General features: G+C 32.3%; 4 protein-coding genes and 2 long non-coding RNA genes across 31 annotated transcripts in view; 3 read left to right on the top strand and 3 right to left on the bottom strand.

Moving 5' to 3' along the window:
• Positions 1-30,811: 30,811 nt before the first annotated feature.
• LOC148234821 (uncharacterized) lies at positions 30,812-54,657 on the bottom strand. The gene is made up of 3 exons (XR_015809575.1): positions 54,336-54,657; positions 36,620-36,744; positions 30,812-31,086 (listed from the first exon to the last, which is right to left on the bottom strand). It is a non-coding gene; the product is annotated as an uncharacterized LOC148234821 (long non-coding RNA).
• Positions 54,658-56,189: 1,532 nt separating this feature from the next.
• LOC148234820 (uncharacterized) lies at positions 56,190-60,384 on the bottom strand. The gene is made up of 3 exons (XR_015809576.1): positions 60,256-60,384; positions 58,413-58,522; positions 56,190-58,333 (listed from the first exon to the last, which is right to left on the bottom strand). It is a non-coding gene; the product is annotated as an uncharacterized LOC148234820 (long non-coding RNA).
• Positions 60,385-61,680: 1,296 nt separating this feature from the next.
• Positions 61,681-87,326, bottom strand: mask (multiple ankyrin repeats single KH domain). Of its 19 annotated transcripts, none has more exons than XM_088185425.1 (41): positions 86,572-87,326; positions 80,955-81,162; positions 80,730-80,880; positions 79,446-79,771; positions 79,225-79,376; positions 78,822-79,154; positions 78,598-78,756; positions 78,266-78,532; positions 77,871-78,198; positions 76,034-76,569; positions 75,828-75,965; positions 75,664-75,757; positions 75,468-75,583; positions 75,189-75,386; positions 74,867-75,100; positions 74,613-74,730; positions 74,368-74,543; positions 74,096-74,297; positions 73,530-74,024; positions 72,933-73,459; positions 72,549-72,852; positions 72,325-72,479; positions 72,086-72,261; positions 71,565-72,015; positions 68,397-68,956; positions 68,148-68,324; positions 67,898-68,020; positions 67,482-67,631; positions 67,266-67,413; positions 66,986-67,193; positions 66,626-66,912; positions 66,360-66,551; positions 66,161-66,289; positions 64,992-65,139; positions 64,722-64,922; positions 64,567-64,652; positions 64,331-64,495; positions 64,097-64,264; positions 63,682-64,026; positions 63,502-63,615; positions 61,681-63,324 (listed from the first exon to the last, which is right to left on the bottom strand). In XM_088185425.1, the coding sequence occupies exons 1-41, from the start codon at positions 86,971-86,973 to the stop codon at positions 63,298-63,300; spliced, it is 9,474 nt and encodes a 3,157-aa protein (XP_088041551.1). In that variant the 5' UTR covers positions 86,974-87,326; the 3' UTR covers positions 61,681-63,297. The 19 variants fall into 19 exon arrangements, with proteins under 19 accessions (XP_088041551.1, XP_088041570.1, XP_088041555.1 ...); XM_088185444.1 differs by having other exon boundaries at positions 64,331-64,498; positions 75,673-75,757; positions 75,834-75,959; positions 80,730-80,874; XM_088185429.1 differs by having other exon boundaries at positions 64,331-64,498; positions 86,572-87,322.
• A 3,595-nt stretch (positions 87,327-90,921) lies between these two features.
• LOC148234818 (solute carrier family 35 member F3) lies at positions 90,922-101,435 on the top strand. 3 transcript variants are annotated; one of them, XM_088186165.1, is made up of 12 exons: positions 90,922-91,135; positions 91,196-91,329; positions 97,856-98,020; positions 98,082-98,247; positions 98,308-98,486; positions 98,553-98,681; positions 98,753-98,942; positions 99,014-99,103; positions 99,167-99,296; positions 100,115-100,144; positions 100,414-100,494; positions 100,597-101,435. In XM_088186165.1, exons 1-11 carry the CDS (start codon positions 90,997-90,999, stop codon positions 100,472-100,474), a joined length of 1,413 nt encoding a protein of 470 aa, XP_088042291.1. In that variant the 5' UTR covers positions 90,922-90,996; the 3' UTR covers positions 100,475-100,494; positions 100,597-101,435. The 3 variants fall into 3 exon arrangements, with proteins under 3 accessions (XP_088042291.1, XP_088042289.1, XP_088042290.1); XM_088186163.1 differs by lacking the exon at positions 100,414-100,494 and having other exon boundaries at positions 100,597-100,818; XM_088186164.1 differs by lacking the exons at positions 100,115-100,144; positions 100,414-100,494 and having other exon boundaries at positions 100,597-100,818.
• A 6,065-nt stretch (positions 101,436-107,500) lies between these two features.
• The window catches only part of twin (CCR4-NOT transcription complex subunit 6-like twin), a 136,008-nt gene continuing 99,329 nt past the window's right edge, over positions 107,501-144,179 (top strand). For 3 of the 6 annotated variants that reach the window (XM_088185994.1, XM_088185993.1, XM_088185991.1), the window contains exons 1-3: positions 107,518-107,770; positions 117,225-117,537; positions 118,224-118,399. In XM_088185994.1, coding sequence (XP_088042120.1) covers positions 117,233-117,537; positions 118,224-118,399 — 481 coding nt within the window. In that variant the 5' untranslated portion in view covers positions 107,518-107,770; positions 117,225-117,232. Of the gene's footprint in view, positions 107,771-114,043; positions 114,184-117,224; positions 117,538-118,223; positions 118,400-144,179 lie in introns of all 6 variants that reach the window. The other 3 variants (XM_088185995.1, XM_088185992.1, XM_088185996.1) reach the window with 2 other exon arrangements.
• Positions 141,521-144,179, top strand: part of LOC148234817 (uncharacterized) — a 4,749-nt gene continuing 2,090 nt past the window's right edge. The window contains exon 1 of the mRNA XM_088185999.1: positions 141,521-144,179. This exon is cut by the window's right edge and continues 2,090 nt beyond it. Coding sequence (XP_088042125.1) covers positions 144,036-144,179 — 144 coding nt within the window. The 5' untranslated portion in view covers positions 141,521-144,035.

The following is a 144,179-nucleotide window of genomic DNA, read 5'->3' as shown; positions in this document are numbered from 1 at the left end:
CATCTATAAATTTCACAACCCGCATTATTAATCACGAACCGAAAAAAAATTAACCGTAACGTTATTTTCTTTCAAACACGCCCCAGAGTTACGCTTTGTGACTATAAAAATGTTCAATGGGTGCCATTATTAAAAATTTGCCTCGGGTACATACATACCCATAATATAACCTCTGAATCGATTCGCAACGTGTTAAAAACGTACATTACAATGTGTAACAATCGTTAAGAGATAAGTAAGGCTTAACACCTGGCATGACCTTTGCATCATGCATTTACTTGTGCGTATGCGATTTTTCGCCCAATTAAATTTTCATACAGCAAACGTGACTTGCGTTCATAATTGGGTTATAATTTATGGCCGTGCTACACATTCTAAAGCCGACTTTGATTATTACGAATTCAAAGTTACATAGAATGTAAATATATAAAATTATCTTAAAGCACAATCGTGCGTATGAGAATTGTGATAAATGTCGGCTTGTTAACGAATTAATGAACGAAGATTGTACGCAACTTACTACCATATTACATCAATAGATTTATTATTTTTGTAACAATATACTTTTCGTATAATTTAATTACTTTATCAGATGACCTGGCGAAAATTTTTGCGATTTTATCTCGCATCATGCACGCGCGTTTAACAATCTTAATGTGATCTAGCACGATAGTGATTTATGCTACATTAATTAAGACATTTGTTTCAAATTAAGTGTTCAATCATCGCCGATGGTCTCTTGTGAATATTATGATAAATTTTTGCTTCAATATCGATAATATTGAGTGATTAATAAGCCATATAAGGTTGTACTATATTATATTATTCACGCATACTAGAGTGTTGCGTAAGAATTTTATATTTTAATTTGAATCGTTCGATTGTAATTTAGATCCCTTATCTTGTTTAATTAAATTGCGTTATATTATAAAACGCGTGAAAAAGTTATATTATTTTACATTATATAATAAAAATGATTGCACTTTGTATGAAGAAAAATGACGTAGGTTTGCCGACTCCCCGCGCGTTTATATCACTTGCGTTTTAATAGTATACAGCTTACTAGGTCTTTATTTTTTATATATTATAATAATTAATCTAAACATTTTTTTTAAGTATATTTGCCATAATGATAAGATAGTTTGCTTTTTTTTTTATTGGACTTGTTTTTTATTATATATTTTTAAAAATATCATGTTTTGCGTTGCTAAAATATGCAAAAATATATTTTAATTATATTTATATAATTTATTATGATACATTGTAACACATTGCATTTATTGAAATAATATAAAACTAACCTATGGTTATTAAGATTAAAATTTTGATCGGTTGAATGTCAGCTATGAGAAGCTGGTTTTGTTCGTATCATTTAATTTTAATATTTATAATTTTTTTGCCTACTATGTATTATTATTTGATTGTGACACATTATGTTAATCTGGTGATAATGGTCTTAATAAAAATATATTCATACTAAAAACTAATAATATATTTGGTATGAATCAGATAATAAAATATTGCAATTAATTTTTTTTATATAGTAAATGATCATCAACTTTTAAATAAAAATATTTTTTACATATATATTTACATATATAGCAAAGCATATAATCCTTATTTGTTAAAATACAAATATTTAAGCAAAATATAATTAATAATTTTATTTAGAAAATTTAATAAAACTATTAAAATTACGAATTAAAAACATTTTGATAAATAATAACCAAATCACAGCTAGCTAATATAGAACCAATCTATAATTATGTCTCTAATACATCATATTATATAAAACAAAACAGCAGGAGGCTGCTTCGACCGGATTTAGTGATTTGTAATATTATTGCCATTATAATAATTCCGATCCAACCTTGAGCTTCTTTTTTTGGACATATCAAACATTAAAATCTATTTGTCAACCATTTTGAAGCCGCTACCACTTATAAAATTTTCCCTGGCGGTTTTCCCACAGTTTCACTGTCGCCTAATCTCATCATCTGTTCTCGTTTAAGCAACGCTCTTTTGCATATCGTAAAAAACACAATGTCGACAGACTTTTCGCACAATGGCGATATGGCAGGACCTCTTGAGGTCGACGCGTCATTTGTATCAAAGAAGTTGTCGTACGTCAGTCGAGCACAAAAGAGTCGAGAAAGACTCAAGGAAACGTCGATCACGAAGAGGTTGTTGACCACAAAACAATTATCTCAGCATTGAGTACGTATATACCTGTTCGGAGCACATGTTATTAATACAATAATCAACTTTAAATATAAATTAAAATATATTATTGTTATTGACCGACAAACCCAATTCTGAAGGAACAATCGAGCTCGGTTTTTGTGTTATAACACCCTAGAGCCGGTCACGACGATTAGGCACGAACTAATTAATACCCGGTGGTGCCTGTATTGTTCATAAGTACATAATTTATGCACGTTGGGTAACGATTGGACACCCCTGGCTGCTTATAGTTGTCACCGCTTGGCAATAACACGTGGTTTTGCTATAAAAGACACGCCCTGATTTATTGTTTACGTGTGGCTTTGAAATGGCTACTGATATACGACTGTACCTTATAAGATATTCTAGTACTTTCTAATGTGAATAGTCATAGGGATATATCTATGAATATATTTTTCTAGCTTTAACAATTTATTTGAGTGATCGATTGGAGCGAAAAACGCGGAAAAAATATGGCAATGGGTAGAGGAGAGATTTACAATACCGTAACAAACTGGTATAGAATAAACAAGTTCTTAAAAACTGATTGCTAAAGTAATGTTTCCAAAATATATACTGTAATGCTAATTTTATGTCTTAATAATTAAATGCAAAAAATATATGACACATAAATATATTGCTTACTTGAGAGTTTAAATATGCAAATATATAATGTTAGGATCAGCTGACAAATTTGCGATAAAATTTAGTTTAGGTGAGTTACGTAAAACTAATTGATTTATTTGTGTCACTTCAATCTTCTAAGAAAAGTTTTTTATCAGAGCTAGCAAAATACAGGTGCAAAATACTTTCATAAAAACCGTAGAAGTAAGTCAGTGTCAAATGCAAAGGAATTTAATGTAAACAGGTACTGAAGCTCGAAAATTACACATTCAATAGAATTACGACGTTATCAATTTCGGTTCAATCAACAGTTTAGGACAGGGGTTCTGAAACTTTTTATGATTTTTCAAATAATATAAGGGCCAGTTCAGGCCAAAGTAAGAAAAATACATATGTTATTATATTTTATTTTCAAAAATCGAATACGTACCTATTCGTATTGTACCTATTCGATAATAAATGTTATTAAAAATAAAATATGGGCATATTAATATTTACACAGATAATAAATAAAAAATAAATAACCACGGTTTTGGGTTGAATCGATATTCTGTTCTAAAATTACTTTGATTTTATTTCACTTTCCACGATATTCTTATAAATATTGTTCTATATCATATTAATATCCACATTATCTGGTAGCTCAATTCTTAATCTGTTAAAAACTATTTTTTTGAATTATCCCAACATTATTTTTTACCGTAATTGCATTATTTTTTCTATATAAATATATACAATATATAATATTAGTCATTAATTCTTGGAGTTATTTTCTATTGAAGTACAAAAATCCTGACATTTGTTTCAATTAAATTTTCAATCTGTAATTTTATCAGAGCTTGATTTAAAATATTATTTATGAATTGCATGAATGAGCTAGAAGCTAAACATAATAATATGGGAGATTTTTCTGCGATAATCTTTTCAATATGTTTTATTTTTGTGGCCCATGGGCCGTAGTTTAAGGATCTCTGATCTGGTTCGATTGCTCAGAAGACTGAGGTCTAGATGGAACGAGAATTTAGTCGAACTCGCACGAAGCGGAGCTACACCGAATTGACCGATTCTAAGGGTCGTCCCTTAGAATCAAAAGACTATTACACAGCACTATTGAGATTAGACACGCGTATACATAATAATTATAGCACACATTTACGGTAGATTTAAAAATATTTTATATATTTTTTTTTATCAGGTTTCTCAATATTAAAATTATATTTACATTTTTAGAAGACGGGTTGAAAATAAGCATAGATTGGGCTGCATTTATTAAAGTTGTTACAATAACATTCCACTGAGACTATTACAAGTGGTTATAAATGATTGGTTGTTAGCCAAGGATACAAACAAACTCATTGGAGCAGTTTTCTTGTATTTCAAGAGAGCTTTCGAAACAATAGACAGAATAATATTATTGAACATTTTAGAGTATATCGGTATAAGTAAAATAGTCTTAAGATGGTTTAATAATTATTTAAAAATAGAAAGCAAAAAATTTAAATAAATTATGCGTATTCTATAGAGAAAATATTATCTCAGGTGTACCACAGGGTTCTTAATTGGGACCATTGCTTTTTTATATTATATATTAATGATATAGTTAATAATAATAAAAAATGTAAAATACATTTATTTGCGGACGACATATTAATATATTGCATGGGTGATAATGTTAAAGAATTTGTAGATAATTTTAATAATGATTTAAGTATCATAGAAATATGGTTAAAAATAATCTACTTAAACTAAATGAGAAAAAAACTAAATGTATGTTTATTAAATATAAAAAATTGTTAGATAATAATCTAAAAATAGTTATAAATAACTCTATATATATAAAGTATTTACGAGTAATTTAATATTAAGGAACATTGTTATTACATATTAAAAAATAGCTGTATTATCTAAAATGAAAAATATGTTAAGTATAAATACAAAAGAAATATTTTACAATAGTAATATATTGACCAATTTTAATTATTGTGCAGCAATCAGTGACGTAGCTATGGGGGGGCGAAGGGGGCGGGCCGCCCCGGGCGGCACTAGCTTGGGGGCGGCATATTCGCGATGGGGCATATCATCTAGTGTGGTTCTTAACCCTGAATGTATTAAAATATATATCCAAAAATAACAAGAGCTTAATAATAACCAATTTATTATTTCAAGAAATGCTGATTTTATGAACCTCCAACAAAATGTATGGGGAGAGAGGCGGCAATTTTAAGGGTCGCCCAGGGTGGCACATACCTTAGCTACGCCACTGGCAACAATGTTAGATATTTTTAATAAATCAAAAAAGTTTATGTTACACAAATTACAAAATAGGCCTATGAGAGTAGTCTTAAATAAAAATAGATTTACTAGTTGTAGAAATATAATTGAAGATGAATGTTTTAGTATTTATATATAAGTTAGAAAATAATATGTTTGTATTTTAATAAGTATGTTTATTAAGTAGATGTACACATATAGATTTAATACTAGAAATAGAGACAATTTAAGGATAGTTAGGTATAAGAAAACAAGTACGGCCAGGGGAATTATCTACGGAGGTGTGAATTTATATAATAATATTTCTAAGACAATCCGCAAAAATAAAACTGTAATGTGTTTTTTAAATTGAATAAAGAAACACCTTCGCGAATTAAAAATAAATTATAATATTAAGTCTTTAATATGATGATATTTATTTAATTTTAATAAAGCCTAATGATTTTATTTTATTTTTTCACATTATTTTTCTCTATTCTAATTACCAGCCATAGTCAGATCCATAATCTTTTTTGTCATCAATTTCCAACAATTTTTTCAGCAATATAAAATAATTTATTTAGTAATATCAGTACAATTCTCATATATTTTTGTTCATTATTATATAGCAAAAATACACTTAACGTTATCTGACATTGCTTATTTTAAGTCATCGGTTATTTATATGCAATTTTTCTATTTAGTGCATGTGAAAATGCGGTTAGCATTAATCTTGCTATTACGTTACATTGCCAACATATAATAGAACCCATAAAATTTATTTTACGTATAAATATAAATACATTTCACAATGACGTCGCTTTTTACACGCTTTACGCCTATCAATTGACAATTCAAAACAGCATATAATTTCACTAGTCAGATAAATTATATGTTCACTAGTAAAATATTTATCTATCGGTATGATTTCACTCAAATGTCATTGAAAATATATTTTTACTTGCATACACATGCGCTGTAACATATAAAAAATCATGCTTCAGTCCACGGTTATAGTAGTGTAATAAAATATAACCTGCCTTAATTTCAATGCTTTGTAATCAATTAAAAATGTCCGTACATTACCGTGAACAAGGTACGATTATGTTCGAACCTCGATTAAAAATCGTTATATAGATAAAATCTGAATATAAATATCTGTGCCTATCGATACATTTTACGGTCGAACAGCCAACGGCTAGTATTATATCCGACAAGTTAATTGATGCAAAAGCCGAATTTTCGGTTCGTGCACATTGTTTCAGTCGGTTGTTTCCGCGTTCTAAACCAGATCGTTTCACTTTCGACTACAGAGTATCCGCTTTTTAATACTGGATTATAAATATTTATAGGAAGTATGTCAATATAATTCAGATATGATATGAATTAGAACGAATGTCAACACGAATGTGTATTGCCAATATAAACGCATATACTTGTGGAATATCTGGAAGCCCTGGGGCTATATATCATATATATATATGAACGCTACAAGTGAGAAAATTTTATTTTATGTAGTTATCCTAGCAAAATGCTAGCCGGAGGTGTAGCTGATTTGGGTCGTATGATAATGCAGTCGATATACCTCGGTATGGTTTGGTAAGAGAAACAAAGCCGACACTCAATTATCAGGATTTGGCGTACCTACGTGGGAATGATTGGGTAACACTGACACTGCGTGTCTATCATTTTTCGTTACTGGAAACATAATTAATCGGTTGGATGACACAATCTTGTTAAGGCGGACATGTCGCTCCAAACGAAAGTGAAATGCTGTAAAAAATGTGTTTTATAGTGCAGATTTATTGTTGATAGATTTTTTTTCATTCACGACATGGTCATGTTCTATTGGGCGATTTTCACAAAGAACATCGTGTCCGAAAGAAAGTTGGAATCGTCTAAAAAATTACGGAAATGCGATATTGCAGTTATTGTGTAATGGCAGAACTAATTTAACGCAATTATAATATTTTATATAAAACGAAATTGGATTTATAATTCACTTTTTTATAAAAAATGTTTTATAGAATAGCAGACTGTATTTTATATATAAATGTATTATCATCATCCTTATACATCAGTGTAACTTTGGCAACTTTTAAGTAACCGATAAATATTCCCTATTTTACCAGGAGCTAATTTGTGCTTAAATTTATTCATATTTTATTATATTTAATCAATTTTAATCTGGCGAAAATAAATATTTTAACTTGAGTTTTTTTATCATTGTGATGAATTTGTATTCCATCTACCAATGATGTTCCAATTGAGATAAAAAAATAATTATCACGATAGACGAGTGGTATAAGTCGCTGACTATTGACCTGAAAGACTGGGTTTGAATCCAATATGGACCTTAGTGTTTTTCAATATATATCATGTCTGAGACTGATTAGATTTACCAAGATTCATTAAATAACATGATAAATAATTAAAATTGAGCTAGGTCGTACATATTAAGTATTAAATATTCTCTAATAATGAACTAACTACTTCAGATAATCTAATATGTATTTATAAAAAAACATTGGCTATTATTTTAAAGTATAGTTAATTTGCATACATTTTAAGAAATTTTTGATTGTGTTTTTTTTATTTTACTTTTATAATTGATTTTTTCTTCCATAAACAGTTACATATTTTAATTATAATCAGGCCTTCCGAGGAAGAGGGGATAGGGGACAAATTCCCAAGTCCATTTTCCTAGAGGAGCACAACTCTGGGAAAAATCATTGCAAGAATATATTTATAAAAAAATTAAAAACCGACTTCAAATAATGAATTTGAACTAAACTACCGTTGTTTACTGAGTATGTATTTCAGGTATAAGTTTCTTTAGCCCTTTTTATACATATTATACAAGAAATAAAAGGAGCGGAACATTGCCTTCAAAAGCACCCACTTTCTAGATAGTACTTTCACAACAAATATTTTTATTCAAAAGGACAGATTGAAGTTTTTTGACGCGACTCCGTTTGTGTTAAAATTTGTTAGCAAATTATTGTTCACTTTATTGCTTCTTGAACGTTTAAAAAATATTAAACAGAAAAGAAATTAGTAGCAGTAAATTTAGGTATTCGAACTGAATTTTCAGAAGCAAAGAAATAACGAAAAATCAACAATAGCACTAGCTGAATTATGTGAATTAAATATTTTTATAAATTGTATTATCGGAAATTTGACAACTGGATTTAATGCAGCAAAATACATAAATAATATATTCAGTTTCATGTGCTTATTCCTAAAAGAAAATCTAGAAAAACCGTCCCAAATCTATTCCGAAAATATTGTTTAAGATATGTCATTTCAGTAAAATCATATAGGAATACATTTTCACCAGTAGATATATATTTTTACCAGTGAAATTATAAATTATCTGGCAGGTGCTAGTAAAATTATATGATTTCAACTTATCTTTACATACTTATCATTATTTATTTACATCCGATGTGTAAATGTTACGGCAAGTGTGTATTTTTTTGTAAAGTTAAATTTTCACTAATTAAATCTAAATACATTTTTACCAATAGATATATATTTCTACTAGCGAAAATATAATTTAACTGATAGGCGCTACTACGCTGCTTTAAAATGTCTATGAAACTCAATTTGACAGTTGCGAAACATCCATTTGCTGTTTAAACCCAAACCCAACCTAATTAAAATTCTGAAATTAATTCTAGTTATATCACTTTCATTAGGCCAAGTCCAAAATACAAATTAAGCCGACTCATTTATCAGGGGGAAATAAGCGGAAGAATAATTACAGACAGACATCGCATCTCACATATTGCTCCACAGTTTGTATGCATTTCGATATTAAATGTTTTAAAAATATAATAGCTATCCTTACCAATATTATTATGGACTTTTAATATAAAATGGTTGATAAAAGTAATTTTAAATAGAGCGCAAAAACAATAATCACTTCTCAGAAGGCAAAAATTCGCGTCAAAAGCAAAAAATCGTCGCAGTGGGAACTGCGTTAAATAAAAAAATACTGGTTAAATAAAAAAATTAACACAAAAATCACATACAATAATTTGAAAAGTATTGTATTGCCCATTTTTAATAGGGTTACTAGATATTTTTAATTATTAGTGACCATCTAATAATAATATTCTTAAATATATGAAACAAGATTTTATTTTATTTTCTTTTCATGATTTATATATAAAAAAATATGTATGATTTCCTAAAATACTTAACAAACAATACATAAAAAATATTTAATTGAATAATGAGTTTTGAGTTACACTAACAAAATGAAGATTTTAGTCGCGAAGCGCGAATTTGTGAGTGCAAAGCGAGAATATATGAGTGCTTAGGACAATACAGATGTCGGCAGCCTTAGATAAAATTACTGTCTGTAATATTTAAAAGATACTGGCTACTTATTTTTTGGTACCGTATTTTATAAATAATACGAATACTATATGATAAAATTTAAAGTATAAATTAGAAAAAAAATGTAAAACAAATCTTTTGATATTTTTTTCTAAAGAAATTTAATAAAGTGTATTGATTTATATATATATACAATTTTTCGCTATCGACAATTTTATTGAATGACAAAATTTATAGATGTGAAAACCAGACAAATAAATTATTAACATAACACTGATCTTCATCTCATAGCTCTATTTAATACATTAATGATTACATAAATAATCTTTGTTTATGGTAAAACGCTTTAAGTTGCTAAGTTTTAAAAATTTAATTTATTACATTTTCTAATCTGTATAATAAAATACACTAATAAATAGCATAACGTCTTGTAATATATTATTATCGTATAATTTACACGCGTGTTATGATATAACGTACAGGTTAGTGCGAATCTTAAGAAATTGTTTAATCGATAAAATTTGATTTGGTAAAAAATAACCATGACTCATTTCAGGTTTTATGATTGAAAACAGTAAGCAACAAATTGCCGTTATTAAATCGCTCATAAAAAATATCTCCAAAATAAATTTAGGGAAAATTACATACATTATTTGCGAGATAGTTAGGCGAGAAATTTACATATAATTACAGCGTTGGCTCGTGACCGGGCGTTAATTTTAATATTTTTCACGTGATCAATTATTTCGTCATCGATGCTTAACCTTAAACTTTCTGTCACTGGGTCAAGACGAAACTGTTTCAATTGCGCCGATTTCTAGTGACGTCACGAAAAAATTATGCACTCGTGTCATACGCGTTAACTATAATTAAAACATCAAGTTCAAAATGTAAATTAGGCATACTTCGAAAACATTCAATTTGGTTTTGTGATATTGTTTAGCCAGAAGCAATACCTTATGGAGTATTACCTCATTTGTAATCTCATAGCTCAATAAGGATGTCATTAAAAAATCAAGAAAAAAATAATTATTAATATCTTATTATACTGTTTTTGCAATGCATTTGTAATCTCAAATATAATAATTTATTTAATGGAACAGTGTTATTGAAAAAGTAGATTATTTCTGGTTAACATTTGTATGTATATAACATTTATTTAAATTAAATCGTGACCCTTAAGAGTTGAAATATTTTTGCCACAATACTCGAGAATAACCGAGTTAAATCATCCGAGCAACTGAGGTTTGACAATTGTTTTTATTAATAAGTTTGTTGAAAGCCTTGTTTAAATTTGTATATATAATACGACTTCTACTTACATTCCCGCATCGAGAGATTTTGTCACCATTTTTAATAAAACAGTAACAAAACCTATGCTATTGGGCAATAAAACTCGTCGAAAGTCATTGAAGATAAGTATTTAAAATAATTTAGCAGAAGCTGATATATAGTTTTTAATGCACAATTTGTCACCCTTTTTATCTAAATATGTAATAAACAAGTAGGACTATAATTATATATATTCCAGACTCTTGAATGTACAAAACTCACTTGTGAAAAAAAATCATTGATCAGTCACTCTGATATAATTATTTATAAGTTTATCCATAATAATTATTGGCAGATTTGCGAAAGTCCTTTGATGCTAAATTAAGCTCATTGAGGAGCTGAAACAATTAATGTGGGACGCCTCTTTAAATATTTTTTATAAGACCCTACAGATTTGTACTAAATAAATAAATATTATATTGATTGATTCACTACAGTTGAATTGATCTATGCCTTTTATTATTATGTGTACATATTGTATTTCATTATGATTGTTTATTTAATATATATTAAATAATTATGGTTAAGCAACTCATCCGTATCGAATAAATAATACATTACGCGTAAAAATGTAAGGTCATCCTAAATTACTTCGGGTCAGTGTTTCGTAACATTGGCGAATCTTTTTCTTTAACAATTACCAAAAATTATTCGTTCATTTAAAACGATCGTTGTTTAGAAAGCGAAATGTTACGTAGAAGCAGAATCGTCTAAAAAATGTATTGCATCACGTTTAGGGATAATTTAAATATGTAGCTCCAAGTAAATAATTTTAATGATTATCAAATAATTACGCACGCACCTGGTATTCCCACGCGTAAACCTAATAGTTAATATCGGTATTTGACCGCCTATAGCCATTTTTGATTTAACCTCGATTTATACAACGTTGATTGCTTCGATTTCGTTCATTAGACCGTTTTGAGATTAATTTATATTTTTTACGCTACCATTTCGACATAATACGATAAATGTATATCATAATAGAGTGTGTGATTGATATGAGTTTAATTTAAAATCCTTTTATCACCTAATCTGCAATTAAGTCGCACAATTATCGCCGACAATAGTTGGACCGAGAGTATAAAGACCCGAGGCTAACGTCGACGTTATTGGTTCAATAACTGATCGAAAAAAATCGTATATGTGCATAACAAACCATTTATAATCGAAAATGCTGCTTATAATTGAATTTTGATCTTTATTGAAAATTATACGGGGGGGAAGTTTCGCCCATGACATATTTTAAACGGTTTTTTTATTAATATTGTTTTGGCACGTTTTGTATGCCAAAATGTGTCTAATAATAATATATCAATATTTGATTACATGTATGAAAAGATAATTTTGATGCTGTCCGTGTATTGTTGTTCAATGCTAAAAATATAATTATGTACAATAAATTTCAATATGTCCTAATTTTAAATTATAAATTTGTTTAGTGCTTTGCATAACTTAATTGGAAAATGAAATACTGTATGTAAAATGCGATATATTTATATATTTTATATAATTATAATAAGCTTATAAATTGATTGTTTTTTCTGACGTAAAAAGTAATTAAGGATTAATTAAACAAGTTCAAAGTGGCAAAATTATTTTCCAATTTCATTATCAAGAGCATGAAATCAAAATTATTCTGCAAATTTTCTTTCAATTGATTTAATTCCCACGTCATCTTAATGTTTCTGAAATCATTAAATCGTGTAGAATGTTCTGAAGTTTGGACATGTATTTTTCGGAATTAAATGTATTGCATGTGAGATTTTTTTGTTTGAATATTTATCACAACGATTATCCTTGAGATCTTGGATCATTACTAATTTAGTTATGATTCAAGAAGAAGGGTTAATTAAACTAATCCTTGTTTTTTAAATGCAGAAAACTACTAATCTAATTACTGATTGTGTTATTTTTTCCCTTGCAGTTCTAGATTTAGCACACTTACTTTTCCTGTAAAATCGGTTAAGAAAGTCAAGTCTAATCCATCAAGCACAAGTGATCTCATTTTTAGAAGGGAATGAACGATCTCGTCTAACAATTTCGGCTTATATATTCATTACACTTTTTGTACTAAATCTCTTGCTAGATAAAAATAATTGATGAATAATGCAGTAAGTCTGTGGGAAGCTGATTTATTTGGCCATAAGCTAGGCGGCACTCTAGTAACACTGACGTAACAACATTCATTCTCTGGTGGACAACAACAGGAGCGCGACGGCCGGTGGTGCCTCGTCCCTCGATTTCATTCATAACATTCAATAACCATCTAAAAATTATATCGATTTAATAAATACTATTGCAGTGGACCGATTTATGTCTAATTTTCACCCGTCACAATCCGCCATAAGGCGTTTAAAAATAATAAAAAAACACTAAATATATATTTAAATAAAAATTATACTACCGCGACCAAATATCTATAACAACGTGTTTTAATGATATTAGCAAGATTAAAAACTACAAATATTTTGATCGGGAAATAACCCGCGATCGATTTGTTGACCGGGCCTGGTCTATACCATATATGCACTAGCTATTTCGATTTTTATCAATATGTATCAAGTCGATTATGTTTATAATTATATAATAATCACTACATAGTTCTTATTTCACAGACAATAAAAGGTCTGTGAAATAAGAACTATGCTGTCTTTTTATTTTGGATAGTGCATCTGGACATACACCATCTCATGATTAAAGTTACATTTTTACCAACAAACATTGCTACCATAATTCAATCATTAGATTAAAGTATCATCTTACATTTTAAAAGATATTATATCTAACATAGTTGTCAAGGTATTTTGACGAATTCTAATGAATATAGTTTACCACAATTTTAGATATTTAGAAAAATATACAACTAAAAACTATGTACAGCAAAATAGTACAATATTAAATGCCTGTTAATTTATTTTTGTCCGAAATAGATATTAGAGTTAAACGTGTCTCTCTAAGAGATGAATAACTCGCTTTAAGAGATGGTTTTAAAGATTTTAATAACCATGAAAATAAAATATAATTAACATATAATTAGACGAATAATAATGAACTGAATACGATCTAATTAACATGGTTTGTAATCCCAAACATTTCTTTACAGAAAGTGATCATATTAATTTAATTAACTATAAAATTAGAAAATATGCTAGTAAATATTGATTCCAATATTGATAATAAAGAAACGACTGTGAACCATCAAAATCCAAAAACGAAAATTCTAAATTAAATAAACCAGTCTTTAGAAAATTCTTGAAAAATTAATATTTTTTTATTCTTACAGCATCTTTAAAATATGCAGATATTGAGAGCCTTTCTTTGATGACTAGCTGTCGAAGAATGGAATTGTGATTTGACTCACGGCCTACGTGATTCGTAATATTGCAATCATGCTTGACCGTCATTGTGCTATGTCGTGTTTTATATCACGTTTACAATAAGTATTTTTTTAATCTATTTATAAGCCTTTCTTTAAAGGCGCATTTGAACTTTATTATTATTTCTTTATTTTGCTCTGATAGTTATTTATTTATGGCACACAGTACACTATAAAATATTATTCATTTTTAATATAAAAACATTTTTTTTAAGTTAAGCAAGTCTAATACTACTTTAGATTTTTTTTAATCAAAACTTTCATGAAACGGCTTTAAAATCCATTTTAATTGTATTAATCATCCAATGCCTAATATTTCAATATACATTCTATTAGTTATATTATATATACATATATTCTATACTTGTAAAATATATCTAGAGATAATTTATGTACAACATTGTCTGACACACCCTTGAACTTGATATGCTTACCAAGCCGTCTTATTTACATATATTTTATAAACTCGCTTTTATGACATAGAATTTTATTTATTTATATGAAATATATGTATATTGTGCTTTCTGGTCATATTATTATAAATTATTTATTTAGAATAATAGTATTAGACTATAATAAACCTTATCTTAATCCTATAGTTACACGTTTTTATATTGACTGAAAAATAATTTTATAAGTTAAATTGTTACATATCTCAAAATTAATCAAAAAGGGCAAAAGAACACACTGGTTTTAAGTTAAAGAATTTATACATAGAAATTAAAAATTATGTTTTATATTAAATATGTATTTAACCGTTATTTTTAAACTTGTGCGAATCACTCAACGATGCGAAAAATCTCTTAGAATAACGATTCGATGCGGATTATGACATTTGAAAGGTGTCAATGGATTGTTGAACACGTTTTGTAATAATAATTCAACATTACGACAGCAACGACAATATAACACAATAGAAATATAAAAAGTTACCTTACTAAACGCAATTTATGATACAGATTTTTTTCAACGCGATAAAATCTAATGCCTTTATGGTAATTCTTACGTCTGGCGGACTATAACACATATCGGGTTACGTGTGTGTACGTTTTGAAATTTCAATTGATTATTATTATATCATTTAACTGGGGAGTTCTGATTCGAGTAATTTGCGGTCTCAAAGCAAACACTGATAGGAAAATTAATGGTTCTTAAATTTCTTTTGCCATCAAACTGACAATTATTGCGGTTGGCTAAAACAAACACAAACTGGTTTGGAAATTTGCGATTTTGCAAATGTAGAAAAAAATGCATTTGAATCTGGAGCAATGAGATGCAAGGTGTACGTGTGCGAATGATCAAATGGTTAAACAAAATTTATTCATTTGTGCAATTTTTATAACAAAGAAGATCAAAACAGCGTGAGAAGAATCTACTTTGCCTCAAATAATTAAGATAACAGTATATTATTACAAATATAATCAAATATTATACGTAAATCTGTTTTTTTATTATTAATATCCAATATCATATTTGTAGTATATTTTTTCTTAAAAAATATAGTTAAATATTAATAACTGTTAACACATGCACTTATTTTAATTACAATAAAAATGTTAAAACTTTATATTAAAAATTAAAAAAAATATTTAAAAATCAGTTTAATTATATTTTCGCTAGTCATCAGTTAAATTAAATTTTCGGACTTTACTGTTGAAAATATAGCAAAATAAGCTACAGCTGGTCCTATGATATATTAAGTATATCAGTGCTGTTTCAATTATGTCATGATTATAATAAGTCGTATCAAAGATCGAGCTAAGCTCTTAGCCTAGCAAAAAACAAAATGCGATTGCTTAACTATATCACATCTGAAGGTGAAGCAACTGTTTTTCTCTAGACTTTAAAGCTGTCTTTTGTGTCAATTCAGCGTAAGCTCCACTGGATGCGAGCTGGAATTGAACTTAAGTGTAATCCAAATATGAAACGAGAGTAAAGATCTGATCAAGTCCAAAATAAAATGACTTTCTCACTGCAGCGTTCTGACTTACACAATCAGAAAAAGATCAACAACTGTGGGATCTAAGATGGTTACAGTAAAAAAATAGAATTAAAATCCGTGTGTAAGTATTAAAATAAATAAGAGAAGTCACTGACCGATTATTGGTGATTTAAGGGAAAATTATTAGAATATTTTAGCTGTTTAACATACGCACTCATTTTGAAATGTATAAATTTGCTCGAAAAACAGTTCTTAGCTAACTTTTTTTTTGTTTAGATAAAAGTCAATTACCTTAAAATCGCGCTTTATTTTTTTGTTATGTGTACCATTCACACTATACGTGTTTTAAGATCAATTGCACCGGAAAGAAAATGCGTCGCTGGTTCATTGTCAAATATACTTTTAACCAGTCGCTAAAACACTGTTTTATCTGCACTTGTATCGAGACAAACAAACCATATTTTTTAATGAATTAATGACTAGCGTCTAAAAAACCTAAGTCTCACATATTTTACATTTTATAGAATCTATGTTTAAATCAAAATCAGTAATTATTATAATTATAATTTTGATCCTGGCATGATGTTTTAAATAATCTTCATAAAAAATCACATGTACTTCTGTCCGTAAAAAATACAGGCAGAAGTTTTAATATACTGTCTGTATTTTATAAAAACCAGCTAGTTTCCGACTTTTCTCGAAGAATATTTGTTAATAAATTGAAAGATTCAGAAACCAACTATTAAAATATATACTAATATACAATAGTATTTTTTAGGAAATTTGTATTGCGCAACCAAATATTTTATCACATAATTATAACTAGATTGTGAAAAAATCTGCGCTACGATGGCAAATTATTTTGAAGGTTTTTTTATTTTAAATAGCAGTTTTAGTAAAAAATTGCACAAATATTGTGCTGACCAATCTAACATACGCACATAAAAATACCTTGAAATTTTTTTCTGTTTTAAAAGTAGTTAATGCAGCTAATATAGTAGTAAATGCAGCTAATGTAACCATTTTTTGTCACTTTCATGAGATATGAAAAGTATTTAAAATTATAAAGTGACACAAGCGTGGTTTTAAACAATAAATAACCTTTAGAAAATTCCAAACGACAATTGACTTACAATAATAAACATTGAAAATCGGAGGATCACCCAAAACTGCACAACAGCCACCAATTACCACAAAAAATTATTAAATCATTTTAATTATAATCTTCGAAACTTGTCTATCTAGAGAAAAATAGAATAAGTATTATTTGGACTACCTTATATAATTTTAGGGTGGTCTTAAAATCATTTTACCCAAAGTGGATGATTTTGAAGATAGGATTAGACCCAAATGTGATTGACTCGCAATTACTCTCATCTCATATTCATCCAAGGATCATTATACAAAATCTTAACTCATTCAACGGATACGAATCACCCGACAAGCATTCAATGGACGCCAATTACTCATCACCAATCGAATCATCGACGACCACAGCGAAGACTCTCGAACCGAACGACCACTCGACGGACTTAAATTATATATTTTGAACGATATAAGTTATTTTGTCCAGCAATCCCATATTATCTAAGCATCTTCTATAACATCAAAATATATATTATTGTCTATGTGTTATTAACTGTGAACTTATGAAACTTAACTAAGCTAAAAAAAATACCTTGGAACAAATGCGGATGCGTCAATATTGATTACTATGCCATAATAGATATTGATTTATTATTTATCTTCATTTTTTTGTGAAGAAAATATACGGAACCGTCTTTCAACAATTTAATTGTCTTTTTTCAATGGAACTAATATACCAATCGACCTTTCAGTGGGCCTCCGTTTGGTTCACTATTGACCTTTAACACTATGCAACACTTAACGATTAGATGTCTATTCTAGACCGGTTGCGACTTTTGAACGCATTTGTCAATCTATTCTTTGACTTAAAAAAAATACTTAGCCTTTGTGCAAGGCCGTTATTTGTGGCAAAGGTGTCACTTTCGCATCGCGATGGTAACCTATAATTATAACGAAATTGATTGTAAGTATAACCATCATAAATATCGATACGATTACTTTTGTGTGACCGGTGTGTAATTATCAATTTGTGGCGTAATAAATTAATAAAAATATATTTTATTGATTGTTCGGTGGTAAAGCTTAGTCACTAGAAAAGCGGTTGTTTCATGTGATATTCTAAACCGCCGGAACCGATTGACACAAAATCGGTTAGAAGTTTCGTCATGGAACACGCACTTGCTGCGAGCTAATCGTGAGGTAGCTCCATCTAGAGACAGACATATGTGGGTCAGAAAATGTATCTAATGTCTCCTCTACATGATAGTACTATACGGACGCACACTAGAGCAAAAACGCTCTATTTCGTAATCTGATATCGATTAATTGACGTGCGCGAGTAATTCACGACGACATAAATCGGTGTACCACGACACAACTTTGTCAAAACTTCAGAGAGCAAAAAAGACGGCTATTAATAATATTCGTCATAAATACAGTGTGAATAAAAATAGATAAGTATTAACATTTTAAGAATATTTAATAAATGGAGCAATGTCAATTATCTTAAACCGAATTCGATAATCAAAGTCATGAATTATCGATTATGAATGTACATATATTTGAAATGGTATGCTAAAGAAAAAATAACCATCGATTCTATAATAAATAAGCTGTAAATTTATATCATAATTAATCACTAATTACTTTCCTAATCGTTTTAATTTTTAATAAAAACATACTATGCAGTAATTCGCAAAAAAATTAATGAAACATTTTAAATGCATAATTTTATCGATTTTTTTGTATATATATAATAGCTAATTTTACACATATTTAAATCGGATCATAACTAGAAATAAATTAGCTACGATCGAATTATTGAATTGACTGAAATAAATATTTGCGTCTTGAAGCAACAAACACAACAACGCAACACAAACTTCACAAAAATTAGACGCACGCCTGTTTTTGAGATAAGCGTTAAACGATAATAAACGGTGGGCCTTTCTAACATTTTGTTTCAATCAAACGAATTCTAAGTATTTTGGGAATGGTAGACACTACCGATAAAATTCTATTCACAAATATTCAAGTGTATTTAAAAATATATAATTACGTTTGTTTACGGAATTACAGGATTCACTATAACTTCAAAGAGGTTGTTATTATTTTTATAGTTAAAGATACTGCGTCAATAATTTGTTGTAATACTAAATTAGTTAATCGCTTGTTTATGTCTGTTTTGAGTTAACTATTTAAAAAAAATCAAGTATCCGTCACTAAATACCTATTATGTTAAGATCATCGAACAGGAAACGGTTAGTATTCCACTTCAAAGCTTCAAATTTGTATGTGCCACCCCTTGAGTGTGAGATTAAATTTATCGCAATTACTTTTTATGATCATAATTGTATTACGGAACAAATCTTAGTCACGCTGGCGTGATTAAATAACGGACGTGCCGACCGGATATTTTCGGCAGATTAAAGTTACCTCTTAAATGAACCTTAAAAATATAAACACAAAATAATGCACTCAAGCAAAAGTCGTTGGAATGTGCTTAACAAGTACCCATTGTCAAATCTTCAGCTATTTAAACGCAAAATAATAGTAACAGACAACAACATAGTCTGCCTCTACCTCAAATCATTCCATTGTCCTAAAGTTCAAAAGTAGGAAAGCGCGAAGTAGCTCCCCTATCACTAGAATAATTTATAAGCCCGAACCCATCAAGATCCACTGCTATTTGATATAACAATTTTGATACATATTATATAAAATATCATATGTCCAAAACGGCAAGTAATCATAAAAAAACACTCCAGTAGATAAAAAATAACCATACAAAAATAAATTTGTGGCGGGTCCAACCAGCTACACCGTTAACTTTAAGGTCATCTAAACGACCATTTTTAATGTTATGTACAGCTTCGAAAATTATATATGCTCACTGGAACAAATTCTAGCATATTATTAGATTACAAAATTTTAATATAAAAATCGTTAATAAAACTAATATGGTATTATGGTGCTCAGATTTGGTGTGCGACCTCCATATCCAATAGTAACACTCTCGAGAGATTCAAAAACAAAGTTCTCAAACTGGTGTTTTTTGGTTTGTGCCTAATAAATACATACTAAGTGACACTAAGTGTGCTAGTGTTAAACAAGCAATTAAAAAAATAGTGAAAGATACTTTAACCGACTAAATGATTATCTAATGTATTGGCGAATGGAATTATAAAAGACAATAACGTGTAAATATATTAAAACTAACTAACATAACGCCTAGCTTATTATAAAAAAATATTTTTAAGATAAATGTATATTTAATAAAAACCTTCAGTGGGAGGTTCTCGAAGTGTTATTTTTTTTCCCGACGCCTAGCTACTAAAATATTTCATTATTTTCTCTAGACAGCTTGTAAAATAAAGCACAAAAAATATTATAAAAAAGAAATAAGCAACTCATTTCAACAAAAGGTCTAACAATAAACGAGAATGCTCAACACTAAACAATTGCGTAATAATTATAAAATTTTATGGACCACTTGAGCTAGCACATCCGTCCCATTAACCTTTTTCGTGCCATAGTATTATTTTATACCAAATATTTTGCATATCCAATTTTTTTATATAAATAATGAATTTACGGATTTAATTACATTTTACTCACATAATATTACATCATTCTCTATTTCAAAATAAAAGATAGTTTGCATATTTACATATGAATGTTAATGATTTTATTTTTTTGTTAATCTGAGAACTATTATGTCTAGGGCCACCAAACCCAGATCCTGGAAAAATAATGATTCTGGGCCCTATGATAAAAAAAGCATTTTATATATTTTTTACCGTCGTAATATATTTTTTTTATTAAATGACATCCATTTTTCTAGCCAAATTCAATAGGGTCCCTGTTTAGAATCCACGTCAAAAGAAATAAAATCGTGCAGTGGAAACGCTCGGTTATCTACCGTTCCTATTAAGATTTTTATGACAAAATTACGACTTGCAATAAATAAGAATCTAATGAAACTTATCGAAACCGAATTTTAATTAATTCCACGTCAAAAGCAATTAAATACTGCCGTCGTAGTGAAAACGCTCGGTTATCTAGAGTTTATATTAAGATATTTTATAACAATATTACGAGTGAGAATCGAATAAAGAACATCTATTTTAATCTAATCGAATAAAGAACATCTAATTTTGTCCAATAGGAGACGTAAGATAAGTGGGAATGCTCGTTACCGAGCGTTCCCATTGTGACAGCGCCAACACGTTTTTATTGTTTTTGATGTGAATTTTTGTCTTCCGAGAAGTGATAATTGTTTTTGCGCCCTCTCATTGACCAAAATTCGGTTTAAATACACTATAACAAATACATATCAAAAGTCCGTAGTAATATCGATAAGAATAGCTTCCATATTTTTAAAACATAATCTAATATCGATTAACTAACTATAGAGGAATATGAAAGATGCGACGTCTTGATTGATGTCAGTTTTTAGTTTTTTTGTAAATATTTTCTTAGCATGATTTTTTCAGAGTCGGGCACCAGGAATTTGTCCTCCTCTCTCCCCCCTCCCCTTCTCGGCAGGCCTGGTTATGCCATCCCTAATGGCATATGTGAACACGCTCGAATAAATCACACATTTAGTGTAAATTTTAACAAAATAATATTTTATTAAGCGACAAAACTAAGAGCGGACACCCACGTCCTAGCGGTATTCATGTCGTCGCTTGTATGCGGCATTTCGTAAGCACCGGAAAAACTACTGCGATAGACAATGCGTCTATTCTGCGTAAAAACCGCTATTTTCATCTACCCCTTGTATTGAGATTATTGGATTTACATGGGCTCTCGAGATACTTTTATAGTATTTTCAGTTAAATTATAACAATGTTCTTTCATGGTAAGAATTGAATATATGGTATTGAGATTTTAAAGTTATTAGAAAACGGTGTATTATGCATCATTTTTATGACTTTATTTTAGATGAAAATTAGTACAACTCGCGTTACTCTATACTGTTTCACCCTGCAATTTCACTTCAAAGCGAAAACATAATTCGTTTGGCAAATTATCAAGCAAATTATCACATCTGTGATACGACAGAGACGTCTAGAATCATGAATATAAAAGACGTGACACGTTATCATATAGGCAGTCAATCAAACGATCAGAGACGAGCTTATACAGACAGATGACATTCAAGGCAAACGGAGTGACAATATCGTCCAGAGAACGCCACAAGACAATTCCAATTTTTCCATCAGCACTATTTTAAAAAAATAATAGAAACTAAAGATGCATCACCCCTTTACCACTTGTCACTTTTTCTTTGTTGTAAATTGTACTTAAATTAATAAACTATTACCAGCTTTTTAGCATATATTTTAGCTGTAAAGTCACAACTGTTCGACCCCCAAAATCAGTAAAAATATTTTAGTATTACTTTATTCTAAATAAAGATAAAATAAAACCCACAAAAATGCTGTTAAAATATTGAAATAAAAAATAATCTCTTAAAACATTTTTGAACAATATATTACCTTGCTCGAATTCTACGAACTGACATTTTGATTTCCACGTTACATTTATACCCATTAGTGAGGAACAAAAGCATCGGTAAATAATTTAAATAAACGTAGTTTTTTGGCTCACCTGGTACATAAATGCAACAATAGTGATTGATATAGGGTGATTTTTTAAGCTGGCGAACGCTGATTGATTGGTCGATTGTATGAAAGAACGATTTCGCACGCTAAGGTCAAACGTGTGCATTCGTAAAGGAAACGAGCATTGTCATATAATTAATTGTGGTAATGGTCTTTAAAACTAATGTGTGTATTTGTGATGATTGGTGATAATGTCAGAAGAAATTACGAAATGCCATGTATATTAGAAATAACATATTTATGTATAGTCTGTGTGCTTTTCCTGATGATTTTGCATATTATGCTTGAGAGTTGAATTTATGTATATTGTACTAAGATAAATATAATATACAATAATAAATACAGCTAAGCTTATGTATGTACTCATAACAACATAATTAATCATGTAATTGACTTTTTTAATGATATTCATATATAGGTGAGGGATGTTTTTTACTCTCGAACACATGTTACATTAAAGCATATGACATGACCTTGTCTAGGTCACACTCGCTTTGCAAAACAAATAAAAATTGATTAGGGTCAATCTCGGACCCCAATGCCATTATGTATGCAACATTTACAAGATCGCGTTGCTCAAGAGGGCGTAGTCGAGCGGTGCGTTCTATTCGTCATCATTTCAATGAATACAACTCTGATGGTCATTAATCAGTTACGAAATTTAAACACCGAATCTGATCTAATTTATGTCATAAATATCAAATGTAAATTTCATCGAACGACCGATCATATATTACTGTTATGACCGCCAACGTATTTGCATACATACTGTAACAGCCAATTTCGTATTATGAAATTTTTATATGTTATTCTAATGAAAAATGACAGTCAGGTGTAGGACACATTTGCAAATATAAAAGTTTTTTATGTTATTTTATGTGATATTTGCGAAAGTAATCGGATTTGTAACAAACCTACGGAAGAGATTGTATAATCCGTTGTTTTATTACTACCATATATTAAACTGTATTAATTGTATCCGATAATAATAAATGTTAGTAAAAGTATAGTTTTTTTGATTTAATACCGTCTCAATATGCTCAAAATGAATTTCTTTAATACTAAAACTAATAAACAATTTTTTATAAGAATATAAATAAATAATTGCCTTAAACTTTTAAATTCAATACTTCGTTCACATTATACCATATTACATTTTTTACAAAAAAGTATAATATATATTTATAAAAGAAAACTCTTGCTAAAATCTAAACATGTAATCTCGAAAATATTGTTGGAAAGCAAAAGGTTCAAAACGGCATCTGCATGAACACTTTCAGAAAAGTGCATGAAGATATTGTTAACTATATAATCGATGAAAAATATAATCATTCCTAACACAACTAATACAGTTTCACACAAATATTAGAAATAAACCTATATTAATACTATATAATAATTTGTAAACCAATACATCCGGAAAAATGTATCGACAATTTTATGAAGATTCAATATAAGTTCGGAAAAAATGTGTTTTAAAAATCATTGACAAATATGATTATGTTCTTCATAAAAATGCGCTTATTTCATTATTTTTAACTACATTTTAATTGAATTAATATAAAACCAATAACTGTAAAATGTCGTAGACTATATAAATAATAAATGTAAAAAATAAATATAAGGATCTTTTGCACAGATTTTAGTTCGGTAAAACTGCTTTAACTACAAGAAAAACATTTCCATTTACAGATCGTTTCATAAATAGTTGAGAAAATTTGTTAATATTCACAAACACTGAAGCTTATTTTCTTGCTGTTTATTGCTAGAAAATTCGTCTATTTTAAAAATCAATAACAGTAGTATGAAATAAAGTTGACAGTAAGAAAGACAAAATAGGTAAGTGACCGTGGAAAAACGAGGATGAAACCCGTGTTGTTGGTCTACTAGAGCTTCTTGTCAGAGATTGTGGATATATAATATCTGTAAAGAATTATATCAAACAACTTAGCAGGTGCCGAAATAACGGCGACCGGTCTGAAGTTTTTAATACACAATTTATTTTTTTGTGTATTGAAGTAACTTTCGTAGATCTCAACGCAATGGCGTAGCTATGGAGGGGGGGGGGGTATAATCGCGATGGGATTGTCTAGTATGGTTCTTAACCCAGAATGTACTAAAATATATATCCACGAATAGCAAGAGCTTAACAATAACCATTTAATTATTTTAAGAAATGCTGATTTTATGAACCTCCAAAAAAATGTATGGGGGGAGGCAATTTTAAGTATCGCCCCGGCACATACCCTACCTACGTCACTGTCTCAATGAATCAGGAAACGATGAATTTTTAAGCGACAGATGAAAAATGTTATTATCTCGAAGCTAAAAATTCTTAGATAATTTGATTAAGAAAAACTAATGGATCAGTAAAAAATATAACTGTGCTTTGCTTATATAATAATATTAATTACACAATCGATTTATGAACAAAAATCGCAGTGAAGCTATTTATCTACCAATTATTTTCATGATTTTTTTCATAGATTTACAAATATCATATGTATGTAAGAATAAGAAATATTTTAGTTTTTTATTGTCTGAATTTATATATTATTTAATATATATTTTGTGTATAAAATAGCTATATTAGAACTTTTATTTTCTATTGTTATTTTAAATCTTTATTTATTTTATTTTAAAATACAACAATATTTTAGCAGAATAATAGAGAACAATACTAATTAAATATAATACAGCAATTTTTGAGACATGATGGAGGATTAGGCTGAATACTAACTTAGCCGAAATACTTGAAAGATATATTTTTAGCACAATCTTTATATTGATATCATTTAATCAACAGCAGTAATCGTGTCCTCAAAATTATTTATATCCTACAGAAATACTATAATTTTAGTTTCTATTTTGAAACATTTTATTATTGTTAACTGAGTTTCAACAAGATCTATTTTTAGCGTAAGTTTTATGGCAATATACATAAAACATATTTTTTATTTTTTTTACAGAGCTAAGCTTTTGTATTTCTCTAATAAGGTTTCATTTTAAAACAAGGCGGCAAAAAAATCTGACTAATAAACCTTGCTGAGATTTTAACAAAACCTATTTTTAGAAAAAAAATCATGTCGATTGAATAAAACCTACGACAAACCTAACTCATCATATGTTAAAAAATCAACTAAAACGAAATTAGATCTACAATTTCTAAAAGACAAAAATATACAAATTAAATATGCAAATGAATTGAATTAAAATTTTATACAAAATTTCAATGACTAAAAATATGTGTCAATTTTTTGCAAAATGGCGGCAATTTTAAAAACTCTCATAACTCACTAAGTTTAAATTTTACATAAAAGATTGCTATACATAAAATGTTTAAAAGCTAAACCTTCATAAAATATGGAAAAAAAATAGTTTTTTGCTTCAAAACAAGCGATGTATCATATCGATCGAACCCCCATACGAGCCTTTTTGACACTTGCAGAAGAGTTAAGGCTCTTAATTGCTTTGTTTTTCCGATTAGGAATTGAATTTTTGGTATCGCATAGAATTATTAAGCACCCCCTTAATATTCAGTATGAAAAAATAATATATTTTTTATACAAAGGGTCATAACTTGACGAAATAAAATCCTACTGAAAAATGTTTCTCACAAAAAGTGTTTAAAAGTTTAATCTGCATTTAAAAAAAATATAAAAAAAAAATGTCTTAAGAACAAGTTTTATGGTAAATTGATCGGATCGCCATACGAGCATTTATGCGACTTGGCATATAGTTAATGCTGTTATTTCGTTGGTTCCAAAGATTAAGACTTGAATTTTTGCTACAGAATAGAGCTTTCGAATACCCTTAGATACTGTTTAAAAAATATTATTAAAAAAAATTTTGCTCTGAAACAAGGTTAGTGTTATGAGTCGATCGGCCTACCATACAAACGCATTTATTAGATTGTAAACATGAAATTGAGTATAAATCAGTAAAATATATAGTATATATATAATAATTGCATTATTAAAAAAAACGTTTTATAATTACATTATCAACGTCTAAAATCAGACATAACACTAGAATAAGAAGAATCATATGTTACACAAGTCAGTCCATAATTTTCCGATCATTAAAAGAAGCTGATATTGTTTGCCAATATAGTGACTTAATCAATCCAAATCTATGCCAAAATTCTTATATATCAAAATATTTCGACGAACAATCGTAAACAGTTTTTTCACAACTTCCCGTGTTTTTTTGACAATTTTTGTTACCCAACGCGTTCTAGCGTTTAGTGTCAAAAGAAATTGCAATTGACACTTGGCCATGAAACGAAAAGTGTGAATAATTATCATTCTTGACCGCATTTCACTGCCTCTGCTCTATATGTACTCACGCTATCGTTTTTTTTATAATCGCATTAGATATTATCTAAGCTAATATTTGATATTGATATATAATAACGTCTAAAAAAAATCTTAATGATTGCGCGGTGAAATAAATCAGCGGTCAGCAACATTGATGCAAAATGTCAAGTTAGTAAACAGACAATTAAAAACGCATTATGCTGTTTAAGGTTCGAGTACAGATTGTTAATTTTTTCACTCTGAAGTTTGTTTTGTGCCGAATAAACGTCAATTGATTCAGTTCGAATTATTTTATCATCAATCATTTCTTAAGCAAGATTAAACATTTATTTTGTACACAGCTGTTTATATTACAAAATATAAACCTTCATACTATTGTGCAAATGTCAATAATGGTTGTTAATTTTTTTGGTGTTCAAAATTAAAATCAGATGAAACTGCCATTATATGAATCATTATGTATAATTTGCTGTCATTGACCGCATTGTCATTTGTCACATGATCAACGTATGAGAAAAAAAAACAATCAAGCTTGCAAGCGTTTACATAATGTGGTTATATAACTTTTACCCGCCTTAAAACTACTTAGTAGGTCGATTCGCACACCGATAAGGTACACCCAACAAGTGTTTCCAATCAATATAATCCCGTCGCGGGACAAAACGATGGTGTAATCATTCAAATGATTTTTTTTATTTAGATTCGAAAGGCGTTCGTATAATTTTAATATTAAAATATGCAACTTAATCAATGATAAGATTTTTTTTAACTTTAGTAAACAATAATTAACCACATTAAAAATTGATCATGTATAAATAACTTATTGTTCATTGTCCAATCGTATCATGACACCTTTACTTCACTTTTCCTATCCCTTATATTTTTATATACTTCTTATAGAACAGTATTTATTTTATTGAAAAATTGTTTACAACCTTTCTTTATTATGTTGAATAATAAAAAAGTACCACATTTTAAAGAAGTCCTTTAGTTTTACCAACACGATATACGAGTGGTATAAGTCGCTGACTATTGACCTGAAAAACTTAAGTGTTTTTTGATTACTATCGTGTGTGGAAGATCAGAATTAGTGATTATTATATAATTATAATTCCGATCGATCATCACAGATTAGTGATGATAAATTCAAATCGAGCTAGATCGTACATACTAGATATTGAATAGGTTCTTATAATGAGCTATTTTAGCTCATAAAGAATAATTTATATGTATGAAAAAAAATGCTTTAATACTACAAGATAATGTTACATCTGAAATAATGTTATATCCGAAATACATGATACTTGGAATACCGTTAATAAATCGTTGTCAAACCATGTCTATTGAAAAAATACGAGGTCTATTGTGGTGGTGCGTTCAGTTACATCCTTTGTTTATACTATACTATTGCCACGTTCATATTGTAATTAAGATCGGGGTGGATATATTATTATAATACTAGTACATAAAACTGAGTAACAGCAATCGTAGATTATTCCTGAATGAAGTATATTCATGATAAAAATCAGAATTCCAATTAGATTTAAAATCAGATAATATGTTATTGTCTAATGATGTCTAATAAAGATTGTGTTGAACTAAATATAATTTTAAAAAACGTTATATCTGGCAACGTATTTATTCTATGGAATGCTAATCTATGGATTGCACCGCATTTCTTCGGCTTTGCTTACGGTTTTTTGGGCTTTAAGCTCTATTATCAAAAATCACCACTCACTGTCTTACTTTTGCCCCCATCTTAGCTGTCCCTAATTCGAAAACGAAAATTCTCGGGTTATCCCTAAAATAAAATCTTATAAAAATAGTTTTATATCTATCTCAAAAATATTTTTTTAAAAAAATATTAAATTTGACGGTTGCGAAACGTCGATTTGCTGTTCAAACCCAAACCTAACTCGATGAAAGTTTTAAAAATATTTATAGTTTTAAAACTTTTATTAAAGTCCAAAATTCAAATTAAGCGAACTCATTTCTCAGAGGAAAATAAGTGAAATAAATACAGACAGACGTAACATCTCGCATCTCGCATATCGCACCATAATTTGTCTGCACTTTGATATTACAATATGTTTTAAAAATATAATATCTATCCTTACAGATATTATTATGGACATCTAATATAAGAGGGCTAATCAAAGTATATTCAAACTGAATTTTGATCAATAAGAGGGCGCAAAAAACAATTATCACTTCTCAGAAGTCAAAAATCCACGTCAAAAGCAATGAAATCGTGTTGGCGTCGTCGTTGTGGGAACGCTCGGTAACGAGCGTTCCCACTGCGACGGCGACGGCACGGTTTTATTGCTTTTGACGTGGATTTTTGACTTCTGAGAAGGGATAATTGTTTTTTGCGCTCTCTTATTGGTCAAAATTCGGTTTAGATGTGCTTTATTCAATTCTCACTCGTAATATTGTAAGTTAAAAAATCTTAATACAAACGCTTGATTTGAGCGTTTTCACCGCGATGGCTCGATTTTATTGCTTTTGACCTGCACTTGAAATTTACTATATGGCAACACTGAGCAAAATAGAAAACATAACTAATTATCAAGTACATATTATGAATACATATTTTTAATAATTTTTAATGCCTAATTGAAATATTTCGCATAAAATATGATTTCAGAAAATATGTCGTAACGGTGGCTAATTTTTCTATTTATTAGGCAGTTATTTTTAAAGGCAGGGATAGGTAGTATTTTTATATTTATTTGTAGTTAACTCGTACCTATTACTATTTTTTTTTCGTTTCCACTGTACGATTTTATTACTTTTGACGTACATTCTAAATAAGGACCCCTTGAATTTGGCCAGAAAAATGCATGTCATTTAATAAAATACTATGCAACTTTATGAAATGGAAATAATAAAAAATGACTACACATTCTTTTAAATAAGTCCCTGTTAACTCGTACCTATAATTATTTATTAAAAAAAATTACGATGGTAAAATAACATAAAATGCTTTTTTTGTCATGGGGACCAGAATCATTATTTTTCCAGGGCCTGGGTTCGCTTTCAGCGGCCATGCCCACAACACTATATTTTCATTACATCCCTTTCATCAAAAGCTCATCTTATATTGCAACGTTTTATTTGGTTTAATGTGGTCTTTATGATATATACACTTATAAAACCCATAGGATAGGAACCTAAAGTTATACATATATTTTATTAAAATATGTTCTCGAAATCCTCTACTAATCAAAACGTCAGCTTATACAATTAGTATTTAATAGTGAATATAATAAAATAAAATCATATATGGATTATCAAAATGTGACATAAAATCAGACACAAAAATGCATATTTTTATCTACATGCATAAAAGCAACAGAATTTGAGAGCAGAGTCAGAAAAAAATTCTAGCATATTAAAGTAAAAATATGACTAAATAATTACTTGTGCAATTAATGCTTTTAAAGTAGATATTTATTGCTGGTATGACACCTATTCGGCAAATTCTTTAAGATTAGCTGACCGTTCCGTAAAAAGAAATTCTAACGTAAACAGATCTCTGTTGCTACGCGTTTACACAAATATTCGTGATGCAATATGAATAATTATAAATCCAGTTACTACTTAAATCATCTATGATTGCTTGTGGAAAACATGAAAAAAAAACAGGTGAAAAATTTCTGATAAACTCACATTTTTACAGCAATATAGAAGCAGGAACACCATGGAAGAAAATCACTTATCACGTATCACTTATCACTTATCACGTATCACTTTTCACTTATCACTAACTAGAAACTACACAGGAGTTCAGATCCTGAGTGGAGCTTGCACCAAATTGACACAAACACTACACAAACAGATCCAATAGTGGAGTTTTCACCAAATTGACACAGACGACTGAGTCTAGACAACACCACCGAAATCCGTTAAAAGGCAGTCGAGCAGTTAACTTGGCTCCGAAATTGTCACAAACTAGTCATCGTAAAATAATATTATTCGTAAAAATATTATAAAAACAATTGAAATGCATTTTTTTCAAAAAAATATGTTCAAAAGAAAATATATGAATATTTTAATAATAAATTTCAAATTATCGTCATAAAAAATAAATAATTTTTTAAGCAAAAGAAATAATCTTAAATCAAGAATTTTCATGGCAATTAAAAAGTTTAAAGTTTATGATAAATAACACCTAGGCGCGTGTGGTGAAATACATTTTCTTTCGCTCGCTCGCTCGCGTGCTAAGTAACGAGAGTGAGTGAGAGATGAGGGTGTGCGTTACTTGTGTTCCGCACGCCTACTTCTTCTTAGGTAATGTATTTCACCGTACGCGCCTAAATAAAACTTGAACAGCGTAATCTCAATGCGATATATTACTTTAAATAGTAAATAAATTAGGTGAACGTTGATGAACTAATTAACATGTTTGCTTCTGAAAAGAACAAGATGTTACTAAAATTGACAATTATGAAATGAGTTTATTGAATATATTTCACTTACACATTACAAAATTATTTCATCTCAATTGCAATATAAATTTCAGAAACGATAAAAGCTCATTACTTCAATCAATTAAGAATTTATACTAAATGATTTTACCATATCCAATTTATATTATGAGGATTTTTTATTGCTTGAATTAAATTACGTTGAGAAATCAATTCAACGTTGGCGAAATAATAAAGTAATTATTATAATTAATACCATGAAAGCTCATATTTTATATATCGCTCAACAAAACAATGATCGAGCGCTTTTAAACCCAATTAATCGTCAACACACATTTCCCTTTCACAATCACACACGTCGGCCATTGTTAATTCCATATCAGGCTCACAATTAGCAACGCGATGTTTGCACAGCGATTAATATTTTTTTAATCGGCACCGCCAAACGAGATGTTATTTTCGTGACTTTTCTGGACCAAGGTCAACTATTACCATATTTGATTGTTGTGATTTAATGACGCGACGATTGCAAGAGAAAATTTAATAAATTATGAAATAAATAGGCGTGCCTAAAGCATCCCGATCTATACGGTTCGCAAAATATTTTTTTTGTCGGTAATTTATGCTAAAATTACGTAAACGTATTATATTTAAATGTGGCCCGTGTCATGTGGATGCCTCACGGCTAGGTCGCATCCGGAGAATGTGGACGAGATTAATATGTCTAGATATATATATATAATTATTTATTAATAAATATTTAACGACCTTTTATCGCGTGGTGATGTCATTTAACAGTCATCAAAAAGTAACAGTTTTCAATAAAATGATCAAAAGATCATGTAACAGATTGCTACACAAGATTCTCAAGTAAAAATAAACCTTTCATCATTTTGCATTAAAATCTTATTGCTTTTATGTTATAGAATGGCAGATCTCGATGAAGAATGTATAATAATTGTAAAGTTTTCAAGAAGTCCGTACATACTGAAATATCATATAAACTGAAAAAGGTATGTATATCTTTCATAGATGCTTTTTACAGTGTTTTTTTTTTATTGGACCGTTGCGATACAATTTCTTGTGTAAGGGTATCAACTGTGGTATTAAAAATCATCAAATGAAAATGGTTAAGTTAGAATTTTAAAATTGGAAGAACACCCAGAATCGCACAATAGCCACTCAGACTTTCAAAAGTCACTACTATCAATAGCCAGCAATTAGCAAAAATACTCATTAAACCATTTTCTTTATAAGATTTTAAACTCGTATATAACAATATTAATTTTACACCGAACAAAAATTGTATAAATAATCATTGTAATTATCGGACGATCGCCCAGCTTGGTTTTGGAGGTGGAGTTAGACCCTTATGTTATTGGCTACTAAATGGTCACGGTACACATTGTTGGACAAGAATCGGTGACAATCATTCGCCAAGCACACGACAAACGTCAATCACACATAGCTCGGGCGTAACCTTTTTAGCTAACTGGACGCAAAAATATATTATTTATATCAATATATTTATAATAAAAATACAGTTCCTAGTATCAATGAACGATGGCAAATGAGAAAGAGTCTCTCTGGTCTCTCTGGTTTCTTTGATCCGAGTCGAATTGGTGAGTCTGTGTTAGCTGTGAGTAAATCTGTGTTGTAAATAGGATAGTGATTATCAATATTAACAAGTGACACATCATTTATTCTGCTTACTTAATAAAGTTTTGGTGAATGAGAGGGAAGAGCAATTTAAGACCAACAGGTTATTGTTAAGCTTCACCTCCGGTACCTTTCTTTGTAAAAACGTTTTTGCCAAAATTATCATTTGTAGCAAATTATACAATAATTTTCAAGGATATGTACAAATTGGTAATTGATGATTTTTTTTGAATTGTGCTTAGCCAAACCTTTTGTGGAAGGTCTACTGAGTTGTACAGTTAACACTAATGTCATTTTGTGCGTAAATTATGCAATAAACAATGCATCTACTGGCGTAAAAACCACTATTATAGTCTACCTTTGCATTAACGATTTTCGAAATTGTTTCACCTTGCAGTTTCATTTATTCAAGGCGTAAACATATTTCGTTAATTGAATAATCAAGCGATGCAATTGACTCACTAACATCCGCATATTTGATACGCCAGAGAGGTCTCAAATCAGGATTAAAAATATCTGACACTGTCTTATCGATAGAGGAGAGAGTCAAAAACACACAATCACACGATTCGAGACCGCAGACAACCAGACCGAGACCGATAACAAACAGCGGATCATCCGAAGGACATTATTTCGTCATCAACGTCTACAAAATACAATCGACATTATTTATCTGTGGTAAATTGTATTTATTAACAATAAACTATTAACAGCTTTTCAAAGTCACACCCCTTCGGCCTCAAAACTCGAAACTTTGTTGTAGCTTTATAATATTAAATTTTCAAACACTATTTTCAGTTGGTGAGGGATGCTGTCGACAATCATAAAAAAATAGACAGTGAAGAATATAAATATAATTAATTATAAGACGAGTTATTGTAAATTATATCTTATTTCATTTCAAGTTGATCAATAGTTTCAGCGACCTCGATGTACATTGCTCGCAAAAAATTAATTAAAAAATGCGAATTAATCCATTGTGTATTTTTGGAGGTCCTGTATAGCTCATCTCGAATCGTTTATTAATGAAGCGTGACGAAACGCCACATTTTTCTACGGTGGCATTGAGTCAGACACTGAAAAGTAAGTTAATTGCATTCATAGAGCATATTATATCACTCACCTAAATTGGATCAATAAAATTAATGTGTTTTTTTTTCTAATATCAAAATAGATCGATAAGAGCATTGTGAAAAAAATAGAGACAGGTGTAAAAGCGTAAAAAAACATTAGCACGAACAATTAAGAACACCTTGTCGAAAGTGTGAGCATCGTGCGTTAATAGCAGGAAGGTGTACTTAAACCTAAAATTGTTTCCCAATTGATGTTTCTTGAAATGGTGGCAATGAGCTTTTACTTGGCTTGACGTTTATCTGACACTAAGTATCGCTTGATCTGATATTAAGATCAAATAATTTTGTCCGATTTGTAGCATATTAACAGTACACGATCTATTAAAAAATCTAAAGAAAAGCTTTCGAATATTATATATAAATATGTACCAATTTTTATTTCATAGTTAAAAAAATATTATTTTATGGATTTTTATGTACCACATATTTAGGATTAATTTATTATCGTCTCAATAAATATTTAAGCAAAAATGGATATATGCCCTAGCGAAAGTGCTATTATTCGTTTATTGCAGTGTCAATAAAAATACACATTAACCCAAATCACCGTTCGATATTATTTTATTACCAATACGCTACCAGTATGGCTATAAAATTTTACACCATGAGTTGTGAAAGCGTGAACTATTGAAAATAAAAAATCGAAAAGATTTAACGCAATGTGATCTGATTTTAAAATGTTGGTTTTATTATATAAAAAAAACATTGTCTTGGCATTAAGCGCAAAAATAATTCGCGGAAATGGTATGTAGGCAATATATCACTTGAATCATGGTCTTAAAATAAATTTTAGTTTGTACGTGATTTGTATCACAATTTTATTCATATTAATATTATTATTTTAGCTAAGCAAAACTAAAGTTCATAAGGTAAAACCTTGAAAAATAGCAGGTGGTGAAATGCAAGATTTATTGTTTACTTTATTGCCTTTAGAATAATTGAGGAAAAATAATTTTAAATGTATTAATTTTTATGTAAATAAAAATTATAAAAAAGTATTGTATTATTGTAATGTAAAATACAAAAAAAAATATGTTTTGATCACGTATAGATAATATATATTTTTATAATATATTCAAGTATAAAATTTATGGCATTGTGGTATTTCATAAAAACAAACTATTAATAATCCGCTTAATTTATTTAATAAAAAAAGCTGCGCTTTTACTATCAATATAATATAATTATTTTATTATTATTGCATGTATGTATATTGAATTATTAAACAATAATAAGTAAATGTTGGCAAAAAAATATCTTATATTTCAGAAATTATTTATAATATTATAATACTATCACAAAATAAATTAAGTTGTAAAATTTTGCAGTGCCAGTAAATCACAACTTTTCTGTAATTTTTATAAAAATTAAATAATTGTATTAAGTAACGCTTATTAAGCTATACTACTAACTAATAAATAATTCAGCTTTATTTATTATTATTAAAAAGGAAGATTTTGAAAGGACGTCTAGAATACATATTATATTATGTGGTTTCAAAAATTACTCTTTAGAAAGCACGATAGACGAGTGTTATAAGTCACTGACTATCAACCTGAAGGACTTGAGTTCGAATCCCATACGGACCTTGGTGCTTTTAAATTCCTATCGTGTCTGGGAGATCGAAATTAGTGATTTTTATATAATTATAATTCCGATCGACCATCAGAGATTAAGTTTACCTAGAGTTTTCTAATCTAATAATTAATTAAAATTGAGCTAAGTCGTTACATATCTAGTATTGAAAATTTTATAATAATAAGCTAATATTGCTCATAGAAAATATCTTATATGTATTAAAAAATATTTAACTAAATAAAACAACAGTAAAATTGTAATGTAGGAACACCTAAAAGCAATAAATAAAAATTAACCCAGCACAATAACTAATGCGTAATTATTTTTAAAGTATCCTTCGTAAATATCGAATGATCGCCCAAAAATGACCACCTGGAAGTTACGTTTTTTTTATTTATATATTGTAAATCTTTCATTGTAAAATGATAAGTGTTAAAACAATTCTTAATAATAAATTAAACACAAGCAGCAACTACTACGTAAGAATATCGTTTAGCAAGTTCCACAAATCGGTGCATATATTTTAATAATTATAGCACACTAACTTATCTCAGCAGGGATGTCATTTGGTGGGGGTCAGGTAGGAGCATTTTCACCCTCTTGAATTTGGCAAAGCAAATGCATGTCATTGAATGAAATACTAAGAATCTTAATGATATATAAATATTTAAAAAAATTATCACTGACTGGCCAATTTCTGCTTTTGCTGAAGGATCAGCTGATGTGTCCCATGTCTATGCAGTGTCCAGTGCTCGTCTCGGTTGCTGTGACTCCATCTGCATCTTTCACCACGTCTTCCTACGTCTGCCTCCCTGTAATCAAGTGTGACATATATTGTAATGCTGATTCGAGATATCTCTGGTGTATCGCAGATGAGGTTATTTGCGGTCGAATTGCATCGCTTTTTGGACACACCCACAGAATTTTTATATGCCTTAAAATAAATACGAGCAAATGGCCACTCCGGCGATCGTTAAAAATGGTGTATAAAAACACTACTCTTTTGCGCATGATAGAGAGCATTATCTATCGAGCATCCTTTCCACAGAAAGAGTAGTTTTCCGGTACTTGTGGTGATTTATGTCTCTGGATAGAAATGCCTTTTATTAATAAATTAAGTAGGTGGTTGAAACCGCAACAAAAATAGATTATGATATATTCAACATAAGCTCTAATGTTTAATTTTCATAAATAAATTTATAAATGCATAATTGAATATATATTACACAAATAAAGTACACACTTGAAGGAAACGATGCTTCAAAGCAATCATCAGATGCAATGATCTTAGACGTCGTGACACGAAGACATGTCGACCTCAGCGTAGAAAATTTTTCACCACATTACCCGAATATTTGCGTAAGACTAACCTTGATAATAATATACACGCGGACGAGTCATAGAGAGCACAATAATAAGATTGGCGGCAAGGACTTTTGCTGTTAGTAAATAAAAATATTAAACGCACGGAATGCATTAAGAGTTTTTAATGCTTTTCCGCTGTCGTCATCCAAAGCAAGCCGAATCCAAAAAGACATCATTGTCATCTCGGTCGCCAGATGCCCTTACAAGATTGTCCTCAAACAACTAGTGTCGTTTTAACCCAATAGTGACGCTGCAAATTCAACATACTTTATAAAATAAATAAATTTAAAAAAGCGTAATATTTTAATAGTAGCTAAAGTAAATATTTGCTATACTTCATACACAATATTAATATATGAAGTCAGAGTCAAAAAATTCTCACAGGAAACGTGATACGCGTACAAAGGAGGTCGAATATGAAAGGGTTAAGCTGGTGCGAACGTGCCGTGTGTCAAGTGGTTGTTTTCTCAAGGTCACTATTTGTTCGTCCTGGTCTTCGTGTCCTGTCCATTGCATTCACTTTCGTTGCAAGGCCGCCAGGTAAGGCTGTCCACCTTGCCCTGGTAGCCCTTCAAAAATTAATTTGTGTTCCAAAGTTTATTGATAAATAAATCGGATGCAATTTGAATATCAAGTATTGATAACAATTTATCTTTCAATATTACATTATATAATACATTTTCAGGTTTTGAGGCTGAAGGAGAGTGACTTTGTAGCCAAAATAAACGCAGGAGAAGCTGGTAACTGTTTATTTTTAAGCATATATCTAGTGTTTGTGTCAAAATGTCAGGTAATAGAAGTAAGAGAGTCTTTGCTGGAGTGTCGAGTTAAATTATCGTCGGCTATGATTTGTCGTGTTGTGTTATTGTGATGATGATGGACCTGGATCATGATCAGATCTCTGATCGCGTTTCCTTCTTATGCCCCTGTCCGTCTGCCCCTCTGTGATTAAGTATCACATATTTATATAGCTCTAGTGAATTGCAGATGAGAATTTTGGCGAGCCAATTACATTGCTTCTTGAACACACCCATTAAATGTGTCTACGCCTTAAAAGTAAAGCTGAAAGATGACTGTTTCGGGGATTGTTAACAAAGGGCTAGGAGAACAATATTAATTTGCGCAAGGTAAAATGCATTATTTATCGCGCATCATTTCTAAACAAAGAGTAGCTTTTTCAGCTGTACTGCAGTGATTAATGTAAGGTATTCCAATATTCAAATATTTACAAATAAATACTAAAAATCAATTGCATGTAAAATATTTATTAATTAAAAAATAAATGTTGGTTAATAATAATTATTTTATATTAATCATTAATTACTTTCATAATCGTTAAACTTTTTTTAATTCTATAAAACATGCATAATTACTGATCAGTTAGGGCGTCCAAAAGAAAATGCCTAATTTATTATTAACATACTTTTTGAGCAGGAACGTTATTTCATAATTTTAAAATCACCAGAATTAAGATCAGCTGTTATTAAATTAATTTAGTAAATGTAATGGAACATTTAAAATACATAATTTTATCGAATTTATTATTTTTTAGATCTAATAATGTTTGAAACAAATTTTATATATGTTTTTTTTGTGCGGATTTGTATATAAATAAAATAACTATAAATAAATTAACTACGAGCAAATTATTGCACTGAGTGAAATAAGCCTGTTTTTGAGATAAGCGTTAAACAGTAATAAAAGCCTTTCAAAAATACTATTTTTTTCAATAAACGATTTCTGCAAATTTCGGTCATAGTAGGTACCGCTGACAAACTATTTACAAATTTTTCGAAGGCGCAAAATATTTTTTTTACAAAATAAATTAAGGCACATAAGGAACATTGATTTTGTAGTGACACTAATCACTCAGGTATATTGAAAGCAAAAACGACTACGTGTGTTGCTAAGGTATACAAATTGTTTCATTCTAAATTTTTTTTCAAATTTCATTCGAGATAGTACCATATAAACAAATATTCGTTTATACTAACTTAAAGTAAATTAAAGTAAAAGTAGAAAAAATTTACTGTTTGAAGAATATATCTTCCTAAAAATATCTATGGCAAATATAACAAATATTGAAAGATAATTACGTGTGATAAAATACTGGTTTGATTTTTTTTTAAATCTGTCGACAATTTCTTTATTATATATATTTTTACATAGCGAGCATGAAGTTTAGAAATTAAAAATGATATTTTAAAATGGTTTATTGTGAAAAATAAATATTTTTTAAATTTTTCTTTGCGAGACCTTATTTAAAATTTAGCAACCCTGCTCCGTGTCGCCTCTAAATCGTCTTTCACCATATCATCGTGTTGCATCTTTAAGTATGCTGATTCAGATAACTCTGTTTAATCACAGATGTGGATGTTTGCTAGCTAATTGCATCGCTTCTTGGACACATGCTGATTCAGATAACTCTGTTTAATCACAGATGTGGATGTTTGCTAGCTAATTGCATCGCTTCTTGGACACCCTGTACCTCCAAATGTGTATACGCCTAATTAAAAACAATACAGATTGCCACTCAATCAATTAGTAACTAAAGAGTTTGAGAATAATAGTAATATGCGTATTGCCTAGCGCCCATCCTTTCCAAACAAAGTGTAGTTTTTTCGGAGGTACTTATGAATGATAAGCGTTTCGGGACGGATGTTATTAAGTGGTACGTGCAATATGTTTAGGGTGTTTAAACTACCATAAAATTATAGCTAGTTCGAAATAATTTTTAAAAAAATCCGAATATTCATAATGCTTTTTAAATACTATGCAGGATTAACTTCTAACTCCATTTGTATATTGATAAACAGTATGACCTGTACTGCCTACAAAGTTTTATTTTTTAATAAATTATCATTAAAAAATCTCAATAGAAACATGCATTTTCTAATATATTCCTAATATTGTGTTATGGCTTGAAAAATACTGATATCACTATATAATTATTTCTTCACTCAATCATTTCGTATATACATTTTCTACTCAGTATAAAATATTAATGACAATACCAAAAATATTTTATTACTGTGATTATATTATATTATATCTGAAATGGTAAGCTAGTCGCTTAAGTCACGTTTTATTAAATTCCACAAGCGTCGGACCCTAATCACGTACGTATAGACCTCATATAACAAATCGCAGCAGGGTTATATCGAACACGGTTAAAACTTATTTAAAATACATTGTTTATGGAACACGAATGTGTAAAACGCCCGTGGCTGTGCAGATAGGTTAATGAGATACGTGTGAGGCTCATTATGAATGTTTTGCAGTTGAGAAACATTGACTGATATTCTCTGCGTGAGGTCTGATGTGTTTAGTAGACACCCATTGAGATTTTTTCACAATAATGGATACGAACTATATTTGAAAGTATAAGTATTTTTTTGAATCTCTTCTCTATGAAATAATTTAATAGACACTAGAATGTCAGCAACAATCAATCAAGTGTAAGCAAATGTCAAATGTAATCAATTACTTCCTGTATAAGTAGTGTAACAACTATTTTAAATATTAAAAATCTATCTATTTAATATAGTCATAGATTAAGTCATAAACCAATGAAAAATATGCTTTGTGCATACAACAGAATTATTTTATTATATTTATATACCATAATACATTACTATGTGTCTAGCTCTAAGGATATATTTTAATCTTTCTAAACTAAGACATCTTAATTGAACAGAAAATAAAAAAAAGTTAAGATTTGAACGACCTCCACGCTTGAATGCCATTTTGTATAAACAGGATGCTAAAGCAAGGCAATTTTCTTTCGTATCCGTCTGCAAGATGCAATATGTAAACGTTGCTTCATCGGAATTTTGATCCATATAACGAATACTCGGAGTTTTGCAAACGTGAGCACACACATTAGAATTTCATCAGTTTTCTATAGATCGATTCACGAAATAACGATCTAGTGTATGTATTACATATATTTTTTACATTATATTAAATTATACACGTCACCAAAATAGTATCTGGATTATTAAATAAATTTTATGTAAATAAAACAACAACTATTTTAGCTTAACGCATGCTTTTTAAATACTACACTTGACGTGCTTATATGCTATGCTTTTAAAAAGCAAACCACAATAAGAAAAAACAATGATATTGACATTTAGAGCGCAATGTGAAGTAGGTTTTTCTATAATATAATATATGCTTTATTAAAAAACATTTTCATAAAACCAATAACTTCCAGCGGACGTTTTAAAACTTAAAACATATCTACACTAATTTCCTCGTGGACGTGTATATCCACAAAAATGTAACATTTAAGTTAAAAGTCAGTAAATAAATATTTAATAGTCGATTTTATAATGCATAAAATTATCAGAAAATAATATCAACATTCGGTCAAAATACTATTACTGTTTATTAAAGTTACTAATATATAGACTTTTAAACGATTAATCCTTTCAACGCCAAGCGCATGATATGATGCGCAACTAAATCTACTCTCTAACGCCAAGCGCATGATATGATGCGCTCGTTAAAACCTTCGTTTTTTAAAGAAACGGAAAGGTAAAAGTTGGCAATATATGTTTTAAAAATCAGTTTGAGTTCCTAGTAAACGATTTCAGTGATTTTATTTATAGAATTTGCGATGAAACAGTGGTATATATAATTATAAAGTCACGCCTTAATTTTAGTCGTTTGTATTTCGCGCGCGGTTTCGATCGTGCTTCTTTAGACCACTTTTAGGGTTAGCACAAACGCATCGCGGAAATTCGTTTTTTTATACTTTAATTTATGAATCGAAATTAAATTATCTCATCAATATTTCAATGATAATTGTGATTTGTAAATACTTGTGAATATATTTATACGTTATTTCGACTGTTTTAATATTGTCAACTGTTTTTGTGATTGGTTTTTATTGTTTGTAATAATTAAATAATAATAATAATAATAATTACTATTAAATACTTATTAATAAATATAAATAAGATATAATTAATAAAATATCAATATTAACTCTTAGTAAATATTAAATATTAATAATAATAACAAAAACGATTCCTTGTCGTAGAATCATTTTATTTTACTTGTTCTATTATTTTATAATTTATTTGTAATGTGTTTATTTATTTACATTAAATTAATACCATCGTGACCTAACAGGTTACCCCAATGCGTCACGATGGTCGAAAAGTTTATTATTTATTGTATATATATGTGTGTGTGTGTGTGTAATATATATTACATATTCCGCCTGGAGTGTAGATATGTTGCACTCTTGCCCTTGCTGGTCCCAAGCCCGGATAAAGGAGGAGGGTTTTTATCATGGAGCAAACCAACCAACGTGGATAAATCAAAATAGTTATGAAAAAATCACAAAGAAATAATAAATCCGCCCCAATTCATAATGACCTAGACGATCGAAATCTAGATAAACGATTGGACTTCAATTTTGGAAGCTGGAATGTGCAATATTACAACCAGGAAAAATGCAAACAATAGCGGAAGAAATACTAAAACTCAAGATATATCTAGAAGCCCTACAAGAAATTAGGTGGAAATGCCAAAACCGATCACCGGTTGTAGTGCCGTGGAAGAAGAAGAAGAATATGTATATATTATAAATTATACATCTAATTATATATAGTTAAATGTAACATCGTATCTTGCTATCAAGTTTTATTATTTATTATTTTTATATATAAAGAAATATGACAACCTTCAACAACAACCAATTGCAAACACCATTGATCAAAAACAAACGGTTTGGTTATTAGGGTTATTTTTGTGTACGATATATGTGATTTTGTATGCATCAAAGAAATCTTGTCGATTTGTAAATTTTTATAACAGGATGTAGGTCAGACGAAGAAAAAATGCGTTGCAGATTTATATATTAAAATTGTCTCAGTGTGAGCATGACCCTGCTTGTCGTTCGCTTGTATAGTGCCGCGCGCGTGCATGTGTGTGTAGGTGTGTGTACGCGAGCCAGCACGCGGACTGACCAATAGATTTAGTTTTGTTCACTTAATATTTCCAACAATACGACTAAAAATGTTTGTTTATTGATATAATTAGAATGTTTAAATCGTGTTAATCATACAAATATAATTTTAAAATATAAAAATTGAGTATTTTGGCTGTAATGATGTGTTAAGCAGAGTAAGTAGCCAAAAAATTGTATCGCTAAAAACCAGAGCTGTGGAGTCGTTAAAAAAAAACACGACTCCGACTCCGATTCCGATATTTACCAACAATACGACTCCACTCCGACTCCGACTCCGACTTCGACTCCGACTCAAAAAAGTTTAATTTTATCAGGTATTTTTGGTGTTTTTCTACACGTTTAATTCATACGCTATACACATTAATTATTACGCAATTAAAAATTCATAAATTTCATAATTTAAAAAATGCTCGGAGTCGCTCATTTTTCACGACTCCGACTCCGACTCCAACTACGGCCAAAAAACCACGACTCCACGACTCCAACTCCGACTCCGACTCCGACTCCACAGCCCTGCTAAAAACGCATGGCGTACAGCGAGTAATTAAGAATTTACCGGTCGGCGGTCTAAGGGTTAATTAAATTACTGACCCAGTAATTACAGAATGTTTTTTTGACATTTTTAAACCATTTTCACGTTTGCCATTTTGATGAACTGAACTATGACTAAGAGAAGTTGTAAAACCAATGTTATTCAGTTGCGTAATATTTGTATGAAGATATAGCTTAAATTATATTATACTATTTTTTATACAAGGAAAATCTGTATACAATATTCAGACGTACAAAGTACGCGCACGCAATACTTTCATTCAATATTACCAAATTAATATTGAATATAACCGTCCATTCTGTTATGATCTAAATTCAATCGTGATTTTTACATTCACCATCAACAGATAAACGATCTAGAAAACAATCCGTCTAGATCTCCGATAGTAACTTGAAAAATCATAATACTAGCGGTAGCGTTCCTCTCTATTTGTCAAAGCCCACGTAACAATCGCATATAGCTTTTTTTTGACCAACATTTGCGATGGACATTGTAAGATAAACGATAAATCTACGCTTTTGACTCTGAACTATGATGACTCAATAAGATCGATGTAACGAAAGGTGCAGAGTCATTAGAGCGTTTTTTCTCATCTTACGAATATACATTTCAATCAAGATTATGACATTTGCTCGGCGGGTGTCTCGATAGGTCAGGCATAGTAATAAAAAAAATCATTCAAGATTGGCTTAATTATGGTAGGATTATGTTAAACTTGCGAAATGTAATTTTGAATCGAAAGTGACATGGAAGTGTATTTTATTTATTGGTGATTGTTTAATAATGTTCTTCGACTGTGTAAGCTCAGAAATGAACAATGGAAGACATGACAGAAGTTCACTCTTATGTTTGCGGTCACATGTCATAACAGTGTCGAATGTCACTATAGTTATACACTGTATTATAAATAATGTAATAGTTGACATACTCTTCGTTGTCTAAGTTGATTTATCTCAAACGAATTAGTATTATTATGCAATAATAAATACGAAAATCACTTCATATATAAATTACATTGAAACTTGCAAAGGACGAATTCCAATTGCATTCCACAGATCGAGTTTACACTGACGTAAATAAACAACCAAAGAAAGAAGTTATTAATTAATAAAACCTTGAAAATAAACCTATTTTTGAATACAGATGTTTTAAACATGATCAAAGAATTTACAAATAGCAAAGCATCCCCTTTGAAATAAAAACCGTCTGCCACTAATTCGATCATAACATATTTGTAGGGTCTTGGCATTTATATCATCACTTGACATTAATTAAATACAGACATGTTAATGTATACAAAATGGCTATTTAACAAAGTGTATCTAAACCAGATATCAGCAACGTATTTTTTTTTTAACGCTGGATCGAAAATATTTTAGGCAACGCAAAATTTAAGTAAGCTACAAAAAATAAGAACGCATCTATTTTATTCGATTTCTATTCAAATGTATTATGAATTTTAGCATCTATCGTAAATTGCTCAAAATGCATCTATATTAAAAAGCTTTATTTGTGAAAATAATGAAATTGCTTTTTTTGAGATAACATTTCATCAAACTTGTGTTCGATGTTGGTTTCTCAATCGAATATTATAATATTCGATTCGATATTCAACTACATGAATATTCTTTGAAAAATCTTAGAATGAAACAATTTGTATACTTGAGCAACATATTAGTCGTCTTTCCTCTCAATATACCGGAGTGACTAGTGCTACTCCAAAATTCATGGTCATTCAAAATTCATGCGAGACAATAAGACGCCTCTTAACAAAAAATGCTTTTACATCTTCGAAAAACATGTGATAATGTTTTTCGGTGGTATATACTATGACCGAAATTCGCAGAATTTGTTTGTTAAGCAAAACAAAATGTTGGAAAGGCCCACTTTTTATTATCATTTTACCTCAAAAATTTTTTTGTTGATATTGATGACGATGAAGTTGTTTCAAGACACAAATATTTCAGTCAATTTATTAATTTGTTGAAAATTACGAATAATTGAGAACCCTAGTTCAATGTTCGTCACTTCCTATTGGCAAAATTTATTGCAAATGCTGACCTAAAATTGCGATTTTATGTACTTCATTTTTGAAAATGTCTTTTCACATTGGTGCTGCCAAATACAAATATAAATACCTAAGCATATGATCTTAATTTACCATATTCGTCATCTGAAAGACGCATTTAGAGAATTCTGTTCCTTTTTTTTTGGAATTCACCTTTTAGCATGTTAATCACTTACTGTAAAATGAAATTTCTTAACTGTACAATCGAATTGATTTTTAAAAATAGAAATGTATTCTGTACTTGCATCAAGATTAAAAAAAATGCTGCTAAAACTCATAAAATATGTCTGCCACAATTTTCTGCAGAAATAAAGATTTTATTTATTTTTAAATTGTTGCTACCATAAAAAATACACGGATGCTGACTCAATCAATGCCAGTTGTCTTTGAAATAACTTTACGGTAGTGTAAATTTCATACATGATCACTATTTTTCATTGTAGTTTTAAATTACATATTTTAAGAAATCCCATAATTTTTGCAGTAACTGCTAATTTCCAACGTTTTTTCGTTAAAAAAATTCAATCGCTATTTGTGTTCAAAAATCTGAATAAAACATAACTTAACCATTGAATTATTGCATGGAATAGCAAGTCAGAATATTCGCCTCCGTTTCTGAAATGTTTTGGAAATGACGACGGTTAAGTTCGCCGCTGACATAACTGGTTCAATAACTCATGACAGATTGAGATATTACCCACAATATACCTGCTAGTAAATAATACACCTTGCATTTTCATAAGCCTCATATGTTTTTATTACTCGTTCCGCACATATTTTTTCACCACCAAATGTGACACATTTTAGTTGAATTATCTCAACTTCATAAAAATATTCTCGTCACTTAAAACTGCTGTTAAGCAGTATCTGCTAAGCTTTGAGACACTGGCAAGAGGTAAAAAATTAGAACGAAACGGTTAATAATAATAAAAATTTATTCGCAGATCGCGAGCCAGATCTGGCCCGCGGGCCGTAGTTTTCCGAAATCTGAAATGAACTTTATAAAGCAACACATAAATTTATTTACTTAGTAGTAGTTTTGAGCTTTCACGCGATTTCAATGATTGAGTTACAAGTTAGTAAAAAGAGCTTGAAAATAAATTATTAATGCATTAATGCCTCACTAAAAAATTATAATTGCTATTTTTTAACCATTCTGTTTATACACTTTGACGCAATTCGAATGCTTCAACGGTTGATACTATTCGCCAACGCCATAAACCTGAATTCTGTGTGATATATCGCCTCGAATTGCATCGGCTATTGCGCGCCGCCGGTGTTGCCAGCGCAAAAAGCACAAATTCCAATTCGCCCCTGTGGCGACTACGGCATTCCGTCGAATTGCCGCCGGCTTACACTCTCTGCGTTAGATTCGAATCGATTGTGGCTTTAAAAAAATGTCGCACTGATTTCTCAACGCATTTGCGACACATAAACGTCATTAACTTTGCGCAAAAATCGCGGATTTTCGACTATTCGCCAATTATGGAAACCGAGCGAATTAATGACCGTGGTGCAATTAAAATACCTAGTATTGCATCCAATATGGAATTGTGTGAATTATTATTAATGGTACATATATATATTACCAATAAATCTGGCCCATTGTACGTATATTATAAGATAAATGCCAGACCCGCTGATTACTTTACTTTACAAACATCTTTAACGCCTGCCTATCTTTTGGGTATTTTCTCACCATTTGGAAAGCCACTAAAATTCATCCGATGAAAAACCCGATAAGGATCCTACAATTTCGATTCGTTATCGCCCCATTAGTTTTTTACTGAAATTTTGTAAAATATTTGAAAAAATAATCCATATGCACTTATAATAATTTTTCAGAAATATAATTATTAACGAACTTATTTTTTTACAAAGCATTCATGCGATAATTTTAATATGAAAAAAAGTACGGGTCTTTTAATGTTAGATATAGAAAAAGCTTTCGACACAGTATGGCATGCTTAATATTATTTTTGTAAATAAATATTTGTTTAGTTTTAACCAATTATTCCCCTGATTTTCTCATTTTGGAGGAAGAAATGAAAATACAGTGTTAAAAAAATATCTAAATAGTTTATAAACTATTTAGATATTTTTTTAACACTGCGATTAACTTATTTTATATTTTAGAATTTGAATGGGATTTTTTTTATGAAATAGGCAAATTATAATTTGCCTATTCCACAAAAAAATCCCATTCTAATCCTAAAATATAAAATAAGTTAATCGCAGTGTCATAAAAAAATATAGTCGATCGCAATCCTGAACAAGTTGGCGATCCTTGATATATAGGCTCTCATGATTCGCCTTGACTCAATGAATAATCTACAGTCTCAAACATTCAATTCACGAGCTACCGTGCTACTACTAAAAATCGAAAGAATTTTAATTGATCTGTCTGAAAATGACTGCAGAACTGATTAGTCATGTTAGTATGCATGTTCTACTAGAATAAATCCAAATCAACGCACGATCTGAATGTATAATGTCAAAAAATAATGCGAGTAATTTATCAATGTTAACCAAATTGAAAGCGAACGTGATATTAATTTGTTAGAAGCGTGCAAAATTAAATATATTGTAGATCATCGATTGCGGAAGTCTAAAATATATTGATTACAAGTTATGTATTAATTAAGATTGGCAATCTCTGTTTAAATGTTCTTATAAATTATTACAACAAATATATGGTACATATTAAATTGCATAACGCTCACTTTATATAGGAATGTAAAAAAGCAGCGATACTCTAATTAAAATACTAAAGTTTCGTGATGAAAGAAAATAAAACGTCAAGCTAACTGATTTTAGTTAATCAAGCGTACATGATATATGTACATAGGTACAATATAAAATATCTTTCTGTGATAAAAAAACTCAATTTCACGATTTCACCCGATATTTGTTATCTGTTGAACTATTTTGACGCGTAGTTTGGTATGTTTGACATCCAGGATAGAGTTCTCAATTATTCCTAGTTTTCAATTACTCGAATATTGAATAAAAAATAATCGAATATATTCATATTTTTTTTCTCGTTTTTTACCGATATTTTTTAGCAATTTATTATTTGTTAAATATTATTCAATTAAAAAATAAATATTGGTTAAAAATATTTATTTTAATTAATCATTAATTACTTTCCTAATCGCTTACTGATCAATGTGGACGTTAAAAAGAAAATGCGAGGAACGTTTCAGCTTTTTTAGATCAGCTGCGATTGAGTTAATTCAGCAAAATTTATGGAACATTTAAAACATATAATTTTATGGTTTAAATTTATTTAAATAATAGACAACAAAAGTTGTAATAAATGGTACAAAAAGCGAATGTGACGTGGTGAAGTGTGGAAATCCATAGGGCTCTATTTTGGGACCTTTATTATTTAATCTTTACATAAATAATTTAACCCTGTGTAAACTTACGGGAAAGATTCAACTCTATGCTGATGATACAGTTCTAATATATAAATCTAAAACATACAAAGACATTCAAAGAAACATGCAGAGTGATTTGATCCATATTAATAAATAGATGAGATTAAACAAATTACCAATTAATGAAAAAAAAACTATTTGATATGTAATGATAATTTTGATATTATAATCACTGTAAATAAATCTATAATTATAAAAATTGGTAATAAAAAATCCTTATATCTACTTTAAGATACAAATTAAAAAAATTATAACCATATTGATTATATAATAAAAAAAATATTACCAATATCAAAAATTTTATACAGGTTTCAAAATATATTATCGTATAAAACTAGATTAAACATTTATTGTGCACGTATTCATAGTAAAGAATTTACAAGTAAATATAAATTAGAATCACTTCCAGTTTTTCAGAATAGTGCTATATAAAAATTGGCAAATTTGCCTTTCGATGATCACACGAAAGACATATAGTAAACTAATAATGGTTACCACTATAAAATATTATATATAATATCGATTATAAATACTTAATTTAAATTTAAAAAAAAGATACATAATTATAGAATTAGATCTGCCGATGATTCACACATCCCTCAAGCATTTTAGTTTGAGAAAAATTCTTTAAAATGTATTGCTTTTAAAAAATAATGATTTACTAAAATCAACTAGAAATAATTGCAAATAAATAAAAAAAAAATTTTAATACATTTATGCAATTTAAATCAAATAAAATTAAGTTGATAAATAATACGTATAATTTTTTAATTTGGGGAAGGCAGGTGAGGGCATTTTCCCTCCTTGAATTTGGCCAGAAAAGTGCATGTCATTTAAGGAAATACTCTAAATCTTAATGAAAGCAAAACAATAAAAAACGACCATTGTCTCACCACCATCTTCCCCTCCCCTCCTCATGCAATGATCTAAAATAGCGTTGCTGAATCTAATCCAGATATTCACTAATTATCCTTCATAGAAAATCTAAAAACAATAGTCCTAAATCTATTCCGAAAATATTTTTTAAAATATGTCATTTCAGTGAAATCATATCGGAATACATTTTCACCGGTAGATATATATTTTTACCAGTGAAAATAGAATTATCTGACAGGTGCTGGTGAAATTATATGATTTCAACTTTTCTATAAGTAATAATATATATATTTACATACTTATCATTATTTATTTACATCCGATGTATAAATGTTACAGTGAATGTCTATTTTTGGTTAAGTTATATTTTCACCAGTAAATATATATTTCTATTAGTGAAAAGATAATTTAATTGATAAGCGCTAATATGCTGCTCTAAAACGCCTATGAAACCCAATTTGACAGTTGCGAAACATGCTGTTCTAAAGCAAATCTTCAAAAACTAATTATAGTTTAGAACTTTTATTAGATCAAGTCCAAAATACAACTTAAGTCAACTCTCGGGAGAAAATAAGCAGAAGAAGAAATACAGAATGACGTCGCATATTGCTTCATAATTTGTCTGCACTTTATTAAACAATGTTTAAAAAATATAACAGCTAACCTTACTGATATTATTACAGACTTTTGATATGAGAGTATTGGTCAAAGTATATTAAAACTGAATTTTGGTCAATAGGAGGGCGCAAAAACAATTATCACTTCTCAGAAGTCAAAAATTCACGGCAAAAGCAATAAAATCGTGTCGGAGTAGTCGCAGTGGGAACGCTCGGTAACGAGCGTTCCCACTGCGACTACGCCGACACGATTTTATTGCTTTTGGCGTGGATTTTTGACTTCTGAGAAGGGATAATTGTTTTTTGCGCTCTCCTATTGGTCAAAATTCGGTTTAGATGTGCTTTATTTAATTCTCATTTATTTAAAGTCGTAATACTGTTATAAATGACAGTGGGGTTGACGACAGGATTTTATTGCTTTTGACATGGATTTTAAACAGAAATACTATGAATTTTAATGAAATATAAATATTAAAAAAAACTTTAGCCCCTTTTTATAAAATGTTGAAATGACTCGATCCCTCAAACTTTTCAGGCTAATTCAGGCCATTAAAAAATATTGAAATGGAAAAAAGATTTATATAAGTATTAAAAAGATCAAAGTTGGATTAAACAAGCTTGCAGAAATCTGGGATATAAATATAACCATTGATACTAAAAATATGATTATTTTATATCTTAAAAAACACATCAAATCAAGTAGATCTTGAGTGTAAATTTGCTGTAAAATATTGTTTTTTTTATATATATATCTGAATCTCTCTTTCACTATTTACAATAACAAAATATCAGTCCATATAGATATATAAACTTATTTTTATGCTATTTTAGAGATATTTTGAACATTCGTTCAAGAATGTAGTTAGCCAATTTACTTTTAATGTGGTTGTTTTGGTTTTGACATTTTGCGATAGTCTTCAAATATATGTCTGAAATCCAAGTTGGGAAACGTCGCTCTAATTGAACATTGAACACATGTGCGTCATCGTAAAGTGCACTTTCGAAACTGGACGACGACAGTCAACAGCCTCCCATATGTGTTCTGGACTGGAAGACACGCCGCTTTCTTGCGAGGAAATTGACGATCGCCCTTGGTTCGGTCCAGATCTGGTTCGATCAGACTTGTGAGGCAACTGCAACGAATCACGAGTTCTGATGCAAAGTCGCCCAGAGTTTACTTTCACGAGCTGATGATGAACGCTCGTTCGAATGTGGATGATAATGAATCATTCGCACAAACAGACTACACGCAAAGGTCTCTTGTCACCAAATGCTGTAACTTACTAAAATTTTAAGTGGTGTTATTATCATGTTTTGGTAACTCTTGTTTATATAGTTATAATATTATAATCAAAGAAACAAATCATTTATATTTAAGATTTTACAAGCTGTTGTCCCAAACTTCGATAGTGACTATTTTTAAGTTTTTATTTAATGATACATGAAATATGTTTATGACTGTATTTTAAATAACATAATTTCCGATAAGCTAATTTTGCAAATGTATTTTTTATCTACTACCGATATTTCCATTTCGCATATTGCTCGGGCTAATTTATAATGGGTTTTTTATGTCAGTAATTTTGTGTAAGCTCATACGATATAAAAAAAAATAGTATCTAGGATCTCAGCTTTCTCCTGGTTCGTATTGGATATATTGTAAAATTGATATGTATTTATATTAAAGCTATTTTTTTTATAAAGAATTATCTCCATTTCAAATTATATTTTAATTTTTAATAGTGACCATTTTTTAGTTTTTATTTATTCTCTATATGTATTGTAATATATTTTTATTGCCTTATTTTGAATTACATAAAGCTTAGAACAAAATAGTGGGGTTTCCAATGAGCTAATTTTGCAAATGTAATATTTTATCTATTTTAGGTTTAAGATTTTTATCTTAACCCTGTGGCGACCACACATACAGGCACATTTAGAAGGGCGATTGTCTCATTGTTAATGACCGTGACCAAAAACATTCATTCATTAGCAATGAGACAAACATCATGGCACAAGAGGGATTTCTTTTGACCACACAACACGGGTCGCTAAGAGAATCCATTTTTCAGAAGAGACAAAACGATACGGACGCAATCAATCACCACAATGCAAACCCTTTCCGAAGAATTCGAATTCTAAGAAGCCACTGCAGCGATTGGCTAGGAGATCGATGCACAATCGCGATTGGCCAGCTAGCGTGCATCCCCCTAAAGGATATAAGCCCGGACTCCGACGAGGAGAGGGCAGACGGTCCGAGATACGAGACCAAGAGTCACCAAACAGCAGAGCAAGCGACGCAGACAACCAGAGAGCCAAGATCTACTAGTAGCTATCCAGAGGAACCAGCTACGCGTCCTCACCGACAGACCTGAAGATCACACCTGACACTCGCCGCACGCAGCCACAGAACCCTGAGCATCATCTACGGCCATCACCACCTGCGCCACTAACACCTTCATCACGAAAAACGTCACGCCGTAATCGTCCATAGTCAAAATTGTAATTATAACTTAATAAACAATCTAATACGATTCACCGAAGAGTCTCATTGGTCGCGAGGTCAACCACCCCTAGGGCTAAGATTCCTAAAACCCTTTGAGGAGTATCGCCGTACATGTACAGCAGTGATTTTTCACTGTTTTAAGGTACCCCAGGTAGTTTTTTATCATATATTTACATATATAACCGAATAAATAAAAAAACATTATAATTATAAAAAAAATGAATTAATCAAAATGATTTATATAGAAAAGAATACCAATAAATTAAAGAGTACATAACAAAATATATTTTATAAAAAATATTGGAAGCCTTTGTGGGGATCTCTTTCTTGAAACTCGCGTTAATGACTGTGACCAAAAATTATCATTCATCAATAATGATAAATATAGTGTGAAAGGTGGGACCACACAAAGCTCTTGTTACAACTAGAAAAAAAGTTTCCCATAAATAACACGCAAAGATTCTGTGGTGCATTGAATGAATATGTCTTTATTGCGAAACAGTTACGGAAAACAATATATCAACGTAAGGCAACAACATTCCCGTTACACAATTCGACTTCGGAGATATCCATCAAGCAAATGTCACTTTCTAAAGGTATATATATATTTCGTTACGATTAGCTTGTTGATCGCTGCATGATTGTGATTGGTGAGCAAGCTTTGCAACCCTGAATAGATAAGGCTGGTCTCCAATGAGGACCAGGCAGACACCGGATTACATTTATTTTACACTACCAAAAATAGCTTAATAGTAAAAAAACATGAAGTACCTTCAGATAATTTACCATAAAATAATATAAATAAATATTTTGCATCCTCAGCAATGGACTAACATACTGTTACAGAACATCGAGAAATAAGTTTACAAGATACCCCAATAAAAAGACGTTTAGGCGCAAAAATGAAATATTCAGTGTCCTTTAGAAAATCAGCTTAAAAAGCTCAGATGCCTTCAACAAACAAAAAGACGGAATAAAAATATACTAACCTTATAATGATGTTTTATTTTGTAGAAACAATAGTTTTCTTAGTTGTTCATAAATCACTTGCAAAATAAGGGAGGTTTAATATACCCATCAGAAGATGTCATCCGTATTTGTTTAAAAACTGAAATTTATATAAAACGTATTATAAGTTTAACCAATCTTCAATGGAAAACCGTTTAATACAATTAATTAAAGTAATTTCTAAAAATATTTAGATGTTAAAATACAGTTTATAACAAAAACTATTATAAATATCGAAAGTAAACGTAAATATTAAAATAAACTAATCCATTTTAAAGGTCAGTAATTTTGGAAAGATAATTATTGTACGTTAGATATTTACATGTAATGTATAAATCGTATCTATACTGATAAAAGTTACTAATAACAGTTTCTATAAAATTGACGACTACAAAAAAATATAATTTTTGTCAGACAATAGTCTTTATTTACTACATACTACAGCAGCTTGCTTTTAAAAAATCACTTACATAGATATTTAACAAAAATTGTATCAAAGGCTTTTTAAAACTGATATATCTCAGTAATGAGTTTTTGAAAATTAGTGACTTTTGTCAGTACATAGATTGTATATTGTACATTTATTAAGATATTTTATTTAAGGAAGTTTGGCAGTTTTCTTTGCAGTTCTTTCTGTCAATACTAATAGAACTTGCGAATCTTAATGTATAATAATATAGCGGAAATAAATATATTTTAAATTAAACAAACCTAATTGATGTTCTCAAACGAAATACGATGGTATATCAGAAACGAGCGCGTGTGAAAAATCAACATAAATATTATTTTGTTTTCGAAAATCAATATTACATATTATGAAAGTTGCATTTGTTTATTTTTATTTTCAAATAATTATAATAATGACAAAACTCTATTTAAAATATATTCTCTTAAAAACAAATGATGATACGAGTACGTTCCTGCTTTCGACGTCTAAATAAAATTGGCGTATATTTGTACGGAACGGCTGCTCTAGATAATTCTCTGTTCTGTGCTATAATATTAAATCTCGTCATTTTTTTTAAATATCTCATTTTTAGATTTTAGATTTTTTGTTCATTAGTGCTTACTTTTCAGTATTAACTCGAGATGTATATTTATTTTAGATTAATTGAGGCTCAGAAAAAATAATGGCGTTTCCGATGAGCTAATTTTACAAATGTAATTTTTATCTACTGCGAATGTTTCCATTTCGCATATCGCTCAGACTAATTTTTAGTTAGTCTCCATGTCGTCTCTATGATTGGGTTGAACTCTAGGGATTCAGGTCACTGCTTAATTGGATTGATGTTAAAGCTGGTGCTTCTCGGGTTTCACTTCCACGGTTTAACTCCCTTCAGAATTGCGATAAATCCTTTTCAGTTCTCGATCGTCTGGAAAATATTTCATTAAATTTAAAGCGGTTCGAAAATCGTTAAAATCAGTAAATATAATCTGGAGCTCGGTACCTCTTTAGCGGAGATATATACACTGACCGTATCATTTGTATTTGGCACCGATCTTTTTGTGGGCGGAGGTTATTATAAACCATTTAATGTATGAAAGCTCAGATACGAAATCATTTATATAACAACGAGGGTCAACGACAAAACTTTATTCCTAAAGAGTCCAATGTCACTAGCGAAACAAGCTTATAAGATTTTAGTGAGCCGTAGTGACTAAATCCACAGCAAAAATCATGTGTGGTTCAGATAGCTATATATCTACAAAGATAAGTCAGTAATGCCGTGAAGAAAATGGCGCGATACAATTATCCAAACTGCTATTTCTTTCAAAGAAAATGAAGCGTGGGGCAAAAGTAACTTCCCTATTTATAAATGTGTAAGATAATATATTATGATTATTTGAGAAATAACTTATTGATCATTAAGAATAATACAATATTTCATTATTTTTAAAATACCCAAGAAGTGATAAAAAAACTTTCATATGCAAATTTTTGCTCTATAATATAATAATTTCCATGAATTCTGATACTCATTGACCGGTGCAAATATTTTGTAGGGATAATTTTAAGTTGTAGAAATATGTTTTTAAAAAACACTTATTTCTATATATTATATTTTTTAATTATATATGGCTATTTATAAAGTGCCAACAACAATTTAATTTTATACGAATATTTTTGGTTTATAATTAACTCTTTATGTACCTTGGCGTAATATACACCACATTGCAAAGGCACAAGTTGCTGATGACAGCCCTGGCGACGTTGGAAAGTTAACATTTAATTACATTAAGTTCCGCCACTGCTTATGCATCAGTGATACCGTCATTATTTTTCTGAATACATATCAATAATCAATCTTTGCTATGTAATAATATATCTTAAAATGCCTTTAATGGTATTGAGAAAAAATCTTCCAGTTCGTCAGATAAAAGACAATGAATGTCCGAAACGGGCTACGTTTAAGCGCGCATATCAATAAATTATCCGCCTCTTTATGGACTGCGCTGTTAAATTCAGCTTTGTCATCGATTTTTGGAGCAAGGTCTCAGTCGAATAAAGCTTGAAAAGTGACGATCCTACGCTGGTTGCAATTGTACTACCTTTGAAACTATATACAACAATCACCGACATAAAATGTCAGTCAATTAATGACTTGGAGCGGATCTTGCGTCAATCTGCTGATTTATATTTGTCAACAATGTCGTCTAAAATATCGCTTGACGTCACAATGACTCGAGAAGAAGCAATTCTTGGCAATGCTGACTATTAGTCATCGTGAAATTAAGTCGTAAACAACGGCAAACTTTATATATTACTAAACAAAATCCCATGATCATAGAATTCTGAATCAAATCTGTAAACTGTAATCAAAATGTATGTACATAATTAGGTAAATTGTATTAATATATTTCTAGAGCGCATGGAATTAAAAAAAGGATAAACTGCTGCTAAAATGCATCTTCATGTTGGACGTTATAAACAGTTATCCGTTGTCACTGATTAATTTGATCTTAAAATAAAATGCTTTACAGATATTATGGAAAACTAATATACATATCACTCATTTTTGCTATCGATTTTATCATTTGATAACATCAAATAAACATTAGCGTGATAAAAAATTCTATGCCTTCTATATTACGAGAAAGGATTGAAGCGGATGTTATACATCAATAATACAATGTATAACCCATTTTCACTTCCGACCTGAATATAAATCTAACGAAAAAAAGGTCTTACAAAATCTTATCACTTAACATTCAACAATTGATTACTGCAAAAAGCAGCGGAAACAGTATAACCTTAAAAAGTTTTTCACTGTTTTTACTAAAATAAAATAAAAAATAAAACTTATTTCTATGGCTACTAATCTGCCAACGACGATAAATATAAAATCTGATCGCCTATTCCTATTACATTGACCGAGCACGAAGTATTAATCACACATTGGTAAAGACTTTACCAAATAAACGTACGTATAACAAATAGAAGCATACAACAATCGTCAAATCACGATTTAACGATTCTAATATCGTGATAGCGCGTTTACTTGCTATTTGGCAACGTTTCCGATCGTGACGCGGTCCAGATACTTTTCGACCCTATGGAATCAGCTGTTGCTCAACGTTTCACTTGAACTGTGACCTAGGATAACTTATAATAATAATAATGATATGGAAAAAATCATACGGGCATTACAGTATTCAAGCGGCTATCACGATCAAAAACTCAATTTCCCAAATATATCATATTTTTTATAATACATGATGCGAAATCGTACTCAATAGTACCTACTTAGTTTGCGTTTAATCCAGTGGTGGGCAAAAGCAGCGACGATATTTAGATTTTGACCAATTTAATCGGATAATTAAATTTTAATTAAAATAATAATTAACAAAACAGTTACTCTAAATAAATTTTAAAAATAATCGCGCATTTAATTTTACATTCTAAAACGTTACGAGCAGAGACGTCATTTGAGGGGAGGGCAGATGGGGACATATGCCACCCCCCCCCCCTGAATTTGCCCTGAAAAATGCATGTCATTTAATGAAATACTTTAAGACAAAATAAATATTTTAAATTTAAGGAAATAACTGTTAGTCACCTGAAGGTATTCGTCTTGAATGTTTTCTTCTTCGTAATATTGAATACTGTTCTTAGTTATTATTGCTGTTTCTCCGTGTGCAGTTCCGTCTGTGTATCTCGTGGTAATTTCTGTAAACCGGCAAGACGTTTATTATTCGAGAAAAAAATATTTCTTGTGTGTGTTGTGATAAACCGTTGGCGTTCCAAATGGCAATATGTAGTGAGACGGTCATTTTGTAATTTTAGAATTAACTACTGTTAGTACGTTGAGCATAGTACTCATTTGTTGCATTAGTTCTTTTATCATTTTTTTTTATTTCGGATAAATCATTGTTTTCTTCTAATATTTAGATCGGAACCGTAGCTTTATTTTTTGTGGTTTTATTGGTTTGTACTCGGTTGACTTTGTTGTATTTGCGTTGGTTGAAGTTGTGGACTTTATCACAACATATTCAAAACTTTTTCCACAGTTTGCCAATAAAGACTAATCCACTTAAAGCAATTAATGTGTTATGGCCAGAAACGTCTAGAAAAGGGTAAGAGACATTTGTACTTTTTGAATTTAGCTAGCAAAATGCATTTCATGATATACTATGAATTTTAATGAATCGAAATATTGAAAAAAACGACCACTGACCGCTAGATATACTTTTACCAGTAAAAATATAATATACCTGACAGATGCTAGTAAAATTATATGATTTCTACTTTTCCATTCGTAATAATATTATATATATGTACATTTACATACTTATTATTATTTATTTATATGCGATGTATAAATGTTGTAAACAGCGAATGTGTAATTTTCCCTAGTGAAAGCCGAAATACATTTTCGCCAGTAAATATAATTTTTACTAGCGAAAATATAATTTAACTGAGAGGCGCTAATATGCTGCTCTAAAATGTATATGAAACTCAATTTGACCGTTGCGAAACATCATATTTGTTGTTCAAACCCAAACCTAACCTAATAAACGTTCTAAAACTAATCACACTTTTAGAACTTTTATTAGGTCAAGTCAAAAGAAGTACAGACAGATGTCGCATTTCGCATTGCTCCATAGTAGATTTGCACTTTGATATTACTTCGTTATGATAGCTATTCTTACCGATATTAATACAGACTTTTTATGAGAGTATTGGTCAAAGTATATACAAACCGAATTTTGATCAATAGGAGGGCGCAAAAACAATTATCACTTCTCAGAAGTCAAAAATTCGCGTCAAAAGCAATAAAATTGTGTCGGCGACGTCGCAGTGGGAACGCTCGGTAACGAGCGTTCCCACTGCGACGGCGCCGGCACGATTTTATTGCTTTTGATGCGAATTTTTGCCTTCTGAGAAGAGATAATTGTTTTTCGCGCTCTCCTATTGGTCAAAATTTGGTTTAGATGTGCTTCATTTAATTCTCACTTATTTTAAGTAGTATTGTTATAAAAAGTCTTATAATGAATGCGACGGCAACGACACGATTTTATTCCTTTTGACGTGGATTCTAAACAGGGACACCCTTGACTTTAACCAGAAAAATGCATGTCATTTAATGAAAAACTATGAATCTTAATGAAATATAAATATTTACTGGCCAACTTTTGCACCCCCGTCCTTACAAAGAGTTGAAATGCCATCCCTACTGGTGGTAAGAATTTGCAGTGGACTATATCACTATAATCGAAGAAAACAGTGAGGAAAACATTTAGATTCGACCGAACTTGGCGTGCTTTTTTGATCGTGGCTATTTAGGGCGCTCACGACTCGTCACCTATTATGACACGGTGTAGAACCAATGTATGTGCTACTCATTTCATACTAAAAATTTAAGTCAAAAATACTTTGCATGAACTATACGAGATACCAACCTCTATAATAGAAATTCGGTGATTACTAATCATTCAAATAAATCATTTTTCATATTTTCATCGGTGGTTAGTATGCTAGTTCGTCTATCTCTCTTGTTATCTTCAACATCTTCGTGGCCTTCTTGGAATCATTTGTAGCATGTATTCCATGTTTGATGCAAATTTTTCATCCTGTAATTTTTAAAATAAATAAATAGCCGAGCATCAAACACAAACTTAGTTTCCAACGATAGTGATATTAACGTGAAAACAAGATTAGCTCAACCAAAAACAAATAGCACGTAATTTTTATCACACCTCGTACATACATATGTAGATGTGCTAGACATCAGCACACATAAAAATACACACAATTTAATACAGCTATTAGTTTTTCAAATGTGCATGAAAATTTTATTAAAAATATAATAGTGCACCTAAAATAAATTTATCCCAGCTCTTTGTAACTATCGCTGAAAACATCCTCGTTGGGAATTTGATTATAAATTAATATAATATAATTTTATAATATTTTTTTATAAAAACTCACGATGTACAGATTTATTAACACAAATAAACTGGTGATTAGGAGAGAGACATTCTTGTTATATTTACTTACATACATAGGTGTACATAGATCAGAAGGCAGTTTTAAAGAAATAGTACGCGTGTTTCAGGTACATATACTATTTCTTGTATGTGATGGAATTCGGAAATATTATACAATTATTATTCCATTCGATAATTAAAACGAAATCCGAGTTAAGTTTGTGCATTCAAATAATGACATCTTGTTTTAAGCTGTAATAATAGTTTATAATTAATAAAACAGATTACATTGTTTTGTTATATAGTGTGAATTTAACCTGTTTCCAATAGCCTAGTATATATAAATTAGTTTCAAATTTTATTAAACCATATAGTTTCATGAAAAAATATGTATTTCTGCTCCTGTGACACACTGAGTTTCCCTTTTCCTTTTGACCCAGAATTTTACCTCTCCGTGCTGTCAGTTAATTTTAAACAGTAATACATTTATTTTTGTTGTTATTTTAAAGATTTTTCGACATAATTTTTCTTCAATCAGTGGTAATAAATCAATGTTTCCTAGCTCCGGAAGAGAAATTACCTATATCAACGTATAGGTAATTTCTCAATTATTGACTTATTTCTATTATTGCATGATTACTGCTATACCGTCTCAATAATATGAATAACAGATACTAATTTTGCACCTGTCAACATTTCAGCGAGTCATAACATACTGAATCACACTTCTCAAAATAGACCCTAAAAAAAATAAGATATTTCTCTAGTCGAGTAAACATCCTCAGAATTAAGTTAAGCAAAACACCAACGTTGTGATTTGTGGATTGGGAAGGAATACAATGGTAGGAGATTTAAAATTATAGCATTTAGAGGCTTCTAATAAATAAAAGACTCGTATAAAGTGCATATGTTTTATATTATATATAATAATTATCTTCATTTACAAGCAAAGAGCAATATTACATCCGAATCCTGCATGTTCTAATAGTCGGTATTATTCGAATATATATTTATTCTAATACAATGAATAAAAATTAAGAATGGTTAATCATCTCGGCCGTGGGTATCGAGACGTGCCCAATACGTCGCGAGCCCACAAAGCCAGACAATTAAATAACCACACATTTTTCCTAATGATAAATAATTCACTTCAATTACATACGCAAAGACGATTCCGTCCGCGCGAAAGGAAAGCCATACCAATCGAGCAGACGGACTTTGCGTACGCTCAAGCTGACATAACCAGTATGAACGAACCAACAATACGGCTGGGTCCGTTTGCATTCAGTTTCGGAACCGTCCGAAATAGATCATCTTCATATTATAACATTACAAAACGCCAGCAGAGCAGCAACGTTCTCATAAAAAAAAATATTGCGCAGCAGCACAAGTTTTATCTTTAAAGAATTTAACAAGCCGAGGCACAACTCACAGTGAAAGAATCACCTCATTCCTATGGTTTTGTTTTATGCTGATGATTTCCTACATTAGATAATTTTAGACTTGATAATAAACTTGAGCATCAAATACGCAAGTCCCTGACCCTACATGCATGTAATAGAAAGTTATTAACGGCAATTAAAAGTGAAAATTACACAGTGGCAAAACATTACGTAAATCGATAACATAAATACATTTGATATAGAATTAATTCCATATATTGTATAAAAAAAAATAAACGGGAAAAATTAATATAATAGCAATTCTATTAGATACTAACAAGCCAAACGAGTTGAGCTGTCTATAAAATTCTGCTATATAAAACACCAATTCTATATAAAAAAAAACATATAATGGAAATCGACAAAAGGGAGAGGATACAATTTGATTTTTAAAAAAATGTAAATATGCCACTATATGATTAAAATTAATGGTATATACTAATTAATACCTATTCAGAAATAATTATATAACAATATTTTTTTATTACATGTTTTGTGTGTTAAACAATATTTATATAATGATAAAAAAAATCCCTCTCCAAATTTATAATTGCTTTTTCATTCTAAATTACGATAATATATGTATACATATATACGAATATGTATATTTTTGAATATATATGCGTATATATATATATCCGTCCCCCCAAAAATATTCATTGACAAAATCGAATTATAGACACCGTTGAGTGAATAAGGTAGGCATTATCACTAGTACTCCGAATGAGCAATATTGGCAGTGAAGATTATAAATTTTTAATCAGCGCTCTCCCTTGAGTCGTGTGCAATACAAGCGCACGACAGTCTCGAGGCGATAGGTTCACACAAGCACAAGCATACGTAAAGAGTATGCGAACGTAACATTTAAGTCCTGGTAACATAACTATTCATATTATTGGACATTGTATAATTCATCAATAAATTTATATATAGGAATAATACATCGTATATAATGTGATATAATTCATGTCTGTGAAATGGATGACCATTGGAAGGTACTCTCTCCCTGATTATACGCAATGTTTGCTCATATATACATATATGTTAGTGATCTCCTCCTTTGGTTTTCACTTTATTGATTCCATTTATTTATCCATCCCTAAAAGAAAAAGTATTTCATTACTATTAACATCATACCATAAACAACAGTAACGATTGATTCAGTAGTGAAGACCAGTTCGAATCAATTTTGTCGCATTTAATCAATTTGAATATAAAACTCGCTTGAATTCTAATGGTAAGTTACTTGAATCTGATTTTTTACTAATATAATAACCTGTTGTTTGTCGGGCGTGTGGTGGTGTGGCGGAGCATCCCAATGTTGCACTGGAGGCGGATAGCACTGCATTGGTAACATATTCAAAACACCTCCGCCAAAATTATCCATCTGCTGTAAAGATTAATTCAAGTTAAATAAAATATATTAGTTGAATATTTTTTTGTGTTAATTAATTACTGGATATCTATCCTGGCCTAAATCATCGTAAGGCTGTTGCTGATGGATAAGTTGATGCGGGTGTTGAGGAGGTGGATGTGGAGGCATGGCGGAATACGATAACCACTCATCGTGGACCGCTTGTCCGGCTGCTTGCTTCCACGCCCTCTCTACGCCGATCGGACGAGGTGGCATTTTTCTAGCCTCTTGATTATCATCACATCCGTTCAGTTGAGACGGTACTACCAAATCGGCAACGCCTGCGGACTCGTTCTGGAATCCACCACCGAACGATGTCCAACGACTCACCGAAGATAGTGAATTCATGTTGCCAGTACCGATTACCCCGACTTGATTTCGAGACGGCTGAAATATTCGTAATATGCATTTAACATTCCATCAATACAATACATATACAAATTGGATAGATAAGAACCTGATGATATATCGGAGGGGGTAGGTGATGCTTAGCAGGTGGGGTTAACGACGGTGGAGGTCTTTGCGTGTACGCCGAAGACATTAACAAAGCGTTTAGACCAGCTCCGTTGTTGGAATTATTGACATTACCCTGACCCGAAAAGGCATTATTAGGGTACATAGAAGGCTAAAACAAAAAATAATATTAATATACATCGATTCATAAGTTTATCTAAAATAATGCAATATGTACTTGAGATGAATGTTGAACCATTGATGACTGTTGTGGTTGAACACTTTGATTGAAATCGGGCGCTCGAGGATTAAGTCGAGATGGAGGCGCTCCAGATCCAGGCAAAGCTGGAAATCCTACCAATGGACCGCTAGCATCGTACGTTGAAGACATCGACATCGGAGCCTGCTTTAATAACAAATTGTAATTTAACAATGCTCGAAATTTTATAAGTGAATACAAAATACAATACATACCATCATATGATTATTTCGAGAAGAGTCAGTATAAGTGGGTCCATTCCTAGATATCGAGGTGAGATCCATGGAATTTAAATTGTTACCTAAGAAACAATCAACAATTAAGACAAGTCGAGGACAAACAAAAGGTGAAGCAAGTGCGAAATAAATACCTGAAGACGACGGGAGACCCATGGAATTCATTCCGACGCCTGAGGTGTTGGGTCCGACCAAAGGTCCATTTAGCGGCACTATATTCGATCCACTCGTGTTCAACATTGAATTACCCATTGTCGAGCTGAGCGAACCGATGGGTCCGACTGGTGGGTGATTTATGGGTCGACTGATAGCCAAATTAGCCTGTGATTTTAATCCTGAAAAGACGAAACATATAAATATTGTTTTCTCTTCAACTGGCGTTTTTCTAATAAAAAATATCTCACCAGATTGCATGTCGGAGAACGGCTGGTGATAGGTGTGTGTGGGTAAGGCACCTGGTGGACTGGTACTGTGTGAACTGGTACGCGAGGAATGCGATACAGGTGAGCAACCTGCAGTTCCGCGATAACCTGGGGCTTTAGATGCGTCCACCTGCAAAGCGACAATTATATACTATAAATATATATATATATAGCACACCCTAATCTGTATTCATAGATGTCTACATATAGTGACGGCCAACTAAATAAAGACAATTTTAAATGCATACAATTTAATGCACGTTGTGATCCGATAAAAAAAAATTATTGTAAATTGAAGAAATAACAAACAATGGTCAATTAAAAACATATCAGAACACCTAACATCTCAGGTAATGCATTAAAATATTTTAAGCAATATAGAACATATGAAAATAATGAATTTATAACATGACCTGATGTACACTAAAGTATGGCAAAAATACATTTTCAGGATATTATCTTTCCTGTGATGTACACTGAGAGTACATATTATTCGGATTCCACTTCAGATTCAAAAGTGGAGTCTAATGAGGAAACAGTAGAGAACGAAGTCTGGGTTTGAATGGAATTCACTACAACCAAAATCTTCAGGTCGTGAAAGTAATATTATAAATCAAAATCCAGACTATTCAACAGTAGTAAAAAATAAACTACCATTCTTTTTATTTGCAAACGAAGAAATTATGAAAAAAATGTGCAATCAAGCATGGATCGATATAATTTTTGTTGAATAATTATATGCATTCATCAAAGAAATACTCAAATGTCAGAAATACGCAAATTAAGTCTAAGCAAATAATGGATAGACCTTTTTATCAGCCATTTTTTATTACAGCCACATTTTCGAGATAGATTCATCGTCATATTCAATAAGGCAACGAATTAAATGGTCAGAATAAAAATTATTAGTTATTTTTGTTAATAGCCTGATTATAATTATATTATTCAAGGTCAAAATAAATATCAAATGGTTAGAATAAAAATTGCATACACCCAGTATAAAAATAGGACGATCAAAATTAAAATAATGAATACGGCAATATAAGGCAGATTGCCGTAAACAACTCAGTATCAAGCCACAGAAGAACTATAACTAATTTTTAACAAGGTGACAAAACTAGTTGTAATTGAAATTAAAGTAAAAAAAATACCTGTATCGGAGGGTTTGAGTTCATATTTTGACTACTCTCCATCGACACTTCGGGTACTGGGCCCCACATCCCTTTGTTACAATCTTTGAACAAAGAATATTGTTGAGCTCCTCCCACTCCACTGTTCGCCTGCAATTAAATTATATGTATAAAATATATATGTAATAATTCAATATAAATTAATGATAAAAATGCCAACATTATTATGAGAAGAGTTGCTGTTATTCGAGGTATTTATATGCAACGCATTCGTTAGATGTTGTTGCATTAGCTGGTGAGCGGCCGTCGTCATCGATATGGACGACGTGGATGCGGGAGCTTGAACGAATGATGGACTGTACGACATGCCCATATCACTAGAAGACGAGCTGAGTGGTTGAGAGCTTGATACCTACAGATTTGAATTTCAATTAAAACTAAGTGATAAAATTAAGAAATTACTATTATTATAAAAACGCTAATTACCGATAATACATGACTACGAGGCGGTCTGGTAATAGCTACCGATAAATTCACCGCAGTGCTAGACGAGATAGGAGTACCATCTTGAGACGAGTTCGTCAGTTTAGCGGCAAACGATCCACTCGGTGAAAGGATGCTGGTTCCGATGGCGTTGCTTGTCCTTCCGGACGTCATGATAGCTGAAGTGTACGACATTGTCGCTTTGGTGCTACCGCATACCGGTACTTGAGCAGTCGTCGACGGTAGGCTGGTGGCAGCCGGGGATGCAACCGGAGTATTACGCTTCTCTCCTGCAAACACCAAACATTAAGATCATACATAAAATAGAAAAAGCATAATAAATGTTTAACCACTAATACAAACCTTGGAATATCAACTTTTGCCTGATCAGTGGTTGATAGTACATTTGTCCTTGAGATTTTCCCGGAGTGGAAGCATTACCTATGGTACTCGTCGTAACCACTGTGGTATTGTTAGGTTTAATTCCGATGCTCGTCGTCATTAATAACCCTGGAATTTTATTGGTAACACTACTCGCCATGTGTGCAACCGGTTTCGTTTTAACATTTAACTAAAATTTATTAAATATTTTTTTACGATACAATATACATTTTGTAATCGAACAATTAGAATAAATACGAACTGTTGGATGGGTTTTCTCCCACGTACTGGTGGTGGTGGAGGAAATAGGTAGCTTCGGCCGAGGGAGCATCTGCATAATATCGACATCGGGATCTCGGATCATAGTGGCGATTAAAAAGTGCGCTTGCTTTGTCGCCTCTTGTGAGCCTCTGCGTCAAGTAAAAATATATTAAAACGAGCTCCTGTTTAAAATTGAAGCATTGCGAATTGTACAAACTTGATGGTTATAAATCGTTCTCCTTGTCCTTTACTTTGCTTTTCTACTTCAATGTGCGCGCCAGTAGCGGCTCGAATAGCGTTAATGTTACTTCCCGCACGTCCTATTACCCTCGATATAGCGTTCAACGGCACTGATACCTTTTTACACCTAAAATTTATAAGCGAAAATTGAAATATCTACCATCGAAGCAAGTAAGAACATTGAACATATATAAACAAGTTTTTAATTCAGATTTTTTCTTTTGTAAAGAAGCAATGGCAATCTTATGAAATGATAGGATAACAATGTGACTTGCGTACATTTTAATAGCGAGCTAAAAGAATATAACGCAACTTGCCATTGCTTCTTGAAAAACAAAGACTTGATAATACGGTCTTAAAAGTTAATTTAAAATAAATTTTATAACTTATTACCCAGGGTCAACAGAAGAAACCTGAACATTGGATTTACGAACTACTTCCTTCCATTCTTCCTCTCTTTTTGCACTTTGCTTAGGACTTTGAACTTTGCTCGAATTAATTATATCACCCGAATAACTAAAAAGAAATAAACTTACTTACTTCTTTGACGATGTTGAAAAATAACTTAATTCGAAAAACTAGTGGCTTGGGGTAACACTAAGCACAGACACAAAATTAGCACGAGTTACTATCGGCTACTTACTGATATTGCTTCTTTCCTTTGGTACTCGACGTAAAATGAAGTTCGCCACCGGTAGCTTCAAAATCTTCTCGATCCGCTGGATTGAGCCGACTCGATTCAAATACAATACCTTTCCTTATAGGATTCCCAGACTTTATGTGAGTGCTTGTGCCGCACTTAAAGTCATCTTCCAATTTCCTAAAAAATAATATTCAGTATAATTAAAATATCCATTTAAATCGATACAAGTATAATTTTAAATTTACATACTTTTCGCGTTTTTCAACTTTATTTTCAGTTAGCATACTGGATACGCAGTCCACTGTGTTTTTGATAATCTTGTCTTTCACAGATTTAGCATCACTGACGGCAATAAAAGCAGGAGCTACGTTTTCCTTCTCTTGCTTCAGATTCAGTTTCACGTCACTCGAGCTGGGCGCCAAATTACCGGATGACTTGTTCTCCGATTTAACGGGTAATTTAGGATCCACTTTTATAATTGTCTTTAACGTTTCAATTTTATCTGCTGGTTTTTTATCCACAGGACTCGGCTGCGCGCTCGGCGCATTGCTTATGGGGGATGTAGACTTCTTTTTCTTTTTATTTTTGGATATATCTTGACCTTTCACGTCACTGGAAGAACAGGATCCTTGGGAGTTGGCATCGATACCAGAATCGCCCTCTTCTTTATCGTTCGGCAGAGCTGGAGAAGGTCCTTTTTCTCTACCCCTCGACACAGGCTCCTCCCTGTCGCTGTCTTCTTCTTCTGCATCATTTTTCTCATTAAATTCGCTAGTTTCGGTTTCTTCATGAAATTTGCGTTTCTCCTCCTATAAAATTCATAAATAATTACATTAAATCAAATCAACGGTGATATAAACATTAACTTTTCCCACTACAAAAGTTTTTCAGCAACTCTAAGACATTTTCAGTGAATTTGTCAATTATTATATTAACACTTGACCGACGGGTCGGTTTCGCAAGAACTTTACGAAACAGAGATGTAACAAAAAATATGAAAACTTTTTAATTAAAAAACAAAAATTTATCAAAGATTTTGAATTGTATTGGTACATAAATTAAAATTATTTTATCAGTGGTTTTCAATCTGTGGGACGCATAGGATTAAAATTAAAATCATGAAATTTGTTTATTTCTTGAACGATATTTAAAAAAACTATTAATTATTAAGCAAGCAGTAAAAAAAATGGTTCCGAATAAAGTTTAGTTAGAGCACTTAGACTGAGGCCTGAGTGAAACTGCGTTCTGCGGTGCTTGCGGCGTTTGGAGCGAGTAACATTGAGCGTTCATTACCTGTTCTCAGTAAACACGCAGCGTTCGTGAGACAGTCATATTTGAAGTGTGATCATTACTGACAATATAATTGATATGTATTTAGAAGAAACTTGGCTGCGAGGAATATATGAAACCAATTTTCTGAATACTTTTGGGAACATAGACAATAACTTTTTATAAATTATCAACATTGAATTTAATCAAGAAAATGAGATTTTGAATACGTATTTTTAATTTAATTTTTATTACGTATTATTAACATAATTATCATAAATTAGTTAAAATATTGTTTTAATTTTATTTTACTTTAAATTAGTAAGATCATAGTAAAAAATATTTTATTGTAAAACGGCAATGTAATAAATAAATAAATACATATTTACCTTCTATTTTGAGTTTTATTGCCAATTCTCTCCACACTTTAGCTTCGACAACTCTATTCTTGAAAAGTGGATGACCAGACATCCATATTACAGGCTTTAACTGAATTTTACACATTTGTTCAAGGGATATGTCAAACGTCAACGCACAACGCTGTTCAAACACAAACAGGTTTGAAGTTGTACGCGCACGCTCCGCCAGACGCAAGCAAGCATGCACTCCTCACTGCTCTGAATAGCTGTCACTCAGGCCGCTTGCATACAAAAACATGAGTGTTAGCACGTACCACACCGAAGCGCAGCGAGCGTGCACTCAGGCCTCAGGCTAAGCGGCACCACCGAACAACGTAAATTATCATACATAAAATTATATTTCAGTCTTCCATGGATTAACATTTTTATGTCATGGTCCAGCTTTAAAAATAATTTACAATCAAATTATACTATCATCTCCTGTTTAAACAGAGCTCTTTGATGGTAAAAACATTGATTCATAGATAGTAGCGCAAAACGCTTTAGTTTTTGCGGGTAGATACTATGGAACCTGTCGTTAAACATCAGAAGTCGTAAAAGGTAGTTACTACCCGTTCCTTGGATTACCAGCAGCGGACAAAACGGGTAGATATTACTAGACCCGGCAGTCGAGTGTTACAATGGGGAAAAAATCAGGTATAAAGGAGAGTTTTAAATTATGATGACTCTTCAATGTGTATATTGAATATTTATTTGACAAATTAATTTTTAAAATAGTGTTATATATTTTTTTAACACTAGATTTACGGAACCCGTCAAATCGTCCAGTTTATGATCTGATTAGTCAGACAGTACTTTTTCTGGGTTTATTTGAACAATGCAATTATATCAGCACTATTTTTACTTTCGGAAACATCTTATTTTTGAAAACCTGGTCACTATATACCTATTTTTAATGACAACCATCAAATTGAAGGATTTATCTAGTGTTAAATAATCCCTTGAAAGAAAGCTAGATATTTTATCACAAATTCCGCAATGTTTCGTATCTTCCGTTGCGACTTTTGTAGTTCTGGTTCTTAAATTCGTATTGACTGTTTGAATATATATTCTAAATTTTATACCCAGAACATATAAAAAAATCCTATACGGGGATAAAATATTTTACCAAAAAATGCGTTCTGGAAGGAAAAGCCCGTAACCAAAAGGGTTACATAATCGAAACAAATAATTCCCATATTAGAATAAATAGTAAATAGGAATAACCTAAGACATGACATGTCTTAGGGTATTTCTAATTAATTTAAAGCTTCATTTAAAATATTTATATAATAGTTATCATATTCATAACATTCTAATTCATTTTTGATAGTTACCTTTTGAACTACAAATTAAAATAAAAACTCTTATTTTAATATATAATTAAGTAATAAATGATAAAACCATTAAAACGTAAGTATGGTCCAAATAAGAATGAATTACTGCATAAATAAACCTGATGCTCACGACGCTATCTCGCAACACAGATTATCATATCAAGCACCCGTTGCATCTGCCGAGCAATCCTAGGCAGACCATTTTTTGTTAATTCCAGATGTTGAATGAATGGATATTTAGTTGTAAAATTAGAAATTTATTTTTTAAACCGTTACTTAATATTTCCAATATCGAAACAGATCCAAATTATTTAAAATACAACTTGAAAAAAATGTCGAGCCCTAAGAGTTGCTGGTAAAAACCGATATCGAGTCCACCTCGACATAGGAGTTCAAGGGGTTAACACAATTACCTTCTTCTCGAGTTTCTTCTTCTTTTTGCGCTCTCGGCGTCTAGCGGCAGCCAATCTTTTGGTCTCCTCCCTCGATCTCTCTTGATCGAGCTCTTCCAATAATATAGTAGCGTTTTTGTTAGCTTTAGCTGCTTGAGTTTCCTTGGCCGCTCTTATAGCGCGTACACACTCCTGGCACTTCTCTAACAATTCCTTATCAGATAAAGTACATATGTATCGCGTCATTTCTTGATCTGACGGAAACTGCGTGACGACGCCGACCATCCATTTTACTGTTTTAACATGACCTCGCCTAAATGCAGCCATTAAACAAGACACTTTTCTATTATCTTGCGAGTCAATGTCCGCACCGGCATTATAGAGCATCTCCACAACGCTGAGGTGTCCTCCGTTTGCGGCTAACCAAAGAGGAGAGTTTCCTTTCTTATTTTTTACTTCAACGGCTGCACGACTGTAATATTATTAGCATATAAGTAAAAACAAAATTTCTCCAAATACAATACACAATAAACGAATCATACTTTTGTAATAATAATTCGACAAAACGAGCGTGTCCTTTATCAGCTGCAATTGTCAGTGCCGTGTCACGAGAGGACGGAACAGGAGTAGCGTTGACATCGGCACCTTTTTCGAGGAGCACCCGTCCTACTTCCACATAGCCTCCCGAAGCTGCTTCCATCAGAGGCGTTAAACCGGTCTAGTGAAAATAACAGAATTGTAACAAACGTAAAAGAGGGCAAATTATATTCTCATATTTTACCTTAGCTCTATGCTCCACATTGGCTTTTCTGTCGAGCAATAAACTAACGACCTCATGTCTTCCTTGGAAACAAGCCAACGTTAAGGCTGTGTTCCTATTAGTCTCAATTTGCGCGTTGATATCAGATCCCATGTCGAGAAGCAGCTTCACAGCGGCTATTGGTTAAAAAAAATGTAAGTCAAATCGCCAACCATTTAAACGATTCAATAAAAACGTATACGTACTGGTGTGTCCATTCATGGCGGCTAACATGAGAGGCGATATTCCTAATTTACTCCCCGTTCGAGAATTAATCTCGGCTTGGTGGTTGAGTAACAGTCGTATTATGTTAACATAACCTCCGCTAGCGGCCAGCGAGAGAGGTGTATAGTCGGACACGTTACGGTGTTCCTTGTTAGCGCCTCGGTTGAGCACCAGCTCCACAACTTCGTATCGACCACCCGAACATGCCAAAGAAAGAGGCGTATCCTTGGTGCGTTCTGATTGAGCTTCAATATCCGCTCCATGATTCAAAAGAATTTCTACCACCTAATTTAAAGTGAAATTATTAAAAATTAAGTCATGCTTATGGTTAATTTTTATAAAAACGTATGTTTACGGTTAATTACCTTCTCATGACCTGCAGTAGCGGCTAGTATGAGCGGCGTAAAACCTTTCTTATCACGGTGTTCTTTGTCAGCGCCCCTGGATAGAAGCAATTCGACTAAATCTTCGTGCCCTCCGGCACAGGCTAGGGTTAGCGCAGTGTCATGATTGGAATCAGTTTCACTATCCACGTCTATGCAGGTGAAGACTGCAGGTTGAGCTTGTGGCCCTCCTTGCTGCTGCTGCTGCTGTTGTTGCTGGACTTGTTGTTGTTGTTGCTGTTGTTGTTGCTGTTGTTGTTGCTGCTGCTGTTGCTGCTGCTGCTGCTGCTGCTGCTGTTGTTGCTGCTGCTGCTGCTGCTGCTGCTGTTGCACTTGTTGCTGTTGCTGAACATGTTGCAACTGTTGTTGCTGCTGCTGCTGTTGCAATTGCTGCTGTTGCTGCTGCTGTTGCAATTGCTGCTGTTGCTGCATAGGTGATTGAGTTTGTAGCTGCTGCTGATGTCCAATTGTATTGGTCACAAACTGCTGATTGGTCATATATTGTTGGCCTATTAAAAAAAATCATTATAAACCAACACATTCTCAGTATGAATAAATCAATTAATTAATAATGCATACCTTGTATTATATGATGGTGATGGTGGTGAGGTTGTGTTTGGGTCGCTTGGGCTAATTGGAGGGGTGTGTGAGTAGACGGTGTTAATTGATTAAATAACATAGAGTCTAACAAATCTTTTTGTTGAGAATCAGTTTCTAAGACAATATCAATTAATTCAGGTTGGTCTTGCAGCCTTTGCAAGACGGCTATTGGGTTTAAAGTCTGCATTGCGTTCCTGTCGCATTGGAGGGTGGTCGGAGTGCTTTGGTTATTTTCGGCGAGTGAATAATATTCCACCAACGACAGCTTCTGCGAGAGGTTCATCCCGTGAAATGATGCATCCAACTGCGGAATAGCTTGCAAAGCCTCCAAAGGCCCCAGGGACTGAAGTGCACTTTCTAGATGCCCCATACCCTGCAACGCCCCTTCCAATGGACCCATAGCGTCGAGAGCCTCATCCAGTCCGCCGGTCGTGTCAGAAATTTCAACACCGCTCTGTTCTGCAGCAGCGACGGCTGTAAAATCACCATCGTCGTTAGTCAAACACGTCGATTAAATTGAATATTAATATAAAAACTATAAATACCATTAGCGACATCGTCCAGATTGAAAGCATCATCGGACGAGGGGGATACGACTGGAATATGACCAGAATTAGCGGACGAAGACTGAGGGCTGGACGAACCAAACACATACGGATTCGGTTCCGCAACGGCGGCAAACGCGTCTATTGTCGCCGCTATGAGTTGTCGCCTGACCTGTTGATCTTGCGTACTTAACTTTTCGCCCTTCAAACAAATAATAAATTATTATATTGAAAAAAATGTATCGATTTTATTATGAAAATAATGATCTCACTGTATCTTGCATTATCTCCTGGGTGGTTTGTCTCATCATTATAGAAACTAAACATTGTAATTGGATCGACGGTATAGATAATAACGATGGCAAGGTCTTTTGTAGATGGGCGACTACTTTATCGATGTAAGTGAAAGCATACATAGGGTCATCATTACTAATCACGGTACTTGGCACTAAAAATTAAAATATATAAAGTACGAAATTTAATGATAAAAAAGACAAAAAAAAAAATTTAAACTCACCAGGATTAGCCGGTTGCTGCTTGTTCTGTGGTAATGATACCGGGACGTTGGTGATGATACTAACTTGTTGCGAATTAAAGGTTGGTAATAGTTGCATCTGGTGTTGCGGATTGGTCACCTAAATACACATAACAGTATGAATAAATCACTGTACATCAAAATTTTCACCATAAAACAGCATTTATTTTAAATTTAGTTATCTTAATTTTTGTGACAAAATAATTGTAGTGTTACTTTGATTTGCTTAAGCATACCACTGGAGGATTCGTAGAGGTGGAATTGTTGGGCAACGAAGGCTCCGAGATGGTCAAGTGTGTCGCTCGATCCAAAATCTGCGTCAGATGCTTATCCACTAGCTGTTGTATGTGTCGCTGCGTGATTTGAGTGTTCTCTTGGTGTTGGGTGGCCTGTTGTTGGAGTTGATGCTGTTGAATTTGTAGCTCTTGCAGGTGCCTATGATGATGCATGTACTGCTGCTGTATCTGGTGCTGTATATGCAGTAGATTTAACAGATTTATAAATGTCCATAAAACATACCAAACAATAACACAGTAGTGTACCGGACACTAAGCTAACCTTTGTCTGCTGCTGCAGTTGCTCTTGTTGCAGCGGTGGTTGTTGGGGTAGTTGCTGCTGTTGAACTGCTACTGCGGGTGCATCTTTCGACTCGACAGTTTGTTGGAACAGCACTTGTTGACATATTATTTTCCGTGCATTTTTACCTTCCTTTTTAGAAACTGGCTTAGCTTTCGGTCTATCTTGTATTGCAGTATTCTATAAACAATTACCGATCGATAATGAGTTTTCGTTACTGAACTATACATATTCTTATTGTATATAGAAGGGATAAATTACCGATCCAATTTGGCTACCATACATGCTAGCGACATAATTAGTGAATCCCAGCAACGTAGGTGTTAACGTAGGTGTTGGCTTGGGCGTGGTTTCTATTTTCATAACCTTTTTCATTACTACAGAAAAAATGAAGATAGAAATATAATGTCATAAAAATGAAACAAAAATTTTTTTTAAAAATAAAAATTAAAACCACCTGCGCTACCTGCGATATAATCTTTCGCATTTTCTACTGGCATCTGTGAAAGAAGTGACATGGTATCGTTTCCGTTTAATTCTCGTTCTACTTTCTGTTTTAATGAGAGAAAACAAATTTCAGCATAAACATATCGGGCGCAAAAGTTACAATGAACAAATTACCTTTACCTGTAATTCTTCTAAAATACGTTGTTTGTGGAATATTTGCTCCTCCTTGGAAGATTTCTTATCATGATTGCTTGCACTTGCACTCGCACTTTCATTTTCAACGGTGGTGGTGTGTTTATTGTATTTCTGAAACTATTAGTAAATGAAAAATCTCACTCATTATTGATTTCGGAACTTTTTAAAAATAAATCAACACTTACATCGTCAATGAGAGGCGGAGACAGGTGATGATATTCTTGGGGTAGAGGTGACGCCAGAGAAATTCGAGGTTTACGCACTCCAATTTTGTGCTTTCCACCTCCAATTCCCTGTTGGGGTTGTTGTTGCTGTTGCTGCTGCTGCTGCTGCTGTTGTTGCTGCTGCTGCTGTTGTTGTTGTTGCTGCTGCTGCTGCTGTTGTTGCTGCTGCTGCTGTTGTTGTTGCTGTTGCTGCTGTTGTTGCTGCTGTTGCTGCTGCTGCTGCTGTTGTTGCTGCTGTTGTTGCTGCTGTTGTTGTTGCTGTTGTTGTTGCTGCTGCGTCTGTTGTTGCTGTTGAAGCTGTTGCAACTGCTGACGCTGCTGCTGCAGCTGATGTAACTGTTGCTGCTGTTGTTGTTGCTGCAATTGTTGCTGTTGAATTTGTTGTAACTGCTGGTGCTGGTGTTGATGCTGAGCATTTTGCAGAATCTCCAAAGCTGAAGGGGGCGAATCAATGCTGTCGGTCTGCGGTGCAAGATAAGCTAAACTCTCGTTCCAACCTATTGACAATAGATTAAATTTAAAAAACGATCAACACAAGGATATCGGGCGCTCTAGTCACATGTTAACGCGAGGACGTGGCGAATTCGCAACTTATTAAAAAAAAACAACTTCTTATCCAGTACACATTTAAATACAAAATTTGGAGAAGCAGTGTCAATCAGTATCTTATCTAAATTTAGAATGTCTTATTTTACAAAAATAATATCTTTTTAACTAGCAATCGTCAGTGGGAAAAATTACAAGGGAATAACATCCGCACAGAACAGATCTACTATTTATTCTACATAAAAAATATTTAGGAACAACAATTTTGCGACTTAATTATTCATTAATGGCTGCGAATTGTACATTGCTGGCGTCAAGTCTGGGAATATGGCCTCAACAAAATAGCCGACTAAGATATACGAAGTAATTTATATTTTAATTAAAAAAAAAATAATCATGTAGAACTAGCTGCGGCTCATTAAAACAGTGAGTGACCAACTAGTAGGGTACATAGTATGTTAAAATAATTGATTAAAATACAATGTCAAAAATAATTAAGTTGCATAATATGAAAGACCCTTTTTTCAATTCCTTTCGTCGTTTTCACAAAAGCTAGGAATAAATAGTAATGAAAAGTTGTAAAAGTAAATGACGAAAAAATATATATTAGTTTTTATTTATTTTTATCAGAAAGTTTTTAAGTTTAAGATTATATGTTGATAAAACATTATTTTTGTAAAATTATTGATTTAAAAATTCAATATTGAATTAATGAAACGTTTGGGGGGGTGGCAGAAAATACAGTTGTGAGCCACAAGTTGTGCATTACTGACGTCAAGTCTATGAGAATATGACCTCAACCAAATATTGTAGTTGACTAAGATATACGAAGGAATTGATATTTGAATTAAACAATCAATAATAATACATAACCAGCTGCAGGACCTTACGATAGTGAGTGACCAACAGCTAGTTAAGAACATAAGTTTGTTTAAATAATAGATTGAAAAACTATTCTCGAAAAAAATTGAGCTGAATAATAAGAAATCCCCTTTCTAAAATTTGACAAAGGCCAGAAATGATATTACACTTTTTACTGCTCAATAAATGATAATGAAATGTTGTAAAAGTAAATCACGGAAAAATAGTACAAAATTAAATATTTTTTAATAATATTCTTAAAATCCTAATAGACATCTCTCAGCATTAAAAAAATATTTAAGTACGTATATGTGCACATTCCCCAAAAGAGTCAAAATGTGCACATATGCGCGCCCCGGCGTCCATGTGTTAATAAAATAACAAATCTTACCTAAGCCTGGGTGTTGTATGATCTGATGCGGAGGATGACCTGGCGGCGGCGGAGGTGGCGCCATCATCAACGAATGAGGATAATCCAACAAACACTCCACCACACCCGTGTGTCCTCCTTTAGCTGCTTCTATTAACATCGTGCTGTTGTCTTTTAGTTTGTGGAAAGGATCTGCAGCATGGCTGAGGAGGAACTTCACGGTTTCGATGTGGCCACCGGCGCAAGCTAGACTGAGCGGAGTGTGATCGTTGTTCGTCGTCGGTTTGTTGATGGTTGCATTTTTGTCGACGAGGAATTTCACGGTACACAAATGTCCGGCGCGGCAGGCCTATTATAATAATCGGTTAATAAATGCGAAGACATTGATATAAACTTAAATATATTCTAAATATAACCTTCATCAGCGGTGTTCGTCCACCTTCAGACTTGTGTTCGATGTCAGCTCCGTACTGAATCAGCAAATCTGCGACATCGGTATGACCATTTTCAGCAGCGTACGTCAAAGCCGTGTCACCCGTTTGAGTTTGAACGTGTACATTTGCACGACCGGTCTCCAACAAGTATCGAACGAGTTCTAAATGCCCTTCTTGAGCAGCCTCCATTAACGGAGTGGAAGCTCCCAGTTCCATATCAGCTCCGTGCTTGATCAAAAAGTCAGCGACCTGATTGTACGTAAAACGTTTAATAACACAAAATAACAATAGTCAATATAAAAAGCGAGACTGACCTCTAGGAATCCACCGCAACAAGCTAAAGTTAAAGCAGTCTCTTGAGTTTCTTCAGTCTGGGCGTTGATATTTGCTCCATGGTTCAATAGTAACGCTACCATTTCTTCGTGTCCTTCGCGAGCTGCTTCCATCAATGGAGTGTATCCTTCGTCGTTAACCTGTTTTAAAGGTTCAGTTAGAATAATTCATATTTTCTTCAATTAAATAATTACATCCGACGTACTTCTTCAATGTTGGCACCACGCTCGAGTAAAAGCATCGCTAATTCTACATGCCCTCCGCACGCAGCGAGCGTGAGTGGACTTTCGAAACTATCAGTAGGCATGTTAACTTGTGCACCGCTGTCTAGTAACAGTCGAGCTACTTCGACATGACCGTCCATGGAAGCCTCCATCAGAGCCGTGTGCATTTCGTCAGTTTTGTGCTCCTGATCGGCGCCAGCGTCTAGAAGGAACCTCACCATTTCGATATGACCTTTGTAACACGCTAAAGTAAGGGCTGATTCTTTGAATTCGTTTGAATGAGTATTGATTCCCGCTCCGTGTTCCAAAAGAATCTATGGAGAATTAGTAACGTTTAGAATTTATAATTGTACTTCGTGTATTTAGTGAATTTATATTATTCACCTTTGCAACGCCGACGTGTCCGTTCGAAGCCGCTTCCATGAGCGGCGTGTGGCCGTTCTCGTTGTGATCTTCGACATTAGCGCCCGCTTCTAATAAAGCTTGAACGACTGCCTCGTGACCTCCGGAACAACCGTACATAAGTGGAGTGTTGCCTATGATGCAAATTTATAAAACAACCGAAATGTCTTTCATAAAAGTATTTTAATAAAAATGAAAAGTACCCGAAGAGGATTGCGCGTTCACTTCGGCACCGTGAGCGATAAGTAACCTAACAATATCGTGATGACCGGCACTCGCCGCTTCCATCAGAGGCGTACAGTCGCCTTTGATACCGCGGTCTTCCACGTTCGCGTGCATGGCTAAAAGCACCTGGGCCAGTTCGTAATATCCGGCAGAGCAGGCGAGGGATAGCAGAGATTCTCCTTCTTCCGTAGTTTCATGTACAGATCTACCTTCGGTCAGCAGTTTTCTTACAGTACCGACGTCTCCGTCAGAGCAAGCTTCCGCTAAGGTGGGGGCGCACTCGGAACTTCCGCTTCCGACGGTGCTAAATGTAAAAAGTTATATTTAGTATACACTTATAAAAATGATTTTTTGAAAAAATCAACAAAACAAGCTTTAGACACTATACATCAAAATATTTTAATTAAAAAGATAGCATTATTAATTTTCACAGTATTTTCTTTTCTCATTCAAAATACGTTTTAATAAAAGAAAATGTGTTTTTATAAAAGGAAACTTTATGTTATGTGTATACTTATTTAATGTAATAAATCTCTAAGCTCTATTGGCAAATTTAAAATTAGGGCTTCGAACCATTATTTTTCTCATTTCAGTTTTTGTTCCGGTTCAATTAATTACGGTTTTTTCGTTTTTCGGTTCAAGGATGAATAATTTTTTATATGTTTTTATTCGTATTAAAAATGTATTTTTTACCGTTACATTTAATTTCTTTTTTTAATAAGGATACTACAGGATGATCCAATTCGAGTTTCCTACGTTGACAGCGCTGTAAATCAGACATCTGTCAATAATCATGCATGTTCAGTGTCAAATGTTAGTTAGCAACAACAAATTAACGATCAATGTGTTAAATTTGTTCAATTGTTCTACAGAAATAACAATCTGTACAAATTGTGTATCGAAATTCACCAGCAGATTAAGGTTAATTTTATCAATTCGCAATGTAGTGAAAAGATTTGAAGAAACCGGAGGTATTGGATATAGGGTAAGGCATGTGCATCATCGCGTCTCCTGTCCAGTCGATAATATCGGTGCTGTGAGTGAAAATGAGACCGAAAACCAGGAATTATCAAACGCTTTCATCCAGTTTTCAGTTCAGTTCTGGTTTGAAGCCCTTTTATTTTAAAAATTGTATTTGAAACAGAATGTGATATTGTATTTATTATGATTAAAGACTTTTCAAACTCCTTTCTTGTGTATTATTAATTATTTTAATAAAAAATAAAAATGACTCAAATAAAATTTACCATTTAAACAATTACCTTTTTTCGGAAGTGTTGGTTTTTGGCTGATCGCTGCGCATTCGCGTCAACGCCGCGGCGGCCTCGTCCAACGCGCAGGAGACCGAAGAAGTCAGCCTCTGCAGTATTTCCGAATTTAAATATTTATCTTCGCTTTGTAATTTTCCTATACCTGCGGAGAAAGAAACTTCTAAATAAAACGTGCTCGGTTGGAGACGAACGCGGAGAGCGCCGAAAACAAATTACCCGCAGCCTCTAGGACGGCTTCTAGTCGAGCTTGCGTTTCAGGGTCTATCGGCCCTTCGTTGCGGGGACACAGGACACCGGCCGCTTCCAACGCGGCTTCTATAGGAGGTCGAATGTTTCTACTCGCGTCCTCCGGACACAAAAGGTACTTGGCAGTCTCTTCGGCCGCTCCTGACTCTGAACCGTCACCGTCGTCGTCGAACTCACCCTGAAAAATTTTATAATTACATTTCGTACAATTAGATATGTAACAAAAGGAATTTTAGGTGGCATATGGATATATTGTAAGTGTTAACCGAATTCTGTTGGTGTAAAAATTTGCAACACTATACTTTGAACTTGAAAAAAAATATTTATAGAACTGTCATAATAACGAATTTACAGTAGTGCTATTTATTGGTGGCGTAATTCAAAAGTTCTTAAAAATGATTGGCATATTTTTCATACCTGTCAATCTAATGTAGTTGCACTGATTTGTGACATTGACTATTAGAATGTAAACTTCAATTTATGCAATAGAAACGGTCATATCTTAAAAATGTACAAGATCTAAAATACAATGAGGAGAATGGAATTCCATTATAACGGTACTTCCAGTAATAAGGAAAAATTTCAAAATAATCAATAATTGACATATAGCTTGTTACTTAATCACAATTTAAAATACTAAGTATAAGGATGTAAATTTTAATTATAAGTAATATATCTCGCCCTCTATAAAATACTGTAGCGAATATAAAAATTACACTACAGCTTTATGTGAAATACTATGATAACTTAGTTAAGACAGTATTCAAATTTAAATTTATGGAACGTAAACATAATTAAACACTATTTGTATAATATTTAAATGGCAAACAAAATTTAATTTTAAACATAGAAACCCAAATACGATTATTTTGATATTGTTATATCTAAAAAAAAAATACGAAGAGAACAAATGTAAAATAATTACGATCCGTTTCAAAAACATACAATTTAAATAGGTCAGTGAAGATATGAACACTGTTGACATTAAACTGCTTTTCCGTGCTGGTAAAATAATCAGCAATTGTTGGTAATATGGATTTTAAAAACGGGCATGTATCCCTTTCAATATTGTCTTTAACACATTGTTGTCGGGACACGGATTTTTCCGTTTTTGCGGAACTGCTGCTGGATTGCGGGACCCGTAAAAATCCGTTTTTTGTAGTCTGTTGCTAGAAGTCGGCTCACGTGTTTATCCGTGTAATTTGAACTGCATTTTTTTTGTGTTGTCAGCAGCTAGATATCACTGCTTTGATATTCAATAAAAACATTATTTTATTCGTCATCGCATTTATTACAATTCCACCAAATGTATTGTACTAATTTTGATATTGATTTTTTATACCGTACAAAAAGTTAAATAACGAACTATAAAAAATTCCTGTTATCCCAAATATCTTTCATTATGTCACAAATCTATTCAAGATGCTTCGAGGAATTACTTTCTACCTGATGTAAAAGAAGGGATGGTCGGGAGTGAGAAAACAAAACAAATTCCAATGAAATTTGACCTGGGGTAGATAACAAGCAACGGTCATTGCGACATCTGTGACTTGTTATAAAAAAAAATACATCATTACAGTTACGCGTAAATGTTCGGTCGTTCGGTTGTCTAAAAAATAGTTTTACACCCCGAAATGTTTTCACCCGATGAAAAGAAATCTGACGATGAATTTGTGTGGATAATTTATCTGATTATTGATGTTTGGACCAAAAGTGTGGCTATGTACCTTTTGACATACCTCTACACAGAGGTTCGTGTTTTTAGAGATATCATACGTTGAAAAACTATTCATAAAAACAAATTGTGACATATTTTAGTTTTATTTAGTGTTTAATTCGATTTTTTATTACATACATTTTTATAGTACTTTTATGTGCAAAATAAACGCAAGTTTCCAGTGAATATAAAAGTGTCAACCTCCATGTTTCTTCTTTATTTGATAGTACTGTTTATGGTAAGTCTGGGTTTAAAATTTCATAATTTTATATTGTATAGTATAAGAGTTATGGCGAGTTTCCGAAAAAAACGCGGAAATTCTTCGTTTCCGATTAATTCCGCGGCTGCTAAAAAAATGGCCCGCGCCAGGCTTAAGACAATGCGCGAAATCACCCGACAACAATGTGTTAATTAGGTCATTGAAGAATGAAATAACTAACGAAGTAATGGGAGCTATACACACAAAGTCAGTTTATTCACTGACATAAAAAGATCATATTAACACCATTGGTAATTCTAACCGACCGGCTGTATACTTTTCAGAACACAACTTCAACGCTCAGCACCAGCAACTGGTGCTGCAAAGCACATTATAAAGTATCAATATGGACAGATACAACGAAAATCAAGAATAATAAAGGCAAACGCAATAAAAAAAAAAGCACTTTTCGAAATAATTTTTGTTAAGCACTTAAATATCAATTAAATTAACTAGCCCAATATAAAAATGTTTTTTTTTACATAAAATCAATATTCACAGTGCCACGTGTTGTATTTATTCAGAAAATGGCAAAGCGACTAAAATTGTGAGAACTGCCGTGGCTAAATAACTATTTTGGCAGTCGATCTTTATATATTTTTAAAAGAGAGGGTTTCTTCTAATGACTAATTATACGAGTTTACAAAGCAGTTTTATATGGGGCTGAATTATCTCGAAGCCGACAGAATGACTGACAAACTCGTTTATGAGCGACTGATTGTATTCCGGATGTATGATTTAAGTTTCAAGATTGTAAAATTATTTTTAGTGTCATGTTTGTATCTGAATTGGATGAAAATCAATATTTCGACTGATCGATTCTCGAAAGTGTGATTCGTCTTTCAGAAAGTTTTGGTTTGTAAAATATTTTTGGTACTGTTTTAAATACTTTAAAGAGTACTTACATACTCTGTATATCGAGCCGCAGATAGTGCAGTCATATCAAATGACTAGTTGCGCAATTTATAATCTGCTCAAAATAAGGATATGATGATATGAAGCATTGCAACAAAAGTGCTTTTCCAGATCTGATGTTACTAAGGGCAAACTAACATTAATACTTAAACAGATATACATTTTAAGTCTTACTGAAGCCCTTCTCAAGACCAACCGAGTCGAGTTTACCTTTAAAGTTCATAAACTCACTTTTGCTCTCAACTTTTAGTGATATATTCCGGAATCGACTTTTAGTCTCGTTACTCTCTTCAAGATTTGAAGAATATTATTATGAAATAAAAAATGACACCTTGTTGAGTTTGCCCTTGATATTCTGATATGCTAAGGACAAATATGTCGTAACCTAGTAGGATTATATTGTCATGCATTTCGCACATTAATGGCGTTAACGTTATCGTGAAAATTTCAGAAATTCTTTGTAAATTTTAATGAATAATTACTCCTAAGAATAGGTGTTTGGAACATTTTGTTTTTTATCCCCATTCCAATATGCATGATCCAATATAAATTGAGATTGAATCAATGGACGGATAAGCGTAGGGAGCGTCTGGTGCAGTATTTTTTGAGGTTTTAACCTGTCGGAGTGAGCAGTTGTTTTTTATAAGCATAATTTACGTTCAACAATAAATGTCACCTGACAAGTAGGTTTAGTCATCTTTATAACACATTTTTTTATAGATTGACAATATTTACTATAATTTATTACTGTTCTAGATTCATTACGTGTAGTACTTATTTTTCTATCTGTATTTTTTTATTCGCAAAATCATCCATGTTCCTAAATTGGAACACTGGGATAATACTAACGTTGATTTTTAATTTTTCACCCAGTCTTAACATCAGAAGTGGAGAAAATTGTAGAAGATGAGAATTTTAGGAAACAGGGGTGAAGAAAATTATAATGTTGATAAAGCTCAAGCTGTTGCTACAGTTTGCTCATTGACAGTTCATGATTTGGGTGAAATAAGTAAAAACCAAGATGTAAAGTTCCACTTTCAGAGTTGCACAGAAAGTGCAGTCGTTAGGCAAAATCAAAAGATCTAATGTGCAGTTTTTTACTTTCTGCTCCGCTGGCTTGTTTCGAGTCATTTTTTGACACCGAAGTGTACAAACAAACCTGTAGAAAAATTGAAAATAGGAGTTGATGGTTCAGTAGTTATGAATTTGGTGAAGAATCTTTCGAAAAATGTCCATTACAAAATCAATACTGATAGATTTTTTCTTCGTTGAAATTAGATAATCATTTGCAAACACTATGGTACGGCCATGCAGGAACAATAATGGTTAATAGTATATATTCAATATCAAATATTAAATTTATAAAAAACAAGAAAGGGAGACATTTGAATTTTCTACTGACACGAAAACTGGCATTACTATAACAGCTTGGAATGACAACCTAGTTATTCTCACTGTTAGCTCTTGTGATCCAATAGAACCAATAGTTTAAAAAAATTAACAGTCAACCGACCAAATGACGTATCAAAATAAAAGTATATGGACGGTGTAGATCGAATGAATGAAAATATAGATAACCATAAGCAAAGAAATAAAGTACAATTGTATTTGAAAATTAATTGAAATCCCATAATGGGAGGAGAATGGCGAAAATCTTCAAAATAAATATCTAACACGATGCTTGACATAATATAATATGATCGACTAGATCATTGGATGATTCCAGCTTATGTGTAATATGTTTCAAGCTCTTCTATATTCATTTATTCATATTTAAATATATATATATATATATATATATATATATATTATATTTACATTACTATATAATGTTGATTGTGTTGGAATAAACTTTTTTCCTATTTCAGTTTTCTAACTTTTACCTTATTGTATTCCCAATGTTACAATTTTGTAACATCTCGAAAAACTTGTATAAAACCAATATAAATGTAAAGAAAAAAAATATTTCAATGTGTCAAGTATTATGATTTATTGAAATTATTAAGAAAAAAATCAGGAAATATGGGTTAAGGGTTAAAATAAACATTTACATTTTATACTGTTTCTCTTTAAGATTTAGAAAATAGTATTATGAAATAAAATATTTGCCTTCAATTTACTGAGGTCGTAGAACCTCAGTTTCTAGAAAAAAATTTTTTTATCAAATTTAAAATATATTTTGAATCTACAATAAGTTAACAAGCTTTTTTAGATTTACAGACTTTCGTAAACACATCACAATTGGCAAAATTACAATTTAATTGTTCTTTTATTATCTACTTTTTATTTAAACATATAATATTTTTATAAGTATAATTTTGTTTATTTGTATTTAGGAGTGTTGATTAGTTCATATATCATATAAAATAAAATGTAAGTTGTTTGCAAATTGTTAAAAAGTGAAAATATTTGTTCAGAGTCTTAGTACTTAGTACATTTCTCGTGTACTAAGTACTAAGAGCTGAAGACAATCTGAATTGAGTTCGCCCTTAATATTGATTGAGGGTAATTAAGATTAAACAAACTTCAACAATATTGATGTCTAACTAATATAATAAATATTGACAGTTCCTAAAGTATTGCAAGCATAGAGTTGAACAAAGGGCAAGTATTAAAAAAATTGAGAAGTTCGCCCTTAAGATTTAAGGATTAGAAAGGGTGAGGTGTGAGGGGAGGGGGGACGGCTCGCGACTTACCTCGCTGGGCGACGCTCGATCATCGTCGCTGTCGTCGCTGGAAGCGGGGGACGGGGGCTCGCGGTCCGCGCGGGGCCTAGGCGGAGGCTCTGGGGCCCCGTCGGCTCGGAGCCTCGGCGGATCGTCGACGTCGGGCATGTCGGGGGACGGCGGCCGAAGCACCCGATCGGGGGGCGCGGCGAGGGGGACGCGCGGGGGGCGGCACGCCGGGTCGACGTCACGCGCGCGGCGCCGTCTCGCTCGGGCGCCGGGCCAGGCCGGATGCTTGCGCCGCACGCGACGGTGGCGCGCTCTGGCGGGCGGCCTTAGCGATGCGCTCGCGTCTCGCGCGCGCCGCCGACTCTGCCCCGGCAGCGCGGCGGCAGCGGCGGCGGCGGCGCCGAGCCTCTCGGCTGAGCTCATGCGCGAGCGCCGGCATGCGATCGGCGACGAGGCCGATCCCTTCCGCTCCGACGACCCCAGCGCCGACTCCGCCGAGGCGGACCTGGGCCGCGACGTCGACTCCGTCCGGAAGGCGGGGGCGGGGGTGACCCGCGGGACGTCGCTCGCCGGACCGTCGACGGCGACTGCGCGCCGAGGAGGGGCGCGAGGGCGAAGGGCGGAGGGCGGCGGGGCGCGACCGACTGTCGGCCGACAGTCGCTGGCGCTGCGGCGCGCGATGGGGCCCCCGGGTAGCGCGGGGGGCGGAGGCTTCGGCGTTATTCTAGGTAAGGGCGTCCCGCAGCGCGATCGCTCGACGCCCTGTCTCGACTCCCCTTACGGGGCAATACGGAACGCAGCGAGGTCGACGAGCGAGCGGGGTTACTCCGAACGCTTTCGACGATAAATGCACATTTAAAAAACACTACTCTTTTATCGTCACATAAATATATAGCCCTTTACAGATTTTTACGTGTATAACGTGTTAACCAGGCCTACTGATTCCGACTTTAAATTAGCACATCTAATATACATATATTCATCGCGTTGCAATCAGTGAAAAGAAAATTCATACATTTATGTCTTTTACATTTATATAAAAACATTAATTTAGCGGTATGGCTAAAAGGATTATACAAGAAAATAAGGGTGCCCAGACTTACTTCTTTCAAGAGAATTGTTCTCCTCAAACAAAAATGTCCAAGGTGACCTTTTTTCTTCTTTAGCTCCCTCGGCATCTCTAATTTCAAATAACGATAAATGTGTCTATCTTAAGCTGACCACAATTTTAACCTTTAGCTAACGAACAATGTAAATATAAATAACGTGAGAAACAATAACATAATTTAGTGAGTTGCAGGTAGGAGCATTTGCCCTCCTTGAATTTAGACATTTAATTAAATACTATGAATCTTAATTAAATAGAAATATTAAAAATCTAAAATGATGTCCCTGATTCTAAAACAAAAAAATCTCGGTATAACCCTTGTGGGGCCCCATTTATATATGTATAGATTTTATTCTTTTGGTTTACTTGCACATTCTTTTGGTTTACTTGGACAAATAAGCAACGGCCGGTACTGCCTCGTTCACCGTTTACAATTATATTCTAAAAGTAAACTAAACTATATTTTAATAAAATACTTTTATAGACGGGTGGTAATTATATACAAATTGAGCAGTTGCAGTAGTATTTTTATTGAAATACATTAAGTTACATGTTAGAATATATAATGTTCGATGAACGGTGCGCGAGGCACGCACCAACTGTTGCTCATCTGGCAAAGTTCGCCAACAGAACCTACCTACGTCACATCAGTGTTAGCAGAGTGTCGCCAAGTTTTAACCATAATAAAACGTATATATAAATGGGCGAAAACAATACTACTGCAGCTGCTCAATCTGTGTCTAATTGCCATCCGTCACTATCTGTCTACCAAAACCGCAAAGATAATCTAAAAAACTACCTTATATCTATCCCGAAAATATTTTTTTAAATATGTCATTTTAGTGAAATCATTTTTAACTTTTACGCATTTAGTGATACAGTGATATCTCATTATAGCGAAGAAAAATTTCGTTATACTGAAAATTCGTTATGTTGAATGTAAAGAAGATGAAGTATTTTTATTTCATTTTTAATTACCATTTAGCGACACGACGGTGACAGGTGGCAATTAGACACAGATTGAGCCACTGCAGTAGTGTTTTTATTGATGATTAAAGTTGTTTATATTTGAATGGGGCACGAGCCCGCGATGCGCGCCCGAACAGGCTGAGGGTTGCCGTGCGAGAGAATAACCGTTCGTCAGTGTTACCCAAGTGCCGCCAAGTTTTGGCCATAAGAAAATCTAAATTTAAATGTAAATAGGCCCTAACAACCATATTACTACAGCATCAAAATAACCTCTTACAGGATGGAAAGATCGTTTTTTGTCTATTTTCAAGAATACTGTATTGAACACAATAAAATTTGCTAAAAAAATATTTTATAAAAAAAGTATGATAGTCAGCGAAACACATTGAATGCCTCTTGTGAACACATCAGGCACACGCTAAGTCAAGGACGTACTGAATTTGGAGAAATATTGTGACAAGTTGCAACGTTATTCTTAAATTCGGATCAAAATATTTCGTTATACTGAGATCAGTCTTCGTTAACATTTTGTATGCAAGTTTTTCGGGGACAAATTGAAGATTCAATTTCGTCATTTCGATATTTGTTACAAAGAGATTTTTACTGTATATTCATTTATATACGTATCATTATTTATTTACATTAGATTTATAAATGTTACTGTGAATGTTATATTTTCACTAGTGAATTTAAAATATATTTTACTATAGTAGATATATGTGTATTTCTACTATCGAAAATATAATTAGCCAGCTAGCTGTCGAGATACTGAAATATTTTTAATCGAGCGTAGAACGAGACCATGCTATGCCTTTTTATCATTGCTTATGCACGCACAAAAACACATTTCCTACCCAGACCCGATGACTTCAAGCACGCGCAGCTTCTCAAACGTTCGCAATAAAATACAATATAATTTTATATTTTTTCTTTATAAATAATAATATTTAAAAATAAATGATGAAAAACATATCTATAAAAATTAAACCTAAATTATTTAAAATAAAACATACATCTATAATAATATATAAAAATAATAAATTTAAAAAAATCTAAATTCCTAGCAATCTGGGCAAACAAAATACGATACACGCGTAATTTCTTTACCAGATTAAAAGTTACACGTACGTCTTAGTCCAATATTACGAGTACTACTAAACGAAGACGACGTAGAAAGATTTTCAGGGGCAAAAGTCTTCACGATAATTGTAATATATCACTGACATACCCCGACTTGGATATATAAAAAGTTTCCTGCAAAATAATATATATTTGTCATATTTTTTATCATAATATAAATAAATATTGATATCATACTTACATTATACAGATGTTTCGTGTTTTCATTACACTCCGATAAATTGACATATTTAATATGAACTGTAAATAATAATTTCAAACGTAAATGTGAAAAGTACTTACTTCGTAATTGCAATAATCTTCGTCTGATTCCAATTCGAACATTTTAATCGCGTCTTCGTTATCTGAGATAAATTCTACACGTTCAAATTGGAGATCCGATTCTTCTGAGTCATTATCATTATTATTCATCGCTACAAATATTATTTAAACTAAAGGTAGTTAGTTAACGAATTAAAAATATGAAATAAATGAGAACTCTCCCGATGACAGTCAAACGAATACTGACGCCGTCTGATGCGTGCGTCATAGCAAGTTAGAGCGTGAGGTACTTTGCCCACACACCGGGCATCTCGCTCACACGTGTACAAGCGAATCCGTGCAAGAAGAATGGGATATACTCACCCATCTCTAAAAAAAATGAAAAACAGATTGGCTTTAAACTGTTTCGCATAGTGGCAATACTGTTAACATCGTTGTGTTGAGCTTTAGGTTAATTTGGGTAGTCACAGAGTTTGGACGGAATACAAAATTAACAAAATTATTTTGTTTTTATATAACTTGTTTATAATTGCACCGTCGTTACATTAAATTTACAATATTTCCATTGTGATTTGTATTTGTATTTGTGTATTGATAAGGCTACCAGAGGTCCTTCTCAAAAAAATGTTTGTCCTCTCTGAACAAAAAAATCTGAAATGACCTTCATCTTGATCGAACATTTTTTTAATTTTTAGTGTTCTCGTTTGATATTTTTTTAAATCTACTCACATATTTTTTTATTTTATTTTTTATACCTAGATTTTAGATAAATGCTGGTTTTCTGACTTGTTGAACTAATTGACTACCTATCTCTAGTATTGTTTTATTATTTCTTAGCCTTTTTATAAGAAAAAGATTATGCCGTTTTTTTCCATCCTATTTAAAATTGTCAATTTTTTTTATCTAGCACTTATGGCAACACCTCGCGCCAGACGTCGTCGGGATGTTCATCGTCGCCTATTTGTAGAATGTCTCGCGAGGGCGAGATCCCAGCGATCTTCGACCCGCGACGTTCGCGGACGCCTTCCGCGGCAACGCCGAGCGACGCTGACGGCCGCCACAACGGACCGTTCGCGAACCTCGCGCGCATCCATCGCGCGGACTCAGGTGAGACCATTCTCCCTTCTCCGCCTCTGACTCTTCAACGAATGCCTTGTGTATATTCAGCCGCTTCGGGCGGACGACGAGATGGCGAAGCCGCGGAGGATCCGGCCGAACACCACTCGCCCGAGGGAGGAGGAGCCGTCTCCAGGCAGCTCGACTTGTGCAAGAAGTCGTGCTGTTCGGACCTCGCGAGAAAGGTGATAACATTTAATCTAAATATATTTGTTTATACATTTTATTTCATGTTTATTTTCATAGCAAATATTCACAATACAAAGTTACGCGACAATAATTTGTCCACCAAGGAAGCCATAAAAGTTATTGCAGTTTACATACAAACATGCATCATTGCAACTCACCCAGGGCTAAAGAATAATAAATTTGAGAGGCAGACCTCAGAAAAAATATCATTGATTGTCAAATACCCTTAAGCATGTGTATGTTCTATTGTTTGACAAACAACACTCTGCCTGAAGATCGAGTAGTTAAATTCACATATACATGACCAATATGCAAACATTTGTTTATATTAAAAGAATCAATTATTGGAAAACAACAGTTATAAAATCAGCTCTAATTGGTAAAATAATATGGGGAAGATTTCTATTTTTAGTTTTAATCTGGAACATACAGCAACAAAAATAAATAATAATAAGGTACAAATCTTGGGATATTTTGACTATTCAGGTGTATTGGCTTGAGAGTTAATGTGCTAAAAAATTCCCCAAGCCACATCCAGTTGAAAATGTGTGTTTTAATTTAAAATAATGCAAAATCTACTAGCTTCATTTTTGTAATTAACTATAAAAATCGTTTTTTTTGTGCATAAACTATTTGAGTGCCATACATATTTTTCATATTATGTAAGAACAATTTCTTAACTAAACAGGGATATAACAAAAAAAAATTATACACTATAATAAAAACCTTACAGTTGTTTAATGTATGTACATGGTAAAACCTTAAATTAATTATTTAGTAAATTAAAAAAATATATGGTTTTCAATAATAAAAAAACCAAGTTGAACAATACATGTACCTCTTTTATTTATTTTATATATTACAATTTTTCTTATTATTTCTTAGACATTAGTATAATATTTACGTCATAAAAAAAATAAGTTTATTTTACCTATTCTTCACATTTATGCTGGCCCACACTATTCCGTGTACACATTTTTTACATGTGACACAAATTATGTTAGATCTTTTTTATAGGTTCTTCATTTTAAGAACTGCATACAATACATCTTCTCAAATTACGACAAGGTAATTTTTTCAACCATCTTAATTCTGTTGGGGTAGCATTTATAGTTGGAATAGGTGGTTGATTTTTTATTTACAGCCATTTCGGCCCAATTTTTTCAATTGTTCTTTATGTAAATTACGTTATATACGTAGCATACATTTATTACCCACGTTTATTTTATAAATGATGTAAGCATTTATCATAAGGGAAAAAATATTGAATGTTGCTTTTTTCAATGTTTTAGAGTTTTTCTATCATCCATCAGGTATACAGCATTTTGTCAGATACGTAATAAAAATTGCTTTGCATTTCGATTAGTGTTTTATACCGGGCGTAAAAAAAACGTACATTTTAAATCCGTTAATTTGACGAGTGTCATTAAAAATAGGTAAAAACTAACACGGAATACAAATCAATAAAATATGTAATTTGGAAAATATCAACACTTTCCAGAAAATTGAAAAATTGGACAAACATAATAAAAGTTTGATCTTGTGGAAAAATATATAAAGTTTAATATAATAATATAAAAACAAACAAGAAATTCAAATACATAAAATACGCAATTTGGTAAATATAAACTTTCCCAAAAATTAAAAAATACTACATACATGAAGTAAAAGTTTAACCCTGTGGAGAAAGTCTAACGCAATTAGGGCACGAAACACAGGTTTTTGATAGATATTGCAGAATAACCTAATTATTTTTCTCAAATTTTTTGAACAAAATACAACTTCCTCTTTGGAGGAACTTCCAGGGTGCCAGCAAAGTCTTATTTACTGGTGTTGTTTTAGGGTATCGACTCACCATAATAGGTTAAAACAGTGTTTCAAGCATGTTGCTTGTGATATTTTATGTTGGTAGTTTTTCTTTTTATGATATTGGGCTTTGCCAACTCTAATCTCAACTCTTTTATGAAATGTTTTACACAACATTTATTATTTTGTTTCCACTCTGAATATGCAGCCATATTTAAAATTTCCATAAAAAGACGGAAAGGCCATCTTGTTGATCTTGAGCAAAAGTACTCTCCAGTCCAGGGATACTCAATCCGTCAAGCTTTTATGTGCAGCACAACACTCATAATCGTTACCAAAGATTTTGAAACATCTGGAATTGTTTTCAAAACATTGAGTTGCACCGGAACAATTAATTAGCGCCACAACGCCGAGTAGGGTGATGGCTTTATTTTTTATAATTTCAAGTGTCAGCAAGTGAACTAGAGTCTCCAATTACTCGAACCATCAACTATTCGAGTATCGAATATTCAAATTTTAAAATACTCGAGTACTCGAGTACTTTCGAGTATTTACCAAATGTACCAAAATAGATATTATTCAAATTCGTGCATATATATATAAATAAATAAAATAATTAATATAATAATTTTTACAATTATTTTAACTTCATGAACATACTTTTTAAAAACAATAACGCAAAAAGTGTCTCGAATTTAATATTACTGCTAACCTTTGGTTTTATTATTCCCGTTATGGAAAAACCCTTTCCGTTGCTGTTGATGTTGGTCTTATTGTCATTAACGCGTTGGATAAGGCTTCTAATTTATATCTGTTCGCTTTTTATAAATATAAAATTTTTTGAACTCTTATGTTCTCTTATGTTCTCTTCTTTCATTCCCTTCTCTGCTTTTCTCTTATTTCCTTCGACTATTGACAAAATAGCATTTTGTAATTCTTCTTGAATAGATTTTTTTTCTTAACAATATACAATATTCTACTCCTGATTAATGCGAAGAATTTAAATCTATACCCTTCGAAGATGTATTTGGGTGAATCCCTTTCACTCTAGAGCTAAACGGTTCGCAAAGAACTGACTTTACTTTAAATGCCTTTAAAATACACAATTGTTTTGATTTATATTTTAAGCTGAGGGATCAGTATAAACAATTTACAACACTTTACGCTACAACTGCATAGTCATAAAACCTAAAAAATTTTTTTTGTTGATATTTCATATTGTTCATTGCCATAAATTAGATAAGTCGGGACTGTCGAACAGAAAACACAAAAGAAATTTCTCCGTCGTACCCACTAACATAGCCGACGACCGGAACTATGCAACTATGGAACTATGAAAAAATTATACCTGATAGTAACCGCTCTAACTCGGGACTTCGGGCATAAACGCCAAATAAAAGCAAGACGTTAACCTTTACCGGACCGAGTTAAAGTTATTTTTGTTTTTGAAATATTTCAAATTTTTTTAATTTCGAGTATTAATCGAGTATTTTCAAAATACTCGATTATCAAGTATTTGAAAAATAGACAAAAATACTCGAGTATCGAGTACTCGATTACTCGAATTGGAGACTCTAAAGTGAACACATCGAATCTGTGATTGTATTGTGTGTGTTGTTTCAAAGGATTTTTTTAAATTATAAATTAAATACTCACAATGCCATGATTATCTTTCAAACACAAACGAAAATATGTTTCAGGAGAATTGGGAATTTGATTATGCAACGTTATTTGACGAATTCACCGAACTGAAAAAACAATATGAATATGAAAACAATTTTTAAATAAAATGAAAGATTTGTCTAAAATTGTTAAAAGTTTGTCTCAATTATTCCCGGGATTCTTAATAATTTTGGAAGAGTGTAAATAAAATAATTTCGTCCAAATGTTTTGTCTTACGAACGCAGAAAAAAAAATGTCCAGGTCAAAACAAAAAAGCATACTTTTTGTATAGGTTCCAGAAAACAATATCAATGGGTTCAGTAAACAATAAATCATTTAGTCGCAAAATACAGAGTTACAAATTATTAGAAATTTGCTAGCATTGACGACTGTCAATGATAACAAATTGCTAGAAAGATAATATCGGTGAATTGAATTATGAAAATAATAACTAGAAATTTGTTTATGAGACCAAAATATGAAAAAGTTCTTAAAGAGACACGAAAAATTATTTAGAAAAGGTTCTGCTAAAAATATAATACTTCAAAATTATGTCAAATTAGAATTTAATATAGAACTAATGTTATTATCAGACATTAAAGCAAGGTTGAATTCACATGTAAAAATGATTGAGCGATTTTTAACCCTACAGAGGTCCACAAAAAAGGCTAATCGATATTAAATTAGAGATATTATGGAACGATGAAAATATTTCTATTTAAAGGAAATATTAGACGTATTAAAACCGATAAAAACTACTGTTGAAGCTTTAAGTAGAAGCGATACCAATATTTTACAAGCTAAATTAATCATCTCTTCATTTATAAACAGAAAAAACGTATCTTTTATCGAACATACATATATTTCAATTTCTGAGTCCAAAATCTTCAGTGAGAATATTTTCTACCCGACGCCTTGATGAACTCCATTAAAATTATTGTCTTGATATAAATAATATTTCTTCACCTTTTTCACTGGCCTCCGAATCAGAATCTACTTCATCCTGTACCTCAACAAAATCTTCTGATTCTCAAATTCAAAATCACTCATCGCTATCAATATTTCCCGTCAACTCAACTATTTTTTTCTTGAATCTGAAATAATGACAAAAAAATGTAACAAATATACATTTATTATAAAAATAGTAACGGTGCAACAGAATGTACCAGATAAAAAGGAAAAATATTCACGATTATAAAACTACAGTCTATTTTTTATCAACAGTCAGCGACAATAACAAATGCACGCGGTGCTCACGTGATCGCTGAGTACAGGGCGGAATCAGAACAAATAAACGATTTTTTTTAAATAAATAAAACACTGCATTAATTTTAAAAACATATACAATTAGAAAACACGTAAAAACTAATACTAAAGGCAAGGATTATAAATAAAACATATTTTAAATACTAAATATAAAACAACTTATTGAAAAAACAGTAAATAAAAATGATATAAGGAATCAATTCTAGTTTACATTAATAAAAATGACTCAATATTTAATTTTACCACATAATATAATTCCCACCTATAAATTTCAACCTTATCCTCAACATGCTCAACCATTTTTTCCATATTTCTGGCGTTATTGTCCCAAAAGCCCCATAAATAATTTATACATTTCTGAAAACTTAAAGTTATTAATTTTAGTTGCTTCACAATTTTTAATTAGCGCCCAGATTAATTCTATAGGATTAAGTTCGTAGTGATATGGAGGAAGTCTTAAAACTACTATTTTGCCATTTCATCAATTATAAATTTCTCATATTTTTGTTTATGTTTCCTTACTATGTTTAAAATTAATATTTTTCAAAGATAGCCATTTTTTGCAGCAAGCTTTATACTAGCGATAGTGAAAATTTTTTTCACTTTTTCCAGATTCATTTTTCACTTTTTTTTATTCAAAAGCCCATAGCGAATCTGGGACAAACCCGTCTTAATTTCCGATGTGGGAAATGATAAGTCTCTTTTAACTAAAAATATATATAATAGAATATAACTTTTTTTGCAATATAGATAAATAGCCAAAATATCCCTTTAATATCTATTAAAAATAGTGTTTTTTTTTAAAAATATTTATGTTAAATCTTCTAGTCCGTTATTTTGGAGCACTACAGGGGTTAATTTTAGTACTGATGTTCGTAGCAGACATTTTTACACTTTAAAAAATTTGACAACCGTACGCACACGCAAATCAAATCTCGCGAACAGCAAACCAATACTACCCTGTTGAAATAGTATTCGGGGGTGGATCCGTTCAAGTGAATAACCAATTAGAAGCTTTCTTTGAAGAACACGTGATTATCACGCGTTGAGCACTGCTTACAAGCGCTGTCTCTTGGAAAAAAATAGAGTGTAGTGTTGAAATTCTGTTGATATTGATCAATGTTTTAATTTCGTAATGACACTATTCAAATCATAGAGGTTTTAATGAAGAATACATAAAATACGAAGACCCTGCAATCAGTATGTTTGGAGAAATTAAATAAAATGTAAGCCTTGGTCACTCGCTACTCATCACAGGGAGGCAAGTGTTAAAAAATACATTTGACACAAATATAGAAAAAACATTGGATGCAATTTTAAAACTGTAATAATTTACTAATACATGGTCTTTATGTTTTAAAATAATGCCTATTTTTACGCTAGGCTCAAGAAACTACCAAAAAACTCTATAAATAGAAACTCGTGGAAGGACTTATTATTATTAATTATGGCCATCGAGTCATTATGACTGACCACCCCTAAATTAAATTTATTAAAAATCAAATAATTGAACACAAAAAATATTTTTGGTGGGGGGGGGGGGTACATTTCCTCATCGGCCTAACTGGTCGAAGTAATTATTTATATTTTAACTTTTATGAGCACCATTCGTACTGTGGAGTAAAGTCACTAATCACTAATTTATATAATAAATTACTTTACTAATAGGATATAACTTTATAATGCTAAATCATTCAAAAACTCTTCTAATAACGAACGCCTTAAAGCTTGTTATGTTGAGATATGAAAGTCAGAAACTTGAGTGTTTTTTTATCTTCCTATTTTTAGATGTACTTTGGTGTGTGCGTGACAGTGCTGTCGACGGCTTCGTGGGTCGGATCCACACATTGTATAAAATATCTCTATCTCCGTCTCATAACTTCGAGAAGTCTGGGCATAACAGAGACCAAGAACCGTTCGATGTACGATGCCAACGTACACAGCCTACACTATGTGAGTCGACAAATTTAAATTTCTTTATAAACATTTTCGATGCTGACTTAACATTTTTCAGAGTCCTTACAATGCGCCGTTCTTTACCACATGGTTCTGCACCAACTTCAGCGTCTTCTTCTTTCCCATATACGTCGCGGGTCGGATGATTCGAAACAGGTGTGATTCACCTGACAGCATCATCGCTGAGAGCATGAGAAATTTTAGAGAGAAAGGATTCACCGCAGGTGCACTACTAAATCATATATATATCGTTACGTATTAATATTTATTTGTCGAAATTTCAGCCAGATTTTTGACTCGATGCAGTCTGTTTTGTCTGCTATGGGTGGCTACGACTTATATGTATCTTCACTCTTTGAGAATTCTTCTGGCGACGGACGCGATGGCTTTGTTCGCAACGAACGTTTCGTGTGTGTACTTACTGTCTTGGGTGATTCTACACGAGCAGTTCGTTGGAGTCAGAGTGAGTGCTTTTGTTAATTTAGTTCTATTTTCTGTGCTATTATTTATCTTTTGATTACTGTTTCAGATTGTAGCAGTAATATTATGCGATACAGGGATAGCTCTTTTGGCTTACATGGACGGCATAACTAGCAGCCCTACGCTAGGAGGAGTCGTCTTGGCTGCATCAGCTGCTGCTGGTTATGCAGTTTATAAAGTAAGTAATAGAATTAAAGATGTAAATAGTAATACATATTTATATAGCAATACAATAAATATTCTCACTAGGTTTTATTTAGAAAAGTAATAGGAGATGCCACTTACGGGCAGATTTCATTATTTTTTTCAATGATGGGAATCTTGAACGCTTCTCTGATGTGGCCGTTGTGTCTGACGCTCTATTTGACTGGCGTTGAGACCCTGTCGTGGGAGAGACTGTCTTGGCCGATTCTGCTGGCAGCCAGCGGAATGTTTTTAGGTGATCTTTCAATCTTTCGAGTATTTCCATTATTATTTTTATTGAAATTCATATTTTTAAATTATCTACAGTTTTTAACTTACTGACCCACTTCGGTAAGGCTGTTACGTATGATCTCTTCATAACTTTGGGGCTGATCACTGCCGTTCCAGTGTCTGCGGGTAATATTAAAAGCAATATTGTTTTGAGTTTATCTTTTTAATTATTTTCTCTTTATTTTTTAGCCCTAGACGTCGTTTTATATGGTGCACATTTTGCCGGTATGAAGTTAGCGGGAATGATTTTGATCGCCGTCGGATTCTTCCTCGTTATGTTTCCCGACAATTGGCCAGATTATATAACGAGGCTCTTAAGGTTTGTTGTTATAGATTATTTTAAATTACGAGTTTTTCTACATATTTAAATTTGCTAAAATATATAATAAATATTTTTTTTTTTTGAGTGCGTATGTGAGCTAGATATAGTGATCCTTTTTATTGCTATTGAATGCCTAATAGTATTTTATCCTTCATCTTTCACTATCAATCGAATTAAAAATTAAATTATACACAACTTTTTAAATTATATAGCAATATTTATATTGAAATTTATAAATCATTATTTTTCATAAATTCTTTTATGATCTAAATTTATAAAATATATTATTATTTCAACTGATTACAAACTAATTCAGTATTATTAACAAAATGCATGTGTTTTATATTTTTATTTGTTACAAACTTTTTAATAGTGTAAATAATTTACTATGTTAATTTTTTAGAACTCGAGCATCACAATGATTGATATAATATCTGAAATAGATTTTATTTACAATGAAAGCTCACATTTTATAATACTCATCTTCAACACATTTATTTTAAATAGAAGGATAATTTTAAAATAGTTTTTCATAAATAAAAGCCTCAGTGTCTTTGTGACAGGGCGTTACAAAATTCTTATTGTTATTTTTATTTTCAACTTTCGAACTTTTCGAATGACTTTCTCAACTATCAAAGTATAATCCCACTTCTTCAGTTGAAAGCATGTGCACAATTTTACAACACATGTAACTATATAACTATTTTATTATTTAAACGAAGAAGTGTATAAATAAATTTATTTACTATTCAAAATAATTTATTGATAAATACTCATACATTTATTTCTACTCCAACTTTTAATAATTGTTCCAGAAATATCATCATGTTGAGCCACAGTGCAAGGTAAGTTATATTACATAATAAAGAAAAAACATCATACTACTGCATATCCATCAATCGAAAAACATGAAAGTTATCATCCAGTTAAATTTAATACAAATTAAGTACGACCCTTTCGAACGTTATTGCTAAAATCCATCTTCATTTCATAATTTTGCATATGCCATTTAGTAGTTGAATAGATTTTTACATCACCTCTGGTGTGTTAGTAGATTACACTGATTTCTATCTATTTTTCCCTTCCTAAATTTTTGACACGGACCTACACCTAGGCCAGCGTTCTTTCACCATCGAGATATCCATCTGCCGACTCAGGACCCGTTCCCAAGCTAGTTTAGATCGGCTGTATACTAGTAAGTAGACACGAGACCTAATTATGACACTTACCGGTAAATTGTCGACATGAAACTCAAACGATGTGAACTTTTACCCACTCGTTAATTTTGTTTCTTTAGATGGTCGCTGCGTCGTCGCGTCGGTGGATGTGGAGCTCGTCGCGAGCTCGTGGATTTTAGAACAGGCTACATCAGATCTCATCTGCGTTCGCCGAGCGGTCGCGTACGGTGACCATCTTCACCAACTTCGCTCTAAAATTACGCTTGTCTCGTTTGCTAGTCGAATGCATTATGTAAAATATATAACAATTATCAATTACAGGGATATTATAATTGTTTAAATGAATATGAGCTGCCGTTATAAACAATGGTACCTAGTGTTTAATTGTATTAAATATAAAATATATGTAAGAATTCATGTTCAAAAAAATATTAGCTACCATTGTTTTACTTGCAGCGATTTCATTTTTACTATACGTGTACAAATGAGCCGTTTTCTCGAATCAAAATTGAACAGTATTTATTGCAATATGACATAATAATTAAGTAAACATTAACGAGCTATTATTTACGAAGAAAATTAACGATATTGCTCAACGACTAAGTTTATTTATATGTATGTATAGAAAATTGTTCAATTATCATCGGTTGGTTATTTGAAAAATAAGGGTTGTGCGTTTTTATTTCAAATATATATTATCGTAATCTGAGATTTTTTACAACTGCCATGAATTCTTAAGATATATTGAATGAAATCTCTTGCTATAAAAAATTTAGTAAAAGCTAATAAACTAATCTGATTGTTAAGAATCTTGTAATATGGTAACATTAATTTATTATAATTGTGGTGATGTCTAATATGAGTTGGAATTTGTCAGATGACTAAGGACATTAACACTTATTTTCTGTTAAGTGTTGACATTTATTTTTTGGACGATCTCCAATTTAAAAACTAAAAATATGAGTGAAAAAGTTAATTTTTCGTTAAAGTTTTTTAAACATTATTTAATTGAATTAATGATCAAATAATTATCTAAAAATGTATACCATAAGTAAATTCATTAGATGCTCAATGAGCGTAAAAGGGTTTCAAATCTCAAACTACTATTAATGTTTTTCAAATATGTTATAAAAATTGTGAAATGTCCCACTGTCACTGTTTGTTTGATTTACACTAATGGAGTGATTAATAGTTTTCTAGTCACCGGTTTGATATTAAATCGTTTTTGTTATTAACCCTTCTTTGGTCACAGCGGATCTGTGAAATACGATATTGTTTCTTTACACCAATAAAACTTGCATCGTGCTGTGTATAAAATGGATCACATTGCGACTAACAAAGGGTTAAATATAATTGCAAATTAGGATTTTACGTGAATTTTAAAATATACCATAACATAGTTATGCAAGATTCCGTCTTTTATATTTTATATTTATATAGAATATATAATAAAAACATCCTGCGAGGATTATTGTAATTATCTATTAGTATTGATGTGAGTTTGAAACACACTTAGATAATTTGTGTGATTTATATGTAGTTACACTTGTAACATATTTTATTTAAATCGTCTTGTATATAAGATTATGTGTGTAACATAAAATCGTTTTGTTTTCATATAATATATGAAAGATTGTTAATTATATAAAATGTCTATATATATATATATATATATCAGGCGTAGGCGGTAAGATAATTTCCCTCTCGATCTCAAGAGTTAGTGAGAGATAAGAGCATGTCAGCATGCCCTTATCTCTCATTCACTCTCGTTAACACGCAAGTGATCGAGAGGGAAAGTATTTCACCGCCCGCCCCTGATAAATATATATTATTTTTTAAATTAACGTGTGGTTTTATTTTGTCATTTAAGTTTTTACCGGATTTAATCAACACATTACTTAGCTTTTTGAGGTGTGAGCAGTAGCGTAGCTAGGGTATGTGGTGCCCGGGGCGATCCTTAAAATTGCCCCCCCCCCCCTATACATTTTTTGCATGGTCATAAAACTAGAATTTCTTAAAATAATTAATTGGTTATTGTTAAACTCTTGCTATTCGTTGATATATATATATATATATTTTAGTGCATTTAGGGTTAAGTACCACACTAAACGATCCCATCGCAAATATGCCGCCCCCAAGCAAGTGCCGCCCGGGGTGGCCCTCCCACCATAGCTACGCCACTGGGTGTGAGGGCTTTTATATAGCGCCTTTTCTTTCTCGCATCTCATTTGCCGACGTTTCGACCACCGATATTGGGGTCATCATCTTGGGCGTAAGTTTGCCCTTAACTCAGCCGCCGTAGACTTGTGAGAAAATTTATATTGGTCAAATAAACCATAGGGTTTCACAAAGAAAGATAAAACATAAAAATGCGATAAAATGTTTTGATGAAAAATCAACTTTGGCAAACTACACTTTCAATGAAAATCATCTTATAAACTTTGATACGACTAAAACTTTAGACAAAATTAAAAACCCTATTGTAAAAAATTATAGAAAAGCAATTGAAATTGAAATTAAAATATCACTATATAAAAGAGATGACACAAACGCAATTTCTGATACTTGGTTACCGGTTTTAAACAAAGCTAAATTAAAAATATAAATTCATTTAAACAAACCAATTCGAAAATTAATTCACTTGTTGTTTCCTTAGTAACAAAGAAACGGAAAAATAATAAAACAAGATCGAATCAAGGACGAGTAAGCCCTTACATCTCAAAGCTAAGTAACGTGTTGAATAAATTCAGTAAAAACTAAAACAACAAAATATATATACAAAATATGTATATATATAAATGATACGTATATTTTAGGGAACAACTTTATTTGTAACACATCGATAAAACCTCCTTATGTCCCTATGTGCTAAATATTTTAATCCCCATAGTTGAAACTGTTATTTCGTGTTTGCACGTAACCACGAGTAATTATTTAGTGACCTGAAACTCGTTAGTTGTTAATCTCTGGTTGTCCATTTAGCGATATAAGATATTAAATATATTTTAATTTAATTCAAACAATATATTTCTTGTTATCAGGTGAAAAGTAACGTTTCATATCTTATGAGTTCCTATCGATTTGTGAAATGATTATTTGCAAATTATTATTAGTTTTTAAATCAGACGATTTTGAGATATAAATGTATTATTTTTAACTTTTACATTCCTATTTTTAAACAAACATTTATGAGTTGTGATAAATCTATATTTTATTATTATTTGGAAGATTGGAGTGAATCTTATGATTGTACAAATAAAATGTGTGATTAGTTGCTACTGGGAAAAATAATAAACGTTACAGAGTTAGGCGTAGACACCTTTATGTGTTTTTTGTGTACCTGCATATTTATTTGTTAATTAATTAGTGAATGCTACTTACAATGTATTTTTGGTTTAGAATTTTATTGTAGTGTTGTCTTATATTATTTTGATAAATATTACGTATTTATGAGACTTATGAATTTGTGAAAAGAAAATGTTTGACGATTTTAAAGCTATTCTGAAAGGATCTCTTATTATGTAGTTTTTATAAAAATGTGATATTGGTCCTAGTCATTTTTTCATGTTTAGTAATAGGTATTTGTTTATACACTCTGTACATGTGATATTCCTTAAATATAATTAAAAAAATATTGTTTCGTTTTAATTCAGACCTTATTATTAAATTTAATGGTACATTTTAAATAATATTTAAATGTCATTTATGCAAAACTTTTCATTATAATCATAAATTCAGGGTTTCCAGTGTATCTCATATAGATAACCTTATAGTTCTGACGGAGACCGGCCAACAATATACATTTAAATGATTTTATAAATGAAACCCCCCAAGACATGATCACTTATTTTTGTCAAAAATGTGTCTTAAACTCATTACAATAAGTTTTGCTTATAATATTCGATACACTTATTATCTCTCGAAAATAACTAGATTTACAACCAACTAGTGAAAAATGTGTAATATTTACTGCACTTTTCTATGGGAGAAAAATATTACATTTTACATCAAAAAGTATAAGATTATTCGATGTTATATCAAGCATGGCAAAAACTGTCTAAATTAAGACAATATTCCCGCCGTAATTGGTAGGATATTAATTTCACCCAACATGTCTTTCTGTTCTCTTCATAAATACTCCAAAAGCACCCATATATCGAGAATAACTAAAACCCCTTTTTGTTTTATGGTAAGACCAGTTCTAGTGTAAAGGCGTGTAATTTTTGAGTCTCTTTCCTTGAAATTTCGCTTGGAAGCTCCTTTCATAGATATTTTAAGGTTGTAAAACAAAAAACGCCAAGTGTAAATTAGTATGTAGGAAAAATATTCCAAGAGCTTGGAGATATTGGAAGATATTGCTCTAAAGCTAAACAATCGACTAATTTAGTTATATATAAATAATAATGTATAATAAGATCACATGCGATGTGAAAATAAATTATTCAATAAAAAAGTTATAACGACAAATAAAGGCCAAAATCACGCAATAAAACATAACGGTCACTTAAACGAGACTGAACAATTAGACCTGCAATATTTTTTTTAAAATCAAGTGAGCAACTATAAACGACAAATTCCTTTATATAGTTCTCAGAATTACGGTTAAAACTACCTGCTAAAATATTTCGGTTAGACTATGCACTTGTAAAGAGTTACACACTATTTTAAGGGGTGTCCCATTATTACGACTGAGGCTGTATATTTCCTTGACGATATTATTGGTTATTCTAGAGAATACTTGCATAGCATGGTCTCGTTCTACAATCGAATAAAAATATTTCTGTCTATCGACAGCTTGGTCAGCCTTGATATATGATATTGTTTTATGATTTCTTAGCCTCTGTAAAAAATCCCACATTTTTACCTATAAAGCAAGGCGCGCACTTGCGATTTGTAATCGCTCAATTGTTTAGTTGTTAAAATGAAACCTATTATTTTAAATGTACGTGTAGGGTTAGTTCTGAGGTCTGAATTCAAAACACGTGTGATTGTGTGTAAGTTTTATTGAGCTCTTCCTGTTTTTACTGTCCACATTAAGGAGCGAAATGTTCGAATCGATAATGAACGAAACGATAAAAAAATATAATTAGATCGATAATGGTCGATAACGATAAATGAAATTTATCGTTTGATCGATATTACCGTTCGTGTAATCGATAATGAACGATATTAATCGATAACAACGTTTGTTATCGATTAATATCGTTTAATATAAATAATATCGTTTAACATTAATATAAATATTGTTTAATTTTGTACAACCTCAAAATTTAACGATAAATATTGTATCTTTCTTTTGTAATAAAAAAAAATTTGTTAGCAAAATTTTTTTAAATTATTAATATAACAAAATTATCTGAAATTACCAGTTAAATAATTAAAATGACCAGAATATTAAATATTAAAAATATTACTTTATCTTTAAAGCCAAAAAATCCCAAATATTAAAATTTCAAAAAATTCACCCTATTTTAATCACTTTTTAAAATGCCTTCATGCATTCACAGCAATATAAGTCTTTAATCAGTTTCTGTATCTGCCTCTGATTCTGTGTAACTTGCACTGATAGTCTCTGAAGGACCAATGCTGACAACATCATCTTTTGAGTCTGAATCTGGAGCATACACAATTCTTTGTAACTTTTTTTTTAAGTTTTCTGTAACTGTCTTGAGCTTTTCTTGGAGTCACATTCACAGTGTTGTGGGAGTCCTTACATGCTGCACTGGATGCAGAACCAGCACGAATTCTTGGAGTTAAAAATTATGGTCCATTCTCCTCATCATCCCTCTCTCCGACAGGTAATTCTTCAACAATAGGAATTCCAATGTTATATTTAGTAATACGGGCTCTACTGTGATTCAGTTGTATGTAGAGGCTCTTTTCAACATTAGACGGGTCAAACCTTATATTCTGAGATGTTACGAGGTTTCCTCGAGCAGAAAAAACCCGTTCACTTTTCTGGTCATTTTCTGGCTTTAGCCGCCAACAACGGGAAGATCCCGTTGTAGTCTTTCCACCAGGTCAATACGTCAATTTTATAAGATGAAGGTCCGGGATAAATCTTGAAGGAGTCCCACTACTTTTCCACTGCCGATTTTGTCCGATTTAGAGTAGCATGCTGAGCTTTTTCAGCCATCAACTGATCCATGATATCCATGTCGTCGAGGGCAAGAGTTGATGCCAGTCCGATATGCTCCCTTGTTGGAGTTTCCTGTTCAACCTCTTGAGACGATGGATGTGAGTTAAGAAATCTTCTTAGAGTGGACTCTTCCTTGTTGAACTGAGTAAGAGGTAATCCCTTATAATACGGGTAAAGTTGATTGGCCATACGTACATGGTGCTCTTCAGTACTAGGTTTCGGCAAAACTCGTTCCATTTGTCTGAAATTCAGTGATCAATTCTTTCGTGAGTTGTTGTGTTAGATCAGCAGCGAGCACTTTTCCAAGATAAGAGAAATGGGAATATTTTTTGAGCGGTCAGTGAATTATCAGCAGAAAGTCCCTCACTTACATCTTTAACTTTTTCTAATATCAGGACTAGTTCGGCCATAAACGTGAAGTCAAAGGGCGCATAATTTCGCGCGCCATTGGTTAACATTATTTTATTTTGTACTTTCCCGCCAAATATCGCTTAAACAAACGATAATATCGTTCATTATCGATAATTATCGTTAGAGATCGATAATCGAAAAATTCACTATCGTTCATTAACGATAATCGATAATGAAAAATGATCGTTTTCGTTATCGAAAATGATCGTTCGTTATCGATCATTATCGTGACTCAATCGATACGAAACGGAGACTTCGATCCTTAGTCCACATCACTGAATGAAACACATGTATTATCAGCATTAATGAACACTCCGATTCTGATATTCAGTAGTTTAATATATAAAATAAATAAAGTAAAATTTACTGTTTGTAAAATGTGTAATATAATATTTAATCTGATATATTTATCGATTAAGAAATCGGCATCGAGAATTAAAAAGTGACATTTGAGCGTTCGCGAACGCGTTGCCGGATCGTCGACGGCAGCACCGCGCAGCTGGCAACACCTTGGCGACGGCGTACGGCGGCGCTGTCGGTGTCTCTGCGAGTGAGTGTGTACGTTCGTGCGTGTGCGTGTGTGTGTGTGTGCATCGGCGAGCGGCGCCGCCGTGGAGCCCAGCGCTCGCCGCTCGCCCCTTTCGATCCGCCCCCGGAGCCCGGCGAGACCCCCTTCTAGACGCCGCCCTGCGCTCGGCCGCCTCAGCCCCCGCCGAGACGCCAGCCTGCGCGTGCACATGAAGGTGATGCGCCGCCGCCCCCCAGGCCTCGGCCCCCGCCTGACGACCCTCATCCGACCGCCGATCGTCCCGTCCGAGCGATTTCCTTAAAGACTCCCGTAAAAGCGTCCCGAGATCCCGAACTCCCGAGCGACGGCTTCGGCTTCGGCCGACGGGCGACCCCAGCCGACCCCGGACCGTCAGCGCCGGTCCGGGCGCTCCTCGAAGCGTCCCGAAGCTCCCGCGCTCAATTGCGTCGTTGTGTTTATCTCCGAGTTGTTCAATGAAAAACTCCTTAAAATCACATCGTTGTGTGCATTTTGTGTTTACAGCGCTCGCTTTGTTATGAAACTCAGTGAATAATAACGTTAGAAAGTGATGCAAACGTTCACTACGTGCCAACGGTCAATTTGTGCAATGTTTCGCCCAAATAGATTGTACAAAATCATCAACAGAACGCCTATTCAACAAAATTCGGTTTGATTATACTTGAACCAATGTAATAATATCATATTTTTTTTATTTTAATGACACTTCTTAAACTTTACTTTTAGAACTTTCATTAGGTTAGGTTTGGGTTTGAACAGCAAATGTACATTTCGCACCTGTCAAATTGAGTTTCATATACATTTTAGTAAAAATATTTTTAACGACATGATAAAATAGTGCTAATATATTTATTTGCATTATTCAAATACAAAAAGGCATAAAAGAACCCAGAACAAAATACTGTCTGATACAAATCAAATTAGAAATCCGTCAATTTGACGGGTTCCGTAAATCTAGTGTTAGTGGTTAAATACATTTAAAAATAAAGATCAGAGAATTTATATTATATTGATATTCAATGCACCCATTCAATGCACAATAAAATTATAAATGCTGAATTAATTCAAACAACATAAATGAAGCCGATACACATTTTTAGTGTGATATTTGTTCCTTCCTGTCTGAAATTAGTTAATGGATTTTAGGCTCTAATGACGTTTCTGCAAGATAGAAAGCCATTTCTAGATGTGTTTTTGCACACAAATATATTGTTGAAAATTGGATCATTGCTTATTCATTTTTTATGGAGAGCCAAAAATAAATTCTTGATATGGTTAACTGGAATTTAACTTTAAAAATGTCGTGAGTGATAGATCTTCTATGCTTGCTGCAAATAGATCTATTATACAAATATACCTGTAATCTTTCTTTAGGTAATAAAGACCAAAAGATTCTGCGAGTGATTGTAAGTGCTGTTGAACAATATGCTGTTATCACATGCCGGTTGACATATTTTTCTTTGAAATAGTCATCAGAATTTGAAAACATTTCCACAACTTTTTTTCTCTTGAAAAGTATCCATTTTACCGCGTAGTATGAACAAGTTCTTAAATTGTCCTTGCAAAGATATATTTAGGTCATTTAACAGCGAAAATATATCTGCCTCTCATCGCGTGAAGAAGAAGGTCTCAAACAATCGACAATTGAGCGCTTTATGTTTGTACCGAATTTCATTTATGATCTTAATAACATCTGATACTACTTAGTGTAGTTCTGTGGACATTTTTTTCGCCGCAAGATACTGACATTTTTAACTTTTGCAACAACTCTTGAAAGACGACATTTTTTTCCATTCAATTTCATCTTCTAGGAAATAACTATTAAGTAGTTGTTCTCTCTGGCAAGCTAAGTAAACAAAGTAGTTCTTCCTGTATTTCTCCTTCACATTCAACCCTCACAAAATAAAGTAAAGGTGCCTTTTTACTAACGTCTGTTGTTTAGTCAAGTTGCATTGAATAAAATGGCTAGTTTTTCACTATTTTTATAATTTGATTTTTAATATCTTAGCCATGTCTTCAATTCTGCGCTTGACAGTGTTAGCAGACATTAATTGCTTTCAGTTGTCAAACAGCCTGTTTTTCCAAAACCTCTTCACAACATTGTAACATGTTAGGATTAATTAAATCATCTTTAATTGTATACACAAGGACTATTAAATCATAAAGACTAATGTTCAACATTCATTTTTGTTAAACTAAATACTTGTTTTAGCATATTTTTACGCATTTGAATCCAGCTTTTTGATTGTAAATGCCTTCCAAGTTTCGAAGGTTTAACGGCTTCATTGAATTAGCTCTCAGAACACACGATACAATGCGGCCGTGGATCCAGATAACTATAAGGTTTCTGAATAAATCCAAATTTCAAGTATCTTGAATTATATTTTCTTGTTTTTTTTTATGCCTGACAAGGACTGCGGAGACTGTTTCATTGTTCACATTGGGCATTATACATGGAGATGACTATTGCTTCTCGTGAATTTAATGCAATATGAAGGCGAAAAATGTCATTCAGAATCGAGAATTTCTTAGAATATAATTTTGTTTGTAAAAAATATTAATCATGTCCATATTTTCCTGCGTACCACCAGTTGGCGACAGCTGTACTAGAAGACATATTCACCTAACAGGTCTGAAGCTCACTCCAAATGGTATTCATTAAAACTCAAAATTTATTGCTTTTCTCCAGTCATATCCTATAAATATCACATGACATGAGTTCACCATTCAAAGGGAGTCTTTGTCTATCTAAAGTATTTTGGTTTAGTTCTGCTTTTAACTTCTGTTATTATTGTGATTAATTTAGTATGTATTTACTGAGAATAAAATCATAAAATAAAATTAAATTTAATATGGGAAGAAGTACCCATTGTGATCTGATAAAACGGAAATTAATCGTAAATTTAAAACATAACAAGCAGTAGTCAGTTAAAGCTAAATCAAAAAAAGTTAATATTTCTAGAAATCAAGTTTATAATGCCTTAAAATATTTTGAAAAATATGAAACATGTCAAAGCGTATATCATAACAACAATGCGAAAAAAAATTCTGTGAATTTGGATAAAAAATAATAAGAATTTCTAAAGCACATCCACGCTATGAGGACGCTGGTGTCAGTTCCAAGTTTTGTATTCTTTTTTTACACTTTTTGGTTTTAGGGGGCGTAGCTCTAGGGGGGGTTGACCTCGCGGCCACTGAGACTTGTGTGAATCTAGATGGATTGCTTTATTAAGTGATATTTACATGTGACAAATGAACGATTACGGCGTGACGTTTCTCGCGATGAAGGTGTTCGTGGCGCAGGTGGTGATGGTCGTAGATGATGCTCAGGGTTCTTATGGCTGCGTGCGGCGAGTGTCAGCTGTGATCTTCAGGTCTGTCAGGTTCCTCCGGATGGCTGCTGGTAGATCGACTGCGTCGCTGGCTCTCTGCTGTCTCCGGCCATCTCTTGTCTGGTGCCTCAGCCGTCTCGTATCTCGGACCGTCTGCCCTCTCCTCATCGGAGTCGCTTATATCCTTTAGGGGTTGCACGCTTGTTGGCCAATCGCGATTGTGCATCGATCTCCTAGCCAATCGCTACAGTCGCTTCGTAGAACTCGAGAAATCGGATATTGCATTTTCGAAAGCGAGTTTTTTGCTTGTCCAAACTTTCGAATTCTACGGAAAGGGTTTGCGATGTGGTGATAATTGCGTCCATACCGTTTTGTCACAAAAGGGATTCTCTTAACGACTCGTGTTGTGTGGTCAAAAAAAATCCCTCTTGTGCCATGATATTTGTCTCATTGTTAATGAATGAACGATTTTGGTCACGGTCAAAAACAATGAGACTATTACCCTTTTAAATCTGGACCTATTTGTGTGGTCGCCACATGGTATTTACTTGTATAAACTAGATTTTACTTTATTCTTATAATAAAGGAAAGTACACACAAAAAAATTAATTTGCAGAAATATTTTATTTAATATATTTATAAAAACAATATATGCCAAAAAATGCTTGGCATTCTTAGCATATAACGCCTAATTTCGCCTGGCACTAAAAGGGTTAAAACTGCTGTAGATATACGAAAAGAAATATTTATTTTTCACGGAAGTGATGTTAGAGTCAGTACTGTTCGTTTGCTTGACGTAAACCGTTTGTCAAAAACAACAATAGCGTAAAAAGAGTTAATTTTGCATTTCCCCCCCTTGAATTTACGAAACAAATGCATGTCATTAAATAAAATACTACGAATTTAATGAAATCGAAATATAAAAAAAACTACTATTGATTGGCCAATTTTTGCCCCCCTCCCCTCTGGAAAAAGCTGAAATGGCGTCCCTGATTCTAAACCAGAAATTCTCAGGTTATCCCTAAAAAAAAAAAAACTATTTTTCAAATTATGTCATTTCAGTGAAATCATATCGGAATACATTTTTACTGGTAAATACATATATATTTTTACCCGTGAAAATATAATTTATCTGACAGGTGCTAGTAAAATTATATGATAACGTAGTAATATATACATTTACATACTTATCTTTATTTTTTACATGCGATGTATAAATGTTACTGTGAATGAGTATTTTTCTGTGAAATTATATTTTCACTAGTGATATCCAAATAAATTTTATATGGCCGTATGATATATAATTCTACTAGCGAAAATATAATTTAACTGATAGGCGCAAGTGAAATTATATTCTTTTCAAAAATATCTATGTAACTCAATTTAACAGTTGCAAAACGTACATTTGCTGTTCAAACCCAAATCTAATTCCTCATCGCTTCTTGATAAAAGCTTGTCCTAGTGGTCCACTAAGCAGATTGGAATAGTTAATGCCTCTTGTAAAATAATCCACAAAAATTATTCCTTCACAAAACTACATATACGGAAGGTGTTGCATAAGCTTCCGCCTTCTTCTGGTGGTCGTTATTCTTTCATTTGATATAAGTCAATAGTTTCTAAAAATTGTCTCCATTTAGAGCTGATGTTACGAAAATATTCACCCTTTGTATTTTTTGATCTGAACTCTACGAGTAGAAACTTTACTCCCAAGAGGTCATGCATAACTTAATAAACATGAACCACTGCTTGAATTTTTTTAAAGTATCAATAACATATGGTACTCTTTGATTCAGCTGATTTAATAAAAACAACATGCAAGTGATTGCTGATTTGTGAGATTTAGATTCTCTCCTTTCATTGTTTCAAAATGATCATAGCTTTGCAAACGACTAAAGCTAACTGTATGACCAATATTGCTAATTATTAGTAAACATGTCAATTATCTTACACTCTTGGTTTTTGTATTTTTTATTTGATACATTAATTTTAGTGTATGAAAATATTTTCAATCAACATTTACAGTGACCACAGGCTACTTTTCTCTTGTAAGTTTGTGCTCTGAATCTTGTGATCTTTATATACTTTTTAAAAGCAAAATACAATACATAGCTTCAAAGTTAATCTTTTGTATAAATAGATAAGGATTACAAATCTTCGGAGGCTTTTTGCATAGTTGGTTTTTATATTATAGACATACAAGTAAATGATATTTTGTTGTTAACAGATCATTAAAATAGAAATTGCAAACAGAATAATTGGTATCCTCCATTATTAGAATATTATATAAAGGCATTCTGGATTAACGCAAAAGGATCTGAAATATAACAATGGTATGTTTTGTCTTACTAAACAGTTTGGCAACATAAAAATAGGTTTAGTACTTACATTACAACAATAACAGTAGAGCCTATCGTGCTTAACTGTTTCATTATAGAGTTAATAATAATTTCAGAAAACATTGTCTTAAAATATCAAAATTAATTAGCTTCCATTTATATGATCCCTCGATAGAATTTTCTTCTATAAGTAATAAATCGCCGTCTAATAAAACGTATTTATTTAATAGAAAAAATCGTAGAATAACTTTTTCGCACAATAAAATAATTATCTTTTGAAGCATCTAGAAAAAAATGTCATTGTCAGTATTTAATTAAAATGTATAATCCTTATAAACTTATATTAGTAATAGAGAATCTATAGTATTTCATTTTTTATTTATAAAGTTAATAATAAATTCAGTAAACATTACTTTTGAATATCTGATATTTTGCACTTCAATAGATAATAAATAAATATGTCTTAAAATATCAAAATCAGCTTTCATTTATATGATCCCCATTTTTTTTTGTATCATTCTCGACTGTATATTCTTCTGTAAATCTTAATCTTTCTTGATCACATAGTACCAGGTTGCGTTTTTTAAGGTTTGGGTTAAATGAGTTAAAAATTAAAACATGTAATACTTTTACTAAAATATATATTCTCCATCTTTTTCTACATTATTCTCTACATGTTAATCAATTTTTTTATAACTGATTCGAAAAATAATGTAGTTTTGTAAGCAATGAATTCTTTAATATCCTTTTTTTAAATCCGTTTCTAGTAAAATATTTTTTTTCACCTAAAAACTGTTTCAGGGTTTGGAGCAATATCTGAAGAATACTGTGGGTGAGAAAAGAGTTTCCAAGAAAATCCATCGGTTTTTTCTATCGTCTTTTTGGATACATGAAGATGAGCGCTGTTTTGCTGTAAAATTACTCTTTTTTAATTCATAAGGGTAGGTGGTTTATATGGTCTGAGTCACTTAAACGAATTAGCTGAGTACACCATTGTTTATCGTAATTGTCTGCCTATAATCCAATAACATGAATTATACCCTACATATTCCAACAAATACATTTCTTATTGGGGTGTAATCCTGCTCTCGGGATTGAAATTGGTGGTTTAATTAAGGTAATGAATCAACATCTCATCTACAGTAAAAATTCAACTCAAAAATAAATATTTTTGTTCTAGAATCATTAATTGAGATTTATTGCGCGAGGTTTTCCTCAAGATTATTTGTGAGGTACTCATTCTGCAAATTAACATCTTTCCTAATTTTTTTAAATGTCTGTGAACTAATGTTGGGAACACGTTGAGCTTTTGTATCGTTAATCTCGGACCTGCCTTTATGCCAGCCCTAATATCCTTACTAACAACCCGCCCGTACGTAGATATTCAATGACAAAATTCCCAAAACGAAATTTTTTAAACCACATTGGACACTCTAAATTTAATAGCATCCCTGCCTATTGCATTACAGGTGCTTTTAACTGATATTGTCGCATTATGACCGAGTTGACACTCGTAAAGCATAATATAGCTTAACTGATATTATTTTATCTACACTGCCATTGTTGATTTAGGGTTAAAAATATCCTGTTACTAAATAGCATCATTGATACGACTACTGTCACAAAAACGTTGCTTAATAAAAAGCTATACATTTTTACAAATGTAAGAAAAAAACGCAAAAACTTACAACTTACTTACGCAACTTGATAGATTGTGATTAATATGTTTTTAATATTTATGGTGTTTTTATTACTCGAGATCATTGCAACATCGCCATTCTTTCTCTCGTCATACTGATTCTAACGAGAACTGTGTATGTATAATTTGATGATATGGCTTTTTAATTAAAATAGGTTCATTATTGCTAGAGCCTTTGATTTGTTTTAATAGCTTTTTTATGGTTATGAGTTGTTTTAAACAGATTTTTCTGTTGAAACTACTAAAATGGTTATTTTACACCATTACAATTAGTGTGATCTTTTTGCTAAATAATTAATGCATTTCTTCCTCTTTACTGTATTTGACACTACTCGGCATAAAAATGTAATGTTACATAAAATAACTCAAGAGTATCTAGGCTTATCGGGTAATAAAATATTTGAGAGATTGTCTATCCCAAAGCAGAGTAACAGACACTTTTCTACACTAAATCAGATTTTGTTGGGAAGGTTTGCGACAGCCGAGATTTTTCATTCCATAACTTAAATAGGAACATAATGTGTCGAAGGGACAAAGAAGATCACTAACTCTTTATGATTATATAGGCTAACTTGTGTCTAACCTAGATGGCCACTGAAGTTATAATCATATATCTTAAGAGCTTTAACACTATTATATTACTAAGTTTAATATAAAATTTATATTAAAAATTAGAAGTTAGCTAGAACATGAACTAGACTAAAAGATTTGTTGATACTAATATGTGTATATGATGGAAAGACGTTTTTGATTTCAACCACCTCATTTTTACATCTGAGAGTTGATAAAATATAATATTTTCACATAGTTTTGTGCAACATGATTCATTGTTAATTTATAACGTAATGTTTCTTTATAAAATGACTAGTCTAGTTCTGATAATTTATGAAGTAATCAATAATTTCTTACATATATCTGAAATAAATTTAGCAAACAATATTTCGAAATTTGCTTTATATTATTATTTTTCACATATTCATTGATTTTTTTAAAGTATATTACTACATATTATGAATTCTCAGTATTTAAAAAAAAATACTGTAATACAATAAGGCTTAAGAACTCTGATAAGTTTGAATCTATATTCATTGATTTTTAATTATATTACTTCATATTATAATTTCTCCGTATTTAAAAAAAATACTCTAATACAATAGATAAGGTTTAAGAACTCTGATTAATTTGAATCTACATTGAAATTGTATGATGAAAGTATAAACTGCATAATAAGATATTAGATATTAATTTGCAAGCTAAGAGTTCAACTGATATCGACTTATCAGTGAAATGATTAGACTTGAACAAAAGTTGAATGCTCTTTATGCCCTGATAGATAACAGCGATCTGTTTAAAGAGTAACTATTTATCAAAGTCCTTTCTTGTTAGTATGGTAATTTTAAAGATGAAATAGTTGACATGTTTTTTTTATATTAACATATCTATTATTAATCAATTGTTTATAAGAGATTATTGTCATATTGTGTATATATATATTTATAAATTGCATTAATCGACTTTGTATTATGTTTGCATGATGTGTTTGACATTGTTATGTTAGTTCCAGAATGCTCAGAACAATAGTAGAATGAACAATGTCTATTTAGCTTTGATGTATTTCATTACAGACTGTCAATTACAGAACATGAAACGTGGTTATTATTAAATATGTCTTAAAAGGCTTACTATTGATTTTATTATTTTAACACAAATAATATGATTTAAGGAAACGTTTTATGTATTTATTTATAATATATATATTTTTTATCGCACTTGGATAATGATTTGTTTTTCTTAATATATTTATCTCGAGTGTTATTTAAATTTAGTTAGTAAATATAGATAATATTTACTCTAATATTATTATTTATTAATTTTTATGCTTGTTATTCAATGATATAATTTTAATATTTAAAATTTGCTTAGAGCCGTATTTACTAATTCGATAGAGAACTTTCTAGTTAGTTGAAATAAATAATAGACTTACGGAATTGATACGAATTTACTTTCTTTAAATGTTTAACAGAGTAAAAACTTTTCTAGAAAGTTAAATAGAATTTGAATGAAGCGATACGAAATTCAATCATGTAAGATTTATAAAAACACTTGCAATGCATTCTAGTTAAACTATTGCCCGTTTACTTAAATTGATAACATAACACAACGAAGCAACGCGCATCCAAAATCAATTAGTAATCAATCCATACATATCCTCGTTTTATTTTATTAACACGGCCGACCTCTTTTCGAGAATAATAATAAAGCATTGTGTTTATCTTCTTACAGAAAATAAAATGTCTCGAAATAAAGATAAATATGAGCAGACATGTCGGCGCTCCCATACCATCATGTCGGAGGCGGAGCGCGCAGCGGGACGGCGCCCCGGGCAATGGACGGTACTGGAGGTGACGGGCGGGGTGCGCAACTTAGCCCCCGCCCTCTGGGACATGTCGCACCTAACTGTACTCTACCTCAACGACAACTCACTGCAGAGACTGCCACCGGACATTGCGCGGCTGACGGGGCTGCGCGTGCTCGATCTTTCCAACAACAAACTGCGCAGTTTACCATCAGAAATCGGAGACCTCGTCCACCTCAGGTGAATAAATTGGATCATTAAACAATAATTTAATCGTCGACAAACTTTTATAAATATAAATTTCTTACTAGCAGTAGTGCTCCAAAATTATGTATTTTAGATATATTTCAGTCAGTTTTTTACGCCCGTTATGTACAGAATATAATAGCAGAGCTTAAAATGATACTAAGCTTCATATAGGTCCATATTTAGTATATCGCATTACTTTAGTCAAAACAAATATACTATCTTTGGTATAAAGATAGTTACAGATACCGTTGGATCTAATCTGTTAGTCTAATTCTGTTCTTATCCGATAACGTTACAATAGTATTGCATAAAATATGTGTCAAAGTATATATAATGTTGTGAAACTGTTCTGACGTTAAAATTTACAAATATAATTCAATGGATGTTTACGTCGTATCGATAAGCATTTGGTTTTACATGTTGAAAATGATGAAATGCTAATGCATCATTCTGGCATCGAATTTTCATATGTAAAATGCTTTTTTTTCCATGCATACTGTTATCTTGCGTTTTGTAATGTTATCTAGTCTATTATTCAATAAAATAAATAGATTTCAATATCTAATGAGACTTTTTGAATGTATAAATTGAACAGTTTTATTTTGATTCGTCTCTTATACTTGATTATAATATTTTTTTATGAACAAGTCATTAATCACATGATTTTTTAATTTCAGAGAGTTACTTTTTCACAACAACTATCTTCGCGCACTACCATATGAATTGGGAAAACTATTCAACCTGCAGACGCTCGGTCTTCACGGGAATCCCTTACCGAAGGAGATCTTTTCGGTGTACGGCGATCCAAACGGGACACACAAACTGCTCTCGTACCTGCTGGACTCCCTGCAATGTGAGTTTAAATTTACTATTTTCGTGATACTGTCTTTGTAACGATAGTAGATCTAATGTATTCATTAATTACTATAAAAAAAGATAGATAGATATAAGACAGTGAAAACACTGTTGTATTAATAATACGCGTCTCGGTCCTTGAACGACATTGAAGTTTAAGATATCATTGTGTTTGTGTCTATTATGTTCTTGAATTTAGACAACAACATAATTTTGACAATTACTTTGTTATGTTATCGTGTCAGAATTGGCAGAGAAAATATTTTTTTATTGTAACTAGATGCTTTGTACTGTTTTTATATATGCCTATGTTTCACATATGCCACATAAATAAATTAGACTATTTCCACATTTATTTATATTAATTAATTTTGTTATGTATAAAAATATTCGAGTTTATTACTTTAATATACTACAATGACTCAGTTTCGTATCATATTATCAAAACTATTATATTCAAATACAATTCCAGTATAGATTTTTTTAAGCTATGGCTCGGATTACAGTATTATGTGGAAAATTATAGATAATTAATTGCTTAATTACAATCAAGTAGCAGTACATTTTATATGATTAAAAAAACAAATAACTATATTTCATATATAAAGACACATTACACGACTGATATCTAATTTTTATTTAATAGTATTTATTGCTATTTTTATAAATGTATGTTGCTTGCTTTCATACGCTCGTGTCATACAAGTCTTTTTAAGCAATATGTTCTTGGAAGATAAAGTGAAGTAAACTCTGTTAAATAGTTTGTATTTATCTTCATTTTGATGTGCTAATCTTATTTTATTGATTAAAGAATGCCAATGTATTGCCATAATAGATTATTTGTCATAATCTATAATAGCAGTGAGTATGGAATATTGGTATTCTATGAAAGAAAATTTGAGCTGTTGATATTGTATAATTCCAATTCAGCAAATTGATGGCTTAAAGTGTAAATTTGTTATCTCCACTTTTGGGTGAAAATTACTCTATAATGACATATTGTACCTTTAATCGAAATATACATGCTCAAAAAATTGCTATCCCCAAAATCTTCAATTAAACGCTACAAATTTGAGATATTGTTTTATTTTCCTATTTTCAAGTTGTCTATTTGGTTTTTTGTTTCTCCCGTGAAGTTGTCAAATGTGGAGTTAGCAATTTTACACTTTAAGCCATCGATATGTGCTATCTGCTTTGACTCGACCAATTTTTACAGAAATTACAGTAATATTTTACTATCTTTAATTCTGATTTCAAAATTTTGCGGATCACTGGTGGTCTTTTGAACTTAAATTGCTTCATTTGCAGATGTTTCTTAATAAAGATTGATATATTTTCCATTTCATTAGCAGATAATTATAATCAAAATACAGTAACAATAGATTTATCTATTGAAAATGTAGTCTAATATTATCAGAATCTCTACCTCCATAACAAAACACAATTTAACACAATGTACGTTTTTTTTAAATATTCATAACCTGCATCAATATATTTTATATTAATTGTTGCATATCTTATCTTTTACTGTTGTATATGTGAATTCTATTGTACGCTTGAGTGAATCATTCAATTTGTGCTTCTTAAAATTGTTCTTTTTTGTTGTTTTTGCTGTTGTTGTGCTGGTGAAAGTTATCTCTTGTATTTCTCACTTCAATGCTTGCTGAGCTGTCGTCAATTCATATTTAAAAAATATTATACTTGCTAACTTTCGAGCAGAACTGTTAAACATTTATAAATTTATAAAAAATCAATTGATACACGTATGTTTATATGCATATATGTACTAAACTTATTTGATATTCCATTTCTGCACTTGTTTACGTAGTCTCGATATATATGTGAACCGCGAAGTTCAAGGTTGATGAGCTTCGGTTTCTTCATTATTGAACGTTCTCAGATATTTGTGTGTATATGTGTATTTATCTACAATTAACTAAGTAATTTACGGCAGAAAAATAGAGTACGGCAGCAAAAAAACTACGACGTCGCGTACACTTTCCTCTTCCGTTTACTACTTCTGTACAAATTTTTTGTCTGGCTTCTTTGATATTTTGTACGGTCGTTTATTTATCTTATTTTTTGCGCATAGATCTGTTTTTTGCGATTATTGTCCGCACTGATGGTTTTCAGATATCTTCTTCTCCACTGGAGAGTCAAATTATTTTTTTTTACTTGAAGTATTCGACACTCAACATGTCACAAATATATATATATAACAATTTTAGATTTGTTTTATATACCGATAGAATTGATATTTCAATTTAGAATGCTTAGCTAGCTTCTGAATTACATATGGTTATTTAACAGGAATAACTTTTTAAGGCTTATGCTTTGTAACAAAAACATAAAATTCAAGATACGATAATGATATTTTAAAATGTACAATACATGACGCCTGACTCGTTCTTATCTAATCATGATTATTATCTGATTTCTTAAAATGCCTAAAGTTCACTAATAAGACTGGTTAAATAATGGGCTGTGAGTAGAAAAAGGAATGAGCCTGAAATTGAAATTTGTGAGTTTGTGGCTTAAAATATATTTTTTTTAAATCAATAATTAATTTTACTCTATATTTAATAATTAATAATCAAAATAGTTTCTATATTTTATTTTTTCTCAAAAGTCAGTGGACAATATTTAAACGAATAATATTTTCTATTGTGTTATTCGTATTTTTTAGTTTGTATCAAAACATATACATAAATGCATTGCTTGTCAAAGTTTTTTATGTATACAAATAACCTCTTTAATACTAATTAATTCATTTTTACTTTCGAGTATTTTTTGTCGTTTTTGTATGGTGAAGTAGCTGAAGTCTGAACAATTAAAAAAAGTAGTTTACTTACAATAAATCACAATATATTGTTTTCTCAAAGATCATTTTAAGTTAGGCAACTTTCGAAATCTGACGAGTAAACACTTTATTCTTCCCCCCTCTGTGAACTAGTTTTGTGTCTGTTTTTATTGTTCATTGTGTATATACAAGTATAAAAATATCATTATTATTATTATTATATATTATACATATACACGGCTCTCATATCGGCGAGAGAAGAGAAATTATCGCCGGCGGTGCGCTAGAAAGTGTGCCGGCGACCTACTTCGGCGCGTCCGAAAAAGAGACGAACAGACGCGAGAGATGCGACGGGGAAAGAGAGAAAGACGAGAAGTAGCAGAAGACGACGGAGAAGAAGAAGAGAAAAAACGGTTGAAAATCGGGTGTCTGAGAAGTGGAAAAAAAGTATTTTTCGGAGCGGCCGCGTAACAATCGGGCCCGCGGCACACTAATTGCGCTCTCTGCCTCTCTGTGATCGGAAGGAAATGCGGATGTGTGCATCGACGGTTTTCAACGGATAACGCGCGCGTGAAATGAAATAAGCGTGTACTGAAAAAAAATATGGGCAATTCAGGACGAAACGGCGAAATATTTGAGGAAGGAAGTCGTCGGATGGGTATGTGAATGGTCCTTGCAGTGCTCTTCTTATCCGGTTAAATAAAAGATCCCCAAACTGGATGAAATTTATATTTTATTGAAAAAATCTTACTGCGCGGCCAAATGCAACGAAATATTCATTTGATTCCTCGTACAAATCGATCGCCAGAATCATATAAACGAAAGGAGGTAGTAAAAAAATCCTAAAATGACACAATTTTTAAAGTAAAAACGTAAAATTTATTGGTGTATTATAAACAGTTTAATAGTGAAACCTTTACACCTTAATATTTTTTTATTAAAAAGTGTTTTTTTTTTCATATTCACATCTGTAATTAGATATTAGTATATATTTTTTCATTGGTCGAAGTAAGGTTCATTTTTTTGTTTCCCTCATTCGCGAGACAATAAAACCGACCCTTAACCGGTAGTATGTATGTTTGGTAATGGTTTTTGGTTAAAAGCTGTTTCTAGAGTTTCAATAAATTTTCAATGGATGTAAAAAATATATTCTAAAGCAAATGCTCTAATGATTTGAAAAGTTGATTAAAATTTGTAGTACTTATAAGTAAATTCTAGTAGAAATTTATCTGTAAAAAATGTTTTTTGAAAACGATATAGAAGCTATGCGTTCTTTTAAAGTTTAGCTACCACCAAATAATATATATATAGCTATCATTTAAGATTCGCCTCTATGTTGCAAAAATCATTTTTATGTATTTTTACAGCTATTTTAAAGTTGATGCATTGTATGAGGTTTTCACATTAATCTGATGCGTTAGCGTTTTTTTCTTACATTTACAAAAATGTATAACTTTTATAAATTAACGATAATTTCACTATTATTTCGGTATTTAGTGAAGCATATTCCGTGGACTATATAGGTTAAAATATATCTGAATGGAGATAAAAATGTACAAATAGTAGAAAGAATTTCGTGTATGCAATATTTACTTTTATTTTCACTTCGCCAGCCATCCTTATTACCAAAAATGGCTCGGTCATTTCTCTGTTACATAACAGAATTTCTGGGAACTGCTAGGTACCGTTAGATAAAGCAAATGTAAACCTTTTATGTTAACACGTCGCTTATAGACAAAAATATCGAACATGTTAAATTAAATTTTAAAAATATACGCTGAAATATCGGCCGGTGAGATTTTTTTGCATTGGAAGGGTGGGCCAATATTTCGGCCCAATAATATTATTCCATTTTCATATCCTACCTAGATAAAACTACTTACGTTAATCTCTTACAATGAGCATCGTTTTATTCTACGCATCGTCGTTTTCGTAGTTCTAAGCCATGGAGATAGCGTTTTCAACAAATAAGATTTATGGATTTCAAAAAAAAATATTTGTTGTACTACTGATATTTAATTTTGTAATACTGGTTGTACCGAAGGTTAATTAGCGGTATTGCAATCCCCAATTATAACCTTGGACCATATATAACATAAACGCATCAACAACTTTTCCACGTCTCCAAATTATTTTTGTATAAAGACAAATTATTTATGCTATACCTTCATAATTTACGGTCCAGATGATAATAGCCGAAATGCTGTTTAATTTATTTTCTTCTGCTTTATGAGAAATGCAGGGCAACTCTTCAATTATCGTAATTGTGGACTCAAGTTTCGTGTTCAGAAATAGGTCGTTGTAAAATTGGTTTTTGAATAGCACACTTTGAGCTAGTACTCATCTTTAACATGTGAACATGACTTGAACTTTCTCATTCGACAATCGTCCAGTGTGTAACTACTGCCAAATAATACTCGTTCGTTATTTTCAGACATACTATAATTTCCCCTATACCGTGATATTTTTTCACCTTTAAGTGGTTCTCAAACTTGATCGTGTGAACCAAACATAATAGAATTGTATTGTATTGTATTTATTAAACTCAATAGAAATAATTAAGTCGTTATATGGATATGAGTCGTACGAATCTGTAGCTCGTGCTGCTCCGCCTTGAAAAAATTGTACTGTAAAACTCCGTTAAGATTTTGTGGTCCGTTAAATTGTGTGTGCAAAATTGTCGGTGGCGCATTTAATAGATCGCGAAATTGGAGCGCGGGGCTACTTTTAATCGCGTCGTTAGTTGTCGTGACGCTCTGCTTTGTCTTTTAATTTAAAACTTGCATGCAAATTTAATGCATTTTAATTTTATTAAGATATATAGATGTTACATTTACATCGGTGGTTAATTTATATTACACATGCAAGGTGCGTTTATTAATGTTAACCTTAATGTGATATTGCTCGGTTTATATTATAATTTATATTGAAGTAGGGCGCGCAACTTATTTTTGCAATTCAATCATTTTTTTAATCTTCTATTTGATTCTAACCAAACCGACAATAAAAAACAACCTCGATCAAACATCGATAAATAATTTTGCGCGCATGCCCACTTCCTCGTTTGTGCAGAGACTTGCACAGGGTAACAAAAAAAAACACCGCAAGAAGAAAGTCGCCTTGCGGCAATCGCCGCTTCGACAAAGGCCGATCTAAAGAGTCAGACCTTCATAGAGCCGCCGTCCCTAATGACGGCTCATCGTCACCGTTACCGCCGCGAAAGCCTCGAAAATCGGATGTCAATCGACTCGGTCCACATAAACTAATAATCTCCCGTTGTTCAAAGCAGCCGCCTAAGAACAAAAAAGGCATCCCGCAGATTTCGCACGCAAATGCGCGTGCAGAGTGGCGACAGCGATTAAGACAATGGTAATGACGAGACGAGGTAGGGCAAACGAAAGTAAATAATAATCATCGATTTGAAAACTTTGTTTATAACTTTGTTGAAACTGGTTTCTACGCCCGACTGCCTTGCAAACGCGTACTTTCGACATTATCAATTTGCAGCAGTAGAAAGCTCGGAACAATAATGCAAACTTGACACTATAAATAATAAGCAGTCGGGTAAGACGGAAACCACATTTTCGTATGCACCATAAATAAGCGGCGTAAAAACGTCGATCAAAAAAGCGCTGAAAAAACGCGCACGATGAAAAACTATTTCTGCTTTGATATTTCTGCCAAAAACTCATCGCGCACCATACGGTAAAACTCCGTTAAATCGAAAAGCTTGCATAATCCCGAATGTGTTCTATGTCACATCTCGGAATGTCCAATTTCATGCATTTTATGTTTTTAATGCTTGTATTATACAACATTTTAAAAAGCCGTGAAAAAAGTTTGACCTATTTAGATGATTCGGGGTGGAACCAGGCTCTTTGTTTTTGTTAAATACATTATTCTCAGACTCTTTGGAATGTGTATATTCAATCTTATGTATTTTTGGCAACAATATTATCCTCTAGAACAGGCATGTCAAACTTGCGGCCCGCGGGCCGCATGCGGCCCACAAGCAATTTTTTTGCGGCCCGCGGGTACCCGCGGTATTTTTCATTAATTGTTTGAGTCCACACAAAAGGTATTTTTGGATCAGATTTATTTAAATATATTGATTTTTAGTAATTTGTAATTGAAACTGAGTAAAAGTCGCGTTACAATATTCATATATTAATATATATACAATATTCATATATTATATACAATATTTCGTGATTCGCTCGAAAACAGTCTCATTAGAAGCGACTCAGATAGCTAACCCCAAAAAATATAATGCCCCTTATTTATTTATTCCAGCCTTTTGTATTCAATATGTCAAAACGAAAAATCGGGGATGAGCACCGAAATTTTTAAGGAAAGTGGGAATTAGAATATATTTTTGCTGTGAAGGAAAATATAAAATAATTTGCTTGATATGTAATAATACTATTAATGTGCCAAAGATGTATAACATTAAACGGCACTATGAACAACATAAATCAATATATGATAAATACGAAGAATTAATGAGAGAAGAAAAATTGAAAGAGCTCAAATTGGGACTGAAAAAACAGCAATCTATGTTTGCCAAGGTAGTTCAAGAAAATGAAGTAGTGATGCATGCAAGCTATGAACTCAGTCGAATGATCGCCATGAGCGGGAAATCTTACAGTGAAGGAAATTTCGTAAAGCAATGCCTTGTAAAAATGGCTGACATTGTGTTCCCACAGAAAGCGAACTTATTTAAGAACATATCATTAACTAGAAATACTGCCGAACGTATTGATGAAATGGCGGATGATCTGAAATAACAATTGAAGGCTGCATCATGAAAATTTCAGCATTTTTCTATTGCCTGTTGACATCACAGGAATCGCACAGCTCGCAATGTTCATCAGGGCCTGTGACACTGAATTCAATGTTTACGAAGAACTCATCGAACTGCTTCCAATGCACGTTACAACGAAAAGCGAAGACATTTTTGAAAAAGTCGAGGGGATTTTGGATGACTATGATTTTGATTTGAGTAAGCTTGTGTGCTTATCTACTGATGGTGCAGCGAATATGTCTGACAGGCATAATGGTGTTGCTGCCAAATTGCGAACAAAAATTAAGAACTTGTATCCAGATTCATCATTTGTCCATTTTCACTGTATTATTCTTCAACAAAATTTGTGTACAAAGACATTAACATAAGACCGCGTACTTAGTTTGGTTATAAAAATAGTGAACTTTATCAAAGGAAATGCTCTCAACCATCGTGAATTCAGTCAACTGTTAGAAGATATGGATAATGAGTTCACAGATGTTCCATTCTACATAGCAGTTCGATGGTTATCGTGTCATAAAGTGTTGAAAGGATTTTATTTGATATAAGACAAGAAATCATTTTATTTTTGGAGATTAAAGGTAAAAACACGGATGAAATAAAGGATGACAGTTGGGTCCATGATCTGGCATTTGCTGTAAATATTACTGCACATTTAAGTGATCTTAATTTGAAATTACAAAGCAAAAACAAACTCATCATTCTGCTGTACGATGATATCAAATGCTTCATTACAAAACTAAGTATGTAAATTAATTAAAAATAATACGAAATGTTACAGTGATTCTTAAGTTTTTGCTGTGGCCCGCCGGCGTACTCAAAATACCTTATGCGGCCCTTGGTGCCTTTTGAGTTTGACACCCCTGCTCTAGAATGTGCAATTTATACATTAACTATGCAACTGTTCGGTACCATTTTTAATATTTGGAATGAAATATTAAGGATATAGAAATTTTATTAATTCCAATAAAAATGTAATTCTGACTGTGTGCCTGCGAAACCCTTTCGGGCGCACTAAAATTATTATTTTAAAAAAAATAGATTGGACAGATTTGTTGAAATATATAATTATCCACTTTATTTGTATGTACGAATTTGTACTGACGAAATATTTAGAATAAAAAATAACTAATTCAAAGTAAAATGTCGTTTCTTACTGTGTACCTGCTTTTGTTCATCTCAAACGCCGGGCCGGCCGCTCGTCGAGATTCTTTTTGGGCGCATTATAGAATACTTCTAAATTGACTAATATACAAATTTTAACAAACTTTATTTTTTCCAATCCGCTAATTTTCTTTGGGTATGATTAATAGTTATTATATTTATCTATTATGATGGAATTTAAAATTTAAATAAATATGTTGATGTATCACATCAGTTATTATTTGATAACAAAAATACAATGCCTATTTAGGACAGATATTAAGCATTAAGGGAATATAAGGGCGAATTTAACAAAGTGTCAATTGTATTATTTTTAAAAATAATATTCCTCAAACCTCAAAGATTACCATAGTAAATATTCAATTACAGGCGGCCCTCGACTTTCGCACATAATTGGTTCCTGAAAATGTGTGCGAATGTTGAATGTTCGAAAGTCGAAGGAAGTAAAAAAATTGAAATTGTGTGTATTTTAAAATATTTATTTATCAAGTAAATATAAGATGTTTAAGAGGCCTTTAAGAGACACGTTTAAGTGGGGTTTGCAGGTGTTTCCTTTGAAAAGGAATCAAGAGTTAACTGTTTTCCACCATTCTTTTTCTTTTCTTCATATAGTATTTTAGAACATGCTATGTCTTTATTGATCGCCCTACGCACTTGAGATATGCGTTCTCTACTGGAATCACAATCTTCCATAATATTTAAAAATTTGTCAAGGTGCGTGAAGGCTTCATTCATATTTTTCATTGTTAAAGAGTTTTCCACAATAAACCTGTCTCATCTACATAAAATATTTGGCTAGAGGAATATTCTCCATCTTCAATAATTTTGGATAATTAGGAAATAAATTCTTTTGTAGCATCTTTATTCGCATCAGCCGATTCTCCAGTAAATTTAATATTATGGAAAGAATACCTCATTTTAAAATTGTAAGCAACCGTTACTTGCTTGAAAAACCGTGTTAAAATCTTTTTTTAATCTATCCTTCCAATCTTTGTGCAAACTAAGAGCTTTTGCTTGAATAATTGAAATACTCAAAGGGACATCTTTTTGATGTTGGTCATCGATCCACGATGACAAAGATTTTCCATTTCATCCATGTTTTTTTTTTGCTGTGTTTTTTTGGAAACATATCTTTAAAGATTGTGGAAATATATCTTTATTTTCCACAATTTTGAACGTATCTCTTAATTATATTTTTAATTTGCAAAATTGAACATATCGTAGACCTGTTTGTATCATACGAACGTCCGATTGAAGCAAAAGATTCACCGCTATCAGAACGTCTAATAATTTCAATCTTTGTCTTGAATCGTGTGAAGTTTTTAAGTCCTTGATTTATTTTTGTTCGTATCAACACAAGTTTTTCCGTTACTCACTCATGTTTATATTTTATTTTTTTTAAATGTGCGAAATAGCGAATTGTGCGAAAGTCGAGGGCCGCCGCCTGTAGATGATTCAAAAGGTAAAAAATAAAAATCTGTATTTACTGTCCTATTTTTTTTATGTACAATTTGCATATGGTGTGTCACGAAATTCAGGGTGATGAAAGGTTGCATATTTAATTCATAGATACGATTTATAATGGAGATGCGTTTTTGCTTTTGAAGCTCTGACAAATGTCGAAATCATCTCGATACATATTCATATATTTATAATATGACATATTAAGACATTGTCTAAACGTATATTATTTAGAAATGTCAATAATACCAGTTTCCACAGAAACATAAAAAAATTATAATGAATAAAAATGCAATAGTAAATATAGGAGTAATAGAGACCAGTCTAATTTTGGTTGCAGGCGTTCGTTCGGATTTGTGGTTTCTTTCTCGTCCCATGGCCTATTTTAGAATGAATCCTTATAAATTCTATAAATTCAGCCGCAACATCGAATCATACGAGTAATCAATCTTACCTCTCGTTGGAGCCGAGCTATTGTGTAGATATTGATCAAGTATACCATATAACTTTATTATAATATTTCGTATTTTCCTATGACTTCTTCGCCTTAACCTCGCTCTGTGGAAGGGTGGAATTTCCGTTTAAACATCTCGCCAAATCCGATTTATTATTGAAATGAATCGAACTCGCCGTAATTCGATTTCGATTTCGCCGCCGCTAAAAGTCTTCGCGTCCGTATCCAATTTCGCCGATTCCATTGTGTCCGTATTCTTGAATGTCCGAGATTTAAAGCGTCTTTCCCTCACAGCAATATCGAAAGTTTCTCGTTTTTGTTGTTGTTTGTTGTTGCTGGAAATATCGATAAACTTTCGCGCCTATGTACTTCGGATATATCCGATCCGAAAATCGATCAATGTATTTTTTTATTTCCGCTTGTTAGTGAATTAATAGCCAGCTGGGCGTTCGTTCGATTAATCGCTCGTTTTCCATTACGCGGATTAGTATTAAATACGCGGGGAGGAGAAGCAGAGTCCGACTTTGGAGAATGGCCATTATTATTCACGTAGCGAAAAACGTGCCATGCTAATTGTTCGAGCGTCGTATCTTTCAAACTGACCTAGCTAAGCCGAAAGCGAAATCGACAGCTAACAACCGTTATGGCAGAGGGAAATAATACCGAATTTCACTAAACGCATATTTATCGGATTGCGTTGGCCCCGATTCTCTCTCTCGAAACGATTCTCAATTCTGGGATTTACGATTTTCATATATAAATCACAGATAAAGAATGCTTTATGTAATTGAGTGGAAAATTGATTTTGCCTTCATTTTTATTTATGAGTACGGAAAACAAATACATTTTTGACGTTGTTACTAGGGGTTCGTATATTGCACACTAGCTTATCCCGGAATAGATCAAATTAGCCTCAATCCTCGGATAAAAGAAAGCGGTGGTTACTTTATTTAAATAACAAATTTTAGTCATTATTTTTATGATTTTTTAGTTTAGCTAAAAAATCTAAAGACGTGGGTGAAATTGATTTGAGTGTATCCAGCAGTAAACGTTTTCAATGCCTCGGAGATATTGAATTATATTTTGAGGTTTTTCATAGTTATCGATGATTCTGGGGAAGTTTTTTTTAAGTATATGTTAGATACAGTCAGTAGGTACAACAAAAACCTCTCTAACTTTTGCTTTTTATAAATAGTTTCACTTTCACCATTTATAAGTACACAAGAAGCATTTCTATAGAAATATAAATTAGTTGAAATCACACTGAGATCCATGGTAGTCTTAGAAACAATATTATCTAACATTCGTTTCAAACTCGTATCTTGTAGCGACCGTTCGACAAACAAAATAATAACAATTCTTAAAAATTTGAGCTGCTTTTCAACATTTCTCGGAACCACTTTAAACCCGCTTTTCGTTTGTGAATCTTACGCTGTGCAAACAATATCTACAATAATAATATAAAAAACACCAGACTGAAAGTCTGGGAATCGGTTACATCTGTATCTCTCGACTTTCGCACATAATTGGTTCCTGAAAATGTGTGCGAATGTTGAATGTACGAAAGTCGAGGGAAGTAAAAAAAAATTGAAATTGTGTGTATTTTAAAATATTTATTTATCAAGTAAATATAATATGTTTAAGAGACACGTTTAAGTGGGGTTTGCGGGTGTTTTCTTTGAAAAGTTATCAAGTGTTAACTGTTTTCCACTATACTTTTTCTTTTCTTCATATAGTATTTTATAACATGCTATGTTTTTATTGATCGCCCCACGCACTTGAGATATGCGTTCTCCATTAGGATCACAATCTTCCATAATATTTAAAAATTTGTCAAGGAGCATGAAGGCTTCATTCATATTTTTCATTGTTAAAGAGTTTTCCAAAATAAACCTGTCTCATCTACATTAAATATTTGGCTAGAGGTATATTCTACATCTTCAATAATTTTGGATAATTAGGAAATAAATTCTTTTGCAGCATCTTTATCCGCATCAGCCGATTCTCCAGTAAATTTAATATTATGAAAAGAATACTTCATTTTAAAATTGTAAAACCAACCGTTACTTGCTTGAAAAACCGTGTTAAAATATTTTTTAATCTATCTTTCCAATCTTTGTGCAAACTAAGAGCTTTTGCTTGAATAATTGAAATACTCAGAGGTACATATTTTTGATGTTGGTCATCGATCTACGATGACAAAGATTTTCCATTTCATCCATTTTTTTTTTGTTGTGTTTTTTTGGAAACTTATCATTAAAGATTGTGGAAATATATCTTTATTTTCCACAATTTTGAACGTATTCTTTAATTATATTTTTATTTTACAACATTGAACATATCGTAGACCTGTTTGTATCATACGAACGTCCGATTGAAGCAAAAGATTCACCGATATCAAAACGTTTTTTAAAAAAAAATGTGCGAAATAGCGAATCGTGCGAAAGTCGAGGGCCGCCTGCAATTAATTATACATTATTATGTATTATAGTTTATAATAAATAAATTTCACTCTGAATCTGGGATTATTTTTATAAATTAAAATTAAGCTGCTTAGACTCGAACCCGTGGCTTTTGGGCTATCAGTCCAATCCCTTACGCACTACAATTTTCTGGCCTATGATAGCATTTCTAAAAAATAAAAAACGTTTCTGAGTGCTTCCGAAAAAACACTTCCTTTGTCAAGCGCCAGGGATATCAACAGTTTTAAGCTACCCCGGGCAGTCGATCCTAAGCGCGCCACTTTTTAGCGAGTTAAAACTAGCTTAGTGTAGTTATTTTAATTAGTTAATCTTGTATTATTAATTTAACGATTTATACATAGCTCAAATATTATATAAATACTATATCAGTTGTCAGTTTTTTTAAATATAAACAGCCAATTAGTTTAACAGTGTAATAATAGCAATATAACAAATTATTACTTATGAAAGTAATACATTTAATTTGACAAAAAATCAAGGGTTCACAGATCATGATCGTCATCTCTGGTTAATGTCGTGTGTGGGAAAAGTAACGTTTTGCCCGATTGTTCGATGTCTGGTCTCCTTTGCGTGGCGCCGCTTTTTAAAACCTTCGACGTGGTTGGTTGGTTTGGTCGGTGTGTGGTACCACGAGTTTGTGTACTGGTCTCTCACTCTGGATGTGAAAGTTCTACTCGCTTTGAAAACACGTATTTCTTCTTGACGAATGCGCTCGCGTCGTTGTGTTCTTCGGAGAATGGTCTTTTATGTGATTTTCATTTTTTTCATTCGAAAATGCGCCTCAAACCCGCGTGACGAGATAGAATGCGCTGTGTTGTACTTTAAACCCGAACAGTGTCCAAGATTGATTTCGATATAACGGATGAAAAGGCAAGTGGAACAATTAAAAGTAGCCCGAAGTGGGGCGAGATGAGATTGCCATTTCATTTAACTGTGAACATTGGTTATAAACATCTTATCGTAGTGTTTGTATATAAACAAAGGTGATAGCGATCGAATTATTATCAGACTGGTAGATTAAATTGCTAAATATATATATATATATATATTTATTTATTAGCAGTTTCGTTAATCAGATAAGTTGTTAGTATCAAATCTGAACTATTATACATACACAAAGTATTGTACCTGTTTATAAATTAACTGTAGATAAAAGTAGTACAAATTAATCGAAAGTTTTTTGTATATTAACTGCTTAAAAATTATAATTTTAATTACATCTCGCCAACATAAACAACCAAGTTCTACGATAGTATACATTTTATATTGATAGTAGATCTATTTGGAACGCTCTGAAATTCAATCAGTTTGAAGGCGATTGGTGAATTCGTGCAGTTGACATGTCACGTGCATGGCACATTGATTATTTTAAAATATTTATTTTTACGCATCATAATCGAAATATCGGTGTTTTTTTTTATGTTTTCAGAAGCAATTTAAAATTGGATTATATGTTATGAATAAATTTTATTCTCCGTTGATTTGTCTACGAATAGAATGTTATTACTTAAAATTATAGTTAATTTATTACTTATTTTAATAAAATACTTCCAGTCACCTTAACCCTCAGTTTTATCGAATTCTAGTGATGGTTTATATAGAGTACTTAAACGTCGCGTTAATCTTGCACGATCTTCAAAAGCGATGGCTTTAGAAACTCACATTTTCAGTATGACTCGCACGATGAATCAGAAATGGATGCTCTCATTGCTCTCCTTCCTCTATGAGTCACGTCTAGGGCCCAAACATCATCGGATTTAACGTCGAGTGTATTGCGCTTGCGTCCGCGTGCTTTCACTCGCGTTTTGCCTTACTTTGTAACGGCTCGCAAACTACCGACTGAATTTATTTAGAATTCAATTCAAAACCTGATTTCTCATCTGCTCATCTGATATTCCGAGATGCGCTCCTACGGTCAGGAATCGTGCCGCGTTCTCCTCTTCAATTTTCCCCCGTCCGCAATGATAATTAGCGATTCAGTTCGAATCCGACGATCGCGTGTCGTCTGCATGCCCCGAGAGCCGTCAATTTTAACCCGCTGCCCGTCGGATGCGTTTAATTTGTATGCGTATCCTTGTCGCTTGACCGCTCGCCCGGCCTGGCAACGACAGCTTACTTTCACCATTCTTTCTCTTTCGTTTCACGATGACCTTGTCGCCCGACGTGCGCGATGACAATATCTCCATATGCTGTAGATTTGCATCATCCCCAAATTCCGTATAAAACTGGAATATGACCGTGGGATCATCCGTTCGAGTACTCTGAACGATGAAATTCGCACAGACACACCAAAAGTATTTTTCTAGAAAATGCCAGTATTTCCAGAAACAGTTTAAAAAATCTCAATAAAACTTGACCATGACTGAGCCATAAATCTGCTGTATAATATAGCAAGTCAGGATATTTGCCTAGCATTTCTAAAAAAATCACGAAACTGATGACGGTAACGTTAGCCGATAATAAAACTGGTTCAATAACACATGATATATTGAGATATTTCCCGCAATGTACCTACTGGTGAATAATATAAATATTTAATGTATTTTTCCATACTTATTTCTGCTGTTATTTATTTATTATTATTTTATATTAGATTTATAGTATTTTTTAGAAAAAACATTGATTCTCAACGTTTTGGCGATTCGTTAGTGGCTTAATTGTCTAGAATTCCAGCGAAGTGGTGCACTCTTTGTTGGAGAAGATTTAAAGAAAATTTATTATATATCTGTACAAGTAAGAGCTCAGATCGTATCAGCTCAGAGTTTAGATTTTGCGAGGAACGTTGGAATATAATTCGTTATAGATTTTATTAAATAAAGCAGTTTTTAAAATCCCTTTACTTTTTTAGCTGTAGACTAGAATACCACGGAATCGCGATTGCGTCTTTATTCCTAATCGATGTGGCTGGAAAGTCAGCGCTGTCTAGTACTGTTGAAAAATATTTTATTTATTATTTGATGTCATGAAAATTAATATTTTCTTGAAAAAAATCAAAAACCTGTATTTTTAAAATACAGAAATTTGATAATCGTTTTTTCGGCCACCGTACATGTACGGCGATACCGTTCAAAGGGTTAATGTTTAATTATTTTATTTTATGTGTTTGTATAATATATGAGCATACATGTCAAATCACGATAGTCAGATTTCTAATTAATAAAAGAGTATAGGCTATAACAGCCATGTCAAACTCGCGGCCCGCGGGCCGCATGCGGCCCGTAAGCAATTTTTTTGCGGCCCGCGGGTACCCGCGGTATTTTCATTAATTGTCCACGCAAAAGGTTTTTTGATCAGATTTATTTAAGTATATTGATTTTTAGTAATTTGTAATTAAAACTGAGTAAAAGTCGCGTTACAATAATCAGCGAGCGAGCGCGCGCGCGCGCTCTTGAACATCCCTATGTTTTTAACCTCAAATTACTATAGTTCGCGACGATTTACTAAGGGCTATTCGCTCTAAAACAGTCTCATTAGAAGCGACCCGTCTGCCCGCGAATATTTCAGCCGAAATTGTGCAGTTATTTAAGGACCTATCATTAACTAGAAACACTGTAGCTGAACGTATTGATGAAATGGCGGATGATCTGAAACAACAATTGAAGGCTGCATCATGCAAATTTGAGCATTATTCTATTGCGTTGGACGAGACTGTTGACATCACAAGAATCGCACAGCTCGCAGTGTTTATCAGGGCCTGTGACACTGAATTCAATGTTTACGAAGAACTCATCGAATTGATTCCAATGCACGATACAACGAAAAGCGAAGACATTTTTGAAAAAGTCGAGGGGATTTTGGATGACTATGATTTTGATTTGAGTAAACTTGTGTGCTTATCTACTGATGGTGCAGCGAATATGTCTGGCAGGCATAATGGTGTTGCTGCCAAATTGCGAACAAAAATTAACAACTTGTATCCAGATTCATCATTTGTCCATTTTCACTGTATTATTCATCAACAAAATTTGTGTAAAAAGACATTACCATTGGACCGCGTGCTTAGTTTGGTTACAAAAACAGTGAACTTTATCAAAGGAAATGCTCTCAACCATCGTCAATTCAGTCAGCTGTTAGAAGATATGGATAATGAGTTCACAGATGTTCCATTCTACACTGCAGTTCGATGGTTATCGTGTCATAAAGTGTTGAAAAGATTTTATTTGCTAAGACAAGAAATCATTTTATTTTTGGAGATTAAAGGTAAAAACACGGATGAAATAAAGAATGATAGTTGGGTCCATGATCTAGCATTTGCTGTAGATATTACTGCACATTTAAGTAATCTTAATTTGAAATTACAAGGCAAAAACAAACTCATCACTCAGTTGTACGATGATATCAAATGCTTCATTCCAAAACTAAAGTTATGGAAGACACAGTTGTCACGTGAAAATTTGGTTTATTTTCCTAACTGCAAAGAACTCAAAAACAATGTTAATACTGAATCCATATTTACCTTTGCTAAATACGAATGTCACCTGGATTTGTTGTTGGAAGAATTTCAGAATAGATTTAGTAATTTCTCATCTTTGGATGAACAATTTTCATTATTCTCAGCACCGTTCAACTTTGACGTTGTAAAAGCAAAAGAAAACTTGCAGATGGAATTATTAGAAATGCAGTCAGATTCTACGCTCAGAGCTAAGTATTTAGAAGTGGGGATACCTGGTTTTTATTCATACCTTCCCAAAAGCTATACGAACTTAAAAAAACTGTCAATAAAAATTATGGCAATGTTCGGTTCCACTTATTTGTGCGAACAGTTATTTTCATTTATGAAATTAACAAAAACATCCCAAAGAACAAGGCTTAATGATAAACATTTGTCATCCCTAATGAAGGTGGGAACAACAAATACATTTAAGCCAAATTTAAAAACAATTGTGATGAAAAAGAGGCATCAAACCTCAGGGCAAAAATAAAAAATTGTATTTGTAATAAATAAATTGTATTTTTTTTGATAATGTAATGTTATATTTTTTTCATCCCAACCTTCAAAATTTCGATCAAAATTATTATACTTAGCGTTAAAAGACAATAGCTTAATGTAGCCGTTGTAGTAAGTATGTAAATTAATTAAATATAATACGAAATGTTACAGTGATTCTTAAGTTTTTTGATGTGGCCCGCCGGCGTGCTCAAAATACCTTATGCGGCCCTTGGTGCCTTTTGAGTTTGACACCCCTGGGCTATAATATTACGGATTATCTATTTATGAAAGAACGATAATATATTTGTTAAAAAAATAATTAAAAAATATTTAAAATCAAAATCAATTTATGTGGAAAATGTGGTTCACTGTAATAATAATAGAAATTATATTGTTTTTTTTTTGACAATTTTATTAATCAAAATTTTGACTTTCTGATGTCAAAGCTTTTGAATACTACTTTAGATTTATATTTATGTTCATCAAATATCCTTGTCGACGTATATACATTTGTATCGTTTCTTCGTTCACAATTTTAAATGCTCTTGCAGCTCTTGAGATTCAAAAATCTGCTTTGTTGATAAATTCAATGCGTGCTTCATTGTTGAATCGTTCAAAAGTGCCTGTGCTAATCCTTCTGGGAAACAAAAAATATTACAAAAAAATAATACGTGCTTCTCAATTGATATATGTATATATTAGTACATTTATTTATTTTCTCGCCCTCAAAAATGTACTTTGGTTTCATAACCATTGGATTATATGTATGCGCGATCACGTCCCTTGTCACTTTCAAATTCCAGATAGGGTCCATGCTTGCCAGATTTGAAATAAATATGTAACATATAATTGTATAATATATGCGTATTTATGTAGATACATATGTTATATGTAGAATGAAACAACCTTGCACTAATAATCTGTTTCTTGTGTATATATTATATACACACAAGGCAAAGAAAAACTTGCTTCTTCGATAATAAAAAATACAGAATAGAAAGAGTATGAAAAGGACACCAAATTACCGCATTCTCCAACCGACGTAAACATAGATTGCGGCACTGATTTGTGAGCGTGTTTTTAAACTTTGTATTGTTATTACTGGTAAAATCCAATTTAGGTATAAAAAAATCTTAATATAAGTTAAGAAAATTATCTATTAGAAACATTAACGGTAACGGTTACTAAGCCTGTATTTGACCATCGATTTAATATGCACAATCGAAAGTGTCCTCAAGTGTGTGTGCACGCTTTCGCGTTCTCCATCGAAATCGCCTATGAAAATCTGCAATCTCGAACGGCTTGACACGGATTCGCTCTCCGTACAATAAAACGTATTTTTTCTCTCTACAGCATCGTGTGCGCGATTGCGGCTATGACCCAATAATATCTTTAATCGTTTTATAACTTCGAGCCTCAGTTTTTTATTATTATTATACGCTCCTTCGCGTGATCCGCATCCCAATGAATATTTATATCCTCGCCTTTTAAAATAAATTGAAACTTGAAGCTCTTCGCTTTGAAAGCTGAAAAAACGCATGATTTAATGTCTTGCGTGCCACTGTCGCCGACGTGCACTCTGCAAGTTGTTAATTTATCATCGCGATTATCATCTCGGCTATCGTCGAGTTCATATTATCTCTAATGAACTTATTTTTATTACGTATTCCATTTCGGATTGATTCTTACCGTTGTTCTCGCGCGTGCGTTCGTGACTTCCATCATACGCAATCCGAATATTATTCGCTTTATATATATATGTATATAAAAGCGTAGTGTTGAATTCAAAATTAGCTGGGATTTACTAAATATATACCTTCTAAACACTATATTTTATTATTATTATGGATTTGATTATACCCGAAAACAGCCACTCGAGTGCTAATTAAAAGTGCGTGTCCCAGATAATACCGAATTAATTAGGGGGACGCGGAGTATTTTTACGATATTTTTAATTAAGACTTTCTCCTTTTATTGATAATTAATTTTCGTCAAGCTCTCCGCCTTTTCCCCTGTCGTAATCTTAATTAGAGCCCTTTGAAATAATTATCATGTACATAATATGGTTTCTGTTATTTTCTTACGGTGGAAGACGATCGTCGCGTGGAAAGTTTTACTTTCGAGCCGTTCGAGTCACGCCTTGCAGACGAAATGGGTCACCGTAACTCGCCGACGGCGTTACGGATTACCGGTGAGTTCGAAAGGTTCTCTTCGAAAATAAGAAGACCTTATCTTTCGTGGAAATAACATAGGAAGTCAGAAAAATGGGGCATATGCATAAAAAATCCAGTTTATGGATTATCGATTATTCTCACGGTTAACAATCGTGTTTGGAATATTTAGAGAAAGAAATTTCCCCCTTAATATTGTTGTACAAACTTGGTTGTTCCCCGTCGTTCTTAATAAAAAACCAGTTTAAGTCAAGATAGGAATGCTTACCTTAAATAAGATGTGTTCAGTCAACGGCTAAATAAATATAAAAGGCCTCACAACAGTAGATTTCCTTTACGGTAATCAGCCATAATCGATATAATAAGTATTTGCGAAACTGTGCAAGTCACGTCAGTACGCCGGCGTATCGGTGTTACTTATTGTTACGTTACTGTATACTATGCCTCGTAGCGAGAAATTAAAAAAATGTAAAGATAGTACCTTGATACATTTGTTTATAATTATTTTAAAAAACACTTGAAAATTAATTTCCGTTGCCTTTCACGCCAGATTTGATATGTAAAGGATATCATTTATATTATTACATTAAAAAAAATGATGTCTAAATATAGACATATTACACAATACAAAATATATGTAAGAAAAGTGTTTTTTACCTCTGAAGCATAAGCCGACAGGTAGTGTTTCTTTTAGAGATTTTTTCGAGAAAATGCCATACCAAAAAATCTCATTTTTCGATAATTTTTATAGAGCAGCTTTTGTTAAAAACTAAATTTGTAGGAATATTTTAAAATGTTTTACAATCGCTGCATATAGAAGGTGGGTCCGTGCCAGATGTTTAATCGAGGTCGGAAATGTTTGAATGGCAATTTTTTAACTACTCTAATCGGCTTTATCTTTGCTTTGGTAATCTAAGAACATTAATAATCAGATAACTAGAAACCGCTCCGCGAGGAAATCGGCAGATTGCAAAAATGTATGGGGGTTTTCCATGTAGTTACACCATAAAATTTGCTGTCGGCGAAATTAAATCTCGTTTTTTCAATAATCCAAAAAGGTTTTTTATTTTTATTTTGTTCGAAATATGAAAAAATGTAAAACAGCAACAGCTGTTATTGACAATTTTCTATACTGGACGCTCTGCATCTTTCGATTTGTCGCGTTCATTATAGCAAACCGTCATCTATTGAAATTTGTTCTTTTCAACACTCATCATTTCTCTGTTAATCAATAATATACTGTGTATTATTATAATCACATACTATATATTACATATATTATTTATTTATCAAAATATATCGAGAATTTTCTAGAAAATCGAGAAGTGAAAATTAAAATTCCTATTTCTCGAGAAATGAAAAGTATCGAGAGACTAGAATGTCTCGTATATATTACATATATTTTTTTATTTATCTAAATTTCTCGATAAAATCTAGAAGTGAAAGTAATAATTTTCTTTTCTCGAAAAATAAGAAACATTGATAAACCAAAATGTCTACCTACAGCCCATTAAATCAAAATCCGATTATTTCTTCAATTTTTGCCGAAATAACAAAAGCAGATAAATATGATTTCGGCAATTAAAAGTTGGAGCAAATAATTGCTACATTTTTTTCGATTTAATTAACGATAGCTAAGGAAATTTTGTCGCGTCTTAGGCCATTAGTGAGAAATTTTATGATTTTTAAAATTAAATCTATCTATAATTTAGTTTAACGTTAACAAGAGTGTTGTTTAAATCTTCCCATAAACATCTTAGAAATTCTGCTTCGTGCAGCTAATATAAATTTATTTTTATTCATTCGTGTTGAATGATAGTTTTTCTCGGGTTATTCAAAATGACTACTCAAAATTTATAAGTGGAATCACAAAAGTGTTACGTAGATATAATGAGACTTTCCATTATAATGTAATCTGGTTCTCCTAACCGCAACTGGTACATCTATATTATACAGCGTGTTTCTAAATTCACTATATGTATGTATTTTAAAATAATATACACAATATGTTGTATTAATTTAATGATTAGTTTGTATATTTGAAGCAGAAAAAAAATCTGTTTCACGAAACACACGACCAAGTTCATGAATAGCTTTGTCAATAGGGTTTGGTTTATGATTCGTTCTATTTATTTTATTGATTTATTTAGCTAATATAGCTTATTGTTTATACACTAAACATATTTAATCAAAACATACATACTTTAATATTATAATTTATTTTTTAATGCACGAAGTTGCTTTTTATATCATTGGGATCAAGGAAGTTTTCGGTGATAGCTATGAGGTGTTAGACAAATTTATGCGGGATAGTGCTTATCTATTTTAGGTGTGCACCATTATTTTTTTATATTTTTAGAAATATTTTATGGTATAATTATTATTTATAATAAAAAAATCCTGTTTGTAATAAATAAATATATTGTTATCGTATGTACTGGTTCTAAAATTACCTTGGTGTTGAACTTTCACGTCGATACTTAATAATTACCTCCGATTATCTAATAATTCACCACAAGACCCCTTATTGTTCGGAAACACGATACGGCGACACCAAACGACACGACGAGTCGCAGTTTTTCCTAATTTTACTGTTTAACTATTTTGGAACTCGAAACCACAATTTGCGACCACCGAAGAAAGGTCGCCTCTTCACCGATGAAACGAGAGCGTTTATCGTTCGTCGTCTGCGATTCCGTTAACGGTCTCGCGACGGGTCACCGCCGTCGTCATTTTTCTCGGAGGCCGATCCAGTTTTGCCGTTTTGGGCACGAACACGGAAATATGGGTCACCGGACGCGGCCGCGATCGCTCGAGGATCGCTCTCCTTACTTTCTTCCTTTGTTGTCTCGTCGAAATGCCGGTTTTGCGGACTTTCGCTTCGGTCGAGCGCGCGTCGCGAACGAGGACTCGATGCCTCTCGTAGCGTGCATTTCAATGTAGCGGAGTTCATAATTTTGCGTTTATTCAAATGATTTTCGATCTACTTGTATAGGTCTTAAATTTAAATGGACAATTTTACACTGTGGTTTACTTTCATTTGAATGTAGAAACATTAGAGTAGGATCTTATAGAATTGCTTATTAATTTATCTACGTACACTTTCTTTTCTAGCAAGTGCTTTCATTGACAATGTAATTGTCTAATCTGTGATAACTTTCTATGTTGTAGATGTTCGATTATTATAGCATTTGTCTTAGAATGGCTAGAGCAAAGTGATATTATTTACTCTTCATCGTCTAAAAGTGTAGTTACATCGATATGCGTGAAATATCGGAATGTGAAGACTCAATATCAATTTTTTTGTTGGAACATAAATCAGCATTTGCTAAACTGTTGCTTATGGTTTTTCACATATTCAACTTAGTTCTTAGCTATTCCTGTATATATATATTTTTAGCGCATTTAGTCTAAAACCACGAACGGTCCTTCCATCGCGATAATGTCGCCCCCAAGCAGGTGCCGCCTGTGGCGGTCCATCCCGATACGCAACTGGGGACGGCTAATTAAGTGGTGTACGAGCGCGTTCTAGTACGAATTGTTAAAATTTATTTTAGTTTAATTGAATAGTCACCCATAAAATTGGAGTGGTACACATAAAATTGAATCTCATTGAAGAGGAGTAACGTTCTGATATTTTTTTAGAACCACACGATTGACAACTATGTTATAAATAACATTAAGATAAGAAGATAATAAATTTCGCAAAAATATAGGCACAATTGGGCTGTAGACATCGGTAAATCGAGGTGAAAAATTATCTAATTGCGTTGTTAAAATACAAAATGACAGAACGTTAGAACGTGGCAGATATAGATCCACGATTACTGACTTTCTCGTTCCCCAATCGAATGGCATTAATGTGGTAGAGCTTTAGTTTTAACAAGACGGCGCAATATGCCACACAGCACGCGCTGCAATCAATTTATTGAAGCAAAATTTGATGCGCGCATAATTTCGCGCAATGGACATGTGAATTGGCCTCCAAAATAGTGTGATTATTTTCTGTGAGGATATGTGAAGTCTACGTCGATAAACCAGAGACGATGTACGACTCGGAAGCCAACATTCGCCGCGTTATTGCCGGTATACAGCCCCAGCTGCTCGAAAATTGGACTTTCAGATTGCGCTTTATTCGAGCCAGCCGCGGCCCATATGCCCAAAAGCATATTTAAACACTAATGACATAAAATTATCTTTCCAATAAAGCCAATACCATGGTAATTACCGCGATGTTTATGTGTTGTATTCTTTTTTAAAATTCTATACCTCTTCTATATATTATAATACAGCCTATCTTTAATTGATAACAGAAAAAAATAATATATAATAAATAGCAGGGTTTCTTTAAAATCATTCACTTTGCGCAATACGTTTTTTATTTAAATATAATTATTAAAACTTACTTATTGCTAATATTTAACACTAACGTTTAGTGATACATATTCCGTGGACTATTTGGGTAAAAATATGTCTGAAGGGAGATTGCTAATATTTTCACTTCGTCAGCCATCCCTATTGTAAAAATGGGCACGGTCATTTCTCTGTTACATAATATAATTACTGGGAACTGTAAGCTACCGCTAGATTTCCCTGAGATAAAGTAAATGTTTTTATGTTGACACGTCGTTTATATACAAAAATATCGAACATGCTAAATTTAATTTTTATTTATTATTTTGCGCCGAAATATCGGCCAGTGGGATTTTCACATAGGGGCCGATATTTCGGCCCCCCGTGGACTACAAGGGCTAATATTATTCTACCCTTTAAACTAATAAACAAAATTATTTTTGGTAATACAAGTAGTACCGAAGATCAATTTTTATGTTTTAGATTATTTGTATTGCTTGGTTAGAAAAAATTGTATTACTAGTGTTACTTGACATGTTAATACCCGTCTAAATCCGTGTTGCTGATCAACAAGAAATTGGCCACACGGATTTTTTTTGCATTGTTGTTTCGTTAATTGTTTCAAAGCCATGCTGTTATAAAATATAAAATCATAACATTGGTTGTTTTGTATGAAGCCATATAAATGGTGTTTGGATCAGAATATGTATTGAATTTTCCGGAAACACGGAAGAAAAACAAATTATTTGAAAGATATTAGTTTTCGGAAAACTTGTTGATTGATAACAATAATTGGCATTGTACTATGCGGCGGCGGGGTACAGCGCGAATCGAAAGCGAGGCACTCCGTGCGTTCAGAGGGGGGGAGGTCTGACGGTAGGGAAGTGTGTCGGTCGGTCCCGGTCCGCAGACCGCTCGCTGCGCCGGCGGACGCCGCACGCGCCTCGCTCCGCGGCGACTTCGACGCCGACTCGAGCGGCGAACCCGAAATGGGTTAAGTGCGCTGCCGTCAACATGAGTCCCGCATCGGCCGACGGCCTGCGCGTCGACAGATACGTCGGCGGGTACTTGGTCGCCAGCTCGGCCCGCGACCACCACCGCCGCAAGCCGCCCTCCGTCAACTACGTCGGCCCTCCGAACGTCTACGGAGGCGGCTAC

Source organism: Plectrocnemia conspersa, unplaced genomic scaffold, assembly GCF_051122295.1.
Source record: "Plectrocnemia conspersa isolate PC_06_02 unplaced genomic scaffold, ASM5112229v1 ptg000005l, whole genome shotgun sequence".
NCBI lineage: Eukaryota > Metazoa > Arthropoda > Insecta > Trichoptera > Polycentropodidae > Plectrocnemia > Plectrocnemia conspersa.
This window is presented reverse-complemented; position numbering and strand designations above follow the sequence as displayed.

Bases quoted from the DNA above. Each gene is read 5' to 3' on its own strand.
- mask (XM_088185429.1), bottom strand. From the start codon at position 86,973: ATGAGCTCAGCCGAGAGGCTCGGCGCCGCCGCCGCCGCTGCCGCCGCG. The intron at 79,155-79,224 runs GTGAATAATATA...AATTCTCCATAG, and splicing joins GACACGTCGGCGTTGCAAAG to ATTCTTTTGGAACACGGAGC. The intron at 75,387-75,467 runs GTAATTTATCCC...AATTGTTTATAG, and splicing joins ATGGTAGCCAAATTGGATCG to AATACTGCAATACAAGATAG.
- LOC148234818 (XM_088186163.1), top strand. From the start codon at position 90,997: ATGTCTCGCGAGGGCGAGATCCCAGCGATCTTCGACCCGCGACGTTCG. The intron at 91,136-91,195 runs GTGAGACCATTC...GTGTATATTCAG, and splicing joins CATCCATCGCGCGGACTCAG to CCGCTTCGGGCGGACGACGA. The intron at 100,145-100,596 runs GTAAGTTATATT...TTGTTTCTTTAG, and splicing joins ATGTTGAGCCACAGTGCAAG to ATGGTCGCTGCGTCGTCGCG.